The following is a 134,849-nucleotide window of genomic DNA, read 5'->3' on the forward strand; positions in this document are numbered from 1 at the left end:
GATTTCTAAAATAAATTTTTGAAGCAGATCAAGCAATCACAAATCAGATTATTAAAAGGATCAATGCTGTACAGCATCAAAGACAATGGTCATAATCTAATTTAATAATCTGATCAAACTAAAGAAGATTGAGTATGTGGAAAATAAATGTGGACCTAAAATAGCACCCCAAGATCACCACATGTAACAGCCGTGATGGGGCATTCATGCAGCTAAAATAAAATGCATGTAATTTTTTTTTTTATGTACGTGGACAGGTCAATGGTGATTATTATTGTTACTCTAGTACTTACTTCAGATCAAAGTCAGAGTCATTTCAGGTAACCAGGAAAAAACTATCCAAACTAAAAACATGTATGATATGTCAGTGGTTTAAAGATGCAGTAATGGTCTTGTTAACAGTTTTATGGTCTGAAAACCATTCTCTCTCTTATTTTAACTCTGAGCACAGCTTAAATAGTTTAACTTTTATGTACAGTACATACTGTATGAGAAAAAATTAAACTTATCTTATAACACTACATTTCATCTCAAAGTTACCCTTCAGTTGTGTTTATTGACTTTTTTCTGCTGTTTTGTCTGTATGGTACTGCTAGTTTTACAGATCTTTAAATTAAATTTATAAACAGAACAAACCAAGTAAAAAATTACAAATCAGTAAAAATAAGGTCAAACCTATATAATAAATCAGTAAGGATACATTCAATGTGCTGAATTTTCATTAATGAATATTCGAATGCAAAGATTAATGAGCTTGTGTCAACACATCTCAAAAAAATCAATCACTGTAAGGTCACGTAATGTAATAGAAGTCCACACATATTTTTGTTGTCTTTTAAAAATGTAATAAATGTAAGAACAAATAAGTTACAAATGTCCTCAATACTTATATACTTTATTTATATTTCTAGAAAGTTGTTTTTACCAATGTCCATTAAAAGGCACTGTACAACTGAAAAAAATTTTTTCACAAAAGCATGTGTCATGAATTTTTACAAAAGCATGTATTATGCAAAAAAAACAATAAACACAAACAGAACTGCCAATGTTCTTGTATTAAAATGTAAGGTTTGTTGATTGCTTTATAACATCAGATAAAAAATCAATAAATTCAATCACTTACTCATTCTCTATAGCACTTTTCCTGTACATGGTAACAGGGAGTCTGCAGCCTATCCCATGGGACTCTGGGCACTACAGAGGGGACACCCTCGATAGAGCACACCCAATCATAGGGCACAAGCACACCCTCACACACTATGGACAATTTGGAAATGCCACAAACATGTGGAGAACATGCAAATTCCAGAGACCCAAAGGTGTGAGCTCACAGAGTTAACCACTACGCCACTGTGCTATTCCCGATTGAATATATCAGTGTTGCTAGCTTACTTTAAAAGCGAAGTAACATTAAATTTAGATAGTAAAAAGTAAAAAGAAATTAGTAAAATAAATAACAAATCACAAAGATAAGGAAGTGTGGTAGAAGTAATTGATTGTCACATTCTGATTGTGATATTTATATTCTGTGCGCAGTGGAGTATGAAAAGTGACTTTTATTAGTTCACTACAGTGCAGTGTCCAATAGGGTAGAGACAACACACGCTATAACAGTCCCAAATGTTTACTATGAATGTAAATGTACTTTATTGGTGCGATTGATTGTTATTGTTAAGCAGCTGTGTTGCTTATGAGATAACTTTTCCCCTGATTTATGTGCTTTTATGATTTATTTTTTGTGTACCTGAATGTATAGTAAGAAAATCCTGTGGCTTGGGTGGCTAGCCCTTGTACTGATGGTAAGTGGAGAATAACAGTTACGGCCCATCCTCATGACATGTACAGTAATTGGGAGTGTAGCTCCAATTAAGGCAAGTGAGTGGCGTCATAGAGTTATGCTCTGGTTACTGATTAATTCAATTCAGATTAATTAATGATGAATCATTTATTCGCTTACCAGCCCGGAGCATCTGTGAGCAAGAAGCCTTATTTTGCTTTACTCAAACCATGAACACCTAGTTGAGATCATTCACTACTTAAAAAATGTGTGAACCTATGAATCGGTATGAGCTGCCCATTGTCATTTTTATAAGGGGCTAAAGCCAGTGTGTCATCTGGGGGCTTGAACAGAGAAACCATGGGCAAATAAGAGTAAAAGGATGATGGAACGGTGCTACCAGCAGTGTTGGGTGTAACGCATTACAAAAAGTGCTCGGATTACTTTTTTGATGTAACGAGTAGTCTAACGCGTTAGGTCGCCATTTAAGTACTTAGTTATTTTGTTTATATGTTGTTTATCTTGATGTCCTTTCCTTCGTTTCTCTGTTTTACTAATATGACCCAATATATGTTCAGTGATACTTCAAAAATGATGTTGAAATAGCATTGATTTCTGTATTGTGTTATATTTTTATACTAGTAACTGGTGTTAAAAATGTATCTCTACATTAATGAGCCAATGTATTATGATGTGGGCTGCTGTGTCCATAAAGTCCAGGGCCACTTTTTGGTCCCAGTCTGACCCTGTCTACATGGGTAATATCCCAGGTAGCACCTGGATATCAGGTCACATGATTAGTTTCTGTTTATCTGATTCATTTGTGTTTTGGAGTTTGTCAACTGATTTATGTCTCTTATAAATTTGCACTAAGTTTTTTAAAACTGCACCAAGTTTTTTTCTCCCTAATTTCCTTGCCACACACATCAGAAAATAAAAAACACACTTTGCTAGTTTTCCTCAGTCCAATGCAATAATTCTGTATTCTCCCTGCGGAAAGTCTCTGCATTGGCACGGTTTAATAAATACAAGCCTGGATGTGAGACGCCTGCACCTTGCCGACCAACGTCCGGCAAAAAAAAAGGGTTCAACACCCGGAAAAAAAAGGGGGTAAAAGATTCAAAAATTATGGCAATACTCACAGTGGTGTTAAGTGAAAGGTGATAATTTATTTACAGTGCTTGAGAGGGGTCCCAGTGGAAAACAAATAAAAAAAACAAAACAAACCAAAGCTATATACAAAGTAACAAAATAACATCATAAAAAAAAGGAAAAATGTAAACAAACAGATAAACATATGCACACTCCGATTGTGAAATTTAGCTCACGGCACCACAGTTGCACGCTCGCTGGCCAGGTAAATCAACCCTGTACACTGGTTTGGGGCTTCCCTTTATAGTTCAAACCCCGCCCATCTCAGAACAAACCAAGTGAAATTACCAGAAAAGGAAAGTATGACATAGTAAGTATTTACATTTGTTTGTGCAACACACATAACATACATATAGTTAGGCACCCACTTCATGCTCTTTTGGTCTTAGTCATTATAGACTTAAATAACAGAAACAAATAACAGAAACAAACATTACAAACCTAACACAAACATTCATACTCCCCTTTATGACAAACAATGGATGAGTCGGCTTCCGGTTGCTTTGCGCCGGCGCGTAGTGACTCCGACACTATATCGCCAGGCCGCTAGGTGTCACTTGGGTTAGCCGGCCGATGGTAGGAAGCAACGCGAAAGACCGACTAAAACACTGAACAAACACTAACAAACACTGACCACCGGCAAATACACAAAATATACCAAACACAAAACAATAGACAAATTAAATATGTGTGTGTTGGTGTGCACAGCGAGGATTACTTTTGGGGAATGGAAATGGAGTGGATATGTTCGTGTGTATGTGAAACCAGTATACAGACGGCGTGTGTGCACCCGCATCGCCTCAGCATGGGGAGTACGGAGGAGGAGTGAGGTAAGACGTGATTGTGTGTGTGTGTATGTATGTGCTGTGCAAACCGACAGGGACAGGTCACTTTGTGACACTGGACCTACATCATTGCTTTCACTCCGTTAAGGATTAGCACGGTCACCTCACATCTCCCCAGTTTTATTTGAAACTTATCTCCACAGGGGGTTTGGTTGTTGTCTTTGTGCATGTTTGCATGTTCTCTCATACTCTGGCTTACTCACATAGTCCAACGACATGCTGTGTATGCTGAATAGTATTTCTCAAGTGTTTGACTTTTGATGTGTGCTTGTGCAATGATTGGCACCTAATGAAGAGTATATTCTGCCTTGTGCCTCAAGCTTTTTGACACAGACTCCAGGCCTGAATTTCTTAAATTTCTTAAATAAATCTACATATGGTGAAATTAATTCACAATCCATGTGCATTTTAGCGAGATGAATGTATCGGGTTACTTCGCTGTAACCCTGTTCCCTGAAAAAGCGGGAATGAGATGCTGCGTGAAAACGCTATGGGAACATCTTTTTGTGTTGCCAGATGTAAAGCATGTGTGTATCAAACACGCCAAATCTTGGCATATATAACCTTGGTCAGGTGACTTCATCTGATGAAGTGCACCTGCAGGTTATAAATAGGAGTGAACCAGAAACATTCCTCAGATTAATTTTGTCTGAAGGCGTCCAGTCACACAAGCAGTGTGGCAGTGGAGCGCAGCATCTCGTTCCTGCTTTTTCAGGGAACAGGGTTACAGCAAAGTAACCCGAGACTATCGAGAATATCACACTGCAAGTGTCTGGACCCCCAAGGTTGTGCGCACAAAGGCCAAGGAGGTCTCAGAGCTAGCTCTGGGAGGCTGACTTGAGGATCTGTGAGTAGCATGAACATGCAGACTATAGAATCTCACAAATGTGTGTTGAGAGGACCAACCTGCCGCATCACATACTTGCTGCAGAGGAACACCTCTTGCTGGCGCAATAGATGAGGCAATCCCCCTGGTCGAATGAGCCCTGATTCCTAGAGGCGAAGTGTGACCACGCGCCTCGTAGGCTAGGGCAATAGCATCTCTCACCCGATGTGACAGCGTTGGGCATTAAAACGGCTGCTCTGACTTACGCCACTGGCTAGTGCGGTGGACGTAAATCTAAAGAGTGCGTACTGAAGACAGTAAGTGAAACCTTTCCTGCTTCGGAGCTGTAAAAAGCGGAGGACAGAAGGCTTCAAGGAAAACTGGGTGAGGATGCAGAATAGCTCTGACTAGCCCAGGGGCAAAGTCTAGGCAGGACGGGAAGCCTGCAGATCTCCAATTTTCTTGAAAGAAGTAATTATAGGGAAAACCATCTTGAGGGTCAGAAGCCAGACAGGCGCTGACTCTAGGGGTTTGGAATAGGTGTCAACCAGACCCCATCAGTCAGAACATGACAAGGCAATATAGTAACTACGTACATTCTGAGGGCACTAGGGCATAAGTCCGGCTCTTTTTGCAGAACTCCAGCACTGAAACAATTCGGCAGTGGACTGGGCCTACATGTTTCGCCATGCACCACTTTCAAATACCCTCACCTTGAGGGCATAAGTTCTTCTAGTGTGTGAAGGTTCCAGGGCTCCCAAATTCATGTACCCTGAAATGTAAATCGCCTAAAAATCTCTGAAAGTGATAAACAGACACTTTCTGGCCTAGCTTGGTTTCCTTCAGGGTGTTGGAAATGGATTTGGCACATGCAGGAGACACCTGTGCCCACATTGCGATTGAATCCTACGTGATACCCCAATATGTTGTATTCTGAGCAGGAAAGAGAATGCTTTTATGGCGTTGAATCTCAATCCTAAGAAACGAAGATGAGCTAGGACGACATCCCGATGTTGAAGCGCTAGCTCCTGAGACTGAGCCAGAATCAGCCAGTCGTCTAATGTGCAGGGTGAGCTAGACCAAATGGAAGGACCTTATACTGGTAAGCTTCGCCCCCAAAAGCAAACCTCAGGAACTTCCTGTGTTATGACAATATTTCTGTGTGAAAATATGTGTCCTTTGGATCGATTGTCACAAACCAATCCCTTGGTTGGATTTAAGAACAATCACTTTGACAGTCAACATTTTGAACGTGTCTTTTTTTTGGATAGCGGTTGAGCCTGCAAAGATCTAAAATCGGACGCAGCCCCCCGTTATCTTGGGAACCAAGAAATATCGACTGTAGTAGCCTGACTCTTTGTCTGGTGGAGGAACATGTTTTATGGCCCCTTTTTTCCAGCAACGTCTGTAACTCCAGAGTCAGCAGATGCGCCCTTTTCCGGTTTGACGGAAGTGGAGACCACGCCGTTGAAACGCGGAAGGCGATGTGAGAACTGGATCTTGTAGCTCTCACTACAGTGCTCAGTACCCAAGGGGATATACTTGGCAGTAGCTTCCACGCTGCCAGTTTCTTTGAAAGGGGCAGAGTCTTTGCGGTTAGACAGGGGGGAGTTAGCTGTTCGGCATCCTGAACATGGCAGGAAAAGGCCGAAAGAGTAACATTTCTTGGAGACCGCTGTTGTCCGAAACACCAGAGGTGGCGGAGAAAGAACACCGACCTCCTTTATCCTTGAGAGGAATTCTATGCGCCCCTCCCCGGGGAGAGGCATCCCCACGGTCCTGGGCGAATGAGCCTCAGGACTTCTTTCTCATGAAAAAGACAGTCCGTAGTTCAGACTTACATTTACATTTAGGTATTTGGCAGACGCTCTTATCCAGAGCGACTAACAAAAAGTGCTTTAATGTTTACATCATTGGATACATACTTACACTGAGTTAACAAGGTTAATAACTAAGTGCCATTTGTCCAACACAACTGGGAAGGGTTAGTCCAAGTACTGGAGAAACAGATGCGTCTTGAGTCGTCGTTTAAAGATAGTCAGAGTCTCTAATGTACAAACATCTAGAGGCAGTTCATTCCACCACCTAGGTCCTAGAACAGAAAAAAGCCTGGATGAATGCCGCCCTCGATCCCTGAGAGATGGTGGGATGAGACGAGCAGTGCTGGAGGATCGGAGGGAACGTGGTGCAGTGCGTGGTGTAATTAGCGCAAAAAGGTAAGTGGGTGCTGGGCCATTTTTATCTTTGTAGGCAAGCATCAGCGTTTTGAATTTGATGCGGGCAGCTACAGGAAGCCAGTGCAGGGAGCGGAGGAGTGGGGTGGTGTGGGAGAATTTGGGAAGGTTAAAAACGAGACGTGCTGCTGCATTCTGGATCAGTTGCAGAGGACGAATCGTGGACAGAGGCAGGCCTGCCAGGAGTAAGTTGCAGTAGTCCAGTCTTGAAATAACAAGGGACTGAACAAGCACCTGAGTAGCCTGTGAAGTAAGAAATGGGCGAATTCTTCTGATATTGTAAAGAAGAACTCAACAAGAGCGAGTAAGGTTAGCGATGTGTGGGGAAAATGACAAATGATTGTCCACGGTTACCCCAAGATTGCGGGCGGTGGCTAAAGGAGTGATTAGGTTGTTGTCCAGGGATATCACAAGGTCTTGACCTGGGGATGAGTCACAAGGGATAAACAACAGTTCGGTTTTACTAAGATTGAGCTTCAGCTGATGAGCAGCCATCCAGAATGTGATGTCTGTCAGACATGCTGAGATCCGGGTGGAAACCTGAGTGTCAGAGAGAGGAAAGGAGAGAACAAGTTGGGTGTCGTCTGCATAACAGTGGTATGAAAATCCATGCGATGATATGACCTTACCAAGAGACCGGGTATAGAGGGAGAACAGAAGAGGGCCAAGTACTGAGCCCTGCGGGACACCAGTAGAGAGTCTACGATGCCACAATGTTCCACAAATTCCAAGGCTTGTAAGAATAGATAATAGAATCTTGTGGTTCACCATGTCAAATGCAGCTGACAGGTCCAGGAGGATGAGGACAGATGACAGTTTAGCAGATCTAGCAGCATGGAGCTTCTCAGTGACTGACAGAAGAGCAGTCTCTGTGGAATGTGCTACTTTGAATCCAGATTGGTTTGGGTCATTAAGGTTGTTCTGTGAGAGATAAAGAGACATTTGATTATAAACAGTTCTTTCAAGAATTTTGGAAATAAAAGAGAGCAGTGATACCGGGCGATAGTTGTTAACTTCTGATGGGTCCAGGCAGGGTTTCTTGAGGATGGGAATAACCCTAGCCTTCTTAAAAGCGGCAGGAACATGACCAGATGATATGGAATGGTTAATGATGGCTGAGGTGAAGGGAAGGAGGTCTTGTGAGATGGCCTGGAGCATTGTGGAAGGGATTGGGTCTATTGAACAGGTGGTGGGGTTAGATGACGAGATGATCTGTTGAATCTCATCAGATGACAGATTGGAGAATTCTGCTAGGGAGGGAAGGAAAGGTCCTGAGGTTCTGCCATTGGAGTTTGGTTGAAAGCGAAAGACTGGCAAATTGCTGCAATCTTCCCATCGTAGAATGTGGCAAAATCATCAGCAGTCAGAGAGGAAGGGGCAGAAGGAGTCGGTGGGTTGAGTAGTAAGGAGAAGATGTTGTGGAATTTGCCAGGATCATGTGCAGAGGCTTCCAACTTTTGTCTGAAGAAGGTAGCTTTGGCAGAAGTCACATCACATTCTTAATTCTCTCCTGTTGTTGCGCAGTACATCAGATAGCCAAGGAGCAGGACAAGACGTCTTCCTTGGTTTAGATGACAGCGGGCAAAGGAGATCTATGGATGAGGAGAGAGAGGAGAGGAAAGTTTCAGTCGCAGTCTCTAGTGGTAAAGAGGAGAAGGAGTCTGGGTCTGGGAGGAATGATAGGGTGTATGAAGACACAGAGGAAGGGGAGACAGAGTGAAGGTTTTTGCGGGTAAAAGAGACATTTTGGTGGTTAGGTTTACATAGAATGGGAAGGGATATGGTGAAGGATACCAGGTAATGATCAGATTTATGAAGAGGAATAGTAGTGATATCTGTGACTGGGGAAGGGCGGCAGAAAACAAGGTCGAGAGAATTCCCTGCCTTGTGTGTAGGAGGGCAGCTGTTTAGGGTTAAAGAGAAGGAGTTAAGGAGAGGGAGAAGGAAAGAGGATTGGAGTTTATCAGATGGAAGGTTGAAATCTCCTAGAACAGTGAGAGGAGTGTTAGCAGAAGGAAAAAGACTAAGAAGTATGTCCATTTCATCTAGAAAGTTTCCTAGAGAGCCAGAAGGACGGTAAATAACTAAGATGTGAAGGTTAATTGGAGAGGTTACCTTAACTGCATGAAATTCAAATTATGAAAAACTGAGATGAGACAGGGTGATAGGCGAGAAGGACCATCTCTTGGACATCAGGAGACCCGTACCACCACCTCTGCCAGTTTCTCGTGGAGAGTGAGAAAATACATAGGCAGAGGATAGGGCAGCCGGTGTAGCTGAGTTCTGAGGAAATATCCAGGTCTCAGTTAGTGCCAGAAAGTCAAAAGATTAATGGGTAGCTAGGGCAGAGATAAAGTCTGCTTTCTTTACAGCAGATTGGCAGTTCCAGAGCCCACCTACCACCAGTGCAGGGCAATGAGACAGTACTGGAGGGTAGATGAGGTTTCTGGGAGATCTGCCTCTGCTGTGCGAGTAAAAGAATCTTGGTCTGTAAGAACTGACAGAGATAGGTTGACTTCTTTGAGACGGATTGCGAAGGGTGGCACGCCGCACCCCAGTCACCCCACGGTCAGCCTGCGGCTTGGTGGGGAGTGTGGGTTTTTTCAGGAAGGATGATGTCCCACGAGAGAGATAGCCACAAGCTTCTCTTCTATCTGGGACATCATCATATAACTGCGCCTTCTCATCAACAATATTGAAGTTTGTATGTTAAAGTTGATGGCACGAAAAACACGGGATGAATAAGGCTATTCCATGAAAGAGTTAACTCGCCATGAAGGTTGCCAAGAAAGAAGGGAGAGAGAGAGTGTTTGATACACACATGCTTCACAACCGGCAACACAGAAAGATGTTCCCATAGCGTTTTTACGAAGCATTGTAGCTTTTAAAAGGGAACTACAATGTTTTTGTAACATCTAAAGTACCAAAATACTGTATTCAAACATTCTACACCACAGCAATGTTGAACTCTGCATTTTGACTAGTCAGAAGGTCTTGATTAATTTTCTATAACTGCAGTTCTGACGGAGTCTCAAAGTCAGTGCTTTGTAACAGTCTTCAGGACAGGCATGTGCATGTGACAAGCAGTGTTTTTTATGATAGATCTTAAAAGAGAGAAAAAGGCAGCTGGTGATAACTACTTTATCATAACTAAGATATAATAGATTTTGAATGAGGTAATGACCTTCTTCTAGATGTACGTACAACTGAGTCTCTGGCAATCTTTAAACAACAACTTAAGACATATCTGTTTCTTCAGTACTAATTACAAAAACCTTTCCAACAGAGATTGACAGTTAGTAACCTAGCAACCCAGTCTAAGGATCTATCCAATAGCGGAAACTTAAGCACTTTTGTAAGTCGCTCTGGATAAGAACGTCTGCCAAATGCCTAAATGTAAATGTAAATTAAATGTTACATGTAAGGGTGTCACAAGTCGTTATACAAAAGAAAAATGTAAAATTTTAAGTAAAAAAAATTATTTACAGTTTTCCAGGTATTGCAAGTAGGGTGTGAGATCATCCTAATTATCAATTTTCAAAGAGAGAGAGAGACAGAGAAAGACAGAGAGAGAGAGACGTCAAGGGAGTGGGATTCTTCATCTTTTATGTCATCCAATTTTTTTAAACAATAACATAGAAAAATATATAATATTTAACCCATTGCTATGGTGTAAAAAAAATGAAACACAAAGGGACATGTTATTATAGAAAAGAAATAAAGAATAAATAAACGTTAAGATAGTAACAGTAACTCTGCTTCATCGCCCTGCCACATAACTGATTATTTGGTAATAAAACTATTTATCCTAAAAGTGTGTTTTTAATATTTCATATCTATTGTGTTGATTTGGTAACACAGGTTTGACAACACTGACTGCAGCCTACTTGACTAGTTAAATGTAAAAATTGAAAAAAATATCTCTGTTTAAAATGTCATAAACCCTGAAGTCCTCATTCATCATTAAATAACTTTAGATTATTACCAATACCAGGTTAATTATGTGTTTAGCAAATGACTTAAATGAACCTTTCTTGATGACTCTGGTTTCCATGGTTACCTGGAATCTTCTTGTGTTTTCTTCTGGGGTGCGTCAGTGCCCCAGCGGAAATGTACACATTATAAATATGCACATTTTTTATTTAACTCTGGCAAAGAGGACTACAAATAAGTGTGAGTTGTCGCAAGAAGAAGCTCCAGGTGACTTGTAATTCATGTCAGGAAAATTTTCCATTACATATAGTTTAGGTAAAATCATTTTCAGTTCCTCAATAATTTGTTCCATGCTTTTCCTTGACTGTCTCTTATTTCAGTGTGAATCAGGAACCAGGCACCATGGATCTCTGCATCACCATTAAAGGAGTCTCGTTCCTGCTGCAGACAGGTCTGGGCATTCTGGGTAACACATCTGTGTTGATGGCATACGCTCAAATCGCTTTAGTAGAGGCATGCCTGCAGCCTGTGGATAAAATCCTGGCTCACCTCGCTTTCAGCAACCTGCTGCAAATGCTGACGCGTGGTGTTCCACAGACAATGGTCATCTTTGGCCTGCACAACCTGCTGGATGATCCTGGCTGCAAAGTGGTGACATATGCCTACCGCATCAGCCGCGCCCTTTCTATCTGCCTCACCTGCATGCTGAGCGTCTTCCAAGCACTCACCATTGCACCATCAGTTGGGCCACTTCTGACCAAACTGAAATCTCGTCTTTCACAGCTGGTAGTGCCCACCTTTATAGGTCTGTGGCTCCTTAACATGACTATCTGCATCACCTCTCCACTTTTCGCCATAGCACCTCGAAATGGCACAGTACCTGCTTTCACTCTCAACCTCGGCTTCTGTCACGTTAACTTCCGTGACAGCCTGACATACGTGGTGAATGGTGCAGTTTTCTCAACACGAGACTTTGCTTTCGTGGCTGTTATGCTGGCCTCCAGCGGCTACATCCTCATCCTCCTTCAGAAACACAGCAGGCAGGTAAGGTCCATCCGACGCACTCAGCAAGGAACCTCCATGGAAATGCAGGCAGCTAAAACCGTTGTCATTCTGGTGGTGCTGTACACCATGTTCTTTGGCATCGATAACATGATCTGGATCTATATGCTGACTGTGGCCTGGGTCCCATCTGTGGTGGTGGACATGAGAGCATTTTTTTCATCATGCTATGCCACATTCAGTCCTTTTCTCATAATAAGCACCAATAAGAAGATAAAGGAGAGGATGGTGTGTGCAGTTGGAGAACAGACAGCTGAGGACTCCACAGAGAAACCAACCACTAAATGATTTTTATACACATTCAAGTTGTAATACTAGATGACAATTTTTTTGTATTCTTAATATAGTGTAAATTGTTATTATTTTAATAAGGCTATGTACTGTAGAGCATCAAAGTAGCTCAGGGAGTAAAAAAATCTCTAAAATTTCTCTCTCTCTTTCTCTCTGATTTCTAAAATCAATCTTTGAGGCAGATCAAGCAATCACAATTTTTGCATTGTCCCTTTTAATAATCTGATCTAACTAAAGAAGATTAAGTATGTAGATAATAAATGTGGACCTAAAACAGCACCCCAAGATCACCACATGTAACAGCCGTGATGGGGCATTCATGCAGCTAAAATAAAACGCATGTGGACAGGTCAGTGGTGATTATTATTGTTACTCCAGTACTTACTTCAGATCAAAGTCAGAGTCATTTCAGGTAACCGGAAAAAAAACTAACCCAACTAAAAACATGTATGATATGTCAGTGGTATAAAGATGCAGTAATGGTCTTGTTAACAGTTTTATGTACAGTCTGAAAACCATTATCTCTCTTATTTTAACTCTGAACACATCTTTGATAGTTTTACTGTTATGTACAGTACATACTGTATGAGAAAAAAAATAAACTTACCTTATAACACTACATTTCATCTCAAAGTTACCCTTCAGTTGTGTTTATTGACTGTTTTCTGCTGTTTTCTTTTTATGTTACTGCTAGTTTTACAGATCTTTAAAATGAATTTATAAATTGTACAAATCAAGTATAAATTTACAAATCAGTAAAAATAAGGTCAAATCTGTAAAAAAAAATCAGTAAGGATACATTTAATGTGCTAAATAAACTTATCACCTCGGCTAAATCAACAACGTGTTAGTTAGATCCAATCCCAACCAGATTTTTAAAAGAAGTGATGCATACGGTTGGAGAGCCACTTCTAAACATTATTAATTCATTATTATATCTAGGTCACATTCCTAAAACTTTCAAGTTGGCAGTTATTAAGCCTCTTCTTAAAAAATCTAATTTAGACCCGAAATTTATATTATATATACCCGAGTTTATATAAAAAATATTAGAAAGGGTAGTATCAGCTCAAATATCCACATTCTTGCAGGAAAACATCCTCGAAGAATTTCAGTCAGGTTTTAGGCCCCATCATAGTACAGAAACTGCACTAGTTAAGATTGCAAATTACTTGTTTTTAGCTTTGGACCAAGGCTGCATCTCAATAATAGTCTTACTTGATCTTAGTGCTGCATTCGACACTATAGATCATAATATTCTCATAGACCGCTTACAAAATCACATAGGTATTCAGGGACAGGCATGAAATGGTTTAGATCATAGCTGTCTGATAGACATATTGTAGATCTAAATGGAGAACCGTCTGGTGTAATGCCAGCGAAATATGGGGTCCCACAAGGGTCAGTTTTGGGACCTTTGCTGTTCTCAATATGCTTCTATTGGGTAACATCATTAGTAGACATTGGATTAGTTTCCATTGTTATGCTGATGATACCCAATTATATATCTCAACTAAACCAGACGAAATACCTAAGTTTACATTTACATTTAGGCATTTGGCAGACACTCTTATCCAGAGCGACTTACAAAAAATGCTTTAAAGTTTACATTACTGGATACATACTTACACTGGGTTAACTAGGTTAATAACTAAGTGCCATTAGTCAAACAAAACTGGAAAGAGGTTTTTTTTTCCGGGATTAGTCCAACTACTGGAGAAACAGATATGCCTTGAGTCGTCATTTAAAGATCGTCAAAGTCTCGGCTGTATGGACATCTAGAGGAAGTTCATTCCACCACCTAGGTACCAGAACAGAAAAGAGTCTGGATGAATGCCGCCCTCGATCCCTGAGAGATGGTGGGACGAGGCGAGCAGTGCTGGAGGATCGGAGGGAACGTAATGCAGTGCGTGGTGTAATTAGGGCAGAGAGGTAAGTAGGTGCTGGGCCTTTTTAAAGTTTGTAAGCCAGCATCAGCGATTTGAATTTGATGCAGGCAGCTACAGAAAGCAAGTGCAGGGAGCGGAGGATTGGGGTGGTGTGGGGGACCTTGGAAAGGTTAAAAATAAGACATGCTGCTGCATTCTGGATCAGTTGCAGAGGAGAAATCGTGGACAGAGGCAGGCCTGCCAGGAGTGAGTTGCCGTAGTCCAGTCTTGAAATAACAAGGGACTGAACAAGCACCTGAGTAGCCTGTGAAGAAAGAAATGGGCGGATTCTTCTGATATTATAAAGAAGAAATCTACAGGATTGAGTAAGGTTAGCGATGTGTGGGGAAAATGACAGATGATTGTCCACGGTAACCCCAAGATTGCGGACGGTGGTTGAAGGAGTGATTTGGTTGTTGTCCAGGGATATCACAAGGTCCTGACCTGGGGATGAGTCACCAGGGCTGAACCAGGGATTTTACTCATATTGAGCTTTAGCTGATGAGCTGCCATACAGGATGAGATGTCTGCTAGACATGCAAAGATCCGGGTGGAAACCTGAGTGTCAGGAGGAGGAAAGGAGAGAATAGGTTGGGAGTGATCTGCATAACAATGGTATAAAAATCCATGCGATGATATGACCTTACCAAGAGATCAGGTACAGAGGGAGAACAGAAGAGGACCAAGTATTGAGCCCTGTGGGACACCAGTAGAGAGTCTACGTGGGGCAGATGTAGATTCCCTCCATGTTACCTCATATGACCTTTCTTCTAGGTAATAAACAAACCATTAGCACGCTAGTCTACAAATTCCAAGGCTTGTAAGAATACATAATAGATCTTGTAGTTCACTGTGTGCAGCTAACAGGTCCAGGAGGATGAGGACAGATGACAGTTTAGCAGATCTAGCAGCATGGAGCTTCTCAGTGACTGACAGAAGGGCAGTCTCTGTAGAATGTGCTACTTTGAATCCAGATTTTTTGGGATCATTAAGGTTGTTCTGTGAGAGATAAAGAGACATTTGGTTATAAACAGTCCTTTCAAGAATTTTGGAAATAAAAGAGAGAAGTGATACCAGGTGATAGTTGTTAACTTCTGATGGGTCCAGGCAGGGATTCTTGAGGATAGGAATAACCCTTGCCTTCTTAAAAGCAGCAGGAACATGACCAGATGATATGGAATGGTTGATGATGATTGTGGTGAAGGGAAGAAGGTCTCGTGAGATGACCTGGAGCACTGTGGAAGGATTGGGTCTAATGAACAGGTGGTGGTGTTAGATGACGAGATGATCTGCTGAATCTCATCAGATGACAGGTTGGAGAAGGGAGGGAAGGGAAGGTCCTGAGGTTTTGCTGTAGGAGTTTGGTTGAGAGCGAAGGACTGACGGATTTCTGCAATTTTCCCATCGTAGAATGTGTCAAAATCATCAGCAGTCAGAGAGGAAGGGGCAGGAGGAGCCGGTGGGTTGAGTAGTGAGGAGAAAATGTTGTGGAGTTTGCCAGAATCATGTGCAGAGGCTTCCAGCTTCTCTCTGTAGTAGGTACTTTTGGCAGAAGTCATTCTCCCCTGTTGTTGCGTAGTACATCAGATAGCCAAGGAGCAGGATAAGACGTCTTCCTTGGTTTACAGTAGATGACAGCGGGCAAAGGAGATTCATGGATGAGGAGAGAGAGGAGAGAAAAGTTTCAGTCGCAGTCTTTAAGGGTAGAGAGAAGAAGGAGTCTGGGTCTGGGAGGGATGATAGGGTGCATGAAGAGACAGAGAAGGAAGACAGAGTAAAGGTTTTTGCGGGTAAAAGAAAAATTTTGGTGGTTAGGTTTACATAGAATAGGAAGGATCATGGTAAAGTATGCCAGGTAATGATCAGATTTATGAAAAGAAATAGTAGTGATATCTGTGACTGGGGAAGGGCGGCAAAAAACAAGGTCAAGAGAATTCCCAGCCTTGTGTGTGGGAGGGCAGCTGTTTAGAGTTAATGAGAAGGAGTTAAGGAGAGGGAGAAGGAAAGAGGATTGGAGTTTGTCAGATTTACATTTACATTTACATTTAGGCATTTGGCAGACGCTCTTATCCAGAGCGACTTACAAAAAAGTGCTTTAATGTTTACATAATTGGATACATACTTACACTGGGTTAACTAGGTTTATAACTAAGTGCCATTAGTCCAACACAACTAAGAAGAGTTTTTTTTTTTTTTTTTTCCCTCGGGGGGTTAGTCCAAGTACTGGAGAAACAGATGAGTCTTGAGTCATCATTTAAAGATAGTCAAAGTCTCTGATGTACGGACATCTAGAGGAAGTTCATTCCACCACCTAGGTGCCAGAACAGAAAAGAGCCTGGATGAATGCCGCCCTCGATCCCTGAGAGATGGTGGGATGAGGCGAGCAGTGCTGGAGGATCGGAGGGAACGTGGTGCAGTGCGTGGTGTAATTAGCGCAGAGAGGTAAGTGGGTGCTGGGCCATTTTTAGCTTTGTAGGCAAGCATTAGTGTTTTGAATTTGATGCGGGCAGCTACAGGAAGCCAGTGCAGGGAGCGGAGGAGTGGGGTGGTGTGGGAGTACTTGGGGAGGTTAAAAACGAGACGTGCTGCTGCATTCTGGATCAGTTGCAGAGGACGAATCGTGGACAGAGGCAGGCCTGCCAGGAGTGAGTTGCAGTAGTCCAGTCTTGAAATAACAAGGGACTGAACAAGCACCTGAGTAGCCTGTGAAGAAATAAATGGGCGAATTCTTCTGATATTGTAAAGAAGAAATCGACAAGAGCAAGTAAGGTTAGCGATGTGTGGGGAAAATGACAAATGACGGTTACCCCAAGATTGCGAAGGTGGCTGAAGGAGTGATTTGGTTGTTGTCCATGGATATCACAAGGTCTTGACCTGGAGATGAGTCACAAGGGATAAACAACAGTTCGGTTTTGACTAGGTCAGATGGAAGGTTGAAATCTCCTAGAACAGTGAGAGGAGTGTCAGCAGAAGGAAAAAGACTAAGAAACATGTCCATTTCATTCAGAATGTTTCCTAGAGAGCCAGGAGGACGGTAAATAACTATAATGTGGAGGTTAATTGGAGTGGTTACCTTAACTGCATGAAATTCAAATGATGAAAAACTGAGATGAGACAGGGGGATAGGTGAGAAGGACCATCTCTTAGATAACAGGAGACCCGTACCACAACCTCTGCCAGTTTCTCGTGGAGAGTGAGAGAATACATAGGCAGAGGATAGGGCAGCCGGTGTAGCTGAGTTCTGAGAAGATATCCAGGTCTTAGTTAGTGCCAGAAAGTCAAATGAGTAATGGGTAGCTAGGGCAGAGATAAATCTGATTTCTTTACAGCAGATTGGCAGTTCCAGGGCCCACCTACCACCAGTGCAGGGCAATGAGACAGTACAGAAGGGTAGATGAGGTTTCTGGGAGATCTGCCTCTGCTGTGTGAGTAAAAGCATCTTCGTCTGTGATAACAGACAGAGATAGGTTGAACACACATCCTAGACAGGTTATTGTCTATAAAACTTGTAATTCCTTGGTAAACAAGAGTTTGAGTCAATTCTCTCTGCACTTGCTATCTAGATCCGTAAGCACCTTTGTTGCAGGATATGCTTATTAACAAGTGTCGGTAGCGGAGACACCTTCAATATATGTAGCTAAGCCCTGCCCACAATTCATACCTTAAGGAAGCCTGAAACTACTCTTGATTATTACCTGAGAACAAATTGCTTTAGACCTACTTCAATCACACGGCAATCAACACTACCAAACAGCAAAAACTAGGTACTGTACAGTATACAGTAAGAACCAATCGTGTTTCAAAAACAGTACAAAAGTTAAAAACCTTACCAGTGGAGAAGAATCGAATATAGAAAACTAAAGCGCACCCATCTAGTTGTCTAGAATAACTGAGTGTGTCCAGGACATAAAAGATTGGATGACCAGTAACTTGCTTTTGCTAAAGACAGAGATATTACTTATTGGCCCAAAACAAACAGCTTTCACAGTTCAGCCTGTGTTTAGAAGGATGTACTGTTCCTACCAGCTTGACAGTGAAAAACCTGGGTATAATATTTAACAGTTACTTGTCCTTTGAAAACCATATTTCCAATATCACAAAAAAATTGCCTTTTTCCATCTTAGAAATATTGCCAAACTTAGGAGCATCTTATCCGTATCTGATGCAGAAAAGATTGGACTATTGTAATGCATTACTAGGTGGTTGTCCTGCATCCTCACTAGATCCAGAAAATATGATTATATAACCCCAACATTATCATCCTTGCACTGGCTACCTGTTCAGTTTAGAATTAATTACAAAATAGTTCCCTTTCAAAGGCTACACTCGATGCTGCGTGAAAACGCTATGGGAACATCTTTTTGTGTAGCCGGTTGTGAAGCATGTGTGTATCAAACACGCCAAATTTTGGCATATATAACCTCGGTCAGGTGACGTCATCTGATGAAGCGCACCTGCAGGTTATAAATAGGTGTGAACCGGAAACATTCCTCAGATCTTTTTGTCTTCAAAGGACCGAATATTGTGTTTGCGTGTAATGTGTGCAAGCGAATTTAAAAGTATTAACTCACCGATATGGTGAAGTTTGTTAGGAGATCCGTCCATCCGCTCTTTCGGAGCGCGATTTCCACACCGTTGTTTCTGCGCATTCCTGGGTTAAACAGTGCAATCTGGCAGACGTGCACGAGACGGGAATCCCCCTTTCTCTCGCGTCCTCGCCGGATCAGAAAGTTTTCCGTCCACTTCTTAAGTGCGCTTCGGCATGGATGGATGGGAAAGACATACTTTCGCTTCTGCAGGTAAGTAACGCATGCGATCGTATTTGACCACGGAAGTGGGATTTCTCCAAGCGCTCAAAAAAAAAAAAGAGGACAGATTGCTGTTGAGTGGCCGGGGGGAGAAGCCTCGTATAAACGGTGCTCTCTCTCTCCTTTCTTTCTTGGCAACCTTCATGATGAGTTAACCATTTCATGAAATAGCCTTATTCATCATTGTTTTTATGCCATTATCTTCGATTTATTTAAATGTTGTTGATGCGAAGGCGTGGTTATATGATGATGTCCCAGTTAGAAGAGACGCTTGGGCTATCTCTCTCCTGGGACATCATCCTCCCTGAAAAGAAGCACACACTCAGCACCCCCCCGCGCCACGCTTTGCAATCAGCCTCGAAGAAGTTGGACCTATGTACTGTCTCCTTCACGAAGAAGAAGTCCTGAGGTCGTCCAGGACCGTGGGGGTGGCTCCCCCCGGGAAGGGGCACGTAGAATTTCTCTCAGGAATAAAGTGTTCTCCCTGGAACTCCCAGGAGGTCGGTGTTCTTGCTCTGCCATCGCTGGTGTTTCGGACAACACCGGTCTCCAAGAAATGGTCTCCAAGAAATCGTTTTTTCCCTGCCATGTTCAGGATGCCGAACAGCTAACACCCCCCTGTCTAACCGCAAATACTCTGCCCCTTTCGGAGAAACTGGCGGCGTGGAAGCTACTGCCAAGTATATCCCCTTGGGTACTGAGCACTGTAGTGAGAGCTACAAGATCCAGTTCTCACATCGCATTCCGCGTTTCAACGGCGTAGTCTCCACTTCCGTCAAACCGGAAAGGGCGCATCTGCTGACTCTGGAGTTACAGACGTTGCTGGAAAAAGGGGCCATAGAACATGTTCCCCTACCAGGCAGAGAGTCAGGCTACTACAGTCGTTTTTTTTCTTAGTTCCCAAGAGGAACGGGGGGCTGTGTAATAAGGGTTACGCGCCAAGGGCTTCGTACCCTTTCTGTGTGGTTCAGACCCCGTTTTTGACTTTGGGTCCCACTCTATGTGCGTCTTTTGTCGTCGCAGATGCTAACGACAGACATTTCCCTCACGGGCTGGGTTGCGGTCTTGAATGACCATCCAGCCGAAGGGAGCTGGAGAGGCCATCTTCTCGCGTGGCACATTGCCCCGAACTGGTGGCTTTATTTTGGCCCTAAAACACCTCCCTAAGCAGATGAGAGGCTACCATGCCCTAGTGCGAGTGTATGACACTAGGGTAGTCTCGTACATAATCGTGCTCGTGCCACTTGAATGACCTAGTGTCCAGTTTCTGCTTTGGGCACAGGGCGAGTACCTGTCCCTCAGGGCGATGTACATTTTGGCTCATAATCGCCAGAGCGCACTGTCTAGCGCTTGACGCTTAAGATGTTTTTTCTTATAATCACTTTTGGAGATCTGCAGGCTTTCCTTCTTGCCTAGACTTGCCCCTGGGCTAGTCAGAGCTATTCAGCATCCTCACCCAAACTATTTTCATTCTTGACCATGCACCCAGTTTTCCTCGAAGCCTTCTGTCCTCCGCCTTTTAGCTCTGGAGCAGGATAAGTTTTACCTACTATCTTCAGTACGCACTCTTCAGATTTACATCCACTGCACTAGCCAGTGGCGTAAGTCAGAGCAGCCTTTTTTCATCACATCGGTGAGAGATGCTATTGCCCTAGCCTACGAGGCGCATGGTCTCACTTCACCTCGAAGAATCAGGGCTCATCCGACCAGGAAGATTGCCTCATCTACTGCACTGGCAAGAGGCTTTCCCCTGCAGCAAGTGTGTCATGCGGCAGGTTGGTCCTCTCCGCACACATTTGTGAGATTCTATAGTCTGGATGTTCATGCTAATCCGGGCTCACAGGTCCTCAAATCAGCCTCCCAGAGATAATTCTGAGACCTCCTCGGCCTATGTGCGCACACGCTTCACAACCTTGGGGTCCAGACATTTGCAGTGCGGCGGCGTTGGCATTCTCATTCCCATAGCGTTTTCACACAGCATTGAGTGTAGCCTTTGAAATGGAATGTTTTGGGTTACTTTGCTGTAACCCTGTTCCCTGAAAAAGCGGGAACGAGATGCCAAACTTTGGGAATAGCCTTCCAGACAGTGTTTGGGGCTCAGACACAGTTTCCCAGTTTAAAAGTAGACTCAAGACGCATCTCTTTAATCTGGCATACACGTAACTCATCCCATAACCTCATACTCCAGTACATCTATCCTGAATGGCAACTATGCTAATTCTCTCCATCTGTTTTGTATTTTTCTACCCGTCCCGAGGCGTCTGGAGATTGTGCCAGCTTCAGTAGACAAAGGCCAGCCCTGCAAGGTTCCTGAGGCATCCAGAGAAGCACCAGCTCCAGCTGAATTCTGCTTTATGATGGTTGAAGCTACACATGCTGCTCCTGTGCTCCCAGTGATCCAGACCCCATCTGCATTCTGCACCTACCGACTGATCCCTATGCTGAACTGGACTTCATGGTAATTTAAAGAATTTCTGTAATATGGAACTTTCACCTACATAACACACATGATGTTATGTAATTTCTATCTGTTATCACTCATGGGTTCCCTGATTGAGTCTGGTTCCTCTTAAGGTTTCTTCCTATTGCCATCTCAGGGAGTTTTTTCTTGCCACTGTCGCCGTCACCCTTGGCTTGCTCATCAGAGACATTTCATTTATCATTCATTCATTCATCTCATTATTATCTAGACAAATTTTACTTACAAATACACACAATTTTTTTATTTTTTATTTATTTTTATTTTTTTCGAAGCTGCTTTGAGACAATAACCATTGTTAAAAGCGCTATATAAATGAAATAAAATTGAACTGAATTAAAAGTGTGTTTTTAATATTTCATGTCAATTGTGTTGATTTGGTAACACAGGTCTGACAACACTGACTGCAGCCTACTTGACTAGTTAAATGGAAAAATGGAAAAAAATATCTCTGTGTTTAAAATGTTATAAATCCTGAAGCCCTTATTCATCATTAAATAACTTCTGATTATTACCAATACCAGGTTAATTATGTGTGAGCAAGTGACTCAAATGAACCTTCCTTGGTGACTCTGGTTTTCATGGTTACCTGGAATCTTGTGTTTTCTTCTGGGGTGCGTCAGGGCCCCAGCGGAAATGTACACATTATAAATATGCACATTTTTTATTTAACTCTGGCAAAGAAGACTACAAATGCGCGTGAGTCGTCGCAAGAAGAAGCTCCAGGTGACTTGTAATTCATGTTAGGAAAATTTTTAGTTTAGTTAAAATAATTTTCAGTTCTTTAATAATTTGTTCCATGCTGCATTTCCTGACTGTCTCTTCATTCTGTGTGAATCAGAAACCAGGCACCATGGATCTCTGCATCACCATTAAAGGAGTCTCGTTCCTTCTGCAGACAGGTCTGGGCATTCTGGGTAACACATCTGTGTTGATGGCATACGCTCAAATCGCTTTAGTAGAGGCATGCCTGCAGCCTGTGGATAAAATCCTGGCTCACCTCGCTTTCAGCAACCTGCTGCAAATGCTGACGCGTGGTGTTCCACAGACAATGGTCATCTTTGGCCTGCACAACCTGCTGGATGATCCAGGCTGCAAAGTGGTGATATACGCCTACCGCATCAGCCGCGCCCTTTCTATCTGCCTCACCTGCATGCTGAGCGTCTTCCAAGCACTCACCATTGCACCATCAGTTGGGCCACTTCTGACCAAACTGAAATCTCGTCTTTCACAGCTGGTAGTGCCCACCTTTATAGGTCTATGGCTCCTTAACATGACTATCTGCATCACCTCTCCACTTTTCGCCATAGCACCTCGGAATGGCACAGTACCTGCTTTCACTCTCAACCTCGGCTTCTGTCATGTTAACTTCCGTGACAGCCTGACATACGTGGTGAATGGTGCAGTCTTCTCAACACGAGACTTTGCCTTCGTAGCTGTCATGCTGGCCTCCAGCGGCTACATCCTCATCCTCCTTCAGAAACACAGCAGGCAGGTCAGGTCCATCCGACGCACTCAGCAAGGAACCTCCATGGAAATGCAGGCAGCCAAAACCGTTGTCATTCTGGTGGTGCTGTACACCATGTTCTTTGGCATCGATAACATGATCTGGATCTATATGCTGACTGTGGCACGGGTCCCATCTGTGGTGGTGGACATGAGAGCATTTTTTTCATCATGCTATGCCACATTTAGTCCTTTTCTCATGATAAGCACCAATAAGAAGATAAAGGAGAGGATGGTGTGTGCAGCTGGAGAACAGACAGCTGAGGACTCCACAGAGAAACCAACCACTAAATGATTTTTTTATACATATTCAAGTTTTAATACTAGATGACAATTTTCTTTTGTATTCTTAATATATTGTAAACTGATATTTTAATAAGGCTATGTACAAATTAGCTCAGGGAGTTAAGAAATCTCTCTGAAATCTTTCTCTCTCTCTCTCTCTCTCTCTGATTTCTAAAATCAATCTTTGAGGCAGATCAAACAATTACAATCACTGCATTGTCACTTTTAATAATCTGATCTAACTAAAGAAGATTAAGCATGTGTATAATAAATGTGGAATTAAAATAGCACCTCAAGATCACCACCACCACCGCCGTGATTGGGCATTCATGCAGCTAAAATAAAATGCATGTAATTATTTTTTAATTTGTAATTATGTACAAGTGGACAGGTCAGTGGTGATTATTATTGTTACTCCAGTACTTACTTCAGATCAAAGTCAGAGTCATTTCAGGTAACCGGAAAAAAAAACTAACCCAACTAAAAACATGTATGATATGTCAGTGGTTTAAAGATGCAGTAATGGTCTTGTTAATGATTTGATGCAGAGTCTAAAAACCATTATCTCTTTTATTTTAACTCTGAACACAGCTTAGATAGTTTTACGTTTATGTACAGTACATACTGTATGAGAAAAAAAAATTATAACACAATATTTCATCTTAAAGTTACCCTTCAGTTGTGTTTATTGACTTTTTTCTGCTGTTTTGTCTGTATGGTACTGCTAGTTTTACAGATCTTTATAAATTACATTTATAAACTGTACAAATCAAGTAGAAATTCACAAATCAGTAAAAAAATAAGGTCAAGTCTGTAAAATAAATCAGTAAGGATACATTCAATGTGCTGAATTTTCAATAATGAATATTCGAATGCAAAGATTAATGAGCTTATGCAAACACGTCTCAAAAAAACCAACACTAAAAGTCCACACATATTTTTGTTGTCTTTTAAAAATGTAATAAATGTAGGAACAAATAAGTTACAAATGTCCTCAATACTTTATTTATATTTCTGGAAAGCTGTTTTTAACAATGTCCATTAAAAGGCACTGTACAACTGAAATAAATTTTTTCACAAAAGCATGTGTCATGAATTTTTACAAAAGCATGTACTGTATCATGCAAGAAAACCAATAAACGCAAACAGAACTGCCAATGTTCTTGTACTAAAATGTAAGGTTTGTGGATTGTTTTACAACATCACCTCAATCCAGTGGTTCTCAAACATTTTCTGTCATTCCCCACTTAAGGGGGTGGGCGAATTTTCAAGCCCCACTTGTCAACAAAATGATAACGAAAACGACCAAGTGTATTTTTTATTGAAATATCAATTTCTAAACCAATAAGATCAAATAACGGCAAGTTCAAAACAGATAAAATACACGTGCTATTGTTATAACAGACTTACTTCGTCACTTATCTAGAGCTTTCTTTCAAAGAAGTCGAGTGGCTTATTAACGTGACTGGGGTGTGTTGTCTCTAAGTGTCTTCCTACTTTGTTGGGTCTCATGCTATCTGCTGCCAGCGGTTTAAGACACAAAACACACACAGGTCTCTCCTCTGCCCTCACCATCCCCACCATGAATCCAAGCGCAACATAGGCTTCATCATAGGCTTTTTGGTTGATTAGGCTGATGATGCTGAATCACCTGCTTTTTTGTGGTCCATGTAACAAATGTATCCATTGATGTTATTATGCTCACTACATACAGTACGCTACTGACCCGGTGTTATGCTCTAAAATGCCCCCCTCGCCACGATTTGCCTCCCCTACATAATCCCTTTCAAATAATATATTAGAACATAAATTCATAGGTTTATGGTTTACAAATTACAAATTATAACAAATGAATTTAATTATAAAATAAGCAATATAAAAATTTTTGTATATTTTTATATTGCTTATTTTATAATAAAAATCGTTTCCTATAATTTTTCACCACAAACAATATTTATTTAGTGCAATTTGTGATAAACAATTTGTTATTTGTACATTGACAAACCCCTACAAAATAAATGTGCCATAAAATAATCATTTTTGGGGATTTGTATTAATCGTCTCGACGGCTGTCACGTGCCTAGGGTTAATTATAATAGTAATAATATATTTGATAATAATAAACCTTTGAATGTATGTCCTAATATAATATTTGATAGAGATTACGTGGGTATGTGTTGGGGGAGGGTGGGGGGGGGGGTGAGTTTGGGCAATCCGTGGCAGGGGGGCACTTTAGCTTATAACACCTGTTTGAGTCCGCGGTAAAGTTAGTTTGATATTCACATCTCCGAATTCAATAGCTGCGCAAATAAACCCGTGAATAAGATACCCAGATATATTTCCTCTCTACATTGTCTTTTAGCTACATCCGCCTTAAATTATACAAGTTTAAGAGCATAAACACCATTATTATCTACGGCGCAACGAATGATTTAGGGATCATCACAAAATGCCGCACAGCAACAAAAAGCGTAAAACGATATTGATTTTCCCTTCTGTTCAGCGCCTGAAGGATCAAAAAGCAACTTTGTTGCCGCACTAGAAACTAGAAATGCCAGACTAGTACTGTCTGAAAAAATACAGAAACATCAGCATACACATTGGAATAAATAAAATTACATACATAATACCGAATGTTTACTTATATATATTGTTCCTCTGCAATTAACATGCCGACGTTAAACCGTTATTGTTGAACTATGGTTCCACTTTTTCTCTAAAGTTATTTTAATTTACTTGTATGAATGATCCATTTCTTTGCACATGATTGTTTAGTTTCGAGTGTCCGATGTTTATTGTCAATAAAGAAAAGCATGAATTATAATAGGTACTTTCCTATTATTTTCCACTAATTCCCTCCCGTTCATTGCGCCCCACCTGTCATGCCTGTATTCCCCACTAGTGGGGCGCGTCCCACACTTTGAGAACCACTGCCTCAATCAATAAACTTAATCACTCATCATTCTCTATAGCACTTTTCCAGCACATGGTAACAGGGAGCCTGGAGCCTATCCCATGGGACTCAGGGCACTAATGAGGGTACACCCTCGATGAGGTGTAAATCAATCGTAGGGCACAAGAACACCCTTACACACTATGGACAATTTGGAAATGCCAATTAGCCTAATCTCTATGTCTTTGGACTCCACAAGCATGTGGAGACCATGCAAATTCCATGCAGAGACCCAAAGGTGTGAGCTCACAGAGTTAACCACTACACCACTGTGCTATTCCCAGTTGAATATATGTGTTGCTAGCTAACCTTAAAAGCGGAGTGACATTAAATTTAGTAAAAAAGAAATTTGTAAAATAAATAGAAAATTACAAAAGGTAAGAAAGTGTGGTAGAAGTAATTGTCACATTTTTATTGGGATTTTTATATTCTCTGCGCACTGGAGTATGGAAAGCGAATTTTATTGATTTATTACAGTGCAGTATCCAATAGGGTAGAGACAAATAACACACGCTATAACAGGCCCAAATGTTTACTATGAATGTAAATGTACTTTATTGATGCGATTGATTGTTGTTGTTAAGCAGCCTTATTGCTTAAAATATAACTTTCCCCCTTATTTATGTGCTTTAATGCCAGAGTACCAACTACCTGAAGTCAAGTAGTCAAGCCAAGTAGGCTTTTATTGTCATTCCAATCATATACAGTTTAGTACACAGCAAAATGAAACAACGTTCCTCCAGGACCAAGGTGCTACATACATGCAACAACATAAATTAACAACACAACTCCATCAGAACCAGCTAGCTAACTAAGAGACCTAATTAGCTGGCTAGCTCAGATATGACAGATTTACATTTTCTACTTTTAAGTAAAAAGAGACAACAATAGATGACGGACAACAAAGTGCACATGCAAATGTGCAAACGTGCAAACAAAGAGCTACAAACAAAAAGCTGAAGGTATAGTAAAAAAAATACTGTGGCTTGGGTGGCTAGCTTCTGTACTTATGGTTAGTAGAGAGTAACAGTTAGGGCCCATCCTCATCACATGTAATTGGGAGTGTAGCTCCCATTAGGGTACAGTGAGTGGGGTCACAGAGTTAGGTTATGTTTACTTCCTGATTAATTCAATTCAGATTAATTAATAATGGATTAATTAAATCAATTTAATTCAGGCCTTGTTTTGCTTTACTCAAACCATGAACACCTAGTTGAGATCATTCACTACTCAAAAAATGTGTGAACCTATGAATCGGTATAAGCTGCCCATTGTCATTTTTATAAGGGCTAAAGCCAGTGTGTCATTTGGTGGCATGAACAGAGAAACCATGGGCAAATAAGAGTAAAATGATGATGGAACTGTGCTACCAGCAGTGTTGGGTGTAACATGTTACAAAGTACTCATTAGAGTACTCGGATTACTTTTTTGATGCAATGAGTAATCTAACGCATTAAGTCCGCCATTTAACTACTCGATTACTTAGTTATTATCCGTTATTCAGACAATTTATGTAATCTGTGAGCCAGGAAGGGGGCGCACCTTCAGGGGAATGTCAGGCAGGTGACTGCAGCTACTAGCAGCAGATACTGTAGGTTACACTGCAGTTATGTATACTAAATATGTTTTGCTTGTGTTACCAACCTGTAAGAGTTCATTGTCTATTGGAAAAAAATGCCATTAAGTGAGATTAGTCACTTAATGCAATTTTTAGCAATATCTAATATTTTAGCAAAGGCTGTTAAGAAATATAACATAGATGCTAAAAAGAGAAATCAACAGCAACAGAAAGGAGAGAAATAAAGAAACCCATATCAAAGTACTCAAGGTTATACCTTTCTTTAAAAGAATTTAGATGAGCAAGAGGAAGACCTCAATGTGAGCTCTGGCCCAACCATGTCATTCTCCACAGTGCTCAAAGTGTCACACAAGCCTATCTTGCCCAAACACTGACCGAAACATAGTGTGGCGTAGGCGGGGCGGCGGCTGGCGACCATCATGCCTTGCGGAAGGGGTTTCTATGTGTTCATCCTGTTGGGGAAGTTTAGTGAGGTTGATGGCTGCGGCCATATTTGTGTGTTAAGTGTGTGTGTGACCTGTTAAATGTGCTCAAGTTCATGCTTAGGCTGAATTGCGTAGGTCTTTATGTTTAGGCAATCGCGCTGGAATTTATGTAAACTGTGTTCTGGACAACGTCTTACTACTCGTGGACACTGGTTCCAATGTTTCGCTGTGGACTACTGGGACAAAGTGAGTGCGTTTGCAGGCTGCCTGATTCCAGCCTTCAACATTCGCACTGTTTCTGGGAGCTACGTGAAGATACGGACTTGTCGCACGGTTCGAGTAAAAATAGGTGAGCGGATTCATTCACATGAGTTCTTTGTGGGGAATATTGAGGACGATTGCATTTTGAGGTTGGACATTTTAGAGAAATGGGGTGCGGTGCTAGACTTAAATGACGAAACTCTGCGTGGTACCTTCGGATTAGCCAGGCTGCTAATACCTAATCCACAGCCGGACATTTTAGTAGCACACACCCTGGGGGCGGAACTTCCGGTGGTCATGTAAACATCCTGTCGCGGACCGAGTGAGTATACTAGTCAAGCTTTTGCAGCGTAGTAGTGCAGGGTTGAGCCAAACACAGGCCGACACTTTGCAATCATTCCTCCACGAATTTGCAGATATATTCGCGGTAGATGAGAGCAAGTGCACCCATATCAACCTGGTGCAGCACACGATCGATACGTGTAACGCAGCTCCTATTCAGCTACGTCCAAAAGCCTTCCATTAGCTAAACGAGCTATCGCCAAACAAAAGCTACAAGAGATGGCTGACTTAGACGTCATTGAGCCGGCGTCCGGTTCGTGGTCTTCACCGGTTGTGCTAGTATGAAAAAAGGATGATTCTTGACGGTTTAGAGTAGATTACCTTAACCGCCGGTATTCTACACAAAACCGCCAAGAATCATCCTTTTAACAAGGTAACGCGTAAGGACTCTTATCCGTTGCCATGGATAAACGATGCGTTAGAACATGGATCTGTGTAGCAAGTACTGGCAGGTAGAGCTCCACAGCTGTCTCTCCGTGGCGACCATGGCAGCATAGAACGGCCAACAGCATGGGCTTTTTGCTTGGTGGCACAGAGAAATAAATCTGTGGCTCGGCGTAGCTCCGCCAGTGCTATTGCTCTCTCAATAGGTCACGGTATGCCTGCAAAGCCATTGTGTGCAGGGCAGCGCCAGCCTGACCCGCTGCCTGAAAAAGATTTTCCCACCAACGGAGATGTTAGTCTACACGGCTTGGTGGGGAGTGTGGACTTTTTCAGGAAGGATGAGCTCCCAGGAGAGAGATAGCCCGCAAGTATCTCTTCAATCTGGGGCATCATCATACAGAACCGTGCTTTTCGCATCAATGACATTGGAACAAATCAATGTCTAAAGCACAAAAACACGGGACAAATATGGTTTATTCCATGAATTAGTTAACTCGTCGTGGAGGTTGCCAAAAAAGGGGGGAGGCCATCGTTGAGGCCGCTCTTCTGGCCACACGACAGAAACCTGTCAGCTTACTTTGAGCATTTGGGGGATTTTTATTTCATTTTTACGGCGAATGGACGCGTAAGCGTTCAATAACTCCTGATACGCTCGCTCATGACTGGAGGAGTGCTTTGAAGTGATAGTTTCTATTTCCGCGAAAGCCCCTTCACAAGAAGCGCCAGAGCGTGCTTGAGAAGTGGACAGTAGAGGCTCATGATCCGGCGAGAGAAAGGAAGATTCCGTCTCGTGCGCTTCCGTCAGATTCCTGCACGGGAGGAATGCGCTGCAGCTCGCGGTTTCATTTTAAAAAAGGCAAGCCGAGCGCGAGGGACTTTAATAGGGAGGAGATCGCAATAATTACCTGCTCCCTAAAGCCCGAGGATAGCGTGCTCTTCCCCCAAACACTAAAAACAGAAAGTGTGGAGATATCTCAGCAAGATATTCTTTTACCCGGGAGGACGGCACTCCTGTCTAACTCTGCCATCTTTCAGGTAAGTAATAAGACACTTTCTATTTTTGCTTTCTTTTGCTTTGAAAAGTGCTTGCACACATGCACACACACAATGCGGTCCTAAAGACCTGAGGATGTTTCCGGTTCAGTCCTATTTATAACCCGCAGGTGTACCTTATCGGTTGACGTCACCAAGCCAAATTTTTTGCCCTGTTTGACACACACATGCTTCACACCCGGGCAACAGAGAGACGTTCCCATAGCTTTTTCACGCAGCATGGAGTGTAGCTTTTAAAAAGGAACACAAGTACCAATTCTACTGTTAACACCATGACTAATGCCAAGCTAATGTCATACTGCCTGTTCCTATGTCTACCTGTGTTTTAGTTGTTTGTTTCATGTATATGCTATCAATTTGCATCCTTGCCTTCACGCTGTGAAAGTTCTATATTATATCTTATTTTTTGTAAAAAAAAAATATATTCATCTTCTTCTTCTTCTTCTTTGTCTTTCGGCTGTTCCCTTTCAGGGGTCGCCACAGCGAATCATCTGCCTCCATCTAACCCTATCCTCTGCATCCTCTTCTCTCACACCAACTAACTTCATGTCCTCTCTCACTGCATCCATAAATCTCCTCTTTGGTCTTCCTCTAGACCTCCTGCCTGGCAGCTCCAACCTCAGCATCCTTCTACCGATATATTCACCATCTCTCCTCTGAACATGTCCAAACCACCTCAATCTGGCCTCTCTGACTTTATCTCCAAAACATCTAACGTGGGTTGTCCCTCTGATAAACTCATTCTTAATCCTATCCATCCTTGTCACTCCCAAAGAGAACCTCAACATCTTCAGCTCTGCTACCTGCAACTCTGCCTCCTGTCTTTTCTTCAGCGCCACTGTCTCTAGGCTGTAGAGCATCGCTGGTCTCACCACTGTCCTGTACACCTTTCCTTTCATTCTCGCTGATACTCTTTTATCGCACAACACACCAGACACTTTTCTCCACCCATTCCAACCTGCCTGTACCCGCCTCTTCACCTCCTTTTCACACTCTCCGTTGCTCTGGACCGTTGACCCTAAGTACTTAAAATCCTGCACCTTCTTTACCTCTACTCCCTGTAGCCTCACCGATCCTCCTGGGTCTCTCTCATTTACACAAATGTATTCCGTCTTGCTGCGGCTAACCTTCATTCCTCTGCTTTCCAGAGCGTACCTCCACCTCTCCAAATTTTCCTCCACCTGTTCCCTGCTCTCGCTACAGAGCACAATGTCATCTGCAAACATCATAGTCCATGGGGACTCCTGTCTTACCTCATCTGTCATCCTGTCCATCACCAGAGCAAACAAAAAGGGGCTTAGAGCCGATCCTTGATGCAGACCCACCTCCACCTTAAACTCTTCTGTCACACCTACAGCACATCTCACCACTGTCTTACAGCTCTCATACATGTCCTGCACCACTCTAACATACTTCTCTGCCACTCCAGACTTCCTCATACAATACCACAGCTCCTCTCTTGGCACCCTGTCATACGCTTTCTCTAAATCTAAAAAGACACAATGCAACTCCCTGTTACCTTCTCTGTACTTCTCCGCCAGCATCCTCAAAGCAAATACTGCATCTGATGTACTCTTTCTAGGCATAAAACCATATTGCTGCTCACAAATGCTCACCTCTGCCCTTAACCTAGCTTCCACTACTCTTTCCCACAGCTTCATTGTCTGGCTCATTAGCTTTATACCTCTATAATTGCCACAGCTTTGCACATCTCCCTTGTTCTTAAAAATTGGCACCAATACACTTCTCCTCCATTCCTCTGGAATCCTCTCACTCTCCAAGATCTTGTTAAACAAACTTGTCAAAAACTCTACTGCCACCTCTCCTAAGCACTTCCATACCTCCACAGGTATGTCATCAGGACCAACAGCCTTACCACTCTTCATCCTCTTCAACGCCCTTCTCACCTCACTTCTACCAATATTTGCTACTTCCTGTTCCACAACAGTCACCTCTTCTACTCTTTGTTCTCTTTCGTTTTCCTCATTCATCAACTCCTTAAAGTACTCATGTCGCATCATATTCACATTAATGTGCAGTTTCTGGGAATAATATAGTCATATAAATAACATGTAAAACATAGGTGGGTTTTTTGTAAATTTGAACATGAACATTTACTCTGGATTAATTTATAGTCTTCATTTTGGTTTGAGCCCAAGGCCTTGAGCTGATTTTTCCAGTGCTTGTTTTTATGACTCCCAGCAGATACTTTTTTTTTTATCTGTGACAATAAAGAGCCAAACAGCATTGCAATCATGGCTGGATAAATAGTTTAATATAGTTTGTTTTATTTTGAAAAATTGCATTAGATGCAAGTAGACACACACATGCACACGCACATATCTTCTGATCGCCCTTTCCTCAGACTTGAAGGAAAATCTGTGGATATTTACAAAGATTTTTTTTTACGAAATCGGATGCAACGTTGGGTCTTTCTAATTAACCTGTCACCAAACATTTGGGTAACATCATCCAAAACCTAAACATAAATTGTTGGACAGGGTCTACCAAATGGATATAACTAACGTAATAACAGTGCAATGTTTTTTTTACAATAGTGCTGTTAAATTCAGCATTTTTGCATTTTGATTGGTATACATGCAGTATATGTGCACTGTATTTGATATAAAAAAATATATAAAAAAGTAAAAAAATATATCTGGGTGCATTTCTTTTATAATCCTGAACAACATAAGCCCCTGCACTTCCCTAAATGACTACTGATTATAAAGACTGTTCCTACATAACTCCATTGTGAGGATTATATACAGTATATACATATACACTACTGCTTAAAAGTTTGGGGTCACTTGCAAATTTCTTTATTTTTGTTTCGTGATTTGTTTTCAACATTCACATGCATTTGCAAACTCTATCAAGCACCATGATGAAACAGGCTCTCATGAAGACCTTTCCAGGAAAGCAAGACCAAAACTTACCTCTGCTGCAGTTCACTTAGAGTTACCAGCCTAAAAAATCACCAATTAACAAACAGCACCTCGGATTAGAGCTGTTCTGAAGGTTTTACAGAGCAAAACCAGCAGATACATCTGAAAGAAATAAAAATCAGGAATGACCATGGAGTTAGAAGAAAGTGATCCCAAACTTTAGAGCGGTAGTGTGGTGTGTATATACTAAGAAACTACTTTACTTTCAGTAAACTTAATGTGTAAATATTTGTATGAACACTAAAAGAGTCAACACCATAAGACATAAACTAAAAATGTTTTACAATGTGTCCCTGAATGAAGGGAGGCTCAAAATCAAAAGTACCAGTCAGTATCTGGTGTGGCCACCAGCTGCTTGAAGTACTGCAGTGCATCTCCTCCTCATGGACTGCCTATTGCGGACAGTCTGAGCACTGATGGAGGGATTGTGTGTTCCTGGTGTGACTCGGCCAGTTGTTGTGGCCATCCTGTACCTGTCACGCAGGTGTGATATTCGGATGTACCGATCCTGTGCGGGTGTTGTTACACGTGGTCTTCCACTGCGAGGATGATCAGCCGTCCTTCCCGTCTCCCTGTAGCACCGTCTTAGGCGTCTCACGGTGCGGACATGGCAATTTATTGCCCTAGCCACATCAGCGGTCCTCATGCCTCCCTGCAGCATGCCTAATGCACGTTCACGCAGATGAGCAGGGACCCTGGGCATCTTTCTTTGGGTGTTTTTCACAGTCGGTAGACAAGTCTCTTTAGTGTTCTGCGTTTTTAGAACTGTGACCTTAAATGCCTACTTTCTGTAAGCTGTTAAGGTCTTAACGACCATTCCACAGGTGCATGTTAATTAGCTGATTATGGTTAATTGAACATGCATGGAAAACATTGTTTAAAGCCTTTACTATGAAGATCTGTAAAGTTATTTTAATTTTTTCAACATTATTGTTGAAATGCACAATCCTGAAAAAGGGACGTTTCTTTTTTTGCTAAATATATATACATCTTAATGATAATGTTTTTGTGTTCTAGTTCTGCATGTTTATGTGTTTTCACTTAAGGGCTAATTATGTGGTAAGCAGGTGCGATTACTTGGTGCCTCTGGTTTCTATGGCTACCGGGAATCTTGCCATGTTTTCTTCTGGGGTGTGTCGGGGCCCCTGAAGAAAAGTACATATTATAAATTCAAATATCTTTACTTTCAACCCTAACAATACAAATGTGCATGACTCATTGCAAGAAGCATTTCCAGGTAAGCTTTTATTCATGTCAAGAAAATCTACCAAAATATATGGTTTATTTTAAAAACATTTTCTTTTCCATGTTGCATTTCCTCACTATCTCTGTCTTGCTGTGTGATCAGAAACCAGGCTCCATGGATCTCTGCATTACCATTAAAGGAGTCTCATTCCTTCTACAGTCAGGGCTGGGAGTTTTGGGTAACCTGTCTGTGCTAATGGCATATGCTCATATCACTTATATTGAGTCATATCTGCAGCCTGTGGACAGAATCCTGGCTCACCTGGCTTTTAGCAACATGCTGCAACTACTGACACGTAGCGTGCCACAGACAGTGGTTATCTTCGGCCTGCACAACCTGCTGGATGATTCAGGCTGCAAAGTGGTGATGTACACACACCGCATCCACCGCGCCCTCTCCATCTGCCTGACCTGCATGCTGAGTGTCTTTCAAGCACTCACCATTACACCATCAGCTGGGCCGCACCTGACAAAACTAAAATCTCGACTGTCACAGCTGGTTGTGCCCATCTTTGTAGGTCTGTGGCTCCTCAACATGATTGTATGCATCGCTCTTCCACTTTACACAATAGCACCTCGGAATGGCACTGTGCCTCCCTTCACCCTCAACCTCGGCTTCTGCCACGTCAAATTTCCTAACAACCAGGTATACGTGGCGATTGGCACTGCCTTCTCAACAAGAGACTTTGCCTTTGTGGCTGTCATGCTGGCATCCAGTGGCTACATCCTCGTCCTCCTGCATAAACACAGCAGGCAGGTCAGGTCCATCCGACGCACTCAGCAAGGAACCTCCATGGAAATGCGGGCAGCTAAGAGTGTCATCATGCTGGTGGTGCTGTACACCGTGTTCTTTGGCATCGATAACATGATCTGGATCTACATGCTGACTGTGGCCCAGGTCCCGGCTACGGTGGTGGACATGAGAGCATTTTTCTCTGCGTGCTATGCCACATTCAGTCCTTTGCTCATGATAAGCACCAATAAGAAAATAAAGGAGAGAATGGTATGTGCAGCTGGAGAACAGTTGTCTGAGGACTCAGAGAAACAAAAATTCTAAATGATTAAATTTTTTATACATTTAAGTTGTCATAATAGATGTATATTTTAGTATTCTTGCTACATTATACATTTTTTATTATTGTGTTATTGCAATTATTAGCTTTTAAATCAATTAGTCAGGGGGGTAAGAAAATCTCTCTGAAATCTCTGTCATTTGATCTGTTGAGTATCACAGTCAAAATGCTGCTTTTTGTGTCCTTAAATTGCTGCTACTTTTACAATATTTAATTTATTAATTTATAAAATGGAGCTTCAAGTCCAAAAAGTGAATTCATGAAACCATTAGGTACAAATGCATGCTGAATTTGCAAAAATTTATACTAATGAAGATTATAAATGTGTAATGTACATATGAACTTTAAACATCACCCAGTCACAAATGTATACTTGTATTCTTTTCATCTTTCAAATGTACAAGAAATAAAGTTTTAAAATGTATTCAAATATTATATTTGCTCACTCTAGTTTTTCCTTTCTCTCTCTCTCTCTCGCTCTCTCTCACACACACACACACACACACACACACACCTGCATATTAATATAACAGATATCTACAATACAGCATTACAGTTGCTTAGACCTGTTAATGGTGCTATCAGGACATTAATACTAACATGGGGTTTGATTAGCATTGAAAAAGCCCTATTTCAAGGCTATTTCCTGTTTCAAGCCCTAAACTAATCAGTGCATGTAAGCCTCATGTAAATGTTTGTTACCTTTCTTACTGGATATGATGGTAACCAAGACAAAAAGAAGATGCACAGGTCTTGGGTGAGTGCAGATGATTTTGTCTACTTGATGTTTATGGTGCAAATCCAAAGCCAGGAAATGTGAGGTACTGTAAGTTCAGTGATCACTCAATGAATCAGTGGACAGGTGTGATATAAAAGCAAGTGTGTGCATAATTCCAATGGCCCCTGAGTGACAGGGGGGGCCATAAAAATGGTATGACAATTGAAAAGTAATGCCTTTGTCTGGTTAAGGGACCCAAGATATAAGCTTTTCAGTGTGCCCACAATCAATAGCTTTGCCCGTCAGTTGGATGTAATTTTTCCTAACATGCCCATTTACCAGTGTGTGTATGTAGCTGTGTGTGTCACATACGGTGTAAGTCAGGGTTTAGTCTAACACATCCTTGACACTGTTTTAATTGACCTAAAATGATCTTTAGGTCTGAGGCTATATCAGCCATGCCGACAATACTCTCCAGATTAACAAGGCAAACAGAACTGTCCACGCTAACATTCCTTAAACATCCATATTGACCATACGGTCATGTAAAATGTATTTTAATTAAGAACAAGACTCTTCGACCGTGGACCTTTCCAATTCTGCAAACACTTGCATGACTAGAAGAAAATCGCACAGTATGTGATCCTGCTGTACCAGTGATTCAGGCAGCTGCGCTCCTCACTACATACAATTAGCCTGTGAATACGATGCCTAAAGCTAACTATAAAACACAGTCATGCTCATGAGTATCATTGACAAGACTAGCCAAGAGCTAATTAATATACATCCTTACCAGCAATTGGACAGGGGTGTAAATTTCTTAATGTTATAATAAATTGCCTTATGTTCATTTAAAGACAGATGACCATCAGATTTTTCATTATTGCTGGAAAACATTTGGTTAACATTACCTCTGTTTATGTGCCATCATCTGCAGATGATTGGCTACTTTGTAAAGAGGGCTAAGTGCTCCTTTTTATACATTATTTTATGTTGCCCAAAGAGGGGTGATAAAGGTTACTGAATGGTATTTTAGCATTGCAGAGGTTCATTTAAATCACTGCAACATGTGTGACTAATCTGTGCAAGAGCTTATAACACAGAAAGTAAGGCAAAACATAATGAACTTCCACAATAGAGAACATGGTGAGTCCTGCTGTTTTGGCTGTTTGACCTTAGTGCCAACTTGACCTCCATGGTCTTGTCCCAGTCATGGCTTGTTTTCTCCTGACCAAGTTCAAGTTCAAGTAGGCTTTATTGTCACTTCAACCATATACAGTTAGTACATATTCCAAAAATATTTGGAAGTGTGTATGTGTGAGAAATATGTGTCTAGATAATAGTTAGATGAATGAATGATGAATGAAATGTCTCTGATGAGCAAGCCAAGGGTGACGGCGACGGTGGAAAGGAAAAACTCCTTGAGATGGTAATAGGAAGTAACCTTGAGAGGAAAAAAGATGGAGAGAATTAGCGTAGTTGCCATTCAGGATAGGTGTACTGGAGTACGAGGTTATGGGATGAGTTACGTGTATGTCAGATTAAAGAGATGCGTCTTGAGTCTACTTTTAAATTGGGAAACCGTGTCTGCTCCCCGAACACTGTCTGGAAGGCTATTCCAAAGTTTTGGAGCTGGGTACAGGCAGGTTGGAATGGGTGGAGAAAAGTGTCAGGTGTGTTGTGCGATAAAAGAGTATCAGTGAGAATGAAAGGAAAGGTGTACAGGACAGTGGTGAGACCAGCGATGCTCTACCGCTTAGAGACAGTGGCACTGAAGAAAAGACAGGAGGCAGAGTTGGAGGTAGCAGAGCTGAAGATGTTGAGGTTCTCCTTGGGAGTGACAAGGATGGATAGGATCAAGAATGAGTCCATCAAAGGGACAACCCATGTTAGATGTTTTGGAGATAAAGTCAGAGAGGCCAGATTGAGGTGGTTTGGACATGTTCAGAGGAGAGATTGTGAATATATCGGTAGAAGGATGCTGAGGTTGGAACTGCCAGGCAGGAGGTCTAGAGGAAGAGCAAAGAGGAGATTTATGGATGCAGTGAGAGAGGACATGAAGTTAGTTGGTGTGAGAGAAGAGGATGCAAAGGATAGGGTTAGATGGAGGCAAATGATTCGCTGTCACGACCCCTGAAAGGGAACAGCCCAAAGACAAAAAGAAGAAGAAGAAGAGGACAAAGGACAATTTTGAATAGACCTAATCGTACACAAAAATATGTTTTATTATGTATACTCAAAAGAACACTCAAAGGCTAACACAACTGATTATGGGAGAATACAACAAAACACAATATATTATGTGAAACACTGCAGTCGTGCAAGATGAAATATGAAGTTTGGATAAAATATAAAAGGTCCTGCATACACTCGTACTGCCAGACTCAGTACAACTTAAAAAAAAAATTAAAAGAGAAATAAATTTACATATACACACAAATGTAAATTTATTTCTCTTGTTTCATATATATATATGAAGAGAAATAAATTATAAAGAAATATATATATTGTATATACAAAGCAGTAAAGTGGTATAGATGATGAATGAGTGAGTTATATAATGTAGATATAATAATAATAATAATAATTATTATTATTATTATTATTATTATTATTATAATGCCACTTTAGTAAATCATGACCCCTGACTGTTGAACTAATTAGCAGCTACACACTATAATGTTCCACATCTGGCTTCAGCTAATGAGTCCCGGGAGATGCTGATTTATTTAATCTGTAGTAATAAAAAGACAAATGACACTGCAGGCAGGGACTAATAGTTCAAAATACTTTGATTAGTTTATCTTTACGCCTGTTGGAAAATTTGTGGATGTCAATTATATATATATTTTTAATACATACATTTATAGTACGTCAGTGTTCACATTGTGTTCACTGTCATCACAGTGTTAACTGTATATATACTGTGTTTATGAGTGCAGCACACTTATCCCTTAATAAACCTGAGAAATATCAGTTACATCATGGGGTCTTATCTAACTAACCTGTACACATGGGTAATGACATCCAAACAGTGAAAAAATATATATCCCCACAGCACAGCAATATGTTTGAGGTCAGGGTCAGAGAAGTAAATTTGAAGAGTCATAAAGAGTTTAAAGTATGAGATCAAAGAGTAAAAGATCAAAATGAGATCAAAAAGTATGAGAGCTTTTGTAACTTTTTGTAGCTCACTCTCACTTTCCAAATATCTAAATCCCCCCCCAAAAAATTTTATTATTAATATTATAATTGTTGTGCACAATAGGACAACATTCTGACAATTTAGCATTCTGACTGGTCAGAAAGTGTTGATAAACTTTCTATACCTGCAGCTGCAATTCATGTGTTTGCAATATGCTCTTTTAAAGAAGTTCATACTTAAACCACATTACACTATAACCCCAAGCTGTGTTGTTTTTGATTGATGTAAAAAAAAAAAAAAAAAAAAAAAGAGAGACTGGTGACGGGATTACTACAAAAGGAAAATAGAAAAGGGACGCAATTAAAAAGGTATTATTGTTGGCCCCGTACCAAATATTTAAATGAAACACTTTGTGACATACTGTTATTGGAAAATAATAAACTTACAGTTTGCAGCTAACAATAACACTGTTTCATAAACCACTCCATCACTAATCATTTGGGAAAGGAATTGTTGTATTTATTTATAGTAATATCTGCATTGTACTGATTTGATTACATAAATCTAGTAATGCTGACTGTAATTACTGACTCTGATTAGTAACACTACCAACACACCCCATGATAACTCGTGAGTATACAAGTTTTGTCTCTAAATTCTAACTTTCTATTTTACTTTTATTTTTTATTAGTTTATTTTTTATATACTTGATGTTTTTGTTTCAGTCCTCTATGCATAGTTGTTTTCACTAAAAGACTTATTATGTGATAAGCAGGCGTGGCTCGCTGTTAGTTTTCTTGGTGACTCTGGTTTCCATGGTTACTTGGAATCTTGTGGTGTTATGTTTTTGTGTGTCTTGGGGTCCCATAGGAAAGTACACATTATAAATTTGCATATCTTAACTTTCATCAGCTGTGATGACGACTACAAACGAGAGTGAGCCGTCACAAAAAGCTGTTCCAGGTGAGCTTTTAATCATTTGAGGGGAATGTGCCAGGTTGTACTGTATAATGTATTTTTAAAATCCTTCATCATTCAACATTGAGAAACATGTTTAATTTTATTACTGTCTTTTCTCTTGCTGTGTGACTCAGAAACCAGGCTTCATGGATCTTTGCATCACCATTAAAGGAGTCTCATTCTTCCTTCAGACGGGGCTGGGAATTCTGGGTAACGCATCAGTGCTGATGGCATACGCTCATATCACTTACAAAGAGTCGCGTCTGCAGCCTGTGGACAGAATTCTGGCTCACTTGGCTTTCAGCAACTTGCTGCTACTGCTGACACGTGGTGTGCCACAAACGGTAGTTATCTTTGGCCTGCGCAACCTGCTGGATGATCCAGGGTGCAAAGTAGTGATGTACTTCTACCGCATCAACCGCGGCTTATCTGTGTGCCTCACTGGCATGCTGAGTTTCTTCCAAGCACTGACAATTGCACCGTCAGCCGGGCGATACCTGACCAAACTCAAATCTCATCTCTCACAGCTGGTCATGCCCACCTTCATTGGTCTGTGGCTCCTCAACATGACTGATTGCATTCCCATTTCAGTTTTTTCCATAGCACCTCGGAATGGCACCGTGCCTGCCTTCACCCTCAACCTTGGATTTTGCCATGTTAACTTTGGTAACAATATGTCCTACGTGGTGGTTGGTGCAGTCATCTCGACACGAGACTTTGTCTTTGTGGCCGTCATGCTGGCATCCAGCGGCTACATCCTCATTCTCCTGCACAAACACAGCAGACAGGTCAGGTCCATCCGACGCACTCAGCAAGGAACTTCCATGGAAATGCAGGCTGCGAAAACCGTTGTCATGCTGGTGTTGCTGTACACCGTGTTCTTTGGCATTGATAACGTGATATGGATTTACATGCTGACCGTGGCCCAGGTTCCAGCTGTGGTAGTGGACATGAGAGTGTTTTTTTCATCATGCTATGCCACATGCAGTCCTTTTCTCATGATAAGCACAAATAAGAAGATAAAGGAGAGGATGGTGTGCGTGGCAGGAGAACAGTCAGCTGAGGACTCCGGAGACAAGCCAAACATTAAGTGATATTAGATGAAACATATTTTAGTATTCTTGCCATTTTATGAATTGTTATTGTTGTGCTAAGGTTATTAAAATCTATTAAAAATTACTTTTATCAGCCTAAATCTGTACAGTTCCTGTACATAACCAACTTCAGGGCATGAGAGCTTGTTACTAGGAGTAGAGAAAATTCCTTGTTACAAGAATTATAACCTTTGCAATTATGACCTCTGCAACACCAACCACTAAAGCAAGAAGTGACACAGGATGTAATAAATGTACTGTAAATGTGGTTCATTTAGTATTACTGTTATTGCAGAAGTGTAATATTAGGTATATTGTAGTAATTAGCTTCTGATCAGTCAATAAGTGATAAAATGTCTCAGAAATTTCTCTGCTTTGTAAAAATTAATCTTTTTTAGTCACTGTGATCCATCGTGGCTGTTCAAGCAGTCATGATTGTTGCATCTCAAAAACCAACGATTCCCACGCCATCAGAATAAGAACACAACGATATGATATGCTTCTGAATAACCTGATCAAACTAAAGAGGGTTATGTATGTAAAGGGTTAAGTATGTGGAAAATAAACCTGGACCTAAACTTAAACTCTGAAGATCACCACAAGTAACAGCAGTTAAGTTTCATAAGTGAGGTTAAAATTTAAAAAGCATGTACAGGCAGACAGGTCAGTGGTGAGTAATATTGTTACTGTATTACTTTAACTTTCATTTGCACGGATCAAAGTCAGAGTAATTGCAGATAATGAACTAAATTTAACTAAATACATCAGTTTAATGACCAATGACACCTCAAAGTGAAACGACGCGGGTCTAACGAGGAACAGAACCGCGAAAAATCCACAGACTGCTACCCCGTTCTGAACAGGCAGAGGCACAGTCATCTAGATGCGGGGTTGCTAGGCAATGCCGCCGCAAGGCAATCAGCCTGGAACCCCACACCAGGCGGCGTGTCTATTTAAGGGGCCTGATACTCCTAACTTCGTGCTTTATTCAGTTTTCTTTTGTTCCCAATTAATAATCCCACACAAAAGGTCTTTCCATTGCATGTCATAAGCACATGTTACAACCTCCTATTTCGTTGACCCCCTTATAAATATTCTTAAATCTTAACAAAGAATGTTCATTTATCAGCACTAATTTGAAACATTACATTAGAAATCACACAAACAGATTAAACACACCAAAATACTCATTTTCAATTTTAAGGACTTTATCAGACTTAAGTGATTCCAAAAATATTTAAGAGATTTTTAAGGAAGCTTTCTCCCTTTCTCCCAGATTAAAACAGCACATGTACCATATATATGCTTTGAAGATGCAGTCAGGACCTTGGTACAGCCAAACATTAAACACACAGCTTAATACTTAGCTTTAGTTTTAGATTTAAGCACAGTACATAGGATGGAAAATTAGAAAAATAAATACATTTACACCAGTAAAATCCATAACATTTACATGTGATTATTTACCATTTGCTACTTTTTATGTCACTATGTTGCTGCTTTTTATTTCGTGTAATCTATAAAATGGTCAAATAAATCTAAAAATGAGTGAAAAATGTAAAGAAATCAGTAGAAATTTATGCACATTTTCATATTAATTAAGGTTAAAGTGCCTGTAATACACACATCCTAAAATAAACATCAAACATCACCCAGTCATGTAATAAAAGTACACACTTTTAAGTACCTGAAAACAATAAAATTAAGCATCACATTTTTTCTTTTTAGCTCTCAAACACATATTAACAAAGTACATGCACACACACACACATATGCACACACCTCCATATTAATGTAACATAGATAAGTGTGCAGCTTTTAAAGGCGCAGTCAGGGCTTTAATACTGCCATGTATATTAATTAATATCACCATGGTTACAATTTTAAGCGCTAAGCTGATCAGCAAATACCAGCCCGTCCACTTCTCCTGGTTGCAACATTTTAGCTTTTTGTGCACTTTTTTATTGGACATTATGATGACGATGATGATTGTGTGAATGAGAGAGACAGAATTTCTGGTACTAGGACCATGTGTAAGCTTTTTGATCACACAGTAACTCTGGATGGCCTTTCTGATTAATCAAGTGCAGCAGTAAAAGACCTTGGTGTGATTATATATCCCAACCTTTCATTTAAAGCTCATGTAGATAATATTACCAGGATAGCATTCTTTCATCACAGAAATATAAGGAATATATTGTCATTAAACGATGCAGAAAAGTTTGTCCATGTCTTTATTTTCTCAAGGTTGGATTATTGTTATGGACCAATGACCATTGTTAAAAGTGCTGTACAAATAAAATAAATAAATACATTGATTTCATCTGGCTTATGGTGTCATAAATGGATGAGAAGATGAAGTAAGGGATGAGTCTGAGATGAGTGCAGAAGACATTGTCTGTTCATGATTATGTTGTAAACACAAAGCCACAGGAAACATGGGACACGGCACAGTTCACTGTTTACCCTCTCAGTCCTCACTTCAACCTGCTTTTCATTATCTGAATGATGCCCACCTGAATGATCCACTACATACTGGAGGTGTCACGATTCTTTAGGTGGTGATCAACAATCACCATGCAACATGCTAAAACACTGTCCATGTTCACCACACTGAACTGTCCATATTAATTAAATATTTACTACTTCGTTCCTAATACAGAGATTTGTAGAGTTTTGTAGACGTTGCATAAAATGATGGGAACAATAATGAATTGTTATACTAATAACATTAAATTCTTCATATGACCAATATAGGGCATACAAACCATGCTAACACCACTATCCATATTAGCCATGCTAGGAATATATTACCCATGCTAACAACACTGTTAATATTTATCATTCTACCACACTGAATCTCATTACTGATTTGTTTTTTAAATAACAGCACTACAGCACCTTCATGTGGAAAGCCTCTGTAATGAATGTGTCCTTGTGCACACTTATGTACAAATAAAATTTACCATTTACCATTTAAAGGTAATGTATAAACCCTTAATCAACATAAATTAATACTTAACTTAGTAGGAGTCACAAAATCCCTACATAAAATTTACACCCATGCTTTTTAGACACTTGATTTAAAATGAATAATTTTGTTTTCATTATTAAAATCTTCAGATCTAATGTTTTTTTATTTCTCCACAAGGTTTATTTATGTTAAACCACTTGATTTTGATAAAAAAATAAATTATCAGTAAATGGCAGTGTATGCAGAGCCAGGCAAAATATTCTCCTTTTTCTTTAGCACCAAGATAATGTTAAATTAATCTCTTCTGTTGTTTTTCAATTTATATCACACACGTCTGGTCAGTGTGAGCATCCAAGTACATTCAGGTAGACATGGCGTGAGTTTACAGGAGCATACGCAGTGCTGAGATAAATAACGGAGGTGCTCACAAATGTCCACAAGCATACAACATCTAAATGGTGTGTTGGCCTTGCTATGTTCATCAGCATTCTCACTATTGAAAAGAGCCCTGCTGTATTATTAATATTTTGTTACAGACACAGGAGTGGCAAGAGTCTGCATGCTTGTCTGGATAAAAAATAATGCAAAATAAATTAGGTGCATTCTCAGTCATCACGTGGAGCCCTTCCCCACCTCAGAAAAAAGGAAAAAAGTACAGAGATATCACATATGAGGTCGGACAAACAGACAAAGGCCGGGCACTTCAGATTTACCACTTCAATCTTCGGAAAAGGTGAAGAGAAAGCGGTTCCTGTGGCTCTGGCAATAGTAGTAATTCCCAAGAAGGATGGAGTTGGGAGCAGAGATAAGATAAAAAGCCTTGATTAATTTATCTGGTTCTGTGTGGACTATGGAGAAGTTTGATGCATACCCAATGCTACTTGATAAACTGCTTCATTGGTTAGACACAGCTCAATTTTATTTGACACTGGATGTGACAAAGAGATGCTGCCAGATTCCCATGACTCAAATATCCCACAAAGACATGAGACCTTCATTGAGGGTCGTTTGAGGCTCTTGAGACATTTGAGTGTCTTATAGATATTGACATAAACATTGACATTGACATTGAATTTATTAGCAGTGGCACACGCAAAACCTTAGGGCTTGAGCAAGCATAAATAAAAAAGGACAGGGCCAGGTGAAGCTTGCAGGTAAAAAAATTATGCTTTTCACCTGTGGCTGATTAAGTAGTTTATTTATTTGTGTTATTTTGTTGTAGCAGAAGAGAGGGTGGTGTGTGTGTGCGTGTGCGTGTGGGAAAGGTTTCACAATGAGAATGTAAAAGAAATACACAAAAAACCACCACCCACAGCCTCATATTATTACAATTTCTAATATCTTTTAATTCTAAGTATATTTACATGAAAAATGAATGAACATGTTAAAATGAACTCGCATACACTTTCAGAGCGAAAAAAAGGTAATAATAATAGGTAATAATATAAATTATATAATATGTGATAATATATAATTTATATTATTACATATTAAACGGCGGGTGGGTTTTCCTACTTTTGTGAGATTTTACATTGGATTCATTTATGGTCATTATTTCGGCACAAGGCCTTGTGCTTTCTCTAGTGCATTAGGTGAAATGTTTTTTGTTGTTGTTGTTTTTTATTAATAGACAATGTTTTTATAGCACTTTTAAAACATCAATAACTCTCATCCCATCACTGATGATATAATTAGCAGGTACATGCTTGTAGTGGTCCACATCTGGGTTCTACTAATGAGTCCTGGGAGATACTGATTTATTTAATCTGTGACAGTAAACAGGCAAACAACATTACAGTTGTGGCTGGACTAAAATTTTTGAAAATGTTTTTTTTTTTAGAAAATGTTATTAAATGCATTACATACATACAGTGATGTCAAATTCTGCATTCCTCTTAATGAGAAAAGCACACAGCAGTAGAGCCGTACATCACAGATTAACATTAATGTCGTCTTTCTGTTGCCTTATTGTTTCTATAGTAAAAGCTTATCCATGGGGACTTGTACAGCGGTAAAACAAGAGCAATCTTCAAAGTAAAGTTGTATGTAATGAACATTTATGTAACTTGTATTGGAAGGAGTCTCCAGTGTCAGTGCTTTCTAACAGTTAGAAGTAAAGTTTTAACTTTTCTGGTTTCAGCTTAAGTTTTCTGACATCTTCAGAACATATTCGTTTTGAGATTTCTGTCTGGCATGACAAGTTGTGTTGATTAATAATTTACCGCAGTCTATCACTGATTATTTGGTAAATTAACTGTTCACAATTAAACAGTTTTTAATATTTCTTGTTACTTGTAGTGATTTAATTTGATGGTAATGTTCTATTAAAGTGAGCGTATTGCACTAGTGTTTTAGTCCTGTATGTGTAGTTGTTTTCATTAAAAGGCCAGTTATGTAGTAAGCAGGTGGGACTTGCATTCAGTTTCCTTGGCGACTCTGGTTTTCATGGTTACTTGGAATCTTAAGGTGTTTTGTTTCAGTGTGCATCGGGGACCCAACGGAAAAGTACACATTATAAATTTGCATATCTTCACTTTCATCCCTGGCAAAGAAGACTACAAATGCGTGTGAGCCGTCGCAAGAAGAAGTTCCAGGTGAGCTTTTATCCACGCCGAAGAATGTGTTAATAGATATAATTCATTTATTTAAAATAATAATAAATATAATTCTCCAGTAATCCATTATATGTATAATGTATATGCTACATTTTCTAAATATCTCTGTCTTGCTGTGTGACTCAGAAACCAGGCTCCATGGATCTTTGCATCACCATTAAAGGAGTCTCGTTCCTCCTGCAGACGGGGCTGGGGATTCTGGGTAATGTGTCTGTGCTGATCGCATACGCTCATATCACTTCTGCAGAGTCGCGACTGCAGCCCGTAGACAGAATCCTGGCTCATCTGGCTTTCAGCAACTTGCTGCTACTGCTGACACGTGGCGTTCCACAGACGATGGTCATCTTTGGCCTACGCAGCCTGCTGGATGATCCAGGATGTAAAGTGGTGATCTACACCTACCGCATCCACCGTGCACTCTCTGTTTGCCTTACGTGCATGCTTAGTGTCTTCCAAGCACTCACCATTGCACCATCAGCTGGGTCAAACCTGACCAAACTGAAATCTCGACTCACACAACTGGTGGTGCCCACCTTCATAGGTCTGTGGTTCCTCAACATGATTGTATGCATCGCTGCCCCAATTTTATCCATAGCACCTCGGAATGGGACTGTGCCTCCCTTCACACTTAACCTCGGCTTCTGTCACGTCAACTTCCATGACAACCTGTCATATGTTGTGAATGGTGCAGCTCTCTCGACACGAGACTTTGCCTTCGTGGCCGTCATGCTGGCCTCCAGCGGCTACATCCTCATCCTCCTGCACAAACATAGCAGGCAGGTCAGGTCCATCCGACGCGCTCAGCAAGGAACCTCCATGGAAATGCGGGCAGCTAAGACTGTTGTCATGCTGGTCGTACTTTACACTGTGTTCTTCGGCATCGATAACGTGATATGGATTTACATGCTGACCGTGGCCCAGGTCCCGGCTGTGGTGGCGGACATGAGAGTATTTTTCTCATCGTGCTATGCCACACTAAGTCCTTTCCTTATGATAAGCACCAATAAGAAGATAAAGGAGAGGATGGTGTGTGCAGCTGGGGAACAGTCATCTGAGGACTCCACAGAGAAACCAAACACTAAATGATTTTTTTATAACACATTCAAGTGTAAAACTAGATGACAAATATTTTACTACTCTTTAAATATCATAAATTGTTATTTCTGTGCAAAAATAAATCTGCTGTTGCAGTTGCTGTGCTTTTTGTACAAACTTTTATTTTGTTGCCTATATGGCAGCCCTTTTATATGGGTACTGCCTTATATTTAAGCTTATAAGTCATTTTCTATGACTTTAGTTAAGTACACATTTTTTACAGAATATGTACGAGCTGGCTGAAAAAAAACATCCTTTGCTCGTGTTTGGATTAAACATAAGAAGGAGACGAGCACACAATGCATCGTGGCCCCTGGACACCAGTGTGTACCTCACTGTGTTGCACATGTCTAGTGTTAATTGTGCAGGAGCTTGTGTATCTCTTTATAGCTTTTAATCCATTCAATATTTGTTGTTTCTTTCTGTAAATATGTAAAAATATTTTGGACAGAATCTTTTAGTATCTACATTGCAACTTGATGAGATATAATGTTTCTTAACCTCTAAATAACCCAGATATTAAACCACTGTACAGACTGTGCACCTAATTTATTTTGCATCTTTGTCAGGTATAATAAAGTCTTTGACTTTGACTATAAAATCACAGACAGTCGTGGAAGCAGCTGGGAATCGAGCTAGACTCCGACAGACCAAGAGATGTACCGCTAAGATTAGCAAGGTAGTAAGAGATGCTAATCAACTTAACCTTACAGCTATTTGCTAACAAAAAGGTTAGAGGGGTGAGAGCAAAATGTGACATGATTGCTGTTCCTGTAGTTTATGCTTAGGGTGTGTTTAGTTTTGACCTGACACTGCTGTTCTGATGATAAAACTGTTATAGAAGCAACTGTGCCGTTAATATTCTTAGTCACTTTTGCTGTTTTGGTTGCACAAATCTGGAAACCCTGTCTGTGGTGTACTTGATGAGCAAAATGTAAAAATTGTAAAAATAATAATAAAATTTTTTTTTAAACCAATAATAATAATAATAATAATAATAAAATACGTCTGTGTTTTAAACAACGCTTTAACTCCTGGACCACACAAGCCATTGTTCTTCATTAACTGACCCCCAATTAACACTACTACCACCCCCCAAAGATAAAGTCAGGGTTTATGAATCCTGGCTCTTCTCAGTGTGTGTTTCTAACTCTAACTCCATCTTCAATTCGTTTCAGATTTCACATTATTGAAGACAGTAATTAAACAGATGTGTGTTTAATACATATACATGGGCCGGAGCAGTTCTTATATCCTGGTGAGGTGAAAGCAGTTATTATCACATAATTATGTAATATGTTAAGTCCTTTTAGATCAAAATGATCAGTGAAATCACTCAAATTACCCAGATCTAAAATTTAAATACCTTTGAATGTTTGGTGTGATAATATACGCACAAGCTGACAGACGCAGGTTTAAATGGCTATGAAGTGCACGTTTCCAAACCTGTGACTTGTTTGAGAGTCATTAGAGTGTGAGTTTACAGAGCCAATGTTTTTAATTTCATCCCTGGCTGAATGCTGGGCCATGGGGAGTTTTATACATCAGGAAAATGAAATAAGAAGGTATCCAAATATTTAAAAATGCCAGTCTCTAGTGTCCAAAATAAGAAGTGAAAATTTAAGGGTTCTGTTGACATCAAGCCACGGTCAAGTAGACCAGAAAAATTTCAGACAGAACTGTGAGGAAACTGGTTGAAGATTAAAAAAAACAAGAAACTTCAGCTAAAACACAGGCTCCTATGTAATAAAGTGGTGCAGCTGCTGTACAGTATCTAGATGCACAATAAAGAGGTACTTAAACACGAAAAATGAAAAAAAAATTACTGGGCCAAGGTCACACCAACAGCCAATTACATCACGAGAAACAGCACCTAAACACGCTTAGGACTTCTGGTACTAGTATTAGTCATGAGACTAATATTGAGCGTTTTGGCCCCAAACATACACAGTATAATTGGAGACATTTAATGAGAAGTCCTCCATCCTTACTGTAAAGCATGGAGGCGGATCTCTGATGTTCTGGCTGTGCTGGGAATTTGGTCAAAATTGTTAGCAAGATAAACACAGCATGTTGGAAGAAAATATTGGGGGCCATTTTCAATATTCTGTTTGCATTCATTAGCACAAAAGCTGCATATAGGACGCACTTGGACTTTCCAACATCCAAAGCACAAGGCCAAGACAAGCATTCGGTGGCTACAACAAAATAAATTTAGGGTCTGCTGTGGCTATCACAGTCTCCTCACCTCAATGTCAGAGACACTTTGGGGAGTCCTTAAATCTGAAGTTAAATGCATGACAACCTAAGAATTTACAGGACCTAGAGGCTTTTTGCCAAAAAGAATGAGCAGCTACCAGAACTATCACTAAAAACTGCAAAACATCTTTGAGGCCAAAGAGGGCAACACAAAGTATTATAAACTAAGGTTGTGCAACCTTTTTGCAGGGACCAATTGATTATATAATTTATTATCATGTTTTGTTTAATGATGAAGCTATTCTGTGAAGCCTTATAGATGGGTTTGTATCCCAATAAAAATACAAAAGAAATGTGTTTGGCCTGAAAACTACTGTTTTCTTTAAAGAATGGTACACATCTTAAACATTGTGCCTAGGTATGTAAACTTATGAGTGGAACTGTAGTTTTCCGAACATATCACTGAGAAAAGCAAGTTTGATTAGAAATGTACAAATTCTAAATAGAACTAATATAACCTTCATCCGCAACACCATCCTCCTCGAAAAAAAAAAAGATTTTTTGCTCTGAGCTTAAAGACTCGGGTTAGTGCTTTCCCTTAGGAGAGTTTTTCCCTCCCTATGTAACGGCAAAATGTTTAGTACTATACTCCTATCATGTTGCTTTAACAGTCCACTGCTTTAACAGTGGACCCAAGAGTGAGGTAACTTCCATCAAAGTTTCTTGCCTTGGGTTTTGAAAGACTGAAAAAAACATTAAAAGTCACAAAACCTGCCCCATTTTGCTATGTTAATGTTGTCTTCCTCTCTAATAAATAGCCTTTGCTTTTTGCTCCCACAAGAAACATTTACTCAGCTATTGTTCCAAACAACATTTTCACCCAGTCACCACCTACCACATACCCCCTGGAATGATTGTGGAGAAGCGGCACCCCAGAGTTTGAGAAGCACTGTATTCGTGTGAGCTGACTTCCCTCGTGTGTAAGTGCTGGATTTTCTTATGGGATGCTCAATCCTGTATGTGTAGTTGTTTTTTACTGAAAGGCAAACTGTCTGAAGGAGGTGACTCCGGTTTCCATGGTTATTTAGAATCTTACGGTGTTTTGTTTTGGTGTGTGTCGGGGCCCCAGTGGAAAAGTACACATTATATATTTGCATATCTTTTCTTTTATCCTCGGCAATGAAGACTACAAATGTGCGTGAGCTATCACAAGAAGAAGTTGGTCCAGGTGAGATTTTATAAATGTTAGGGAACTGTGCAAATACATATATATTTTTTTATTTTATTAACTTATTTTTCTTCAATTCTTTGGTAATAAGTTTCATTGCATTTTCTGACTGTCTCTGTCTTGCTGTGTGACTCAGAAACCAGGCTCTATGGATCTTTGCATCATTATTAAAGGAGTCTCGTTCCTCCTGCAGACAGGGCTGGGAGTTCTGGGTAACGTGTCTGTGCTGATGGCATACGCTCATATCGCTTACTCAGAGTCATATCTGCAGCCAGTGGACAGAATCCTGGCTCATCTGGCTTTCAGCAACCTACTGCAAATGCTGACACGTGGTGTCCCACAGACGATGTTCATTTTTGGCCTGCACAACCTGCTGGATGATCCTGGCTGCAAAATGGTGATCTACGCCTACCGCATTAGCCGTGCCCTCTCTATCTGCCTCACCGGTATGCTGAGCTTTTTTCAAGCAGTGACCATAGCACCGTCAGCTGGGCCATACTTGACCAAACTCAAATCTAGACTCTCACAACTGGTCGTACCCACCTTCATAGGTCTGTGGCTCCTCAACATGATTATCTGCATCACCTCTCCGCTTTTCTCCACAGCACCTCGGAATGGCACCGCGCCTGCCTTCACACTCAACCTCGGATTCTGTCATGTCAACTTCCATACCAGCCTGTCATATCTGGTGAATGGCGCAGTCTTCTCAACAAGAGACTTCGCCTTCGTGGCCGTCATGCTGGCCTCCAGCGGCTACATCCTCATCCTCCTGCACAAACACAGCAAGCAGGTCAGGTCCATCCGACGCGCTCAGCAAGGAACCTCCATGGAAATGCGGGCAGCTAAGAGCGTCGTCATGCTAGTGGTGCTGTACACCGTGTTCTTCGGCATCGATAACGTGATCTGGATCTACATGCTCACTGTGGCTCAGGTCCCAGGTGTGGTGGCGGACTTGAGAGTTTTTTTCACATCATGCTATGCGACATTCAGTCCTTTTCTCATGATAAGCACCCATAAGAAGATAAAGGAGAGGATGGTGTGTGCGGCTGGAGAACAGGCATCTGAGGACTCCACAGAGAAACCGAACACTAAATAAACTTATTTTTACAAATCCTAATTGTTATAATAGATGACAAATATTTTAGTATTCCTGATACTTTACAAATTGTTATTATTGTGATAATTTTGCTAAAATAAATTTTAAAAATATATTTTGTGTTATTCGAACATTTATTTTATTTTGGTGCCTAAATAGCAGTTAATTTTTTACAACAAATGACTAATTCTCTAACTTAAGTTATCTTAATCTCTAAGTTATTTACGAGGTGTGTAATGTGAAACAAACATTCTGAAAAGCTGTAGAATCCAGCCATCGCTTGGGCAATCTGAGGGAGGCGCGCATGCGCGGTGCATCGTGGCTGCTGGACGCCAATGCGCAGGCGTTGTGGCGAGGCGCATGCGCAGTGCTAATCGGGCAGGAGCTCGCGGTAGTGACAGTTGCGCCGTTGTGCTTGACGCTTTGGGTGGGAGAGACCGGAAAAACTCGCTCGCTAAGCATCAAACACAAGGTAAAAATAAAGAAATAGACATAAATAATATGCATATAACCTGTGTGTATGACTCAAGGTGGGATCCGTAGTGTTCAGTGATGTTACAGTTCAGTGGAAAGCCTGCGATTACGAGTTTTATTCGTCCAAACAAAGGGCCGTTTTCGTTGGAACAAATCGTACTTCCGCTTATGGGGCTTATGCTAAGCTATGCTAAGCTAAGCTAAATAGATTTTCTAAATGATTAGCATCTAATATCATAAATAATTGTAAATATTTTTGATTAGACCTTGAACAGGCAGAAATGTAGCATCTGACAGGCTAAATGTGATCCCTGGTCTGAGGAGAGAGAGATTTAAACAGATTCAAACTAATAAGTTTCGACAGTGTTTATTGTTTATTTAAACAATCAGATCGTTTTAACGAGCCGAGCCACAGAAAAGATAAAAACGGACGTATTTGCTGTTGTCGATAAAAAAAAATCTGCCTTAAAACAATGATGGTAAATAGTTTCTTGGTTTAAATGTTCTTGAAGAAGGAGGTTATTTCCTGTGTTTCTCCAGAGATAGAGACAGAGAGCGCTGTTACTGTGTGAAAATATATCGAGATATCACGGTATTAAACCATAATTAAAAACACGAGAATGTGGTGAAAGTAAAATAACTTTGGGATGTGTTACAGAATCCACTCACTATGACTACACTGAAGCTTTGAGCTACAGGTTTATTGTTTAAGCACAAAGTTTGGAAAAGACATCTGATGCTGTTCATGTTATTATATACGTAAACTTTTATAATTGTTTCACATTAAAAAGAGCTTTTAAATGATTTAAAATTCATAGGCCGTTATTATATTATAAGAATAAGGATTATGAAACCGAAAGCTTTGTCATCCATCGATTATGAAGAAAAAACATAATGGGAGCAAAAAGAAACATGGTCTTATTTGAAGTAACTTATTAAAAGTCTTATTTGAATAACTTTTCAATTATTTAGGCAATTGAAATTGCATAAATGAAAATTGTAGAAATAAAAATATATATATATATAGAATTTATAAAATGGCAGCAAGATTTAAACAAAAATTTTAATATTATTTTCTTTGTTAAATATATTATTTATATTAATTTATCATTAATTACACGTACAATATGAAAGATTGTAAGCTGAACAAACCTGTTGTATGTAAAATAAGTCTTTCACTATCCTCTATTTGACATTTGTGTGTGGTGACTAAAATGTATAAATATTTAAACTCTGACTTTACTGAACAAACAGGTACGCATTTTAAGAAATCCTTGAACATTTTTTCAGCAGTTACAAAAGCGTATGAGTGAGTAACATCAGTAAACATCAGGGTCACAGTTATTCGCTAAATTAGTCATCTCCCCCAAAAATTTTTTTTACACCAAATTCCACTACAACATCATGGTGGAGAGTGCAAGGCCTGAAACATGACAATTCATGATCCATGAAAAGTGATATGCTGATCGGTATTCTTCTGTAAAACTTGGTGCAAATTAAAAAAACATGAAAAACTCATCAAAAACACCTACCTTGCAAATTAGATTTAATGGACAGAATTCTCCATGATGAAGTGGATCGATCAAAAATAAATAAATAAACAAATAAATAAAAAAAATGTGATAAAAGACAATTCAAAGTACTAAATCATTATCTGTGTGTTGGTTGTTGTGAAACACTTGATTGGAGCAATGAAACGGCAAAAGCCAGAATAAGCTGAACTGTCTAGGCATCACTGACCAACACTAATTTCTGTAGTAACAAACAGATATGGTGAGGTTTTCTGTATGGGCATGTTTGTGTAACTAACATACATGGAAGGAGTCTCTGGTGTCAGTGCTGTGTAACAGTCAGAGGTGAAGCTGTATCAACAATCTAATCTAAAGATCTACCTAGGCTAGTTTTATTTTAACACTAGATTTTTTGTTATAAAGGTTGTTGGGGTTACAGTGTGTTACAGTTAGCACTTTTTCTGGGAGAAAATACGCTATCTATCTATCTACTGAAATTGACTTCTCACATACATAACTTGAATGTAAGCGCACCTTCAGCTCCAGCAATGATGTTCTGGTTCCAGTTCGTATCTGTAACCCAGGCACTGTGTTCCTCTAGGGAGATGGCAGCGATCCGTAAAAAGCTGGTGATCGTTGGAGACGGCGCATGCGGCAAAACATGTCTCCTCATCGTCTTCAGTAAGGACCAGTTCCCAGAGGTGTACGTCCCCACCGTGTTCGAAAACTACGTGGCTGACATCGAGGTGGACGGCAAACAGGTAGCTAAAACGGCAGAAACAAAACAAAAGTCCGGTTTAAAAGCATGATCACAGACATACATGGAATTGTTTAACAGGTTACACAGATATGTGATATATTTTTTTAAAGCTACAGAGAAGAAACTGATCTTTATTTAATTTGCCTTACTAAGAAGAACAATAGGTGGTTTGCACACAAAGTCACATCCTCTGAGTTGTGTGGCGCAAACTGCTTCTGAAGGTCAGGAAGTGATTTCTACAAGAACCTTTGTCTGTGGTCGGGAGGAACAAACTGAGATAAAGCGTGTGTGTGTGCAGAGACCACTACGCTAGGTGTAACATTATGTGGATTATTTTTTTTTTGTAGCCACCTGTCTCTTTACTTTGTCCATCTGTTTGTGTGATAGATTATTATTTAAAATAATTATAAACAACAGCTATAAACACCACCACCAAAACTTTGATCAGGGTTAAAAGTTACACAAAAGACAGGCGAAATGTGAACCAGACAAATGAATCACGATACGTAACTGAATAGATTTTTTCGCAGCTCTTTTACATGGCGATAATTACAACAAAAAATACAAAAATTATGAAATACCATTAATAATAATATGGAAACATGATGTGATGGGTCACGATTAAGGATTCACCGTAACTTTAATTTATAGACTCGCTGACACAGAAATAATTTTAGAAACACATCTTTAGAATTTATAATCATCACTTATACATCACACAAACTGTATACCAGGCATTACAAAGAAAATGGCAGACAGTGGTCCGGACCCGGAATGAGTGACTGTTTTATTTAGACCTTGATGCTTTTCTGATAAATAAGAATAATTAATATACCAGTAATCTTGCCCAGGTCGAGGTAGGTGTGGCTTATACAGGTCACTTAACAGAGCCAAACAATGCAGTAGTTTACCGTGTGTGGGGAAAGAAAAACTAAAACGATAATGTGACAAAGCATGGCTTACTACAAAAAACAGGAATGTAGACAATGAAAACCGAACCTTCAAATCAATATTTTTTTATTTTTTCTGTAGGAGGTTTCAAAACCAGTTTGTCTCATATTTTTTCCTTACGCCACTATGAGACAAACACAACAAACATATCCACAGCAGTCTGAGTAAAATACATCAACCGAGAGCCAGAGTCCTGCCATATTAATTTACAGCCCAGCAGCATGCAAATGAATGTTCATTTAAAGTAGCATGGCACAACACACGCACACACAAAAACTGATTAGATGTTATTAAGGAGATTCAATTTAAAGAAACTCTTTATTGAATAGTTATTTTGTCTAACATGTTTATTTAAAAAATTGCTGTTTGTATTCCATACAAATACAAGGAAATATACGAGTCCATCAAAGTTCACTAATAATGGGAATCACCCAGGAGCACCCTATTCAATATAATCACGATACTTAGGTGGTGATTCAGTCTGTATTGTGATTCTCTAAGTATCACGAGTTGTTAATATCTTGATATATTAATATTTTTATTTTAGACTTTGTTACAATTTTTAACGAACTTGGCATGTAATTTTCCCGTACCACACAGGGTGCTTTGCTTCCTCTCAAGGCCTGAATAGTTTAAAGGGCACCACCTGTAGGATTATAGAGGAATTTTGACCATCTTACCACTTTAAATGCAAACAGTTAAATTAACCAAAAAATTTTAAAGTTGATTTTGTAGTCAGTGTGGTGCTGCATGAATTGCCGAAACATGAAATTTAAACCTTAGCTGGAAGGAAATTTTATTGACATTTTACATTTTAATTTAGCATCCTTGCTGTAAACGAACGAGCTTAAGCTTTTTATACCTGCCAAATGACATGTGGAAACTGCTGTGTTTGTGTGTGTGTGTGTGTGTGCGTGCAGGTGGAGTTGGCTCTGTGGGACACAGCAGGACAAGAAGATTATGATCGTCTCCGTCCTCTATCTTACCCCGATACTGACGTCATCCTCATGTGTTTCTCCATCGACAGTCCTGACAGTCTCGGTAAAGTTTGCCACATCAACTCCTAAGACACACAACAAGCTTCAAATCATCATAACCATCATACTTCACTCTTTACTCACTTTATTCTATAATAAGCTATAATATTTATTTATATGATATATTTATAATTTGAAGAGAGATGTTTAAGTCTAAAGTATAAGTTAAGTATAACCTAACAGGCTTTTTGTTTAAAAATGTCTCCACAATTTAGTCACTCTAGATGGCTAACATGAGCTAATCTGGCAGAACTTCTAAAAGGAATTAATTTATAACATTGTAGAACCCTTATTGCCTATGCTGCTTAGTTAGCTTGCTAACAGTGGATAACCTAACAGGATGTCTTTGAGGATTTTAAAGAATTTTCAGAAATACAGCTTTTACTGCTAACCTAGGCTAAATAGGTTTTAAAAAGTTTTTTTTTCTCCTGCTAGCATGAGCTAACCTGACAGGATTCCTGAAATGATTTAAATTCATGTTTATGAATGTATGCTAGCTAAAACGAGCTAACCAGACAGGATTCCTTAGAGAATTTTAAAGCATTTTCAGAACTATAACATTAGCTGTCACGGCTAATTTAGGCTAAGTGAGAGTAAATCTTTACCCCACTGCTAGCTAGCATGAACTAACCTGACTGGATTTCTGTGAGGATTTTAAAGAATTCTCAGACATAGGCTAAATGAGAGCTTTTTCTTTTGCTAGCTAGCATTACCTGACAGGATTTTTGAGATGATTTAATGTCATCTTTATGAATTTAAATATATATTTTTATTGTTAATGCTACTTAGTAACCTAGCTAACATGAGCTAACCTGACAGGATTCCTGAGGCATTTTATTTACCAATGCTAGCTAGCTAATACGAGCAAGCATTATTATTTTAAATAGAAACTTACCTTTTCCCCCCAAACAGTTTGTGAATATCTCTGTGTTTGTGAGAGTTTTTAGCTGGGTTTAAAACCACCCCCATCTGCTTGTAGCCCCTCCCACCCCTCTCTCAAGAATTAAAGAACAGAAGAACTGTTATTAAATATAGAAATGCACAGGAAAGAGGCCCGAATACATTTACATTTAGGCATTTGGCAGACGCTCTTATCCAGAGCTACTTACATTTTTATCGCATTACACATCTGAGCAGTTGAGGGTTAAGGGCCGCGCTCAAAGGCCCAACAGTGGCAACTTGGTGGTTGTGGGGTTTGAACCTGGGATTTTCCGAACCGTAGTCCAATGCCTTAACCACTGAGCTACCCCTGGCCCATTATATTATGTGATAACTCTCACTAGGACAAAACAAGGTGCTCCTTAGTATATGGAGCTTAGAACACGCCAGGATGCCCCTGCGTTGGACTGATAAGTTAGGCGCCAGCCATTGTGCCGTTCAACGCCGAACCTCTTTACTCAGTCCCAACTTCTCATCAGGATGATGTACAGTAATAAGCTTCGCGTCTCCATAGTGCGAGCGTATTGAGTCACCAATTCATTTAAGCCATGTCAGAAACTTCCATTTAAGCAATGTCAGATACTTTACTTAAAAAAGTAATATGGTGTTCCTGACGTCCCCTCAAAGAGTGTTATTCATAGGATGGTACAAAATTTTAAAATGACAGGATCATTGATCCCTTCTTATGGCGAAGGCTGTCCGTAAGGACTGACTGTTAGGCAGGAAATGAAGATCATTTCCAGTATTGCATGTAATGCAGTACATTTTCTTTGGTTCAGATTGCTTAATCATAGCGAGAGTTATTACAGAATATTCGAAACCTCTTTCATGTGAATCACCCTGTATTAAGATTACATTTTATATAAATAGAAATATATACAGATATTAAAAACCTTAGGAATAAAATAAAATTGAATAGAAAAATCTAAAAACAAGCAAAAGGAAATAATCTGATGGCTTGTTAGCATGCGATCTGACCACCTGAGATTTCCTCTGTACAGAGAACATTCCAGAAAAATGGACTCCTGAGGTGAAACATTTTTGCCCCAATGTCCCCATCATCCTCGTGGGCAACAAGAAGGACCTACGCAACGACGAACACACCCGCCGCGAGCTAGCCAAGATGAAGCAGGTACCCAAGTCCCTCATCTAACTAACGTTAGCTCTGTCACATTCTGTAGCGCTAAGCACTCAATAGGTAAGTATATTGCTAAAGGTACAGCTTTGTAAAAAACAAACTGCGTACAGCTACTAAAAAACAAAAGGATTATAAAATGATATAAAATTAAAGTCAGTCTGTATTTTGTGTTTAAATATCTGACAATGTAAATGCTGAACGTGCTTTAAAACACGCAATTATTTAAAAGTTAGCAAATCTTATATTATCATTCGTTTAAGGCTGCAACTAACGATTATTTTGATAATCGATTAGTTGGGCGATTATGTTTTCGATTAATCAGTTAATTGGATAAAACCTAACCGCTTCTTTAATTTGATATTTTGCTTATAACTATAAAAAAAAACATAATTCAGGGAATTATTTATGTATAAAAATAAACTTTTAAAAATGCAAAAGCCCTATATAGAGTTTAATAATCTTTAATTTTGACATTTTAAACCTTAAATGAAATGTAGTATATAATATATACAGTGTATATATACAGTGTATATATATATATATATATATATATATATATATATGTATATGTATATATATATATATATATATATATAGTTAAAAAAATACACTCATCTATTCAGTTGATAAGATATAAACAGCTAAAATAATGTAATTTTATATAATAAAATGATGTATGCATAAGTAAAACCACAGTAAATTACAAGTTAACTTTGTAGTGGACTATTAAAAAAAACTGTAGAAATGCAAAAAGCTAATAGTCACAAATATAATGTTTTTTGCATTCGCTGAAAAGCACAACAATCCCTAAATGTAATATTCTACTGTTATTCACACCGTTTAAATTAAGCTAATCTAAAGTAGCACCATTTAACTAATCACTATTGCTCATGAGGTGATTGCGCAATGTGATTCTAGTGAGTAGCACGTGAACAGATCTAGCGCGACTGTCCCGAAGTAAGCAAACAGTTTAAACAAAAGCACTTAAACTATACAACCTTTACACGATGAAGAGATACAGTTTTTACTGACCCTGCTGACGTTTCACCATCCGTAACACCAACACGTTTTCTTTTTAAGTGTTAGTGCATGACATGCCATGAAAGCTCGGTCTTGCATAGCGTGCAGGTTACCGTCTTCTTAGAGGCGTTTAATGTAAATCACTCCCAAACCTTGGAGGACTCGGGGCGCGCGCTTTTTCCTGCCAGCGCTTCTGTAGTCTCCATTGCGCGAGCGGCTGTGTATCTGGGTGTATTTGTGCATCTTGTGGTCGCGCTCCTCAGTGACGTGAGCAGCCCAACTAATTGATAACGGCATTCGTTGACAACAAATTTCATTATCGATAATTATCGATTTTATCGATTAGTTGTTGCAGCCCTACATTTGTTTCCCAGCACCATCTTAGCTATCATTCAGACTGATCTTTGTCAATTATTCAACTGTGCCAAATATTGATGCGATCGATAGATCGAGAAATAGATAGATTTCATTGACGTGTAACATAGCAGGGGAAAAAAACTATTTATGGATAAAAAGAGATGCACAAATGATCATTGTTTATTACCACATTCATTACCACCGCCCCATAAGCCCCAACAAAAAAAATAATTAATTAATTAATTAATTAATGAATACAGTCATGTGTCCACTCTGGCAATGTCTGATGCCACATACATCTCTGATCAGATGAGATTATAATAGATTTCTTTAGTGTGCTGTTTGTTAAATATCTCCCCATTTCTCTCTCTTTCTCTGCTTGCAGGAGCCGGTGAAAGCGGAGGAAGGCCGTGACATGGCGAATCGGATCTACGCCTTTGGCTACATGGAGTGCTCTGCCAAGACGAAGGACGGCGTGCGGGAGGTGTTCGAGATGGCCACCAGGGCGGCACTGCAGGCCAGGAAAGGCAAGAAGGGCACTAAATGCCTTCTACTGTAAAACAAACGGGACTGTGTGCTCATTATACAGGGTGGGAGGGGTTAACCATAAGCCACACCCCTTCCCCCTCCCCTGAATCAACCTGCCTGCAAGGACTGTGCTCAACCGTTAAACCGCTTTTTATGAACGAAATTATGTATTTTAAGCAAAATCAGTAACGGCTAGTTATGGAAGTTTTTGTTTTGTCAGTATTTAAAGAGGCAGATCAGGAGCTATGCTGTTCTATTGTTATTTTACACACACACACACACACACACGTCATTACTAAATTTGCCATATAAACTTGTGCCGATCCACCAGTAAAAGGAGAGATGTTAAAGCTGTGTATTTGCTAAGTGACATGCTCGTATCGGTGATGTCTCACTTTGACCGATGGCCCATGCAGTTGTTTTGGATTCTAAATATGCAATGAAGAAAAAAAAAATTTATCAGGACCAATGTGCAGTACAGAATAGACACGATAACAGGATCTGTGTGTTTTCTGGAATGCATACACTGGGACAAGACTTGAAACTATTTTCTTTCTTTCAAAACAAACAGAAACCTGAATTGGTATCTTTGTGTATTAAAGAAAAACTTTTTAGGAAGCTGGTGGTTGTCTTTTCTTACACTCAATTTTATTCAACCTCAGTAAAAAAAAAATATTGAAAGCGACTGAAATGTGTTTAAGGGGTAACTGATTTGAGAAATATCACTGTAGTTGATCATCTTAATGGAAAAGTTTTATGATGTCAAAACCTATGGGCCATTCAGGTTTGGGTAGCCAAATGAAGACCATGCAACACTGGTTTACCAGAAAAAGGGGGTGGAGCATGTTTTTAATTTGCTTATTCAACAAAACATTCAGAACATACATAAGTGCAGGATTTAAATTTTTTTTTTTTTTGCATATCACTTTCTCTTGACCTTTTTTCACCTTAAAACAGAAAATAAAGTAAATTAGATAAACTACCACTTGACACTTACACCCTATGACACAATGTACATTTCAACGTGTATGTATTCCTCATAGCATTTACACCACAGCTTGGCAGAATTCCGGATTCCGATTGGTCAAAAGGTGTGGATTTAGAACGGAATAAATCGCACTGGTGTGTGATTTAGTCGGAAGTCCAGCACACGGTTTCCTTCCTTTACTTGATTAGTTTTCTATAACGGCATGTTTCTAAGTGTTCTTTAGTACTCAACACCAGGTTTTTATCCATTTAAAATTGTGAATTGTGAAAAAACAGCTAGAGTTCTTGTATCACATAAAAAAAATTAAAAGTACAGCTTTACCTGACTGTTACAAAGCACTAACACTGGAGACTCCTTCCATAAATGTTAAAGATCTCTTTCCAGGAAATATCACAGTGCATGAGCTGTTACCATGGCAACGATAACGCATCATAAAAAGCGTGTTAATATAAAGCCTAATTACTGTCAGAGCTGCTGTTATAGAAAATTAATCAACACCTCCAGACCAATCAGAATCACAGAGTCTGCATTATCAAGGTTCTTTTTTTTGGCTCAGCGTGAGATGTTTTTGTTCCCCCGCCCCCTCACCTGCCCCAGGTAATGTTTTCAGAAACTGTATTACAATGTCTTTAAAATAAAAACACACACTCCTGTTAGAAAGTGCGTTGACCTTTGGTTTTTATCAGAGTGGGCCGGGCCCATGTGAATCCACCCCTTGTATTTCGAGCCAGCACACTGGTTTGTTGCAGTGTGTGATGAACAGTGGTAGCGGGAGTGGTCCATGTGACAAAAGAATCTATGTTTGTGAATTCACCGTCCCGCTCTCTGTGGTTGTCATTGGTGTTTTTTCTCGGCTTTACGGGCGTGCGTGATGAGGACGGGGAGCACTGCGACTGCAGAGATCAGCAGAGCCACCAGGGGGCGATAAAACAGCCAGCCGATGGAGATGGTGAGAAGTGAGAGAGAGCAGGACACGCACACAGCGAAGAGCTTCACGCCCAGAGACACCAGCTCTCTCAGCACAGGGACCCAGTCCACTACACACACACACACACAGAGAATATTAACACCATACGCTGAAAGTAATCATTATTCAGGATATTATGTATAGATATTATATTTATATAGTCTCTCATACACACACGTGGGATACAGCTGTATTAAAAGCTGCGTGTGTGTGTTTGTATTTTACCAAGAGTGTAAAAGATGCGCATGGTCAGATTGATCCCAATGAACATGAGAAGCCAACCGCCCATTCGCAGACCCCACGTCATCATCATGTTGTACTGATGTTCTCGAGCAAAGACCTCCTACACACACACACACACACACACAGTCAAAGCTCTTATCAGCTACTAATTATATTCATCAAACTTCAAGTAATGTCTAAATCATCACACACTTGTCCAAAGTTTAATCTGAACCTCTGTATTGCTTAAAGTAAACAGCCCCGCCTTCAGACTCTAGGCCACAACCCCTTGCTGAGGAAGACAGTAATATTTGTTATCATTTTGCTGTGAGTGTCTCCCTCCCTGTGACTTTACAGAGGTTTTCAGATATCAGCATCGAGATCAATCAGCTCCACTACGCCGGCTGACGTGGCGCTCTTTGCTAAACTTGAGCACTCAAACTCGTTGTACTTGTTTAGCAACATTAGCCATATAGTTCAGGGCGTATGATGTTACATTTACATTTATGGTATTACGGCCTAATACAGAGAGAGAATCTCATTTTTACTCCATTATACATCTGAGCAGTTAGGGGGTTAAGGCCCTTGGGTTGGGACCTTCCTCATTGGTGCTGAGTTTTGAACCTGGGATCTTCCAATTAGTAGTCCAGCGCTTTAACCACTGCCCTGTCCGTTACACACTCGTACCTCAGCCGTCAGCTCCTCCAGGTAAAGGATCTCCAGCGTATCTCCTGATTTGGTCTTAAAAGGCATAAGTTTTTCATCCATTTGCATCGCCACGACACTCACCTGCACACACACACACAATAAAGTTGATGATGTGTGTTGATTTATGAGTGATGCATTATCAGGTAAAGGTGTAAAAAGATGATTGCTGTATTCATTTATTTTTATTAAATTCTATTTGAATTATCTCACTTTCTGCGCTGGTCCGAGGTAAGAGCCTTCACCACTGAGTCCAGCGTAGGAGAAGCTCACACGTACATCCCCCACCTACACACACACACACACAATAACATCTCACCATCACCTGTGATCCAAACCTGTTGCAGTGAGGCAAAAAAGTATTTAGTCAGCCAGCAATTGTGCAAGTTCTCCCACTTAAAACACACAAAATAATTTTCATCTTGGGGATACCTCAACTATGAGAGACAAAAAAAAAAGAAAAAAAAATCCAGGATTTTAAAATAATTTATTTGCAAATTATGGTGGAAAATAAGTACTTGGTCACCTACAAACAAGCAAGATTTCTGGCTCTCACAGACCTGTAACAACTTCTTTAAGAGGCTCCTCTGTCCTTCACTCGTTACCTGTATTAATGAAATCTGTTTGAACTCGCGATCAGTATAAAAGACACCTGTCCACAATCCCAAACAGTCACACTCCAAACCCCACTATGGCCAAGACCAAACAGCTGTCAAAGGACACCAGAAATAAAATTGTAGTTTAGCACCAGGCTGTGAAGACTGAATCTGCAGTAGGTAAGCAGCTTGGTGTGAAGAAATCAACTGGGGGAGCAATTATTAGAAAATGGAAGAAATACAAGACCACTGATAATCTCCCTCGATCTGGGGCTCCACGCAAGATCTCACCACGTGGGGTCAAAAAGATCACAAGAACTGTGAGCAAAAATCCCAGAACCACACGGGGGACCTAGTGAATGACCTGCAGAGAGCTGGGACCAAAGTAACAAAGACTACCATCAGTAACACACTGCGCCACCAGGGACTCAAATCCTTGCTAGAGAGCATTTGGTTGATCCAGGAGAGGATTGGGAGAATGTCATATGGGCAGAAGAAACCAAAATAGAACTTGGTGTTTTGATGAGAAAGAATGCTGAGTTGCATCCGAAGAACACCAAACCTACTGTAAAGCATGGGGGTGGAAACATCATGCTTTGGGGCTGTTTTTTCTGCAAAGGGACCAGGACGACTGGTCCGTGTAAAGGAAAGAATGAATGGGGCCATGTATCATGAGATTTTGAGTGAAAACATCCTTCCATCAGCGAGGGCATTGAAGATAAAAGGTGGCTGGGTCTTTCAGCATGACAATGATCCCAAACAGACCGCCTGGGCAACGAAGGATTGGCTTCGTAAGAAGCATTTCAAGGTCCTGGAGTGTCCTAGCCAGTCTCCAGATCTCAACCCCATAGAAAATCTTTGGAGGGAGTTGAAAGTCCGTGTTGCCCAGCGACAGCCCCAAAATATCACTGCTCTAGAGGAGATCTGCATGGAGGAACGGGACAAAATACCAGCAACAGTGTGTGAAAACCTTGTGAAGACTTACAGAAAACGTTTGACCTCTGTCATTGCCACAAAGAGTATATATCAAAGTACTGAGATGAAATTTTGTTATTGACCAAATACCTATTTTCCACCACAATTTACAAATAAGTTAAAAGTTTAAAAATCTTACAATGTAATTTTATGGATTTTTTTTTCTTATTTTGTCTCTCATAGTTGTCAAGTATCTAGGTGTAAGAAGTTGGACAAGCACAGTAACATCACAATGTCTTTAGTGAACAGTGCAAACAAAGCTTCTTTTTAAAAAGGGATGTTTAAAGGATAGTTTTTGCATATTATTTGCAGTTTTTTTTATAGGAACAATTATTATTTTTGCACAACTTAGTCAATGATTCTTTGTTGACAGAACAAAGGGAAGCGTGGCTTTCCTGATTTAAATACCACCATGACACAAGTCGAGTTGGAGTTTTGTCTCTAAATGCGAGTTTTTCCCACGATTACGTTGTGACGTCAAATCAACACGGATGCGCTCAGCATCAGTAAATAAACAGAGTAAAACCTCTGACCTGTAAATAAGTTAAACTGTACACACAATGATTAGCTTTAGATTCATCCAAGTTATTTCAATTTTAGATTTAGATTTAGATCAGTTTTCTGGTTTTAAACAGAAGATGTACATCATTTATCTCTCTTGCATGTTGCTAACAGAACATTAAAATGTGGACGTCCAGTTTCCCACTTTGTCAAAGTGTCAAAGTCAAAACTGGCAAATTATCGCCAAGATATAATGATGAGTTATGTTTTAAATAAATGTGTGTATCTGACTTTTCAAACCAGTGCAGATTCCTGGATCTTTGACTCTTTCGTGCTGGTTCCTCAGTGACTGTTCCAGCAATTTTAAATAACCAAATCAGCTAAAAAGGAGAAAATCCAGTTAAAGATTTTACTTAGCGCACACCAAACCCTGAACAGTTATGTATGAAGGCAGGAACCATAACAGCCCTAGTATTAACTATTCAGTATTTACTAGAAATGACATTTTGTGTGTGTGTCTGTGTGTGTGTGTGCGTGTGCGTGTGCGTGCATGTACCTCTGGTCTCCGTGGGTTGGCCGTGTGGTAGAAATAATCTTCATACACCGTGAGAAACGGGTCAGTAACAAACAGTGCACTCAGACTCAGAGTCTGGAAATTATTAATACGATCGATTAAACCTGCAGAGAACGCACAACAGGTTACAGTCACATTCCCTACACACACAATAAATATTACAACTAACATTCCTTTATTACAATTAGTACAAATAAACAACTATAGGCAGGAATTTACCGCAAGTGTGTCTGTAATCAAGGAACTGGTTTTAAACCAAATTTTAGTACCAGTGAGATGAGTAAAGCTGCTTATGAGTCATACATGCAGAACTGTTCGTCACCACTAGAGGGCAGTTCAGCATAATGGTACATTAACAGCTAGCCATTTTAGCGAAAATCCACACAATCAACTAAATTGTGTTTATACTGATAGGCAAAGAACTCTTGACATTATCATGTGACACAATGTCCAGGGCAAAAACAACAACAAAAAAACAGTTTTTGTAGACATGTAAATGTGAGACATGAACACCTTTTGAGAGAGAGAAAAGGCCGACCCACACATCAGGGGCAACGACAGTGACACTCTCCACCGCCATCGCACTGCAACACAAACACCATCATGAACTGAGATAATATGTGTGTGTGTGTGTGTGTGTGTGTGTGTGTGTGTGCGCGCGATAAACCTTAATAAACATTTAACTTAAACTGTACCTGGGATTGACGTGGCCGATCTCCTTATCAAAATTTTTACTGTTGATGATTTCCGACTTCCACTCTGTGTCTAAAATTAAACACGAAAACATTTCAAGTGAAGAACAAAACACAACACACTGTGCTGCTCAAATAAATTAATAAGTGCCAGGATCATGTGGCGCCAAAGTTAATTAATTTTCTACAGCAGCACATCTGATAACGTTATGTCGTCTTAAACAACAAGCAGTCTCTGCACTAATCACTTTCAAGTCGTTCTGAATCGCCTCTGAACCGTCCGTGTCGTTCTTTTCACGGCTAACACTTAGCTACAAAGCTAACTAGCTACAAATACAAGGCTAAATCCCAAATCCCTCTCTAACCCCTGATCAAGGACACTGCTACAGTGGAACCTCAGATTACGAGCATAATTCGTTCACGAAGTGGGCTTGTATTCCAAAACATTCGTAAACCAAATTTAATTTTTCCATAAAAAATAATGGAAACTTTAATTATTTGTTCTACAGCCCAAAACAATAAATACATAAAAATAATTAATACAACATATAAAGTAAAAATAAAATTGACTGCACTTTACCTTAAAAAAAATAAATAAATAAATCCCGGCACATAAGTGTTTCCGTTTGTGCACGCAGGCCCTGTGTATGTGTGTCTGTGTGTGTGTGTGTGAGGCTAGAGTAAGTGAGGACTCTTGCTTTCAGCCCCTCCTGTCTCCCCCTTCTCATCTTACACATTAAAACTTTCTCCTCTGATTTAAACACACACTCATTAACGGAAAGACTGTTGTTATCTGTTACGAGTGTTCGTCTTGCGGAACACTCGTAAACCGTGTTACTCGTAATCCAAGGTTCCACTGTATTTGGGATTCGACCCCAGAACTCTGAAGTTATTGGAGCTGATGTTCTAAAGTGTAGTGAGTGTAAATATAAAGTAAATCTGGTGAGTTCCTCAGGACTGTCCACCACCTCCATGGTTTATTCTCATCACCTTCTGACTACAGAGTACCGCTAAGAGTTTAACACCACTCTCACCTCCTGTTCATTACACTAACTGTCGCTCTTTAGCTCCACCAGTTGCGGTTAATTAATTCCCGAAGGATATGTGTGGGCGGAGCTAAACAACTGTTAAAGTAAAGAAACAAATCATAATCTGTTAACAACAAATGGCCCAACCACATCATAGCAGTGCTGATATTCATCACAACAGCACAACCTCGAGTGTAATTTGCGGCTGCACTACTGTCAGAGCTGTAAACTAATCAACACCTCCTGATCTGATCTGCGATGTGGTTAAAGCATTTAGTGTCTTAATTTGATTCAGGAAAAGATGAACTCACTGTAAGTGTAGGTGGTCTCTGTTTTAGTTTCTCCGTTCTCTGTGTAGTCCCTGTGAGCAGAGACAGAAGGACGTTTGGGATGAAGCTCGGGCTGGTGATTGTTTGTTTGTTTGTTTGTTTACTCACCGTGACTCATGATACTCCACCCACTGGTACATCTCCACATTCCTCCTCAGCTTCACTGCCTGAACTGAAACCCTGTAGTTCGGATCAGACAGAGGCTGTGTGTGTGTATGTGTATGTGTATGTGTGTGTGTATGTGTATGTGTATGTGTATGTGTATGTGTGTGTGTATGTGTGCGTGTGCGTGTGTGTGTGTGTGTGTGTGTGTGCGTGCACGCATGAGAGAGAGAGAGATTATTAAAACCAACATATGATGAAATTATATCTACCACAGTTGTAAATAATCTGACTGTTTACAGCGTGGATGTACCTGAGGCGTGCGCAGAGAGGTGGAGAGATGAACGAGGCGTCCGTTGTTCTGTGGGTCGACATAGACATCTGCGTGAAGCGTCACGACCTGGGCGAGACCCTCATTCAGAGAGGACGCGGTGCGGACCGCTCTCCCCTGTGGAGGACAAAAGGGAGGTGGTGTGTGTGTGTGTGTGTGTGTGTGTGTGCGTGCATGCGCTGCACTTAGTATTGTGTCACTTAGTATTAAGTCATTCACATCACATTTACGGCACTTGGCAGACGGCCTTAAGAACCTTTTTCAAACTTGTTAGCTCTAGTAAAAGAGGAGTGGCTTCTACGCTGCACAAAACTCAATCGCATTGTATCTTTAATCACACAGCAAGATGTTGCTCATCTTCATCAACATCATCATCTTAGAAGGACCGAGACTCGCTCTGTTAGAAGCTTCATGATCTCGTCACAGTTTTTATCACACATATTAAAGCAGATTATGACAGAAAGCGCAGCAGATGAAGTCTTTGGTCACTGACCTCATTAGTGAAAAGCACGTAGAAGGAGAGGACAAAGAGGGCCACGCCCACCAACATCCCACCCATGGTTTCTCCCAGACGCTCCAGGAATCCCGGAGAGGTCCGAGTGTGAACGCGAGTGTGTCCATCCCGACCGTCCTCACCGGAGAACTAGGACAAACACAACCACAAGTGAGAGAGCAAGATATAACCGAATGTCCACAAACAGCTTTTTAATATACTCTCAGAGCGCTGTCAAGATCTGCACTCTGATTGGACAGTGTTGACACAATGGCAATGTTTAGTGTCTAAGATCATCTTCTGAGTCACGTTATGGGCTAATTCAAAAAGAACAAAACGTTCACTAGTGTGTGTGTGTGTGTGTGTGTGTTGATGCTGTAATGTAAATGACAACAGCATTTTCCAGTAATTAAAACATAACTATAACTGGATTAAAAAAAAAATAGTGGCAAGCAACAATGACCGGGCCCAAGCACCATCGCCACCCGGAGCGCCGCACAACTTACACACGTCACACACTATATACATGTCAGTTTGGGTGCTTAATATTTGTTGAGTGCGTTTGTGTGTGTGTGTGTGTGTATGAGTGTGTTTGTGTGTGTGTGTGTGTGTGTGTGTGTGAGTGAGAATGTTAACATCTGTGATGTGTCCATGTGTAGAATAGGCCGCAGATCCTGGGGAAAAAAAACACATCACACTATGATGTCACTGAACGTGTCACTCAACATAAGGCCACACAGAAAGTTATTAACCTTTTTTCAGTGTAAGTTTAAGGCATCGTCGCGGCTGACCCGTTTGAGATATTAAAAATCCCTCTACAATTTTGGTACGATTATAATTTCAGTGTCTTTAGATCACATCGGCCCGGTTTGGTAACGATCGTATAAATTCCTTAGGAGGAGTAGATCAAAATCCATCAGGTGCGTTTTTGCGAACGACCCAAAATAACCGACTCCCTGTTGAGCTGTTCGGCGACAGTGTGTATCAGCTATGCAGGAAAATCTCATGTGAGGGCCCCGGGCCACTGAGGGCCCGGGGCCACGTGACTCTCAGGCATCCTAATGGCAGCAGAGTTTTTAAACATGTTAAGACCCCAAAAAGCCAAAAAGGGTGGAAGAAATAATTAATAATAATAATAATAATAATAATAATCCTTAGGAAAACAGGAGGTCCCCCCCCCAATAGTGTCTGGGCAAAAATAACAATAATGATAATAATAATAACAATAATAATAACAATAATAATAACAATAATAATAAATATGTCGTTCTTTAATAAATATACAATCAACCCCTTAGTGGTTTAGTAACTGCTTTTGAAGCAGCAGCACCACACACACACACACACACACACACATACATACACACACACACACACACACAACACACACACACACACACACACACACACAACACATACACACACACACACACACACAACACATACACACACACACAACACACACACCACACACACATACACACACACACACACACACCACACACACATACATACACAACACACACACACACCACATACACACACCACATACACACACAACACATACACACACACATACACACATACACACACACACACACACACACACACACAACACATACACACACACACACAACACATACACACACACAACACATACACACACACAACACATACACACACACACACCACATACACACACACAACACATACACACACACACACAACACATACACACACACACACAACACATACACACACACACACAACACATACACACACATACACACACACACACACAACACACACATACACACACACACACATACACACACACACACACACACACACAACACATACACACACACACACACACACACAACACACAACACATACACACACACACACACAACACATACACACACACACACAACACATACACACATACACACACACACACACACAACACACACACACACACACACACACACACACACACACACATTTTTTTTTTATTCCCTACACAAAACTATATAAATAATAACAGAAGTAATAAAACATTTTTCTTACCGACATCACTGAGTTTAGGAGACAGAAATTGATACAAAACCGGAAGCGGAAACTGTTCGCAAAATTAACTCTCTCGCGCGCGCACACCCTCACTCTTTCGTGTCTCGTGAACTACAGCGAAATAAAAGCGTAGTTGTTGCTGTTGATAATAATAATAATAATAATAATAATAATAATAATAATAATAAAGAGAAGCGACTCCGTGTCCCCAATAGTAACGGAATTATATTCGTTTTCTTTTTTTAAGAAACGAATGCGGAAGTGCACTCCTGCCGCGAGGCATGCCGGGAAATGCAGTCTTCCTGTTGTGTGAACCCGTGAACTCTAAACGCCTGCACACCGCCACCTGCTGGAGAATCGTGTAATCACGGAGGAATGCACACAACGATGTTAAAGTTAATCACACAGCCTGGTTTCTGTGTTCCTCTTTAAAAAGTTTAATAAATGTGTACATGTTGTTGTTGTTGTTGTTGTTGTTCTTTCGGCTGATCCCATCGAGGGGTCGCCACAGTGTGGGTTAGTTGCCCTGCCTGGTGCTCTGAGTTCCCTGGCCCATGACACTACAAAATGCCATCGGGATATAAAATACATGAATAACTGGGGCGTCTGCATCGTCTATACGACATGTTCGTATGTCTGGGCCAAGTTTCTGTCTTGAACGGCTTGTCTTCTTGTCTGCGTTGTCCGTCTTCCTGTCTCTTCTTCTGTCTGGGGCATCTGTCTGGCTGGGATGTTCTGCGGCTCCGTCTCAGCAAGATCTCCTCCTCCTAAAGTTCCATAACTGAGAGGATTATGTCTAAAAGGGTGATGCAATAGTGTTTATGAGGCTGATTATGCGCACACACACACACACACACACACACACACACACTGTGGCAGCTTTACCCATTTACGTGTTTAACCATCAGTGAGCTTCAGTAGGTTCAGCATGCCTGACTTTGATGTCATCGTCCTGGGCACCGGGCTTAAGGTAAGAAAGCATCATCATCATCATCATCATTAATATTATCTTCTTCCTCTTTTTTTACAATCGTTCTCCTCATCATTATCATCTTCATCATCATCGCTAAAACTCTTAAAGTGTTTGGCGGGATTGGAGGTTAATGTAAAACGTACATGTATTTAAATAAATAATGATTATCCTACAGCACTGAATTATTGAAATGGAAACTACAAACACTGCATACACACACTTCTCCTGCTATTTTTATTAACTTTATTCACTATTGATTTTGTCTGTATGGATTAAAATCTTATATAATTCACTCTGATTCACATATAGACCTACATACAGTAAATTAGTATATATTTAAATAGTTTAAAACAGGTTTTGGAAGGTTAAAAGCTTTTAAAGTTTCTAAATAATGATTCAAAATATATTTACTAAAGATAAGTTTAATATTGTAGACCTGTCGCTTTCCCCTTAAAGACTGAGTCTGAGTGAGAGGAAAAATAATCTCTCATTGAAGTTGACACAAATCTTAATAAAGCCAAATCCTGACTAAGGGTAGAACTTCTCCCGGCCCAGTGAGGGATTAGCGAGTCATAATCCTGTGTGCGCATACATACATACACACACGCACACACACACACACACACACACACACACACACACACAAAGAGACATAATAATAAAAAATTGCGTATCAGGCAATACAAACAACAGTGACTGCAAACCAGATGTGGATGTGAGCAGTGATGTGTTTAAACATGGCTGGTGTTACGTTACTATTACACTGAGGTTATTATGGTATATAGTTATTATGGTATATATACATAGTATGGGGGGGGGGTTACACTTTTGACACTTATGCCAAGGCTTATAGCTTTATTATGGAATATTTTCATAACATTAGTATCATGCTTGTGTTTTGCTGGTATTGCAGTGTGTGTTCCTCTGGAGTCACCTTGATGTTGTTGTGTTGTTACTCTGGAGTTGCATTCTGTTACTCGTGTGAATAACACTTGCTGTTAGTCTAGAGTGAGATCATGAGTACTCTGGGAGTTTCGTCACTGTATATCTTATTGTTATACTGCTGTTATGGTTTCACTAGCTCGTGTTGCCATTGTGTCATACTGGTGTTTCTCCTGACTCTCTGGTGTTCACATGATATTACATTACTGTAACATTTTTGATCAGATTATGTTGGTGTAACAGAGTTACTGTAGTGTTTTTCCGCTACATACCGCTACAGTAATGTTATGCAATGTAAATGGAATGCATTACTCATTATGATTTACTATGACACTGATGTTTTTTATGACCCTCTCCACAGGAATGTATCCTGTCCTGTTTGTTGTCCATCAGCGGGAAAAAGGTTCTACACATTGACCAGAACCCATATTATGGAGGAGAGAACGCCTGCATTTCACCTCTGGAAGAGGTCTGAGCTACACACACGGTTTAGCTGCTATATTCTGGAGTCAGTCTCTAGATTTACCCAGTACTAGAAATAAAAAGCAAGGATGCTTTCCTTTATCATCCGTGTTTGTTGTGTCAAACAGCTCTATAAGCACTTCCAGGTTCCGGGTCCTCCTAAAGGAATGGGATTGGGCAAAGAGTGGAATGTCGACCTCATTCCGAAATTTATGCTATCCGATGGTGAGATGACACTAGTGCAAATATTTTCCATAATTCTGTACTGTTTGTTCACAGCTTTGTTTGTTCACAAGTTCCCTGTGCGTCGTGCCGTGACGTGTTACAGGACTACTGGTGAAGATGCTGCTGGTTACAGAGGTGACGCGGTATTTGGACTTCAAAGTCATCGAGGGCAGCTACGTTTTCAAAGGTGGAAAAGTTCACAAAGTTCCCATCACAGAAGCAGACACCCAAGCTTCAGGTAACACACCATACACATTCAAGGCATAAGAAACGTGTTTAGTTATTTTATTGGTAGCTTGGAGTTCAAACATATTTAGGATTTTATTAAAAAAAAAAAAAATTCTATAACTTACATTCTGGAATACTAACACATTCTTTGAATATGTATTCACTCTCTAGAATCTTGAACAAGTCAGAGAAACATTTGGTATAGAAATTGCAGTACCAGGAATTCTGAGTGAAACTAGAATCTAAAACTGTTCTAGGAAATCTATTCTGCAATTTTATATTCTGTAAACATCAATTCTAGAATTTAGTTTCTGAATTCTGCTCCAGAATTGCATCTTGGATTCCAGCATGTTATCTTGACCAAATCTGTGTTCTAGAATTTCCATTTCTGTTTTAGATTTCATTTTCTAGGTTGTTGCAGAATTCTTTACAACAAGGAAAAACTTGTCCAGAAATGTGTTCTAGAATTCAAGCTCCAGACATTTCTTATGAAGCATACAGTATATCAAATACTTCTCTTTTCTGTTCTAAAACAAAGCGAACTCTACACCATTCTAGAAAATCTATTCAAGAACAATCCGTTTCTGTGATTTACAATATTCCATCTTTCATCTGAGATTAAATTCGATTTTTGCTTGTTTGTTTCCTTTTCACAGACCTGATGGGCATGTTCGATAAGAGGAGGTTCAGGAAGCTTCTCCTCTTCATCCTGAACTTTGAAGAGCACGACCCCCGCACGCACCAGGACATGGACCCGCACCGGACCACCATGAGGGACGTCTTCCGCCATTTCGATTTGGGACTGGACGTAGTGGAGTTCGTTGGACATGCACTGGCTCTGTACAGCACTGATGAGTTAGTGCACACACTCAGACACACACGCATTCACACTCATTCAAATTCAGTAAACAGGATGTTATTCTGGACACCTCTCGATGGCTCAGGTGAATAGTTTTGCATCCTCGTTTGTCCACAGTGTGTGTGTACGTGTGTGTGTTTGTAGCTATCTGGACCAGCCATGTCTGCAGACTATCAAGCGTATACGGATGTACTCAGAGTCTGTGGCGCGGTACGATCACAGTCCTTACCTTTACCCACTGTACGGACTCGGGGAGCTGCCGCAGGGCTTCGCCAGGTACGAAAACAAATACATTTTAATTAGAAACAGGTGAGAAGTCGTTTGCAAGAGGACACGCCTCCGTTGCTGAAGCTTAATATCACTTTAAGAAGTACAATCTTCATGGGTCGATGTATCTATTTGTGTGTTTTAACAGGCTGAGTGCTCAGCATGGGGGCACATACATGCTGAACCGCCATGTTGATGACATCATCATGGAGAACGGGAAAGTAGCAGCGGTGAAATCTCAGGGCGAGGTGAGGTGCAGGAGTGCGACGATAATCAATTACGCTGGTATCATGATATTTATCATGGTATCGCAATACTGTGATATGAGTAGGAAATATTGGCACCTACCTGGAAAGATTATTTTTAAAGGCAGAAGTCAGTTCCCAATGCTTCAGTTTCATAATTGTTAGTGGAACAAGTTCTGAGTTCAACTATTCTGTGTTCATCATATAAACTTGCAAAAGCAAAAACACGTCCTAGAAACATCATAATAAAATGAAAACATTTTCTGTTCGTCTCTGACCTGTTTATGTTTATGACTCTTCAGCTCTTCCGATGTAAGCAGCTGCTGTGCGATCAAAGCTATGTCCCCAACCGAGTGAAGAAAGTGGGACGGGTCATCAGGGTCATCTGCCTGCTAAACCACCCGATCAAAAACACCCACGATGCCAGCTCCTGCCAGATCATCATACCCCAGACGCAAGCACACAGGAAATCCGGTATGAAAGGAAAAACTATATGCGAATTACAGCGTTGTTAGAGACGGGAAACACAGTAGAGTAGAATGGTTATGGGTTCTAGGTGGGAATAATGGCCTTGTTTCTCAATACCTGTCAGTCAAAACCACATAAGCTTGAACTGAATGTGTATCAATGGCCCAGACACGAATGAGGGTAACCTGGGGACATATGACATGTAAATAAGGGAGAAGTGGGCGGGAGCTCGTGTCCATGCAGCTGAAGCTGATTCAACACGTTTTCTAACACGGCTTGTGCCGCTCTGTACAGATATCTACGTGTGTTTGGTCTCCTCCTCTCACAACGTGGCTCCTGAAGGGAAGTACATCGCCGTAGTGAGCACGACAGTCGAGACAAGCAACCCGGAGAAGGAAGTGCAGCCGGGGCTGGAGCTGCTTGAGCCCATCACGGAGAAGTAGAAATATCATTACATTCCATATAATGTACACAGTGACACGACACAACATTCCTCCAGGACCAAAATTCTACATACAACATAAATGTACAGAACTAACTAGCTAACTAAAACACCTAATTAGCTGACTAGCTGAGAAAAAAACAATTAACAAAAAACTATCTAAGTACTATACAAAAGACAGCAAAACACAACAAGTTCACGTGCAAATCTGCAAACAAGAGCGACAACACAACCACAACATGACACAATCCAACACTCTGTGGTTTCTCTGTTACATATAGAAGCAGTAATATTTTCATTTTTATTAATGTGATATACCTGTACATACTGTAACTAATACTACTATTTACGTATGTAATCGTCCTTCAGGTTTGTCTCCATCAGTAACATGATGGTACCCACTGATGATGGAAGGCGGAGTCAGGTAATCTACACAATGTCAGTTAAACGCGCCGTCCAATCAAAAGCTCTGTGATTTAAGATCAACAATCATTTAAAAAAGATTAGTGAAACTGTAAAAATAATAATGAATTATAGCCTTAACATTATCCATATACTGTTATAAATGAAATATTAAACATTCCTAATAATTATACTGTATAATAATAATAATAATAATAATAATAATAATAGAATAATTAGAATTATTATTCTAAACATTTTAGTCCATAAGGTCCATATTATGTGTAGTAGTAAACTGTATAGTTATTACTTTGTGTATGTATGTATAGTGTATATATATATAGACAGATCATTAAAACATCGTTTGATTTAAATTACAGTGTGAGTGTGTGTGTGTGTATGTGTGTGTGTGTGTGTGTGTGTGTGTGTGTGTGTGTGTCGTCCCTTTCCGCTAAGGTCTTCGTGTCACGCTCCTACGACGCCACCACACACTACAACACGGAGTGCGAGGACATTAAAGACCTTTTCCGCCGCATGACAGGGACAGAGTTCTGCTTCAAAGATTTCCGCAGAAAGTGTGAGGTCGACATGGACAATTAAAACTGAAGATCACAGTTCTAGAGCCTGGCTGAACACTACAGGCGAGTAAAGAAAAGCGTTTTAATGTTGTGTACAAGAAAATAAACTGTAATTAAGACCCAGACACACACCTGTTGTTACTGTTATTATTATTATTATTATTAGTGTTATCTCCTCCTGTAAGGATTAAAGCCTCCCATTATCCCTGAGAGAGATAAGCTCTGAGAAGGACAAAGTCTTGTGTAAATTCAAAGAGAGAGAGAGAGAGAGAGAGAGAGAGAGAGAGAGAGCAGGAGAGAGATGAGTAACTAGCTGCCAGAAAAAGAGGTTAATAAAGGATAATAGCAACTGCTTTGACCGAGACAGTATACTGTACATACACACACACACACACATTGCTGGAAGGAGACAACATGATCTCAGCAGGGGCTTGGGGGAAAAACTGCTGCACTATGGATGGATGGATGGATGGAAAGATGGATGGAAAGATGGAAAGATAGATAGATAGATAGATAGATAGATAGATAGATAGATAGATAGATAGATAGATAGATAGACCCCGCCCCCTCAGTTTACCTAAGTTCAGGACCTGCACTAAGACTGTACTTGCTGCTTTAACCCTCCAGTGGCTGGGATGAGTTTGAACCTGGAGTCTAACTGCTGTGTGCTAGCCAGCATTTCTCCAGGCAGCCAAATTCACTCATTTAATCCATCCTAAAAACCTTGTGGCAGATTTTAAAAACAAATGAAACAGCTGGTCTTTCGGTTCACTAACAGCTGGATTGTGGTGGAGGGTTTACACATGTACAATCTGCTCCAGATTTACCCGACTTTGTATAGCAAATAAAAATTTTAAAAACAGTTCTGATACACCGCTATATCAAAAAACTTTTATTATACAGTGAATAACAGTATAACCCCCCCAACACACACACACACACACTGGGGTCAGTCTGAGGTCGTATCGGTCGGCGGGATCAAAGCGGCTGCTGTGATTCGTCTCTCACTGATGAGGAAGTTGAAGGTGGCACAAGCGTTCGGCTAAAGGTGGAAGAGGAAAAGAAGAAGGAGACGGAGAAATGAAAGTGCTATCTATCCTCTATAAATATAACCTGTGTCTGTGCATTTCCAACTTTCGTTAATCAGCCTCCTGATAAACTAAATACTTCTGTAACAATATTCCTTCTGTTAAATTTCCTCTTAATGTTTAAAATAAGTGGAACCTGAGAACTGATAAATAAAATAATGCTCTCCAACAGGAAGTGTTTTTTAAGAAAGTTAATGGCCTCTGAAGGTAACTGGCCAGATGGAGGGTATAACTGAAATTATCGCATGTCTTAGAGAGACGTGTCCTCACCGTGTCCTGCACCTCCACAGCGATCCCCTTCTTCCTGATGAAGGAGAGAACATTGGGGTCCAAACGCTCTGTACGGGCTCCTGTACCCAGAACCAACACCTCTACACGCCCACACACACACATACACACAAAATTTAGTGGATGGTCTTATTTACACTAAGAGAAAAAGGTCATTACTGCAGTTACAATCAGCACAGGAGGGTGTGGTTAAAGAGCAGGAGGGTGTGGCTAAAAAGCAGGAGGGTGTGGTTAATGAGCAGGAGGGTGTGGTTAAAAAGCAGGAGGGTGTGGCTAAAGAGCAGGGGGGGGTGGCTAAAGAGCAGGAGGGTGTGGTTAAATAAGTCTGCCATTGAGAGAAAGCGATGGGATTTGGTGTGTTATGTGTTTGATGTGACGTCATGGTGACACTTTAGATGTCGTACCTACGCCCGGCTGCAGCAGGTAGAACAGAGACAAACTCTCCACCGTTATGTCTTCGTGACTTCCCACCTGCCAAGAGAACAGAACTCACATCAGAACGCGTCCTTTATTTCTTAAAAACCGCACAAGTCTACAGAGTCGCAGGGTTCCCCTCACGTTCCACTGGAGAACGGCGGGCGGGACGACGGCGCAGGGTCCGATCACTTTGTTCCCGTCGATGTTGAAGCCCCGTGAGCTGTAGCCGTGGATGATGGGGCCGACGCCCGGCTCCTTCTGCATCACCGTCACCGAGGTGCGCTGGTACATCTCATCGTCCGTGGGCCCGAGCCTGTGACTGCGGGTCAGAACCGGACTGCAGGGGTTCGGAAGCGCGAGGGCACCAGAGTGCGATTAGAACCGTCATGGAATATTTTAACTCCACTCGTACAAATATTTAATCATTATTAATAAACAGCCTTGTTCTGGTGATGTGGTGTGTAAAGCCTGTGACAGAGGTCACCAGGAGTCACACACACACACACACACACACACACACACACACGTCTGTAGTGATTAAATTCTGTAAATACCTGGTGAACTTTCGGAGAGTGCTGGAGGATAAGTGAGCGCCGCAGTGAGACCCGCGGGGGAGGAGGAGGAGCCTCACACACACCGACATCGCCATCAGACTCACCGTCACCGGGGCGCGCGGCGCATCACGGGGGACACATTACAGCGCTGCACACCACGTGACTTCCGGTGACAACATCCGGTGAGGATCCACAGCGCGGAAAGAGAGAAGAAGAAAATAGAAAAGAAGAAGAAGAAGTCCGATTAGTTAAAGATATTTATACACAAATGTAAACGGTCAGACAGAATGACTAATATCTCACATTTTAATGTTGATTTAAGAATTTATTTCTAAGCCTGACGATGACTTTTAAACTGGAAACCAACTGAAACTATGAATACACGTAAAGAACTAATTCCTCCTTTCTATTATAATTCTATTCTATAAGTAACCCCCCCCCCCCTGTTGTTATTGATGATGTCATCTTATTTTCCTTTCTGATGTAACAATATGTGAATGTAATGTTTATAATGTTTTATACATGTTTGGTAAATGTTAAGAAGATAATAAAATTATATTTAAAAAATGGGTACATTTGTTTAGTTAATTTAGATAGATACGATAAGATGAGATAAAATAAGATATGATAAACCTTTATTCGTCCCACTGTGGAGAGATTTCATCATTACAGCAGCAAAGAACATTGTGTAGATAGATAGATAGACAGATAGATAGACAGATAGATAGATAGATAGATAGATAGACAGATAGATAGACAGATAGATAGACAGATAGACAGATAGATAGATAGATAGATAGACAGATAGTCATATGCATGTATGATAACGTATATAATCAGACAGTAATATTTAATAAGTTGTTGTTGATGATGAAAAACAATCACCAGCTCAACAAATGATTTATTTATTCATTTATTTAATCCCAATCTCATAGACTCAATTTAACTACAAGTTAAATTAGCGTATAATTTATTATCTTGTCTTTGTCTCTATTCATTAGTGTGGATATAAAATAAAAAACCTAAACATTTTACTATAAGGGCCTCCTATCCTTATCTTGACCACGCTTTCTGCTGCCAGAACATCAACTTCAGGGTCAGAATGTTCACCCGCTGCCTAATATCTCTCACACACTTCCAGCCGCCGTTGTACTGAGATATTAAAAACGTAGTTACTGTGATAAGGGCCAAATTATAATGGCTGGACAACTGGGTCAGAGCAACACCAAGACTGGGGCTGTTGTGTGAAGTTCCCAGGCTGCAGTGATCCTGCAGGACCTAACGAAAGTGTTCCAGGCAGGACGACCTGGTGACCCGGCGACAGGAGCGTGGGTGACCCGGGGTCAGTGATGCACATGGGGAGTGGAGGCTGGCCCGTGTAGTCTGATCCGGTAGAGGAGTTACTATAGATTACAGTGAGGAAAAGGTTAAAGGTGGTTGTGATGGAAGTGTGTCAGAACACACACACACACACACACACACACACACACACAGTGCATCACTGTCTTGGTTGCAGAAGGAGGACTGTTGAAGTCTATATGCTAATTTTGTTGATGTTGTTTATTAACTTGGTTGAAATAAATATCAAATCTGAAACTTTAAAATAATAATAATGACAAATTCCCAACTCATCCCGCCGCTCGTCCATTTTAGTACAGCGTGACACTGCGTGCGTGCGTGCGTGCGTGCGCGCTCCCCGACTTTTCGCGAGTGGGCGTGGCCGCGTCCGCGTGACGCTGCGTGCGCGCCCCCCGCCCCTGCGGTGTTTACAGGCTAGCAGAGCCGCTCGTGCGGTGATCCTCTGTCTCTGTCTGTCTCCGGCAGCGATCTGTCCTCATCCACCGAGTCGGACACACCGGACCCCGAGCGAGTGACGAGGGATTCTAACGGGTAGTATATCCGAGTGAGTTTAGACCCGACCCGACCGGACCCGACCGGACCCGACCCGGCGCCATGTACCGATCCCTGTACGCCTTTAAGTCGAAGGAGCCGAACTCGCTGCCGTTCGCGGCCGGAGAGAGCTTCCTGATCCTGGAGAGGAGCAACCAGCACTGGTGGCTGGGGTCCCGCTGCAGCTCCGGAGAGACCGGATACATCCCCGCCTCGTACCTGGAGAAGATCCCGGTACACACACACACACACACACACACACACACTCAGTTTAACACTGAAGTTAGGAAAAGCGAACCCGCTTACTGTAACATTAACACAGGGCTCGTGGATTAATATACAGTTTTTTAGGATCTTGTTTGTTTGTTTGTTTGTTTGTACAAATAACAGTAATGTTACATTAAACTGTAAACCCTTTATAAACTCAGCATGACATGAAATCCCTGCTGCGCGTGACCGCCGCTCCATTCCGCTCTCTGATTGGTTAATTAGTCGCTGACCACGCCCCCTCGGACTCATTAAACCCGGAAGTCAGGCAGACTGCAGCAGATGGTCCGAGTCTGATCTAATGCAGTCTAATTCAATCATTTACACGGTTTCTGTTCCCTGAGCAGCCTGATGTCAAACTGCAACAGCATCAGGACGAGAACTGTTGTTTTACTCAGTTTAAATAATAAATAAGAGACTTTGGGTTTGTTCATCAGTCAGCTTTGTAAGTGCACACAATGATGGTGATGATTTATTGTTCTGAGTACATGCATGTGTATAGAGAGAGGGAGAGAGGGGTGACAGATGGAGGACAGAATGTTGGTTAAACACGATCAAGGCATGACGTCATCATAACAACACTACCAGTAATGAGGATCATGTAAAACACGGCTACCACATGGCTTCATAGAGAAATGCTTTTCATTTAAAAACTCTGGGTAAATAATTTAGTGTCTGTATTGTTACTCTGTGCCCTGACTTATAGACACTCCATCTGCTCTTCTTCTCTCTCTCTCTCTCTCTGTCTCTCACTCTGTCTCTGTCTCTTACTCTAGATTAAAGACTCAGAGGTGTTTACATTTGACTTGCCAAAGCTTAGAGATAAGGCACATGAAAATAACAGAAGTAGAGAGTAAAAAGTAATCATCTGTTTCTCTCTCTCTCTCTCTTTCTCTGTTTCTCTCTCTCTCTCTCTGTCTCTCTGTCTCTCTCTCAGGCTCCAGAGCATGACGAGGTTCTGCAGTCTATAGACAGAGCTATCGAGGGGATCCACAACGTGGCCATGAAGAACGGCGGAAAGTACAACCTGGAGCAGAGAGATATGCTGCAGTAAGTCATGGTTTCTATGACAACGGGATACTCCTGTGTCAGCATATCGTGTGTAGATCTTCACCTAAACTGAGATGATACTCAGCATGTGATATCTAGATAGACAGCCCGATGTAAAACACACTCATCTGCACACATTTAAAATGTTAAAACTGGCCTCTAATAGAGAGAGACCCGGGTCTGATGGCCACCACGTTTCCATGGCAACTTGTTAAATAATCTGCTATTTTGGGATGAAGGTTTGTCTGTGTGCAGCAGCGCAGACAATCTCTTTCGCCTTCTCATCTAAACTTCCCCACGTCAGTGTGATTCCTGTACGATTTAGAAGAGGCAGATGATTAGTCCAGAGGCAGACTTTTTTCCTCTGGTAAGGTCACGCCTGCAGGACGGATCTTTAAACCCAAACCCTAACCGATCCTCTGTGATAAGCTCAATCCCATAATCCCTTTCTCTGTGACGTGACACACTTACGTGCATGTGCAGTATGAAGTCCTGAGTGAGTGTTAAGGTTTACCTGCTCCCTCCCGTCCTGACAGGAAGCTGATCCACCACAGGAAGGAGACGCTGTCTCGCCGGAGTCCGACTCCGTCCAATCACAAAACAGGAATTCCCTCCTCTAGCAGTGAGATTTCGATAAGCTCCGCCCACCAAACACCTAACGGCCTGAGCCGAGCTTACAGCTGCCAGGCCGACGAGACGATCACAGATACTACAGAGAACATGAATGTACCAGGATTATATCAGGTACTGCTCGCACACACGCACACACACACACACATACACACACGCACACACACACACAAACACACGCACACACATGCACACGCTCTTTCTTAAACGCATTGTTGGTCTTCCTTCAGGTTCCTCCCCAGCCTCGCCGAGCCGCTCCCATAACCCCGCCCCCTCCAGAGAAGCGTAAAGAAAACCGCCGCCCAGGTGAGTAAGCCACGCCCCCAACATGACCCTGCTGTCCTGCTTATTCGTAATTCACACAGTTGAAGGGCTTTTAATGTTCTGAAGGGTCAGTTAACGAGTGTATGTGTTCATCATATTGAGATTTTGTTTATCGGGAAACGTTATTCCAAAAAAATATGTTTATCACAAATAAAAGTCTGAACTAATTGTCGTTTTTTTTGTCATTCTGAGTAGGTCCTGAGGTTCCTGTCAGAGTGGTGTCCTCAGGCTCCGCCCAGATCCCTGGTCATACCTCCCCTGTCTCTCTGTCCTCGACCATAAGCTCCACCTCCTCGCAGTCCGGCTCCACCCACTCCATCATACTCTCTGATGACAGCCTTCCCAGTGCCTCTAGCACTCCGCCTCCTGTGCCGAGTCGATCGAAAGCCCCGCCCCCGCCTCCTCCTGACATCTCCCACAACCAGAAGACCACACCCACTCCTCAGCCTGATGTCTGTAAAAAGGCCACGCCTCCTCCTTCGCCTCATCTGTCTGACCCTAAGAAGACTCCTCCCCCTCCTCCACTTGATCCCTCCTCCCCTAACAAGGGCCCGGCCCCTCCGTCCCCCGTCCTGTCTCAGCCTTCCATCGAGGACCAGTCAGAAGCCGAGTGGCCCTCGGCCCCGCCCCCTGTATCTCTCAGCCCCACTGCTACCGACAGTCCCTCGTGTTTGTCATTGGTTCCCATGACGACAGGGGCGGAGCTGATTGAGCTGGTCAGGAAGAACACAGGCCTGAGTTACGAGATGTCACGCGTCGCTGTGGGCGTGGTCGTCGGCCATCTCCAAGCGACCATCCCGGGGGCGGCGGCCGAGCTGGAGCAAGTGTTGCTGTCTTTGGTCGAGAGCAAGGTTAGCATCGAGTGGCCGCGTGATCCTCTGCATGGATTAGCCTGATTACAGAACGCGACTACACAAACGATCGCTCACATGTTCAACAGTCCTGCTTATGATAAACAATGATTCATGTTTCAGGACCTGAGTGCGGCGTTGCCGCGGGGACAGGTGTGTCACGATGAGCAGCGCTTAGAGGTGATCTTCAATGACCTAGCCCGTCACCGTGACGACTCACAGCAGCGCAGCTGGGCTCTGTACGAGGACCACGAGCTCATCGCATGTTACTTAGAGGAGCTACTGCAAATACTGGTAAAACACACACACACACACACACTCTTTTAACCTCTCGCTTAACCTAAAATAAACATGAGTTTCAGTTCTTTGTTCTCAGGTTTCACATCCTTGGTGTGTGTTTGTGTGTGTGTTCAGACAGATGCAGATCCAGAGGTGTGTAAGAGGATGTGCAGGGCCAATGAGTTCGAACCCGTTCTGTCTCTCGTCTCTTATTACCAGATGGTGAGAAAACCCATTGTCTCTCGTAGCAACACACACACAACATGTGCATGCGATAAACAGTGGTGTGTGTCTGTGTGTGTCTGTGTGTGTCTGTGTGTGTCTGTGTGTGTCTGTGTGTGTCTGTGTGTGTCTGTGTGTGTCTGTGTGTCTGTTGCACAGGAACACCGTGTCTCTCTGCGGCTGCTGCTGTTGAAGGTGTTCGGGGCGATGTGTGGTCTGGACGCCTCGCTCATCTCCACACTGCTCAACTCCATCCTCCCCATGGAGCTCGCTCGAGACCTGCAGAGCAACACACACGGTCAGAGCATGCACACACACACACACACACACACACACACACACACACACACACACACACACACACACACACAAAGAGGATGTGAAATATACAGAGATAAAGATAGAGCGAGATTCAGATAGAGAGCGACAAACTGAGAAAGACGTACAAGTCAAGTCATGTCAAGTTCACTACAGTTCAGTACACAGTTACACGAAACAGCGTTGCTCCAGGACCAACATGCTACATACACTACCGCTCAAAAGTATTAGAACCCTTTCTAACTCCATGATGGTACGTAAGTACTATACAGAATGAAGTGCACATGCGAATCTGCAAACAAGAGCGACAACATGACGCGCTGAGACGCGCTGAGACGCGCTGAGACGCGCTGAGACGCACTGAGACGCACTGAGATAGTGAGTTGAGGTAGTGAAAGTGAATGACATGATGGTAAAGACAGTAAACATTTCTTGTAAATGTAGCAGCAGAAACAGGAAAGAGTTGTTGTGCAGCTATTAATATAAGATAATATAAATACTGTGCAAAAGAAACAATCGCAGGTTGGTGTGTGAAACTGCTAGATGGTGGTAGATCAGTGTGTTTGCGTGTGTGTTTAACAGCTCAGTCCTACTGTATTCAGGTGATTGTTTATCTAAGAGTGTGAGTGTGTGAGTGTTTGTTTATCAATCCAGTCCCTTTTTGTTAAGGAGACAGATGGTGAGTGCCTGAAGGCTTCAGTACCTTTTTCAGATGGCAGGAGGGTGAAGAGTGAGAGAGAGACGGAGTGAGAGAGAGACGGAGTGAGAGAGAGACGGAGTGAGAGAGAGACGGAGTGAGAGAGAGACGAAGTGAGAGAGAGACGAAGTGAGAGAGAGACGGAGTGAGAGAGAGACGGAGTGAGAGAGAGACGGAGGGAGAGAGACGGAGTGAGAGAGAGACGGAGTGAGAGAGACGGAGTGAGAGAGAGATAGAGGGAGAGAGACGGAGTGAGAGAGAGACGGAGTGAGAGAGAGACGGAGTGAGAGAGAGATAGAGGGAGAGAGACGGAGTGAGAGAGAGACGGAGTGAGAGAGACGGAGTGAGAGAGAGATAGAGGGAGAGAGACGGAGTGAGAGAGACGGAGTGAGAGAGACGGAGTGAGACGGAGTGAGAGAGACGGAGTGAGAGAGAGATAGAGGGAGAGAGATAGAGGGAGAGAGATAGAGGGAGAGAGATAGAGGGAGAGAGACGGAGTGAGAGAGAGATAGAGGGAGAGAGACGGAGTGAGAGAGAGAGTGAGAGAGACGGAGCGAGACAGAAGGAGCGAGCGAGAGGGAGCGAGAGAGAGGGAGGTAGTACCCTTAATAAATCGTACTGACCCAGGATCAGGTTTATTGTAGTGTCATGTAGCTTCCTGATGCAGCTGCAGTTCGGTCAATGTGTTTATCAGTCAGATCTCAGATCAGTTTTAAAGTCTCATGTAGTTAATGTTTATTTTCTCTTTACAGAACATCAGAAGATGTGTTACACTGCGCTGGTCTTGGCCATGATCTTCTCCATGGGGGAGCAGCTGCCCTACCGACACTATGGTATCCTCACACACACACACACACACACACACACAGAGCTTACACACGTTTCACACTACTCTCACACCTCTGTGAAAAACTGACATTCTTCCTTTGTTTTTCCTCATTTCTCTCTCTCTTGCTCTCTTTCTCGCTCAGATCACTTAAACTCCGAATTTATTCAGTTCGTATTGAGCGTGATCGAGGACGGACTCCCATCAGACCCGACTGAGCAGCTCCCAGACCTGAGTGTCAACCTGCTGCTCGCCTTCAATCTGCACCTCACAGGTAGAGAGGGAGGGAGGGAGAGAGGGGGAGAGAGAGGGAGGGAGGGAGGGAGGGAGAGGGAGGGAGGGAGAGAGAGAGGGGGAGGGAGGGAGGGAGGGAGAGAGAGAGAGGGGGAGGGAGGGAGGGAGGGAGAGAGAGAGAGGGGGAGGGGGGGAGGGAGAGAGGGGGGGAGGGAGGTAGAGGGAGGGAGAGAGAGAGGGGGAGGGAGGGAGGGAGGGAGAGAGAGAGAGGGGGAGGGAGGGAGGGAGGGAGAGAGAGAGAGGGGGAGGGGGGGAGGGAGAGAGGGGGGGAGGGAGGTAGAGGGAGGGAGGGAGAGGGGGGGGGAGGGAGAGGGAGGGAGGGGGAGGGGGAGGGAGGGAGGGAGAGAGAGAGGGAGGGAGGGAGATGATCACTGTTATTATTATTATTATTTTTATGATAATTAAGTGTGTGTGTGTGTATGTGTATGTGTGTGTGTGTTCTCTCTTCCCCAGTGCCCGACAGTAACATGGTGATGGAAACTCTGATAAAAAGACACAATGTGAAAACTCTTACTGAGAAAATTCTACTGCTGCTCAACAGAGGAGGTTTTATACACACACACACACACACACACACACACACACACACACACACACACATCACCTCTCATGCATGAACCCACAAAAACCTCCTGACGCACATATTACACCAGTATATTTTTATATATATACTGTATATGTACATAAATAGTGTGTGTGTGTCTCAATGTGTTTGCACATGCATGCCTGTTTGTGTGTGTGTGTGTGTGTGTGTGTGTGTGTGTGTGTGTCCTGTAGAGGACCCTGTGTGTGTTTTTAAACACGCCCCTCCTGCTCCACACTCCGTACTCAAGTTCCTGCAGGACATTTTCTCGAGTCAGGAGACGGCTAATATTTTCTACCACACGGACATGATGGTGATGATCGACATCGCAGTCCGGCAAATATCAGATCTGTCTCCAGGAGATAAAGTACACACACACACACACACACACACACACACACACACACATTCATATTTTAATAGTCAAAGGAACAGTGTTCCAGATCCCTAAACACACACCTCTGTTTGTTTGTTTGTTTGTTTGTTTGTTTGTTTTTGTTTATCCATCCCGTCCTCTTTGTTCTCTCTTCTTCCTTTCATTCCTTCATTACTGCTTGTGTGTACTCTCTCTTCTCTCTCTGTCTCTCTCACACGCTCTCTCCAGCTAAGGATGGAGTATCTCTCGCTCATGCACGCCATCATTCGCTCCACCGATTACCTGCAGCATCGACACCGTCTCTCCGACCTGCAGGCGACGCTGCAGAGGATCCTGGGAGAGGAGGACGACCCCGGTGAGGACGAGAGCTCAGCTCAAGCCAGACAGATGGACAAGCTCATAGTGCAGCAGATTTATAAAGAGTTCCCTCAGATCCGCGCAGACTGACGGCTCCGTCCATAACGCCGAGTGAGCGCACTATACCAGCAGGTGTAGAATCATACTCGCCGAATACGACCTTATGTACGAGGAATTTCTCCACATCGATGCTTGTAGGGACAAAACAGCTGCGCTAGGTTTTGTTTTTAGTTTTTTCCCCCAGCATACCACGTGATAAAAATCTAAGAAATCCTTCTCTTTATTGCTGACGCATCTTTAACCCAAATGCTGGGAGGTTATAGAATCTGTATGCACCTTATAGTCTGGGAAATACGGTAATGAGCACTGGAGTTCAGCCTAAATCCAACAGAATGTAGCTAACACATGGGGTTCCTTCCTCAGGCTTCTGCATCAGCATTAGTGAAGACATCTGATCCAACACACAGGTAGTGCACACTGCATGTCACTTCATCTGGATCTCCCGAGCCTTACTCAGCCCCCTGTGCTGTTGCCTCAACTCCGCGGTTCTAGTGCGCTAAATGTCGGTGTTCTTTATCCATTCAATTAAAAAAAATTTTCCTGTTGTTGTTCAGATACATATCATCATTTCATGGCATTTCAGTCTCTACCTCTCGCCTCTTGTTTCTGGGTGTTTTAGTTTCCTTTATTCCATTATCCTTACGGAATGGAGGAGAAGCGCTTTGTTTGTCCAGTATTAAAAACTAGATCGAGGGTCCTTAGCAAGATTGCATTCTGTCAGTATTTTGACTTGCCCACTCTGTAACTTAAACATAGAGTATGCCAACGCAGAGAGCGCAAGGTGTGATGGAGTGAACCACAGTATGTGGTGCGTGTGTGTGTGTGCTACAGTGTGTCAGAGAGAGAGAGAGATTTAAAGAGTGAATTGAGTGTGAATCTGTTTGTTGCTTCAATGGTGTGTCAAAGCTTATCTATTCTCTCAGAGAAGATTGTGTTCAGAAGGGAAATGGTATCAAAATGTATTTTCATATCGTTTACAACACTAATAAAATACCAAGCATCCTAATGAGCACTAACTGATGAGTCAAAAGTGTGATTCTTCTATTGTTTTTTTTTTTATTTTTATGTATGTATGTGGACCGTGGATATATAAGTCTAAAATAGGAATAGTTTAACATAAAGGCAATAAATGAGTTTAGTTAAAGTTTAGTCAATGATAACAGTTATAACGGGGCATTGCGTTCCTTGACCTCTAGGTTATGGAACATGGTGTGGAGTCGACTCATTGGGATTCTAGAGGTAATTCAAAATGTCTCCTTGCTTAAAAAAAGCGGACGACTGCAGCCAGGGCCAAAAGTTTCGAGAATGGCGCAAATATTAATCTTCATAAAGTCTGCTGCTTCAGTGTTTTTAGATCTTTTTGTAAGGTCTTACTCTGGTATACTGTGTGATAAGTATTTAAGTATAATTAAAGGCATTTCATTATTATATTACATTTATGCAAAGACTCAGTATTTGCAGCATTGACCCTTCTGTCAATCAAACCCACTCCCTTAAGCAGTAAAGCATCCTGAGACTATTCATGTGTTTATTCACTCACAAGCCTTGAATAAAACGTAGTACAAAAGCATCCTCCGAGAGCAACTTCTCCCAACCATTCTAGAACTAACAAAACTCATATCTAAGTGGCTCGGGGAACAAAACAAGGACGTTTTGGGTCCATGGCTAGGAAACTCCGCAGACCTTAGTCCCATGGAGAACTTGTGGTCAATCCTGGTGGGTGGATTGATTGCGTAAGAATGGGCTGCGCCATCAGGTTGGATCTGGACCAGACGTTGATTGACAGCAGGTGAACTGCGGAGGTCTTGAAAAAGAAGATCAACACTGCAAATACTGAGTCTTTGCATAAACGTGATGTAATTGTCAATAAAAGCCTGTGACACTTATGAAATGTTTGTGATTATACTTCAGTAGAACAGAGTCACATCTGACACAAAGATCTAAAAACACTGAAGCAGCAGAACTTACAATTAGGCATTTGGCAGCTGCTCTTATCCAGAGCGACTTACATTTTTATCTCATTACACATCTGAGCAGTTGAGGGTTAAGGGTCGCGCTCAAGGGCCCAACAGTGGCAACCTGGTGGTTGTGGGGTTTGAACCTGGGATCTTCCGAACCGTAGTCCGATGCCTTAACCACTGAGCTACTTTGTGAAAATTAATACTTGTGTCATTCTCAAAACATGAGGCTGCTGCTGTATGAAGGGTGTAAAACGGATCTATTATTTTACATACATAAGCTACATAAATAAGGAGTGCAGGGTGATTTAGGATTCACGCACAGAATCAGAACCGACTCCCAATAACAGACGAGTCATTCAAATGTCGGCCACTAGGTGTCGCCAAAAACTACCACATATTTACAACTGAATAACGATATAAACTCGTGACAAATGTTGGTGTAACTGGGGGTTAATTTCTCGTGGGTATGATGGGTTTGTCAGACAATTTGTGCAAGTTGGTGATTGTGTGACTATAGTATGTGTGTTTCTATGTAAGATCTTTTTGCCCGGAAGTATTATAGAGTGGCTCCTCCGCTCAGGGCAATGAGGGGTAACAGTAAAATAGGTCCGGGTGGATATCTGGGTGAAAGGTCTCAGAGATCCGCACTGAAGGTTCTGTCGTTCCTGTCCTTCTGGGAAACCGGGCTCGGGCTCAGGAGGGTTAGATTTAGATCAGGTTCACTTTTTTAAATATTTATTAGGACCTCCAGAAGTTTGTTCGGGATGTCTAAACAAGCGCAGCCCATCAGTCCGGGGAAGAATTTCTTCGCGGGCGGGTTCGGAGGCGTCTGTCTGGTGTTCGCTGGTCACCCGCTGGACACCATAAAGGTAAGAAACGACATGAACGACATGAACGACACGGGGTGCAGGGTTTAATGCCTAAACGAGATGTGCAGGTAACGACGCGCTGCTGTCCTCCTCCTCAAGGCCCCTCATTGTCCTCACTGATAGCTAGCAGTCTGGCTAATTAACTTTACTAACAGGACACGTTTAATGAGTTTAATGTGATTTAAACCGTAAAGCTCGTTTTATTTATTCCTGTTTCCTTTTTAAGGAGATTTCTTTCCCTGTCCGTGACCTTTGGCACAATTCTGCTCTCAGCCTGTACCACGTGACAGATCTGCTGACGTCACACAGGTTTATTAATAAGGAGTCAATGGAAAGAAAACAAGTAGTAATGCTCTCTCTGTGTGTGTGTGTGTGTGTGTGTGGGACAGGTGCGTCTGCAGACTCAGCCCAAGCCAGGACCGGGTCAGACGCCCATCTACGCTGGAACCTTCGACTGCTTCAAGAAAACCCTCGCCAAGGAGGTGAGGTGCCAAAAGTTTTTCAAAAGTCAGTGGAAAGACTCTGAACCAGATCTGAGATTTAACGCAGACGATTCCAACAGTTTTCTGTGTATATATACTTTTGTCATGGATGTACAAACTTTTGCATTCTGCATTTTATCATTGATCTGATTCATGAACTCTGTGTGTCTCTGTGTCTCTGTGTCTCTCTGTCTCTGTCTCAGGGGGTTCGGGGTTTGTATAAAGGTATGGCCGCTCCCATTATCGGAGTCACCCCCATGTTTGCCGTGTGTTTCTTCGGTTTTGGTCTCGGAAAGAAGTTGCAGCAGAAAAGCCCCGATGACATTCTCACGTGAGTCCACGTGGATTAAACACTGACAGATAATTATTTACTTCTTCACCTCAAAAAACTCCTTTAAAAACCAAACTGAAAGTGTCTCCCTTTTCTTCTTGCTACCGATCCTGATAACATTCTTGAGACCCGCGGTGCAAGTTTACACAAAAGGCAAATAAATAAATAAACCACCTAAAATATGAAAACTTGCATCACCTGGCTTTTCACTGATGCAAACACTGGACGTACGCGCGACCGATTCGGTCACTTGTATGCTGAAAAAACTTTGCATGCCGAGACACATTTCTTGCAAAATTTTAGTTTTTAGGGTGAAAATTCACAAGGCAGGACGTTCGTATATCGAAAAAAACACTGTACTTATATAGTAATTACAGTTACGTGACCAGTGGGTGTGTTTTAGAGCGCATGGGGTGTCAGGCCTGTCCCAGGGACCGCCCGCAAGAGCTAAACCTCTTTTTATTATCCAGTTATAATCGTTTAATTCTTTAATTACTTGTTAGAGCTTTCACTGAAACACAAAAAAACAGATACAGACAGTACGAACATACAAATAAAGACCATCTGCTAATAAAAAAACAAACCACGCCCCTTAATAAAACCACACCCCTTCACAGGTAACCTGACTTATTAGTCCTATTAGACTGTATTAATTATTACTAAGTGTTTATTAGGTTTATAGTACAAAGCCTGAGGTAACAACTTTACGAAATCCAATTAATATGAAAACATGGACAACAACTCCGAATGGATAAGGAATAATTAATAAAATAAACATTTAACATGAGTTGACATTACTTAGACTAGCATTAATACTAACACTACGTTTATAATAATGGTATTAATATACCATTAATATGCCCTTTTGCAGATTTATACAGCCATTATTGTGTATATTTTGTACAACTAGGTTTTAAAAAATATATTTTTTATGTCCCATATGTTATATTGTTCTTTTTCTCTGCAGTTTTTCTACATTCTAGAAAGAAGGTTTTCATATTTTATTATTTATTTCATTACCTAATTTTTTTTTTTATCGATAATTTAGATTTTAAGGTCATGAGCGGTCGTATAAGCATTCACTGCATATTGTTCTGTGTATGACTGTGTATAAGACAAATAAAATTTAAATTATAATTTTTGAATACACAGAGTTTAATTAATTTATATAATTGTATCAGATTTTAATGATAAAGAGGATTTAAAAGGGAAAAATCAAGAAGAAGAATACAATTTAATTGAATGTGAGATTTAATTGAGGTGTGTGTGTGTGTGTGTGTGTGTGTGTGTGTGTGTGGTAGGTATCCTCAGCTGTTTGCAGCCGGGATGCTCTCAGGTGTGTTCACCACAGCCATCATGGCTCCTGGAGAGAGAATCAAATGCCTGCTGCAGGTCAGTGTGTGTGCGCTTGTGTGTGTGTGTGTGTGTGTGTGTGTGTGCACTCGTGTGTGTGTGTATGTGTGTATACATTTATTACACACTTAATGGCTCCGCAGTTATTGTAGCTAACCAGTGTGTGTGTGTGTGTGTGTGTGTGTGTGTGTGTGTGTGTGTGTGGTACAGATCCAGGCGTCATCAGGAGAGATAAAGTATGCTGGGCCCATGGACTGTGTGAAGCAGATCTACAGGGAGAGTGGAATAAGAGGCATCTATAGAGGCACAGCGCTCACACTCATGAGAGGTGTGTGTGTGTGTGTGTGTGTGTGTGTGTGTGTGTGTATTATGGGTGTAAGAGAATAAGTAAGTGGGCTTGACTGAGGGCTGTACTCAGCAGGCATGGTTAATGGCTGATGCCCCGCCCTTTGTGGATGATTGACAGCTGTCCCTCTGTGTCTCAGACGTACCGGCCAGTGGAATGTACTTCATGACATACGAGTGGCTGAAGAGCCTCCTCACGCCAGAGGGCAAGAGGTTCGTCCACACAAACAAACAAATAAACACAAATAAATAAATATCTTTCCCCTGATTGGTTGCTCTGTAACAAACAATTTATAACACATCTGTTTCTGTTATGGGTGTTTTGGCATTTCTGCACCTTCACAGTATTGTTAAAGTGTGTATGTGTATGTGTGTGTGTGTGTGTGTGTGTGTGTGTGTGTGTCTTTAGCCCAAATGAACTGAGCGTGCCCAGTGTGCTGTTTGCCGGCGGCATGGCGGGAATCTTTAACTGGGCTGTCGCTATTCCGCCTGATGTTCTCAAATCCCGATTCCAGACAGGTAACACACACACACACACACACACACACACACAAAAGGTACAAGAAAACTCTGTAACAGTCCTGATGGTGAATAAAAATACAAATGTTGGTGAATATAACCAATATAATGTATGTGTACCAATATAACCAATGTGTATGTGAGAAATAAAATTTGAATTTGAATTTATAATATAAAAAAAAAAAAAAAAGTAAAACTGTGTGTGTGTGTGTGTGTAGCTCCGGAGGGGAAGTACCCTAACGGTTTTCGGGACGTTCTAAGGGAGCTGATCAGAGAGGAGGGCGTGGCCTCACTGTATAAGGGCTTCAACGCGGTCATGCTCCGAGCGTTCCCCGCTAACGCTGTGAGTCTCTCTCTGTTTCTGTATTTCACGCACACACTGAGTTGACCAGTAGTCTCTCTATGAGTTGACCAGGCGTGTCTCTCTCTCTCTCTCTCTTTCTCTCTCTCTCTCTCTCTCTCCCTCCTTCTCTCACACACAGGCGTGTTTCCTCGGGTTCGAGGTGGCCATGAAGTTCCTAAACTGGATCGCACCGAATTTGTGATCTATATGAGGGCATTAGTGAAGAATGTGAATCTAGAACACCGCCCCCCAACACCGCCCCCCCAGCACCAAATCCCCCCATCCCCCAACCAACAACACAAATTCTGTGTGTCCTTTGAAATAACGTTAGTTTTATTGCGTTTTTGTTTTATGCTGGAGAGACGTGATGATGTGCCTTATTACACCCGGCTGTGACCTCAAGTCTCTGCTCCTGAGTGTGTGTGTACGTGTTTGAAAGGGAAAGAGTGACGGAATGAGTGTGTGTGTGTTAGTCTCAGTTCTGTTTATGTAAAAACTTTAATTATAAATAATAATTATACATAATTGTAACATTTAATAATGATAATAATGATAATAATGCTGCCATGTTCTGATCAGGTCTGATTCTGGTCCGTGTCAGTGAAGGTTTTTTTCTGTCATTGTTTTTTGATTATGTGAAATAAACAGATAGTTTCCGATGCTCAGTTGTTATTTTGTGGAGTGTATTTTATGTTGAGAAGAAAAGGACGTTTGATGGAGTGATGGAATTGATGCGACTTATGGAGTCGATCGGGGCCGAGCGAATCTCACAGACTTTCTGTAGAACGTGTTTATTCTGAAAACAGTTATTTAATGTACAGCACATCTCTACACACGTCCCATTTAATTAAACGTGAACACCCCCGCCCCCCTCCTGTGAAAAAACACTCACTGTTTCACCTTTTCAGCTGCATGAAGGCACAAAATTTACCTTTTAATTATTCAGAAGAAGATGGAGAGGAGACAGAACGGCCATGAGTGTGTTGAGATCAACAATCAAATCAAAGTCACACAGCTGACCAAAGTGCTGTACAATTCTACTATAGTTGTAAATATAGAAACAGACAATAAAAAGTAAAAAATCCAATAAAACAAACAATAATATGTCCGCCCAAATGAGCAAAAAAAAACAACACATAAAAATAAAAGTTTATAATCTTATAAACTGTAACAATGTATTAAATAAGATTAAATTTAGATTTTGTAACAAATGTGAACCAGCTGGAGGATTAAACAGTGAGTGAGGTTGAGGAAAACACACACACAGATGTATTATTATCAAAAGAGATGGAAATGCTTTAAACAAAAATAGTTCATTTCAGATTTTTCTGCCTGTACACTATTTGGTTTTTGGCACCCCCTAGTGGCAGCACCGTATTTTGGGAAATGACTTTGTGATTGAGGCCACATTGTGAACAGTCAGGTTGTGATGAGCATCTGTGTGAGTCCGACATGATACAGTGTCGAGACAACTGGGTCAGAACTTCTCCAGAAGATTACTGTGTGTGTGTCTGTGTGTGTGCGCGCGTGTGTGTGTGTGTGTGTGTGTGTATTTGTCCTCTGCACTGCTGTAGTTATTGATCCAGCGGATTGATGTGTCGAGGTTTCTCTGCTCTGGTGCTGTTTCCTCTCAGCCTCATTTCTGTTCAGCGCAGTGTGTGTTATCTGTCTGTGAAACTTTTTCAGCCTTTTCTGCAACAGACAGTTGTGTTTTGTGCTGTTTTTATGCGTTAGTTTTGTTCTTAAATCCATGCAGGTGTTTAGATTTATTTTTTTCAACTTTTCTTTTGTATTTGGTTTGAGTGTTGTTGTTTTTTTGTAGTTAAGTTTCCTCTATTTTTTGTAAAAAATTTAGTTTTTAAGTTTAGTTTTTTTTCAGTTTCTTTGTAAAAGATTTTTTCAGTAGTTTCGATCCACTTTATTTATTTTTTTATTTATCCAAGTTTCATTTTGCCCCTCTGGGTAAACCCTTTTACTGGGTTTTTGTCTTTGTGTGTGTGTGTGTCTGGGTGATGAGTATGTCGGTTCCTGTGGGTCTGCCGGACCTGCTAAAGGTCTTCACGGTGGAGGTTCTGAAGCAGCAGCCAGAAAACCTGCTGGACTTCACTGTTCAGTATTTTACTCGGCTGAGAGACGAGCGTGAGGAGAAAACGAGTGGAGAGGAGGAGAGCAGACGCACCCTGGGGAGAGGAGAGGAGACTAATGAAGGTCAAAGTGATCACATAATCACTGAAGAGAAGGAAGAGGAGGAGGAGGGAGATGGAATTCCTGATGATTTAAACACATTTAAACGTATGTAGTTTCTGCTGAAAGTCCTGTGAATCCACAACTGACCTCATCTTCTACAAGTTTTACCAGCACCGCCACACAAACATACACACACACACACACACACACACACACACACACACTTGTATGACAGAATGATGAGTAATAATGACAGAAGCTCTTACAGGTGAATAATAATTAATTGGATCAGATATGTGTAATACTGAACACACCCAACCTGTCTTTGTCTCTTTTGTGAAGCTCCGCCCACCAGCAAGCACAGCCGCAGAGTAGCAGGTGAGTGGATTTATCATAAACCCCTGTTACACTTATCACTGTAAAGGTGTGTGTTACAGTAATACTGCACCCATGCGCCCCCGCCCCCCCCCCCACCCCACCCCACAGTATGTGTTACAGTGATACTGTTCCCCAGTGGGCGTGTGTTACACAGTGTTTATGTTACTGCGATATGTGTTTGTGTGTCACATTGATTTTTCCTTTCCACAGTGTGTGCTGAGTCTTTCAACCCAGATGATGATGATGATGATGAAGAGCTGAAGATCGTTCACTTTAAAACTGATCAGCAACGCTACAGACTTCAGGACACCTGCAAGGACATACTGCTGTTTAAAACTCTGGAAAAGGTCTCACACTTGGTCTATTTTGTCTAAGAAAGAGAAATAAAAATGCATTTCTGCCACTGCAATTCCATGTAACACTCTTTTTTTCAATCTTTCACCATCAGTCCTGTGAGTTTATTAATGTGTAACTACAGTGTGCGTTTCACATCACCCTGTGTGTAGCATTGTAGACCCGTTGTTCAGATGCGTTCTCGTGTTCCAAGTTCTACCTCAGTCTCAATATGTCTGTCCTCCATTTTTGTCTGCAAAGATGCGACACTCATTGCTTATTGCGTTACCCAAGTTGGCAGAAATACTTTGCAGCGTGATAGAGACAGATATCTGGCGCCCTCTTTTGGACCCAACCAGTACATCCTAATCTGTTTCTACAGAAACTTCACCCTCTTCTTCTTTTCCCCTCTGTTAAAGGAGCAGTTCTCCGAGGTGCTGGACGCCATGTTTGAGGTGACGGTGAAGGCAAACGAGCGCATCATAAACCAGGGAGACGACGGAGACAATTTCTATATCATAGAGAGGTCTAGTAATTAATATGTAATATGTAATTAATTAGTAATTGAATGAAATGTAATCTATCAGTCACTCTATAAGCTCAAATAGCTTTGACTGCATGCTGTCTCTCTCTCAGAGGAGTGTTTGATATCGAGGTGGAGAAGGATGGTGTGAGTCACTGTGTGGGGAAATACGATAATAGAGGCAGTTTTGGTGAGTTGGCGCTCATGTACAACACTCCGCGAGCTGCAACCATCATCGCCGTCCAGCCGGGGGCGCTTTGGGCTCTGGTGATGTCAAAATTTACCTTTTACCATACCTATGGAAATATAAGTGAACTAAATGTAGCGTTTAACTTTTAAATAAGTCCATTGGTAATAAAAAAAATATGTTGTTCTATTATAATGTTTATAATGTGTGTAGGACAGGAAGACATTTCACAGACTCATAGTGAAAAATAACGCCAAGAAGAGGAAAACCTACGAGGCATCCATCGAGTGTGTGCCTCTACTGAAATCACTCGAGGTCAGTGTGTTTTTAGTGTGTTCCCCCTCAGTTGTTTTTTATTCCCACTCACCACAAATCACATTATCAATGTACAGTATATTAGTAAAGATTACAACAAATTAACAAGAAACCTATATATATCAGCTTCCAATATTCAAATACAAGCACCAGTTTTTCAGGAAGAGGGTGGAGCAAATATATATGTGCATTCATACATTTGAATATTTCCTGAATGTACTCGTCAATACTTTTTTGACGCTCCTTGTGAGAATATATAATGTAGCACTTTTTTAAAAGATTTATTTAAAAATAATCACACAGCAATGCTTCTGTCCTCATGTGAATCCACAGTTATCAGAACGGATGAAGATCGTCGACGTTTTAGGAGCAAAATCCTTCAAAGACGGGGAGCAGATCATCAAACAGGTCAGCATTTGATTTGTTAATTTTAAGTATTTTCTTCATGAATGAAAATGAAACTGTTCAGCGGGAAGTGTGTATCCTTTGAACAGGGCGACGCAGCTGACTGCTTCTACATCGTGGAGTCTGGAGTCGTGAAGATCATTATCAAGAGAAAAGTAAATCACTCACGACATGTGAATAAGTGAAGCGTCCAGAAAAAAGAAAGCCTAAAGAGCTTAGCGTGTTTAACACTTTTCACATTATTGTTAGCCATGCTTAAACACACTGCATGTAATATTCAGGCATTTGGCAGACACCCTAATTCAGAGTGACTTACATTTTTACCTCATTATTCATCTGAGCTGTTGAGGGTTAAGGGCCTCGCTCAAGGGCCCAACAGGGACAACTTGGTGGTCATGGGATTTGAACCTGGGACCTTCTGAACCATAGTCCATTGCCTTAAACACTGAGCTACCCCTGACCATATTGTATGGCTACACCCCATGGTCATACTGCTAAACTTGCAACCTTCTTGCTGTCTAGTTTCCCATTTTTCTTTTATTTGCAATTTAATGTATTGGCTTCAGGACCAGAATGGACTTTGGAACATATCTTTGATCTTTATTTTTGTCCGCAGGCTATAGCAGGTCGTCTAAGAGGTGATGGTGAGGAGGCGGAGGTGGAGGTGGAGGTCTCCCGCTGTGTTCGTGGTCAGTATTTTGGAGAACTGGCACTCGTCACTAACAAACCTCGAGCTGCGTCAGTTTACGCCGTGGGAGAAACTAAGTGTTTAGGTAAAACTCATAGCCACTGCAGGCTGTGTTCCAGTTTCTGTGTTTGGCCTTTACCGAGTCCCCATGGCTGTATTAAGGTCAGTCTCTGTTTCTGTATCCGTGTGAGTAAATATCATCAGAGGACATCTCTGTAGGCTTCAGGAGCACAGCGTACCCAGAAAACACTGCTGTTTAACTATTTGTATAGGAAATCCGGCAAGGTACAATAGGCAGTCTAGCATTTGATATATTTATGTGCCTCTCTTTTCAGTGATCGACATCCAGGCGTTTGAACGTCTTCTGGGTCCTTGTAAAGAGATCATGAAGAGAAACATTGCTTTGTACAAGGAGCAGTTGATGGCGCTGTTTGGCTCCAGTGAGGATCTAAGACACTGAGCCGCTTCATTCATCTCCACTCTTTCCGACTTGCCTTTATCTGAATCCTCATTGAACGGCTTTAGCTGTGAAGTTTTATTATTTAATTATGAAACTGAGGTCACGTCGACTTGACCAGACTTTAAGAGCACAAATTACACAGACAGTATTGCAATAGGATACAGTGATTATGCTAATATTCTGCCTTTATAGTGGTTGATTTCTCAGTGGAAACAGTACCAATTAAATACCCGATATTTCAAAACTATATCTTTGTTCATTCCTTACTTTTTAATTAAGTTCATTTTTTTTTTTTTTTTGGTTTCTTTGTGAGATTTTTTCAGTAGTTTCGATCCACTTTGTACATTTTTTTATTTATTAATTTTATTGTTTAAGTGTCATTTTGCCCCTCTTTAAATAACGTTAATATGAGCTACAAATCCACGTGTTTTCCGAGTTGCTGTAAATTTACACTTCAAGTAACTCGTAATGTTTTTCCTGATGTTATCTGGAGTGTTGTGTAACAAGTGGACGAGTTCATCAAGTTCCTCCAGATCCCTCAAGCAGACACAAGCAAACCTGTTGGATCACTAAAGCTACATCTGTAAGGGGTGGGGGTGAAAGTTTCTAGAAGGTTCTCTCCAATTCATGGAGTATCACTCAACTTTGATATAAAACCCAAAGGTGACACTAATGTGCCAGTGTGTCCTTCAGCACTGATTTTCTGTTTTGAGGCACAAATCCTGAGTATCCTCCAAACTATGTCAAGTTAAAATTGGACAATCTCTGTAAGGCCTCTCCAGGACGCCTTCTTGAGGACGGCTCTGCATACTTTTAAACTGTCCTTAGTGGGATTTGTAACTCTTCATTCAGCTTTCGACCACCTGTTCGGGGAGATTAACAGGTTATAGTATCGGTTATTCAGTCAGAAATAATGATTTATGCTAATCAGTGAAAAAATAATATATTCAGGCTACTATTACTACTATAAAAAAAAAGAAGACAACTATGGACTTAAACTAGAACAAAGGTAAATGATTGTTGGAAAGAGGAGCTTATTAGTAAAAATAGAAAAGGAATTTGCAATTAAAAAGCCCTAGCACTGACCTTTTTTTACTTAATATGATAAAATCTGGGTCTGAAACAATCAGATGCAAGTTCTATCCAGAGTTTTCTTATCCATCATGTTTATCAGTTACGATCAAACCCCTTATTTGTTTTGATGAATTTATTGATTTAGACAAGACAAAGCCCCATAAAAAGCGGCTATTGTGTGTAAGGCGGGGTGACTCTGTGGCAACTCTCGCCTCCTGTGTGTGAGGTTACTGGTGCAAGTCTGGGCTTGGATTGTGTAGGAAATGGAGGATGGCTGTGGTTAAAAAGAAAATGTGAAAACGTGAAATGTGCCTGTAGTTCAAGCTACAATGTAGATGTGATGGGTTTTTAACTGGTTTGGTTTGGAGAGAATTACAACAAACGAAAAAATGTCAGAACATTCTCTTGAAGCTCACTTACTCTTCTAATTCTACTCACTCCACCTTGACGTTCCACTCACCTCAAGTCTCTGTCAGACTTTCCCACCTTCTCCACACACACACCAACTGTGACTCACACTTTCAGTACTCATATCATGGCGCTCTGCTTGAGGTTTGACCCAGTGCCTCAAAGTCTCTGAAACAACACTCAGCATCTATCATTTTCTTTATCTTAAAGCTGTGAAGAAAAAGGAAAGCCAGGATTTTAACTGTTGACCTCCAGAGTCCATGACTCTCCACACACCACCAGGGAGGGACAGAAATTTCTCATGGTTATTGGACTTTTGACTTGAGCCTATTCCTGAAGACACATTTGTAAGAACAGTCATAATTCCTGTGTCTTTGCTTTAAGTGCCTAATTTTTCAGGTGAAGATCCCAGTCCAACACAGTGTCCAAACATCTAGCTGGTGCGATGAGTTTCTAGAAAGTTCTTTCTAGTTCACACTGGGTCATTTGGCTCATGTTTTTTTTCCCCATTTTTCTTTTCTTTTACAGTATGCATGGCCAAACATACACATGCCCTAATCATAATTTTCTGTTGTCCATTTGTGTTAGCTGCTTTTTAGAAGTTAGTTTCTATTTAGAAAGTTTTGGAAGTTTCTATTTAATCGATTTAAAAAGAGATTCGAGTTTGCAAAATTTAAGTTTGGCTTTCAGGCTTCAGTAGTAGCAATAGTCTAAGGCACATATTTTCAGAAAGAACATTTCTAAAAAAAAACTGGACGTTCCACTGTTGGCAGTTTTGTTTGGCTGTCTGTAGGAACCACAGACTGATTTCCTAAATTATTCCTCAACTCCCTGGAAGAGTACGAAGTCTTAACCTGCAGCAGCACACAGGGCAGGTTGTGTCCGTTACAGCAATGGTTGTCATCCGCAGTCCTGGAGGATACCTGCATAGTGCTTCCTCAGGTCCCAGCACACCCATGTTCATCATCCCTAATCAGCTAACCAACAGGCTTTAGGTGGGCGTTTTAGATCGGGGAAATACCACAATATGTAGGTACAAGGATTTCCATGGCTTTAAAACGAACAGTGGGTACCAATACTCATGGCATCAGAATACACTTTAAAATTTATGTAATTAAAATTAAAGTAAGGTTGTGTTAGCACTATTATCAGTATGTAAAATTTGCTTTAAAAAAACACAAATGTATTCCTGTCCATGTTTCAATTTGGTTAGAGGCATTTATTTATTTATTTATTTTTTTTTACACAAAAATGATTCTCATGATCTCAAGATCAAAAAACACAACCAACAAATGATGAAATGAGAGAGCTAGAGATTGAGAGAAAGAGAGAAAGAAAGAATATGACCGTTATATTCAAGTTTTCTGGATTTTTTTTTTATTTGAGTAAGAAAATTTGAAGTGCCCGCAAAACAAACCCTCGAGAGCTGCCAGCCCAAAGTCTTCAATATTTACATCACAAACATTTACGTCGATGTTTTTCCACTTGTATCAGCCCCGCCAAAGATTTCAGGAGTCAGTTCCAACGTTGAACATAAAAAGAGGCAACTCTCCCGGGGTTTAAGCCATTTTCGCAGTTTTTTTTGTTTTTTGTTTTAAATATTTAAAATATTTACAATCCCGCAATCACAAAACTCCAAGAGCCGGGCGTTCAAGCCTACACGAACACAGATTAGCAAAGTGAGTGAGAAAAGGCGACAAAGCAAGGATGACAAGTCGATCCTGTGAAATGTACATTCCCAACGTTATTTCTCCTGAACGATGCATGATTATGTAAAAAATAACATTAGTCTGTTACAACGGTTTGTATTCTCCACATGAACCATGGAAAAAAAGATTAATAAGAAAAAAAAAAAAAAAAAAGTTCTCACTCCTTGTGTTCTTGTTCCATAAAAAAAGAAAAACATCCTGATTTCTCAAGGAATTTCCATGAGTAAAAAAAAAAAATCACCAATAAATACAAATACAGCAGAGAAATGTGAAACGGGGGACAATGTGGAGTGGTGCTGCACACGCTGATATGTAGGAGGATTCCAAACATCACCAGTTTTCTCCTGAGCTACATTAAGTCCAGGAACGCAAGCGTGTCGGTGACGTTGAGGTCGGCATGAGTCCAGGTTTTAAAGGATGCGAAGGATCAGACCGAGGTGATGACGATCATGAGGTGAGGTGAAATGCTGGAGATCTGGTTGATGAGGTCGGGAGCAAGCCGTGAAAGGTGAGACTCTGAAAACTCACATGGAGGGAAGATCTGCAACACGTAGGCAGGCTAGGAGAAGAGCATAAGGAAAAGGGGAAAAATAATAATAATAAAAAAAAGATCACACTTAAATTATCACATTTCATCTGTCATCTGACATTATCACTGTGATTTTTTTTACACTTATTAGCATGAAACTGATTCTTTCGAATTGTTTGACGTTCGGTCATGTTCTCTGCCTTTGTGCAGTTCTTCAGAGAGAGTTTGAGCATGATCAGGTTTTGTCGTGAACTTTACTGACAAAGTAATTCAATTCTGAATCAACTCAACTGCAAGATGTGAATTAACTATTGCAGTTGAGTTTAATTATAAATATCCATAAACAAGTTGTTTAGCAACTGAAAAAAACACAGCAAGGGGTAGAACATGACAGGGTTTTATTCAAACAGACTAAGCTTTAAATGTAAGATCATATAAGTGAGAAAAACTAAAAAACCATATGCACACACCTGATTGGAGCCAGGATTGGGGACGTTGATGATACCTGCAGCCAGTTTGGCTTTCAGGTAGTTAATAAAAGCTGATTTCAGCACTTGTGTCTGTGTCACCACATCTTCCTGATTTAAGCCGCAAGGCATTGCAAGCAGGAGGCAAAATTCACTCTCGCCCTAAAGACATGTGGGGAAAGTGGTAAGCCACGCATAATGATAGGGTAATAAAAAAATTTATTAATTAAAACATACCTACATATAGGCTCTTATTAAATTGCTAATATTATTACATGACCATATGTTGAGATTTTTTGTGGCTGAATAGAATTTCTTTAAATTAATTTTAAATTGTGGATCGTCCAGAGCCTTACAGTCATTCTGCGAGCTACTCCTTCAAGTTGTTGTGTTTCCAATCTCATCCTCTGGACAATACGCAGAGGAGGTCCAGTCTCTGGGACAGGAAGTGACCGCAGTCCAAGAGACTTGTTTCCACACACAAAATGCAACTGGACTGCAGCAGTTTCATTTTTTAATGCCAGCAAACCTTGCCACACGATAGGATACCTCTGTTCACGACAAATAAAAAAAAAAGAAAGAAAGAAAAACCGCACATCAGACCTTTGGTTTAAGTACATTTTTAATAGTCCCAGCTACAGGTGTAAAATTATTTTCCCACCACCTTAAAAGTGTCCTTGTGTCTTACCGTAAGAAGCTGTACCATGTTGATTTGCTGGTGTCCAACATGCTCGACTTGATTTTCAGTCTGAGCTTGATTGTGATCAGATTCTTGCGCACCCTTTATAAAAGAAAATAAAAAAAAATGGCAACAATAATTAATTTTAGTGCAATGCAGACATAAAATTGTACAGATTTGAATGCATTAGTTCAAGCTTTCATCTTACCTGTGATGGAGTGATGTTGCGAGGAGGTTGGCTGATCCCCATAGGTGAATTTTCAGGAAACTGCGAGTGCACATTACGCAGGTTGGAGTACATGTTCGAATACTCCGAAAAGGGTGGCCCTGAGGTGATCAGCTGTACTCGCTTAGGAGAGGCCATGGCAGGCACTGTACCACGAATTCCCAGCATTCCGTCTTTCCCAGGGGGTGGTGTGGCCCTCTTTATTTCTGACTGCTTTAGGGCATCCTTGTCAGACATACCTTTCTGCAAGAGGTGTGCCCGTGGAGAAAGCGAGGCTGTAATGTTCGTTGGCGTTGAGGTGGGAGGGACAGCCTCTGCTATATGCCCCTGGTGCAGCTCGGCAGCCGGACGTTCCCCCTGTGGGTGGTATATCAGCATGCGCATATCTCTTGGTTGCATGTTAAACCTCTCCAGCGGCAGTGCGCTGTGAAGTGCACTGCGGTATTCTGCTGGTATTGAATCCGGTTTGAGTTGAGTCGCCGTCGGCCTTGTAAGCGCCTGATGAAAGCGCCTGGCTGCTTCCTCCTCGCTTGCTTCATGACCTCTTGCGCTGGCCGGGTTGACTTTGAGAACCATCTCTCTGTTCCCCACAGCCTGAGGAGACGTGGGGCGCTGTTGCCCAGGTGCCCAAGATGAAGCAAGGCCGTCAGGGTGAATTCCATAGTTCATCACTGATAGCGGAGGCGTGTTGACTCGTACGTCTCCCTGAGAAAGGTGACCCATGGAAATGGCCTGGCCCACGCGATGAGGCGACATTCTGCCAAGGCTTCCGTGTTGACTATGAGGAGGCATAATGACTGACTGTTCAGAGTGGTGCACACTAGGGACATACTGGGTCATGGTGGGTAAACCGGTTGGTAATACCATAGACACACCTTTAGGAGATGAAGAGCCAATCGGAGAAGACACTTTGGCAAAAGGAGAATGGGGGTGACCGGATTTCCGTGGTGAGCGGGGTTCCTGTTTGGTTTGAATATGTGAGGCGGCTCTGTCCGTAGACGTTCCTGGTATGAACCCAACGTGATTGCCACCTGTAGAAGGAAGAAGAGGACTTATGGCAGGACTTATTGTAGACACCCAGGCAGGCTTCACATTTTCCACATTAAGTGGTTCACTTCCTTCTCCTTTCTTTTGATGCTTCATCAACATTGTGTATTCTGAGGGATGGAAACCCATTACCTGTGCTGAGCCAGGTGTCTGCTGTAATCTCTTCACAACCCCGCTTTGCACTGGAGGGTACGAGTCTAATTTATCTGAACAAGATTCATGCTTAGTGGATACATTTGTCTGCGTTTTCAGGGAATGAACATGGTCTGCTGCAGGTACTGAACTTTTAGCCACATCTCTTTGGGATGAACTGTAAAGGTCCTGTTTGATCTGAGGCATCGTCACTAGCTGCGGAGATTCTATGTCCACTGCACTGGGTGGTGGAATTTGACTGATTTTTGCACTAATTCGTTGTCGTCCCTCAATTTTCTGTCCCGAGTGACTCAACACTACCACCCCCTCAGAAGTGTTAACCCTGAGACCAGTAGTGGGGCCTGTACTAAGTGATGTGGTCTCCACTATATAGCGACCCGTATTCCCACCCTCCTCTCCAACAGGTGGTCCATGGTAAGTGCTACTTTCCTCCAAGCTGGTCTGGTACATCTGTTTTGGTGCCTGCTTTTCCACAAATGGGTTTGCCATTGGAAGACTGTGTTTCTCCTCGGATTCAGAGGGGTTGCAAACTCGACTAATGACAGATGTGGCAGTGGAGGCAATGACAGAAATAACAGATTTCTCATTAAAGACTTGCTTCGTCTCCGGGGATGGTAAGGATGTCTGCTGGCGAACTACTGGCTGAGCTGGAATAGAAGGTTGCCTGTTTTCATGCAGAGCACTTTTGACATCGCTTTCCCTCAAATGCATGCTTGCAGAAGTAGCACTCACCTCCGAGATTGGGATACCTCTTGGTTTTGCAAGAATTTTCCGAAGATCACTGGTGTTACTATCATGGGCAAAGGAATCAGACAACAATGTTGGGCTCCCTGTTGGAGTTGCGGGAGAGGCTGAAGGGGAGACTACCGCTGTCTCTTTAGGCTGACTCAATCTGTCTGTGGGGGAAACGGAAAGTCTACTTGGATGTGAAGGTTTAAGGCAAATACTTGTGGGAGAAAGGGAAGGAGACGTACACTCATAAGGATTAAGCTGAGGTCTGAGTGATGATGGGCTTTTGCTTGCTGCTGGACTAGATAATTTTGGCAAGTCAGGCTGCTCTTTAAGAGCACTCTCAATCACTTTAGGAACTTCAGGGACAATATTACCAGCTAAATTGGAATCTTGCTTGGATAATGGGGCAATTACAGCAGCAGCACCTGTGGGTGAAATCTCGGCAACTGCTGTGGATGTTGACTCTGGGGACTTAACAGAAAGATTTTCAGGCTCCATTACCACCTCTTTAACAGCTTCTTTTTTGCTTGCAGCAGCTTTTTGGCCTTTGGCTCTCTTCTGGACTTTTGGTCTTCCTTTACTACTTTTTCTCGGTGTCCCCGTGTTTGATGAGTCTTCTTGAACAGTCGCATTGCTGCCTTCAACTTTGGCATCTGGGACTAAAGTTTGAACATCTGGGTCTGGGTCTACAACAGCGCTGATAACTTGGTCTTGTGGCAAACCGCAAGACAGGTCTTCAGACGTGATGGAATCAATAGCAGCGGCAAGTTCTGTTTCACTAGCAGGATTAGCAGGCTTGTCTTCTTCACGCCCCTCTACAATTTCAGATAAAGGGGCTTGGGACTCGGTTGAGTTCTTGAACTGAAGAAGAGGCGGGCCTTCTGTAAGTTTAGCAATGTTTTCCACAGCTTCTTCGAGCTCCATCTGGCGGGATAATGCCTCATGTGGATCCTTGACCTTTGGAGGTGTTGTTACTGACTCTTTATTACCATCTTCCTCTATGGTCTCTTTCTCAAATCTATGATCTGGCACTTGCTCTTTAGGCGATGTTCCTGACACGACCTTTTTAGGTCCGTCATCATGCCCCGATTCGTCCTCCCCAGTTTGTAGCATTGCTTTTACCTCCGTCACATCAAGCCTGATTCTGAGGTTTTTGAGAACAAGAGATTTATCCTCAGTCATTAGCTTTGAAGTACAAGTTATCCGAGTAGTTTTAGTTTTCGTGCTTTTGTCCAAAGGTGACTGCTCTTGAGCAGTCTCACCGAGTTTATCTTGGCTTCCAATAGTGCCTTCTATTTGAGTAATTTTGTCTTTTGTCTCTAAATTGCTTAGTGGTTTATGCTCCTCCTTTGGTTCATTCGCTGCTAAAGGACCACTATCCTGCTGGCCATTGCTGTCCTGAGACTCCACGTCCATCTCAGTAGTAGGTACTGTGTCAGACGTTTTATCAAATTTGTCTCCTTTTTTTGCTAATACAGCCCCAGTACCTTGATTTGCAGTTTTGTTTACGTAAGGGGAATGTTTGCCTTTGCCTGCCTTGGTTACAGTTTCACTGTTTCCACTTTCATTAATGTCAAACTCCTTAGTCTCAGCTACTTTTGAGCGCTCACTCTTGCAAGCCGAAAAATCCTCTCCTTGACGTCGATTTTTAGGTGGACGTCCCCGCCGTGGCGGTGTCGGTACAGGGGGATTGTCTGGTTCTGCTTGAGGTTGCCCTGCTTCTTTGTCTACACCACGCTTGCGTGACCCACGAGGTGACTCCACATCCTTTCCAGTTTGTGGTGTAGATTCATCTTCAACCGGGGTGGCATAAACAGAACGTACATTTCTACGCCTTGCTCTCACAGGGGGAGTGTTTTGTTCTACATTTTGATCAGTCTCAGGGCTATGAATGGGTGATTTTCCAGTCAACTTCGAATCTAAAACTGCTTTAGAGGAGTCCACTCTTGGAGAAGAGGAGCGTTTTAGTTTTTCTCTATCGATACGTTCACTTTTGCGAGTACTCTGTTTATCTGGTGTGTGTGATGGGGTCAAAGGGGCTGTTGGCGAGGCCTTTCCCTTCTTGTTTCTGGACCTTGGAGGAGGAGATATTGGTTCCTCCACCGTATAATTGTCCACACATTTTGAATCAGTTTCTTTCGCAGGAAGTTCAACTTCCATAGGAACAGGCTCCGATTTCTCTAATCTTCCTTCACCTTCATCTACAATCATAGGAGATGGAGGGTTTTGTACTTCAGGAATCTCGGTTTGAGGCTCAGATTTTGGTTCACATATTATTTGCGAGTCAGTAGTACGTTTCTCGCTACTGGAGCACTGCTCAACGTCTCCGTCATTGGTGAGCTCAAACTCTTTATTAGGACTTGTTTTAATTTCCTTCACTAAAGTCTTTGAGTCCTGGAATTCAGATCTACTTGATTCAGGGGGTTCTTGAGGCAGTGCATTTGTCAGGGAGACTAAAGGCTGTTCAGGTTGTTTTTCTTCTTTTACAGACAGACAGAGTTGTTTAGGGGCAGATTCTTCAACATTACAAACTTCGTGCTGAGGCGACGTCTCCTTAAGTGTCACAACAGGTGCTGACTTCAGAATTTCTTGAACAGGAAGAGGTTGAATGATTTGCATGGGGCTTGCCTGAGGGGTTTGTACAGGGCTGACTGGTTTAATCTCAGCTGGTTTCAGTTCAGCTTGTTCAACCACACTGCGTTGCTCTTCCTCCTGTGTTTTATCAATGACTTGTCCATCAGTGCCTTCCTCTTTTTTGGTTTCTTGCTGAGACTGCTCTTTCCCCTTCTGTTGCTGAAGTCTTGTCAACTCTAAAAAGCGTTCATGGAAGAGGACTACTGGTTCAGTATCAGGCTGACTTTCATTCTGGCCTTGCTGGTTAGCTGGAAAGCCCATGCCATGCTCAGGGTCTTCGTGCTTTCTTTCAAGATGCTGAAGACGCCTCGAGTCCTGTTCAAAGATAGAGCTGTGAAGAAAGCGTGAGGCGAAAAGCTCTCGACGCTCTTGCTCTTCTGGTTTCGGATCTTCCTTTCGATCATCTAGTTTATCCTCGGACTCGCTTCGTATTTTCTTCTTCTTCATGTACCATGAAGGAGTTGGTCGTGGAGTTGACTCAACCTTTTCTGTATCTTTTCTGCTTCTAAAACTGGCAAAATGAGAATCGCTGTCCAGAAAAGACCAATTGTCTTCCCTTGAAGAGGATAAGGACTTTGCTCGCTCCAGCAATGCTTTAGTGTCTGGTGTAATTGTCTGATCGAGTGCAAATGAACAAAACTTGTTTCTTTCCAGTGAGGTGGTTAGTTTTGATTCTGGTAACCTGTCTCCACGATGACGTTCAGGGAAGGACACTGAGGTTGAGGGCATAAGAGAATTTGGTTTGTGTTCTCTATCTTCTTCAGAGTCAGAGCGCACTTCACCGGGCTCTAAATCAGGCCAGAGTCTGTAATCCAAATACGATCGATTAAGGCGCCTTTTTTCTGAGCTCCTTGAAAAGTCAGGCAGCAAGTCTTGCTTTAGCCGACTTTCCCAACGTCTCTGCTCATCATGTTGGGACGTGCTTAGCTTGGAAACCTGTGTAGTATGTACACGTTTAACCGGGTCTATATCCTGATGAGAACTGTCCTCATGTTTAGGTGGTTCTTTTACTTCTTTCACAGTAATCAGTTGAGGAACATCTGTATATTCTTCCTCTCCAAGTTGAGAGGGATTAAATTTGGGCGAGTTTATGGTCCACTCTGACTCTTCACTCTTCGGCCGGAAAATTCTGTATACTCGTTCTCTCTTGGTGCCAACCTCGATGTCCAAGTGATCTTGTTTCTTGCTTTTAGTCGGTGGAGAGTTATCAGTGACATCCTGTGGTGGCTTGCCTACCTCATGCACCAAGCTGCGGTGTTCAAAATCTTCTGGTTCTACACACTGAGGAGTTTCTGGCTTTCCTGGTTTGTCAGGCTCTTGGAGCTGCTGTCGAAGTCTTCGGTTCTGCTCCATTTGCTTTCGATAACTCTGAGAAAGATCTATGTCCAGTAACTCTTCCCTGCCTTTGTTGTCCTTCTCTGGGGTTCCATCGTTGGAGAACTGCCTTGACACGCTTAGTCCAGACTGAGATTTTAAATCTAAAGACTCCACGTTAGTCTCAGAATGCTCTTCCTGTCGTCCAGATGAGTTTTGGGAATCAGCTCGGTGATCCAATTCGTCCCTACAATGAGTCACCACCCTCTCTGATTTGGACTTAGAATGTTCTCTTTTCTGTGTATCTTTATCTAATGTTTTCACATCGCTTTCTCCTTCCTTTGAATAGGAAGCTCCAACATCTGCAGGTTGGCTAACTGTGCTCTGTTCATCCTCAAGGCGACCCCTCTTCTGTTTGTTGGTTTTGCTGGGATCACCAAAGCGCCTTTTTCGTGCCGCAAGCCTATCCGAATCCAAAAGCGGGTCTTTCCCTTCGTTTCCAACTTCTGATTTAAGGTGTTTCTTTGACCTCCCTTTATTATCTCGATCCACTGAATCAATTTTAGCACCATCAAGCTTTTCTTTTTGTGACTCCAGACGAGACATCGGATCTGAAGGGGATGGTTCGCCTTCACCTTTGTGCCTCTGCCTCTCTGAGCCCTCCACATCTGAACCCTTCGCTTTCCCAGAATTTGAGTCCTGACTGGGCTCTCGATCTGCTTCAGAATAAGGTACACTCGGGGACTGCACTTTCCCCCTTCTCGATTTTGTTTTCTCACCCTTCTCTCTGTCTGCTTTTTCTTTGCGTCTGCCGCGCTTGCTCTTTTCTGTTCCACTCACACGGTCAGCCTCGGCCTGCTCCACTTCTCTGTCCAGACTATCAGTTTTAAAATCAACTGGAGACTTTTCAGACTTTTCAAACTGAGGAGTTGGCGATAAGGAGCTACAGCTCCCACTTCTCTCAGATGAGTGCCTGTACACACGTCGCTCTGCTTCCCTTGAGACGCGCTCAGATGGTGAAGGAGAGGCAGAAGGTGTTATGGGCCGGCGTGGATGGGACGGGCTCCATCTGCTGCGGTCAGCCTCAAAACGCTCGCGTTCTCGCTCACGTTCACGCTGAATGTAGCTATATTTTCTGATATCCTGTTCAAAGGGGTCTCTGTAATCTCTGTAATCACGAGGGTCTTCATGATAGCGTGGGTCATAGTGGTCACCTTGATAATGGTCTAATTCTGGATAACGTTCACGGCTGCGAGCGGGATAGTCTCGCCGTGGGTCCTCAGCATAGATTCCTGGCGCACGAACATTTTCATAATATGCCCTCTCGGCTGAGAATTCATGATATGAGGGTCTTCTGTCGTCCCTGGCAACGTGAAAGGAGTGACGGTTAATTAACAGTTATATCTGATGTATTCAACAAAACTTTTATTAGTCTTTTATTCTCATAAGAAGAATCTTTTGTAAAAAGTTACCTTCGTTCAGCTGGGATTTCATAGAAGTCACGCATATCTTGCCCTGATGCCTGCATAGAGCGGTAGAATGCCACCTGGCTCTCCTGACTGGCGAAATCAACCTGCAGAGAAGAACCACAGACCTAAAGCTACATGTACAACCAGCTAAAACTTTCCATGCTTAAAACTTATCCGAGACAATAAGCTGCTACCTTGATTTTGTTGCCACCAATCTTCCATCCTTTGGTCTCTCTTACAGCTGCTTGTGCAAAATCTGTATTGTTGTATAGAATAAGAGCCATTCCTTTCAATCTGTCAAAAACAACCTACAACACACCAAGATATTTAAGCATGGTTAGACATAATGCAAAGCACAAATGCAAATACAATGAGAACCGTAGGCATTAAGTATGTAAATTACCTTCACCACGTGTCCATAGCGACAGAAATGACGCGTAAGGTACTGCTCTGTGATGTTAGAGGACAGACCGTCTAACCACACGCAGGTCGTAGGCATACTCTTCCCAAAGCCAAGCTGCCAAAGACAGATCAGGGCAAAACTGAGTGATGGTGGGTACATAGAATTATAGATTTCAGTTTAATAGAGTAGCTGGGCAAAATACCTTGAGTCGATTGGCACCTAAGTATTCTCCATCCATTTTCTTAATAGCTTTACAGACACTGGCAATGTCAGAGTACTGCACAAAGGCATACTGGGGGACGCCGTTAACCCTTTTAATATCGATATCCTAAAAAGAATAAAAGCAAAAACAGAAAGATGAGACAAGAACACCAGGCTAAACCTTGCTAATGTGATAGAGGGAAGGGCAGGGTTTTCATTGGGGACAAGGTAAGTAAATACCCAAGTCAGCTCATTAAACACTTACCACTATTTCTCCAAAGCGCTGAAACACATCAAGGAGCTGCTGGTAATTAGTTGTTTTCTCCAAATTTCCAATAAACAATGTTCTGGTTGCCTTTGGGTGAAACTCGTCGATGCGCCCATCCAATGGCCGGAACTCATTCTCGCTTTCCGTCTCTGTTAGAGAAACCAAAGTGTAAGCCTCAAACACCAAGCTTGAAAACAAAAATGCTAAATCCCTTTGCCCCAACACTCACCAGGGCCATTCCATGCTGTCACTTCAATCAGCATACCAAAGAAGAGCTTTCCTTTGGACACACTGAGTGCTTTCTCTTGGTCTTCCTGCTGTCTGAAAAACACCAAACCGTATCGCTCCTCTGAAGCTCCATGGATCTGCACTGAGGTGACCTTCCCATACTTCTTAAACTCATGGAAAAGTCCATCTTTTAGACTTGTGTCTGAGGAACAAAATACATTAGGTCACTGATCTCTGATTACTGAAGGAAAAAAAAAAAAAAAAAAAAAAAAAAACTCATCCCAACTCGAAGGTTTTGGTACCAACCTGTGGATCGTACAGGGAGGTTCTGGACTCGGATGCCAAAACTTCGACGTGGTTCATCACAGTCCAGAGATAGTGGAGGAGGAGCTGGAGGTGGATGAGTGGCCGCGGACTGAACAGAGCGTGCTCGTGATCCCTCGCTAGAACTGCTGTTGGAATCACTGCTGCCAGGGGACAGAGAACAAGACTACCTACTTAGAACCCACTCAAGCAGTACATAAAGACCTATCCAGGTAAAGAAATCCAAGCAAGTTGATAGGATATAAACACGTCATCGCAGAACAGTTTCAGACCAAATGGCTTATTTATCATAGAAGGAAATCAAACGGTTATTCCGCACAGCAATGCACAAAACCTCTCTTCTTTTACAGTAGTCTAGGATAGACAGTAGAATGTTAAAGTATACTCTAATGCCTCATCATCTGCATTCATGACATCTACTGAAAACTGTCAGATTGTTACAACCCAATTAAAGACCTAGTTGTGGATCCTGTCCGAAGGAAGAAATCTACCGACCTGCCGCTTCCTGTACTGCTGGTGCTGCTGACTGAATCCGAGCTGGACGATCGGCTTCGGGAACGTGATCGTGGACCCCTGCTTGGAGAAACAGGAGCTCTTTTTGGGGAATGGGGGGCTTTGGGGGTCTGTCCCGTGGTCCTTTGTGGAGAAGGGTGTCGTGATTGCGAGGAATGAGAAGATCGACTCCGGCGATGATGGTAAGTCCGATCGACGCGTCGTCCCCTATCGTCGCGGTAAGGATCCCGACGAGCGGAACCAGACAAAGTGAAGGGATCACGGATTCGAGACTCAAAATGAGATTCTGTCGTGTCAAAGCCCCCACTAATAGCACTAACTGCAGGGCTGGCCCCAACTCCAGAGGCAAAAATGGCACGGTCTCGGTAATAGTCCGTGTTGTAGTGCCGCGGCCTATCAAAAGTGCCACTGCGTTCGTGGTGTCCGTACGGATTGTGCTCATATGCTCGATCCCGAGTGTCTGTGGTGCTGCGAGAGGGACAGAAAGAGATTGAAAAGAGAGAAAAATTTTTTTTTTAATCAAGTAAAAAAAAATTATAATCATGCAAAAGCACATCTTGTAAACATTCTCAGTAAAGATCACGTTAAACTTCAACCAACAGCCAATCTTAATTCCCACAAATGTAAAAAAAAAAAATTTAAACACACACACAAATACACACGTTGGATCAAACAGCTAGTTTTTGTGTGCCTGATCACGAGTCATCAGCAGAAAGAATAAAAAAAATTATTCATTTCATTTTAAGTAATTCCTTTTTCTTTGCGTATGTAACACAACAATGCTGAGTGTATTTACCGTGTTTGGTGTCTAAAAGACGTGATGACTAACTCTGTATCGCTCTGTTATTTATATAAACAAACAGAGAAAATTACGTTCGTCCTTAGCATAGAGAGAGAGAGAGAGAGAGAGAGAGGATAAGGGGTGTGGCCTAATGTTAGACGGCAGGGCAATAATTTCCAAGTTATTTGGATGCTAAAGTAATAAATTAGAGTTGGACACGGATTTATATATTAATTTTTAGGTTTAATTATGAGAATTTCTTTTTAAACGTGCAGCTTGCATGAGACCAGTTTAAACACTGTATGACAATCTCTATACAAAAACTGAAATTAAAAAACTTTTGCAAGAAGTCTTTTGTCTTGTAAATACCTAAATACAATACACTAAAAACTAAAAACCACTTCCTTGACTACTCACAGGCTAGCAAAGTCAACCAACCAATTCACTAATAACTTAAACTATTCATTTAAATTTAAAGAGCTAAATAATTCATTCTGCTGAGGTCTATTTAACAGCTAACATTACACACAGAACAAATGTTCATGGACTGTTGGAAATTGTTTATCAGTATATTGCAGGGATGTTTTAAGCAATTTCCCTCTGGGATTAATAAAGTTATTTGAATCTTGAATGTTCAGATGCAGTCCTGGAGAACCAGGATCCAGCAGACTTTGAAGATTATTCTGCTTAAACACTGCTGATTAATGAAAATCTGTTAACTGCCGAGTTCAGTGGGTTTGTTCACGTGCTGGGGAATCAAACTGAGCTTGAGATGGGCCCTTAGGACCAGAACTGAACTGCACTGGTATAGTATATTGGTCTAGGAATCTCGAAATCACATACCAAAACCTATAAAATTATTTACTCACTATTAATTTATAGTAAGAATGCCATCAAAACTTTAGACAAAACATTTTACTGCAGTTTTATATTAAGTAGTGTTTTAATATTTAGACTTTTTTAAATTAAAAGTCCTCTTAATTATTTTACTTGTTTTGACACGGTGACTCTCAAACGATTTTATAATGTTAATAACATAGTTAATATAAAGATACAAATTTGTGATTTCCTGCATTATATGTTTTTTTTTTTAATTAAATAAAGAGGTTTTACTGTGAAGAAGCTATGAATGCTTGTGAATAAGTTGTTTGATATGAAAATTTTTCTTCTCTGTCCTGTGTATTATTTTTTGAATTCATTATGTAAATAACTATTAGTTCTAGCCCCGGTAGTTGCTTGCGTGGGTAACTAGTCAGTCTTTTACCATAGTTGGACTATCTTCTATATTCATTCATTTTATTAATTTCAAAACTTTACCCAAAAAGATGTTTCATAAAGATTTCCACAAAGTTTATAAAAGTAGAACTTTATTAAGCATACAATAGATCCGTTTAGGAGTGGCATCATACATACTCTGGGGAACACTCTGCCACCTTACACATACACAAGCTCAGAGAAGCCCATGACTGTCTATTGGCTCTATGATCGATCTGGGATTCTGAGAAAATGTAAAATTCAATACAGTGATATTTGCTTTTCAAGTCTGGCTTAGTGAGGGTATTTTAGTTGTTCCTGATATTACACTGACGTGTGTTAAACATCTTGTGTAAACCATCGAATTTACTGATATTTAACATATAGATTTAAAGAAAATTTGTTCATAGATAAATTCAGGTTTAGTGGAGCTGCGGAGTGTGTGTTTTTCTTCTTCTTCATTGCTATTAGTTCCTTGAAAAAATTCATGCTCTCCAAGATACTAAAACTGTGCTATTATTACTTAAAACAATGCCAGAAAAAAATAAAAATAAAAAATAAATAAATAAATAACAGCAGCAGTTAGGAGTGACACTGGGAAAAGAAGAGACAGGAGAAGGACAGAAACTCAAACAGAAAAAAGGAAAAAAGGAGTGTTAATGACACACGCTATTAGCTCAGAAAGAATCCGTGAGGTCTTTCTGTCCTAACAGGCAGTGTGTGTATTTATTTATTTATTGATGTGTTATTAAGCTTAAGCTTTAAGGTTAGTGGAAATGAGGATAAGGAAAAATAAATTAAAACAAAATAGAAAACAGAAAAGCAATATCTGGGTTAGATAAAGAAAAGCACAGAAGGTGCATGAGGCAGGGCAATACCAACCTTTTTCACAGCAGTAATTCAACCTACATATTCCAAACACAATATAGGAGGGCGAATGTGTGAGCCAAAAACACAGAGGCCAAAAAAGGTGACTGAAAAAACAAAAACAAAAAAAAAAAAACATAAAAAAGTATGAGGTAAAGTGCGCATTGTTGCTGTCACAAGAAAAATATCCTTCACGGGTGAGAAAGAAGAATATCCAGACAGGGCTGCGATTGGCAGATCTACTGCAAGAAGTCCAACTTCTTAAATAAATTCCAAAAAAAATTATCCTGACAGGTGTACGGAGTAAAAAAAATATATATAAAAAAAAATCCAGGAGCCAGAGTTTGGAGAAAAGAAAAATGTACAGGCGATATCCACATTTCAGTCAGAAGTAAATCCATTAATCGGTTTCAGGGTGGGAAGAAACCGATTCTTCATATCAACAAAAAGAGGATTTCTGTCCGTGCTGAAAAATAAAACAAAAAACAGTAATCCCAGTCTGTGATCACAGGTTACTTCCATTAAACTTTTTTTGGGAATTGGACAGACTTTGGGATATTCCTTTATTTTAAAGCCAGGATGTATGTTAGCGGAAATCCTCAGCCTTGTCCATGTTTGTCCACTTGATCCGACACCGGTACATCCACATTCACATTCGGGTTAAATCCAAACTCAGCTCGCAGTCCAACGGTGTATACATCCCAAAAAATTGCAAAAAGATTTAAAATATATGGTTAGATCCGTGACTTAAAGTATCTTCAATTATCCAAATCCGTACTTCTTCTGCGTTTCGATCTTCTGTGTTAGTCCTGTCTGGCGTTTAGTCCCAGCCCTAACATGACTAGTAGGCGGAAAAGTGATGAAAAATGAAGGCCCTGACAGCGTTAGCTCGTAACTCCACACGCACAGACCGCCAGGAGCTCACACCATCGCCTCACCTTTCGCTCGACTTCTCTTCAACCGGAAGCCCACTTTTACAACCTTTTTTGGACTCCGTCCTAAATCCAAACCGGTGTGATACACATCCAGGGTTTGCCACAGCACCATGAGAGACAGAGTTAGCACAATGACCAAGATGGAAGATGGAAAATCAAATTGAAACAAAAACAAAAAATTAAAAAACCCAAAAAAGCTGATTCTTGAGAAGAGTTTTGGATGAAACTACTTTTGTGTTTAAAAAAAAAAAGAAGCAAAACAGAAATAAGAAACAAACCAACAAAAAAAAAAAAAAAAAAAAAACTCACATCACGTACGTACTTAATCCATTAATGGCATGGGAAATACTTCCACACAGGTGATCCCAGGAAGTACAGGTAATATCCAATACTCTTGAAGGGGGAGGAAAGGAACGCCTAATATCCAGAACTCACCGGATATCCGCAAATCGATCGTAATATCCAAACTCACTGGGATATTTTCCACACAGGTAATATCCAGCTCGGAGGAAGGATATGGCGCACACACAGTAATCCGAATTATTTGAAATACACACCTTAGAAATCCACACATTCTTAAAATCGAGACAAACGAGATTCATAAGGACAATTAATTCCATGAGCGAAGTCGGGCCTCAAAGCAGAATGCCGTCCCTAGATAATCAAAAAACACAACGGCCTTTCGATTTTGTTTTTTTAAACCAGACGAAAACCTGAAAGTGTTGGAAAAATGATTTAATTTTCTGTTTGTTTGTTTGTTTGTTTTGACACCACGGTCCCCCCTGCAGGTCGAAGGGAGACTGCGTCCACTTACCCGTCTAGTCTGCGTTCATAGCGTCCCTCCCTGGTGTGGAGAGACACCGGGGGCCCATAAACGGGACCCACAGCAGCTCTCGAGAAAGTTGCAACGTCCCTGGTGTGACTGCTAGACGGAGGGTTGTCCTCCAGACCCCGGACCGAGCTGGGCACCGAGCCGGGCTCGTTGTAATCAGTGCGAAGGTCTCTGTCGCCCATTTTGTTGACAGCGTTGTGCGCCTTCTGGGCGCTTTTGATGTCAACGAAATCCACGAAAGCTGCCACGCCGCCTTCCGAACCTCGCTTACGGAGGACTTTGACGCTCTCCACGCGTCCATACCTGCGCGCACACACGACAAAGACACACAACAACAAAAAAAAAATAAAAAATTAACTCTTAAGCAGCAGATATAATATAACCGTTACACTGCACGTCTTAAAGCTATACTGTATACACAAGATACAAATTAAGTCTTTTTTAATTGCTTAGGTTCAGGTTTTTTGTTTTGTTTTGCAGCTACAAACAGGAGCACATGGAGGAAATGTCCTTGTCCTTTTTTCTCAATAAGTCTCTCTCTATCACACACAATGTTAAACCTATTCTCAATTCTGTATCACAGTACATCCATCACAGTGTAAATGTAATAGTTGAATTATAAACTTTATTAAATCATTACTTAAACAGTGTGAATGCTGAAACGTTTTTTTGTTTTAAAAAAAACGTTCTCTCTTAGAGTTAAGTTGAACCGAAAATATATATATTTTTTAACTAATATTTACTATTTACACTGATTTAAACGCGAAGATGAGGGTTTTTTTTATATGCAAAACTGGATCAATGAGAGTCAACTATGATTAACAAAAAGGACCTAAATGTCCTGGGAAATGATGAATTTCTTAGAAAGCGATCTGATTAGCATGCTAATGTTCCCTAACGTTAGCTTCAGCATGCTAGCGCGCTTAGCTTAGCTTTCCAGGCAAACCTCGCGATAAAACTCACACGCGCGTAAAACAATACGTGTTATAAAACGCCGATCAGGTTAAACACCACGCACGGAATCTAAACTAAACACTGAAATATGGTTGTGAAGTGAATGAAGCCAATAATCGTTAAAGCATAATTCGAGTTTTTTAATCGCCGCGCCGTTATGCTAGCTAACTAACTAGCCGATTAGCCAGCTCCAGGCACGAGCTAACCGGTGAAATAAACCTCATTAATTTTACAGAAACGACAGCTTTATTATGTATTTTTTCCCCACAATGCGAGTAGAAGTGCCTCGTGAACTCGTGTGAGGTGTAAACTGTGAGTAAACATCTCGTTGTTTATGTTTTTCCCGTAACGCGGGCTAAACCGAGGCCCCAGGCGAGCTAACGTTAATAAAAAAAAAAACTCACCGTTTAAAATATTCGACAATTTTTTCTTCTCGAACATGTTCGGGTAAATTTCCCACCCAGAGGTGTCTGGTTTCCCGAACCATCCTGCGTGTCCCCCTCGCTGTTCATGCACATAAGCGGTTCCACCTCTGTCTGTATGGGTGTCTGTAATATCTGGAGGGTTTTTTATGTATATTTAATCTGACCGTCGGGGGGAAAATGCGCGTTTCCAAAATGAACGCCGTGAGAAAAAAAAGCTCCTTTTGGCTGCTGCGTCTCAACGCGAGCGTGTGAACCCGAGACTGAGCGGGAGCGCGCAAGGCGTGTGAACTCGACCAAACGCGGGCCGGGAGCGCGCACGTCTTTCGGGTTCCTGTTTTTGCCACGCGCCTCCGCGCGCGCTCCCGACGCGACGGCGCAACAGAAAATGTCGCTTCGTGTAAACAACCGACGACGAAATAAATGAGCAGGTTATTAGTCAGTAAAACACGGACACACAGGCGATTATCACTCGAGTATAAACCATGACACGGCCGAACACGTGACCTCACCTCACAGCGACAAAAATTTCTTTTTCCCGTTATATTTTACCTCAACGCGTCACATTAAATGTATACAGATTGTAATCATTAGAAGAGCGTGTAAACAGTGATTCAAATGTTCACTTGTAAAATGTGAGAAAGAACTCTTTTACGGTAACAATAAACATGATTAAGCAGAGGCGGCTGGTGCAAAAAAAAATTAAAATTAAACTGTAAACAATCGCCTGTAAATAGCCATAAGAAGTTCTGGACAAGCACTGAGTGTCAGCTCGGCCGCGGTCACTTGACTGCTGCTTAATTAGAAGATCAGGTCAAAGATCTTTAACTTTTTTCCTTTCTTCCTCCAATCCCCTTGCGAAGGGATGTTTTTGCGAATAAATCACAGAATTTTGCGTCATATTTAGCTGCTTCCATGTCGATCACTTTTCAATACATTAACCAACAATATGCTGACGGTTAATAAGACTCATTGAGAATGGTCCAATCACATGAGCACCTTTTTAAAAAAATAGTCTCAGATTTTCTGCTCGCACGCACCGTTGGAGGCGGAGTAACACACTCAGAGGACAGCGCTATCCGCTCCCTCCGCTTGCGTGAGCTTACAGACGCCTTTTATTGGCTGTAGATCAGCCCTAAGGATAATTAGAAGAATCCAATTAGAGCTTAACAAAATTCTTTTTAAGAAACAATCAAGAAATTTTCTAAAAATTCCGTGCCTATATAGACACTCGTTTGTCCATCGCCCCGCGTACACGAACACAAATGAACGTAATACAGTTTCGATGTTTTATTATTGTAAATAAATTATATTAAAAAATACAGCAGAATATTGTTACTAGGTGACTATTTCATTATTAAAATAAGTAATTATTATGTTAAATAATTACATGTTAAAGTAGCATTCTTCTCTGCCTAACTTAAAGGGGTCTGTATTGACTGGCCGCCACTGTGTTTAAAACTAATAAGTCTTTTTTTTTTTTTTTAATCTGAAAATTGTTTCTAAACGTTTTTGAAGTCACGTGACTAGTTATTATCTATACAAATAAAAGTAAGGTTTTGTCTGGTTTTATTGGTCAGAACCCACTTTTTTAATTACATCCTTACGTTTCATACACTGACCCGAAACCAGTAACAGAAATTTGATGTTTGACTGTCTGTCGTTATGCACCAAATTATATCAGCATCTAGCACTTTTTTGGACGAATAGCCCTTTTTTCCTTGAGGTGGGCTGGCTGAACACGTCTCTCAACAGAACCAATCAACGTCATCATAGTTAACCGTAAATACACAAAGTATGCAGAAGGCACAGAAATGATTGAAAGTCCTCATGAAACACAAACAAAACTACAACACAGCATGGCTTACTTAAAAAAAGGCAAGTAGACTATGAAAACTGAATCTTCAAAGATGATTGGACAGATGTGTGTTTATTATTCCTGAAGTTTAAATCGATTAAATCATATGTTCCAATGCCATAATCTAAATAACAAGCAGTAATGTGAAGCGCTACTATGAAATAAAACATGGGTCATTAGAGCAAAGAGACCCAAAAGTGCAGTGTTATGCGCTTAAATCTAAATGTTGAGTAAAAGTTATGTTATAAACAGTTATGTGTCGGATTTAACAATAAAAAATAAGCTACTATTACACTAGTTGCTCAATGGTATAAACAAACACCTGCACCAATAGATATTAATTAGAAAAGATAAAGTGAATATTTTTACTGGGATTAGTTCATATTTTCACTTTGGCTGAAATAACAGCGCTGAAGTGGTATAAGTGAATTTTAACACGCTGGAGTGGTTTTAAGACAAAACTGCATCTTTATCCTTTTATCTACTTTTTCCATTTCTCATCTATGATTCACTCTCCGATTATCGAACAGGGAGTGTATTTGTCTGACCACCAAAGAAGGACAACTTAGTGTAAACAAGGCGTAAGATACTCAACCTTACAGAATGGGATTTCTTTGTATTAATAAGTTAGACAGAGAGTTCTGCTGTACAGAGAGAGAGACAGACATGTACGTGGGCTTCAACCTCAAATAATAATATCACTGATTGAATGAGGTAAGGCCATAACTTTGGGTTCAGGGCAGGGGGGGTTTAGATCTCCACCAATGTAGGGTGTGTATGTGGACCAACACAGGCTGTTTCACAGATTTTTTTGCGTTTTGTATTTAAAACTGTTCATTGTTTTTTCACTCTTTTTTTTTTTCATTGTGTATGTGCTAGCTGTTGCTCATGCCTGCATTCACTGCTTCATGTGAAGGAAAAAAATACAATTCAATAATTAAAATTAAAATTAAAAGAAAAATACAATAAATAGAAGTAAAATTAGAATTAAATATACCTCACAGTTACATATATAACACAGTGTGTATGGATCCGAGACATGGCGGGGAACCAACACCATTACCAGCAAGATACAGAGTTTTATCAATAAGTGCTTGCGGCACATCCTTAACATCAGATGGCCTGAGAAGATCTCGAACACAGATCTGTGGAAGAAAACCAGACAGAAACTGGTCGGTCAAGACATCAAGAAGAGAAATTGGGGCTGGATAGGCCATACACTTCGAAAACCATTCGACAATGTCACAAGGCATGCATTGGAATGGAGCCCACAAGGAAAAAGGAAAGTGGGGAGAACTAAACAGACTTGGAGAAGATCTGTCGAGAGTGAAGTGAAGGCCGCTGGAATGACGTAGACCCAGCTAAAGAAAATGGCACAGAACAGAGTCTGCTGGCGTGGTGTTGTTGCAGCCCTATGCTCCACCAGGAGTCTACAGGCTTAAAGAAGAAAGAAGTTACATATAGCACAAAAAATTATTAGTATACTGATATTTCACTTGAAATGTAGTATAAGTGAATAGAAAATAAATATTGCACCAATGTACAAAATGAATAGAATATTGCACAAATGTATTGATAATCAGATTAATCAGATATTGCACTTGGACTTGGAACTTATCTTGAGTTGTGGGAACAGTAGTGTCCGAAAGTATTATTGAGCATTAACTACTGACAGTCCCTATGCCGTAGTGAAAGTGTTACAGAGATGAGTTATGTAGTTTAATGGCCATTGGGAGAAAAGATCTCCTGTTGCGCTCTGGTCATGATCAGTCTCTGGCTGAAATTGCTGCTCTGGTCGGAGAGAACACTGTGTAGCGGGTGAGAAGGATTGTTCAAGATTGTGTGTATTTTGGACAGAATCCTCCTCCTTGCCACAAAATCAACAGAGTCCAGCTCTATGCCCAGAACAGATCCGGCCCTTTTAATTACCTTATCCAGTCTGTCTTTGTCTGCCGCTTTCATGTTACAGCCCCAACAGACCACAGCATAGAAAACGACACTCGCCACAACAGATTCATAAAACATCCGAAGAATGGTATTGCAGATGTTGAAAGACCTGAGCCTTCTCAGAAAGTACAACCGGCTTTGTCCTTTCTTGTAAAATGCCAATGTGTTTGCTGATAGGCAAACTGAAGGGGGGCAAGAGAGGACTTCACCTGGGGATGAAGTGTATCCAGGATAAGTCTCTCAAACACCTTCATGATATGTAATGTTAGAGCGACTGGCCTGTAGCCATTCTGGGTAGAGGGTCGTGGTATTTTGGGGACAGGAACAATGCAGGATGTTTTCCACAGGGCAGGGAACTTTCTGTAGAGTCAGACACAGGCCAAACAGGTGCCGTAGGACCCCACATAGTTGAGGAGCACAGGATTTCAGGACCCTTGGGTTGATTTTATCTGGACCTGCAGCTTTTTTTAAAGCTGGAACAGGAAGAGGCCGTCCCCAAACTGGTCCCACAAAGGTGGCAGCATGAAATTGCCCAAAATGTCTTGGTATAATTAAGCATTAAGAGTTCCTCTCACTCTTAATGGAAGGGGCCAAGCTCCAACTGCTGAAAAACAACCCTGCACCATAATTGCCCCTCCACCAAACTTTAGATTTGGCACAATGCAGTCAGACAAGTACCGTTCTCAAACCCAGACTCGTCCATCGGATTGCCAGACATGAAAGAATGATTTGTCAATCCAGAGAACACGTCTCCACTGCTCTATAGTCCAGTGGAGGTTGGTGGCCTCCTGTGCATGTGTCTGACTCCACTCTGTGATTTTATATGGCCTAACACTCAGTGGCTGAGTTGCTGTCATTCCCAATCACTTCCACTTTGTTATAATACCACTAACAGTTGACTGTGGAATATTTAGTAGTGAGGAAATTTCACCGCTGGACTCATTGCACAGGGAGCATCGAGGAGTGAGGCCTTGCACTATGAGTAGTACGCATGCACTTTGTCTGCCAAGCGTCACATGATCGCATCTGGGCCAATGGTTCTTCTCTTGCGCGCAAGTTGAAATTTCAAGTTGAATTTTATGAAAAAATTCTGCTTATCTTGCGAAGCACTTGCAGATCAAGTTACTTGCAATCCAAGGCTTTACTGTACTATCAACGCATTTCTTATTATTTTATACAACAGTTAGTTCTGATGGAGTTATCTGATTTGTTCCATGTGTGATGTTAATAGGCAGTGATTGCACTGTGAGGTGTAACTCTATGTATGAGTGGGCGTGTCCCAGGTGTTGTCCAGTGGTTAATGACACTAACTGTGTGTCTCAGCGTGGGTGAGAGTAGGTCCGCAGTACTGAGGAGAGAGCAGCTGTCTGACTAAACCCACATTCACACCCAGTCACAGAAGCACTTTCAGTAAGAACACACATCTGATAACGTTTTGTCATCTTAAACAACACGCCGTCTCTCTCAGTGGAAATATAAAGTAAATCTGGTGAATTTCTTAGGACTGTCCACCACATACATGGTTTATTCTTCTTACTTTTTGGTTACAGAATACCGCTAAAAGTTTAAAACTAAGTTTTACTCCTGGTAATTACACCGGTCACCAGCTCCACCAGTCATGGTTAGTTATTTCCTCCAGGCTCGTTGAGGATATGTGTGGGCGGAGCAAAATAACTGTTTAAATAAAGAAACAAATCATAATCTGTTGATAGTAAATGGTGTTTGTGGAACAATTGTATAAAAGCAATATCACACTCGGGGTTGCGCTATTGTACTGAATAACAGCACTGCTGTGATATCTTCAGTACTCGACCGTATCACAGCCGCAATGATATTCAGCTGACGTACAACAGCACAACCTTGAGTGTGATATTGTGTAAATATAGAACATGTGTCGAGATTTTGATTTTTCTACAGTTTAGTAGCACTAACGTGTCAGACAGAAAGAAAAACAAGGTGGTGATGTGGACGTGGCCGATTCGGTTCTATAACAGAGCTTCAAATCCTCAACATAACACTGACAACTGCGATCAAACAAACAGAGAAAATAAAACAAACTTAAACACAGAAAAGTGAAAATGTTTTCAGTTTATTTTCTTCCATAGTTAAAACCACATTTTTATATGATTCCACAAAAAAAAAACTAAAACAGTAATGTAATTTTGTTTAATATGGAATAAATATCTTTGGTGCACTGAATTACACTGAGTGCAAAGGGATCGGATTACACTGGATATGTTTGATATACATGCTATTACATCGTGTATAAAATTAAAGAAAAAAACAACAACAAAGGATTCTAAATATAAAAATAAGCTAGTCATCACTGTGTAAAAAAAAAAAGTAAAAGAGAAAAGTATTTTTTTCCCAGTTTTGTTTTCTTAGTTCTGCAGGATTCACTCCCAGTCTACAATCTGCCACCAACAAAAGGAATGTTTTAGCCCAAAAAAAAAAAAAAACAGGCTTTACCTGTGATTACTGATCGTCCGTGACAGATTGATTCTGTGCAGTCTGCTTCAATAAAGATTCATGCATGCTAACCCGCTACTGCTAAAACTGTTAGCTTCTCTTGCTTATTATCCAGGTTCAGTGCAAAATGAGTAAAGTACATGTTAGACAGTGAACTTGTCTTGGCTGAATGCTGAGTGCTAGCATAGAGAACACCACTGCTAACACTTCAATTAGGCACTAGCACAGGTGTAACGCTAAACTAGCCAGATCTGAATTCTAGAAAACATTCTGACAGTAAACAGGATAATTATGATACAGTAGCAATAGGTAATAAAGTGTAGGACAAAAGTTGATGTTTTTTTTTTTTTAACAGCGTTTAAAGTCGCTTAAACTTCACAGCAAAACAGCAGACGTTATGGTGGAGTCACTAAACCTAAAGTGTAGTCGATGTTTTAGAGATAAGTAAAACTAAATCAATATAATACTGAACCGTGTGTGTTTTTATGTCCGAGAAAGCTAAATGATTAGCCAGTTAGCTAGTTAGTGAAAATCTTATTTGGATTCAATTAACCAGCCATAAAAAATATAACTAAAATCAAAATGTTCACTTTTTATACAACGGGAAAAGGCTAATTATAAACCAGTCAAATACTTCATTTTGTTCCAGTTGTTTTATTGTTTTAACACCTCAGGCCACATTAAGATGTTTCTCTATGATTGGTTTCTACAGTGGTGAAGAATTTTTTGTGTACCTTTTCCCCCCTAATGATCTTTAAGGAAGTGGGAGTGTTTCTGGTGAGGTATGTGTTTAAAATGTGGCATTTATGATGGGGTTTTTTCTTGGTACATTAAGGTAGATAATGTATTTCTTTTTTCCTCACAGTAAATGTGAATGCAGGAATGCAGAAGGACATGGCATGGGCTCGGTGTGCTTTAGCGTGAAGCTGCAGGATCAGTGTTGGCTGGTCTGGATCAGGGAGAGATGGCAGGGCTTGCACAGGATCTGTCCGTCCAGCGGGTGGCAGCCGTGTTCGTTGGGCTCCGGAGAGAGAAGCATCGCACACAGCTGGAGAAAAATGAAGAAAAGGCGCTCGGTGGGAACGAGATACGGTACTGTACACAAGTATGAGGCACATGTGAATTAATACTGTAGGGCAACAATGTCTTGAAAAAAAAATGGAAAAAAACTATAAATCCCAGGAAAACGTACTTAATGAAAAAAGTCAGTATTTGGTCTGATGACGCTTCGGGGACCCTTTAGCCTCACGTACAGTTTGTGCATTTTTATTTGTAAATAATTTTCTAATTTTACTAAGCATCCTGCAGAACCACACATAGTTTCTCTGAGTCTTATAAAATATTCTACTTTCTTTTCTGGTATACACATTACTTTTAATTTTATGGTGGAATACTGATAATTGAAAATCAAATACTTTATTAGTATTTTTAAATATTAAATACTAAAATGACAGTGTGGCTAAGACTTTGCACATGATATTTTGCGCACAACTGAAAAGAAAGATGCATGGATAAAGGACAGCATATGTTCCAGGATTCCTTTTGGCTTGTTCATTTCTCTGACGATTTTTGACACAAATATTAATACATTGCAAGTATAACACACACACACACACACACACACACATACACACCTCACAACGGTAGCAGTCCTCGTGAAAAGAGCGTCCGAGACATTCGACCGTAAAGCTGTCTGTGCCGTCCTCTCTGGGGATTATCAGCTCTCTGCAGACACTGCACTGAGGCGCGTATTTCCTACAGCACACACACACACACACACATACACACAGGAAGTACATTTAAAAAGCGATATTATAAGAGAAGATTAATTTAGCTAACAAGTTGAATACAGAATCGTTGACATGGTGACGGTTTCTTTAACATATTAAACACTAACAGAAGGAGGCTCCAGCGTCAGTTGCAGTAACATCCTCAGACCGTGAACGTCTCTCGGCTGATCGACTGCATTCTGGAATGTTTGGGTCTGAATATTTTTTGTTAAGTTGCTCCCTTAGGACGGGTCATTTTGTCCTGAACAGTGTGTGTGATGTAGCCACGTGTAATGCACGTGTGTGTAGCCCCGTGGTCGTTGTGTAGCGGTGGTGACGTACCTGTAGTAGTCGTGCAGGCAGTACACCTCCCCCACCTCTCCCTGTGCAAAACGCTGCTCTCCGATTGGCTGCCTGCAGGTGGTGCACACGAAGCAGGGCGGGTGATAGGCTCGCTCCAGCGCCCGGATCACCTGATCTTTGATGACCTCGCCGCACGCCCAGCACGGCTCCAGACTGGCCTGAGGGACGGCAAAGACCACAGCATGAAGTTAAACAAAAACGAGGTTACACATGCTTTTAGGTCCAGGATTTTAACAAAGCTTGTTGCCATGGTAACAAAAACATGACCCCAGCCCTCCTCCAGCCTGGTTAATCTTCCGCTCTGTTCACTGAGCTTCAGAGGAAAGGATCTATTCGAGCAGATCGATAAAATCAATCCGTGCACCGAGCCGGTGGGGGAGTAACGCAGACCTGAGTGCCGTGACTAAAGGTCAAAGGTCAACAAAAGTGAAGGTCAGAGGATGGTTTTCAGTGCTGCTCAGGGTAATGAGTATTGATTGTGTGATCGTTCAGAGCTGTGTGCATAAACACAGTGTGTGTGTGTGTGTGAGACAGAGAGAGCTCTGACCTGGTAGCAGTCCTCACACAGAGGGATCCCGGCCTTGTTGAAGTACGTTTTCCCAGCGAGAGCGGCGTGACACTGTCGGCACTGGAAGCAGCTGCTGTGGTACGTCCTGTTCAAGGCCTCGATTGCCAGCTCGCTCAGGGCCACGGGCTTACGACAGAACCCACATACATCTACACACACACACACACACACACACACACACACACACTGAATGATTAAAAAAATCTATGTATGTGTGTGTAGCACACACATTTTTGTATTACTGTCTTTGAGAGGTCTTTCTACATTTGCATTGGTCTTTTATTTATTTATTTATTTAATAAAATGTGGATTTTATTTTTTTTTATCCTAAATGTTCCTTCAAGGACTCTGTCTGTCTTTCTGTCTCTCTGTATCAAAGGCAGATCTTCCAGGGAGGCAGGAGGGGCATTGTTTTAGGGCATCGAAATTCAATTCTGACTCGCTTTAGTGATATTCTTGTAGAAATTAGTAATTATACGTCACAAGTTAAAGCTGGATCTAATAAAACAGAATGCAATAAAACAACAATTGTAACAGTAATGTTTTTTAAATTCTATTATGTTTTGTTTTTTAAAAATGCACTCAGCTCATGTGACTGGCCCATTAGATTAGATTAGATTCAACTTTATTTTTTATTGCACAGAGCCAGTGGAATGCAGTTTGCATCTAACCAGAAGTGCATAAGTGGCCTACTTACAATAAATAAATACACTGTGATTATACAAACAGAAGGTGCATAAGGTAATAAAGATAGAATATATATATAATGGTGTACAGTATAATTATAGTTTATTAGTTAATGTGTAAAAGTACTAAAAGATACTGGAAGATAAAAGCTTTACAGTGTGGTATAAGCCAGTGGTACTGCGCCCTGGGCCAGGACGACCTTCTGACCTGCACAGGTTAGTGTTTTCTCCGCTCTAGCACACCTGAGTTAACTAATTAGCCAATCAACAGCCAGGACCGAGAGACACCCACATGTGCAGGGCAGGTGGTCCTCCAGGCCCAGGTGTTAAGTGATGTTTTACTTTTAACAGACTTTATAAATGCCAGTGTGCTTCACTTGTGCGCTCTCGTGTAAAAGACTAACACCCTGCTTCAGTAACGTCTTAATTCACTGTGTTGTCTGGATTTATGCCAAGTTATCCTTTGCTACTGTATGTATACACATAACAGCAAAACACAGCAAAACAAACGGTGTGTGTTTGAGATACCCGGTGTAATCCCCTCTTCAGTATACACTCCTTCAGTCGGCTCGCTCCGAGTCTGATCAGCAGGAGGCGCTCTCTCCACACACCCCTGAGCAGGAGAGAACACGGCAGTCAGCGTGTCACACACATCAGAACATAGAGGAGATTTTCCCTTAACATGACGTTCATAAATCGAGTGTCACAGGGTCGAGTGTCACGACCCACATCGCTGACCTTTACATTACAGTACTTTCAGTTAAAATGATTCAATACCCAACACTGAACTCTCATTGTGTGTGTGTGTGTGTGTGTGTGTGTTTATTCAAGTGTGTGTGTGATCGTCAGATACACAGTTATCACAATCAGAACACACTCTGGTATTGCGCTCAGCCAATCAGAGCAGGCTGTAATAGACTGATAAGAACACATAAAAAAATGGAGACGCATCGAATGTCTCCGCCTCGTCCTCATCATCAGACACCCGCTCCAGGAGATCAAGGCAAAGGTCATAGGTCATAGAACAAGAGTAACTTTGATTTGTGTGTGTGTGAGCATGTATGTGCACGTGTCTTACCTCACGTGTGCTGGCCAGTGGTTTGTGTTTGGGATCAGACACGGGGCAGGTGGATGGGGGAGGGGGTGGAGAAAGGGGTGATGTTTCAGAGACCACAGGGTCCAGGGACGCAGGGGGGGGAGGAGGGAAAAACTCTGCAACACACACACACACACACACACACAGTCCAGTTGTCAGTTTGACTGATGATTTGTTCGTCTGTCTGACTATAAAGTCTATTAAGCCATACGTCTGTCTGTCCGTCTGACATTTTTTTCCTCCTGTCTATCACAGTGTCTCAATGAGTTTTTCTGCATCACTGTCTCTTATCCCTCCATCCTTCCATCCATTCAGCTCTAGTTCTTACATTATTTATAACTAATCCCTATGCACACATCTTCTGTGTGTGTGTGTGTGTTTATGTCTGTACCCTTGGCGTGTTTCTCCTCTCTCTTTCCCGCTCTGTATGGAGTGTGTGTGGAGTCAGGTTGTTTGTTGTGAGTTTTCCGGATCTCCAGAGGACTGGGCCGGGCCTCAGCGGGCGGGGAGACGGCGTGTCCGGGCTCCGGGGCCGAGGTGGAGGAGGTGGGGGCCTTCCTCTGAGTGGTGGTGGGACTGATGGGGACAGCAGAGTGCTGCGGGATCTGCGGCGTGGGCGTGACCGTGGCTCTGTACGGAGACGCCAGAGTGATGAAGACCGAGGACACCATCCTCTTGGGCTGGGCGGTGGAAGTCATGGTGCTAAAGAGAGAGGAACACACACACACACGCAATATTATACACAGTTAAAGTTTCATCTTATTTTCAGAAATAATGTATTTAAATAACAACAGTGTGATATTAGCCTCCTCAAACACGCTCACTAAGAGAACTCTTGCATGAGACGTTGCAGAAAAATATGCAATGGTTAGCATGCTTATGTTTGTTAGCAACAGCACAGGACACACTCATATTTGAAGTCGGCATGAAGCAAAAATTCCTCTTGTCATCACTTTAGTTCATCACGTGTGACGTGAGCTTGGAAAGAGACACGTGAGGAACAGATAACCTGAGCTAGCTGCTCCTAGATCGTGTTAGCTAACTTTTGAAAACTAGCCGCGTACAGAAGTGGAAGTGTTTAGTAATTACATTTTATCAAGTGTCACACAAAGAAAACAGAATGAAGTGCCAGCTGAAGCCAATTACATTTTACTGTCCTGCTAGTAAACAACAAGAATTCTGGGTCAGGAAAAAGAGTCGCGGAGTTAGCTCAAAGAAACGAGACATGATAAATGATCTTTGGAATCTTTGGCGCGTACAAAAATCGCCGGCGTCTGCGCTGACGAGAGCCAGAGAAAACGTGTGCGTGTGAGCTGCGGGGAAAAAAGACTCGTCCGTCAGAGAGAGCGTATCAGACGTTGATCTCAGAGCTGAATGTTTTACTCCTGAGCTCAGCCTTGCCGAGCGACGTGCTGATTAGCGCTGGCTAACACCAGCACCGTGAAGCTGTGTCAGAGAACCTCGCTGCTCCGTCTCACACAAACTCACACACACACGTCCGCCTGCAGAAAACCTACAGCTCCAGAGCATGAACCTTCCACACTTTTAGACCTCAGCGTTTAGACCGTCTCCAAGATTATGCACTATAATTAATTTTTTATTTATTTTTACGAGGACGAGTTAAATGTAAACTGTAAATGTGCCGCGTGGATTAGAATTAAAAGGATTTTTTTTCCTAGCGGAATCAGACTCTTGTTAGGAGCTGGAACACACGTCAGGTTAAAACCTGAAGAACAAACCTGAGCTTTTGTGCACCTGGAGACACGACATTGTAGACACTGTAGAACATTTCAACATAAGGGCACATCATGCCTTCCTCTTGCTTTCGATTTTAGTATTCAAGGGGGGTTTAAGTCAAACTGGGACTTGTTGATGAAGGTGTAAAACCAGGCGATAGGCTTTGAAGAAGACTCCAGACACAGAACGGTGATGAGACACTGAGCTGCAGGAAAACATGGAAAGGTTGCAAACGTTTTAAAGACGGCCGTACATCCGTCAATGACGATCCTGAGGTGGCTCTGAGAACACACCGCAATCATGAACGTAATGAACAATCAGCGAGTGGAACGTCCGATCCTCGACAACCCCGCCCCCCCCACCCCCACCCCCACCCCCCCCCTCGTATGATGCATTTTTTTCCTCAGAGTGTCACAGAATTAAATCAGGAGTGAAGTGTTGTACGCTCAGCTCCCCTGCAGAGACAACTTCCTGTTACTCTGGACAACAAACATGACAGAGTTAATCACAACATCAACAGCGTGTGTGTGTGTGTGTGTGTGTGTGTGTGCATGTGTGTGTGTGTGAAGTATGTTACGCCAACACACAGGTTGAGATCATATGATGAAGTTGTTTAGTTTTTGTTTCAGTTGCTGCCTCACCTATCTGAAAATCATAAACACACCAATAATAAATCACACACACACACACACACACACACAAAGAACACAACTATTGTATCTAGCTGACACAACACGCAAGGTCGAGACACCTGAGCTAGTCCTTGGCTAACCCATGACCACGCCCCCTGCTGGTGTTCAGCAGTGCCACACACTCAGACTGACGCGCTATCTGCCCTCTTCTGCATGCAGGAGCTGAGGATGATTGGCCAGTGTCACTGTGATGGACAAATAGTGGACGAGACATGGTATGCCCCTCCCACTCAGACAGCACCCGATTACACATCTCTAGCTCACATGGCCACGCCCCTAATCCACACACTATCACTCTG

The 134,849-nt window shown here is 41.4% G+C and overlaps 15 protein-coding genes across 16 annotated transcripts in view; 11 read left to right on the forward strand and 4 right to left on the reverse strand.

Moving 5' to 3' along the window:
* The first annotated feature begins 11,163 nt into the window (after positions 1 to 11,163).
* LOC128511276 (olfactory receptor class A-like protein 1) lies at positions 11,164 to 12,117 on the forward strand. Its single transcript, XM_053484053.1, has one exon. It carries the CDS (start codon positions 11,170 to 11,172, stop codon positions 12,115 to 12,117), a length of 948 nt encoding a protein of 315 aa, XP_053340028.1. The 5' UTR covers positions 11,164 to 11,169.
* Positions 12,118 to 22,028: 9,911 nt separating this feature from the next.
* Positions 22,029 to 23,136, forward strand: LOC128511273 (olfactory receptor class A-like protein 1). The gene is made up of 2 exons (XM_053484051.1): positions 22,029 to 22,061; positions 22,177 to 23,136. The coding sequence occupies exons 1-2, from the start codon at positions 22,029 to 22,031 to the stop codon at positions 23,134 to 23,136; spliced, it is 993 nt and encodes a 330-aa protein (XP_053340026.1).
* Positions 23,137 to 34,425: 11,289 nt separating this feature from the next.
* LOC128511164 (olfactory receptor class A-like protein 1) lies at positions 34,426 to 35,373 on the forward strand. The gene has a single exon (XM_053483855.1). It carries the CDS (start codon positions 34,432 to 34,434, stop codon positions 35,371 to 35,373), a length of 942 nt encoding a protein of 313 aa, XP_053339830.1. The 5' UTR covers positions 34,426 to 34,431.
* A 4,691-nt stretch (positions 35,374 to 40,064) lies between these two features.
* LOC128511274 (olfactory receptor class A-like protein 1) lies at positions 40,065 to 41,306 on the forward strand. Its single transcript, XM_053484052.1, has 2 exons — positions 40,065 to 40,215; positions 40,347 to 41,306. The coding sequence occupies exon 2, from the start codon at positions 40,359 to 40,361 to the stop codon at positions 41,304 to 41,306; it is 948 nt and encodes a 315-aa protein (XP_053340027.1). The 5' UTR covers positions 40,065 to 40,215; positions 40,347 to 40,358.
* A 5,535-nt stretch (positions 41,307 to 46,841) lies between these two features.
* LOC128511280 (olfactory receptor class A-like protein 1) lies at positions 46,842 to 47,981 on the forward strand. Its single transcript, XM_053484056.1, has 2 exons — positions 46,842 to 46,874; positions 47,022 to 47,981. The coding sequence occupies exons 1-2, from the start codon at positions 46,842 to 46,844 to the stop codon at positions 47,979 to 47,981; spliced, it is 993 nt and encodes a 330-aa protein (XP_053340031.1).
* Positions 47,982 to 51,559: 3,578 nt separating this feature from the next.
* On the forward strand, positions 51,560 to 52,513 carry LOC128511467 (olfactory receptor class A-like protein 1). The gene has a single exon (XM_053484347.1). The coding sequence runs from the start codon at positions 51,566 to 51,568 to the stop codon at positions 52,511 to 52,513; it is 948 nt and encodes a 315-aa protein (XP_053340322.1). The 5' UTR covers positions 51,560 to 51,565.
* A 342-nt stretch (positions 52,514 to 52,855) lies between these two features.
* Positions 52,856 to 61,846, forward strand: LOC128511466 (transforming protein RhoA-like). Its single transcript, XM_053484346.1, has 5 exons — positions 52,856 to 52,985; positions 55,100 to 55,259; positions 57,130 to 57,250; positions 59,187 to 59,317; positions 61,086 to 61,846. Exons 2-5 carry the CDS (start codon positions 55,104 to 55,106, stop codon positions 61,257 to 61,259), a joined length of 582 nt encoding a protein of 193 aa, XP_053340321.1. The 5' UTR covers positions 52,856 to 52,985; positions 55,100 to 55,103; the 3' UTR covers positions 61,260 to 61,846.
* A 201-nt stretch (positions 61,847 to 62,047) lies between these two features.
* LOC128511465 (transmembrane protein 43) lies at positions 62,048 to 71,959 on the reverse strand. The gene is made up of 12 exons (XM_053484345.1): positions 71,802 to 71,959; positions 69,732 to 69,881; positions 69,221 to 69,355; positions 68,914 to 69,008; positions 68,788 to 68,837; positions 67,452 to 67,521; positions 67,270 to 67,340; positions 66,739 to 66,860; positions 64,324 to 64,398; positions 64,093 to 64,194; positions 63,409 to 63,526; positions 62,048 to 63,253 (listed from the first exon to the last, which is right to left on the reverse strand). The coding sequence occupies exons 1-12, from the start codon at positions 71,805 to 71,807 to the stop codon at positions 63,051 to 63,053; spliced, it is 1,197 nt and encodes a 398-aa protein (XP_053340320.1). The 5' UTR covers positions 71,808 to 71,959; the 3' UTR covers positions 62,048 to 63,050.
* Positions 71,960 to 72,669: 710 nt separating this feature from the next.
* zgc:112334 (uncharacterized protein LOC619199 homolog) lies at positions 72,670 to 78,017 on the forward strand. Its single transcript, XM_053484036.1, has 11 exons — positions 72,670 to 72,771; positions 74,078 to 74,185; positions 74,307 to 74,403; positions 74,507 to 74,641; positions 75,288 to 75,486; positions 75,635 to 75,766; positions 75,906 to 76,005; positions 76,305 to 76,476; positions 76,765 to 76,909; positions 77,282 to 77,336; positions 77,771 to 78,017. The coding sequence occupies exons 1-11, from the start codon at positions 72,730 to 72,732 to the stop codon at positions 77,912 to 77,914; spliced, it is 1,329 nt and encodes a 442-aa protein (XP_053340011.1). The 5' UTR covers positions 72,670 to 72,729; the 3' UTR covers positions 77,915 to 78,017.
* A 778-nt stretch (positions 78,018 to 78,795) lies between these two features.
* Positions 78,796 to 80,384, reverse strand: ndufaf3 (NADH:ubiquinone oxidoreductase complex assembly factor). The gene is made up of 5 exons (XM_053484396.1): positions 80,240 to 80,384; positions 79,827 to 80,022; positions 79,673 to 79,739; positions 79,251 to 79,351; positions 78,796 to 78,934 (listed from the first exon to the last, which is right to left on the reverse strand). Exons 1-5 carry the CDS (start codon positions 80,332 to 80,334, stop codon positions 78,842 to 78,844), a joined length of 552 nt encoding a protein of 183 aa, XP_053340371.1. The 5' UTR covers positions 80,335 to 80,384; the 3' UTR covers positions 78,796 to 78,841.
* Positions 80,385 to 81,986: 1,602 nt separating this feature from the next.
* Positions 81,987 to 90,279, forward strand: LOC128511643 (NCK-interacting protein with SH3 domain-like). The gene is made up of 13 exons (XM_053484591.1): positions 81,987 to 82,363; positions 83,334 to 83,446; positions 83,983 to 84,190; positions 84,307 to 84,382; positions 84,596 to 85,251; positions 85,375 to 85,545; positions 85,666 to 85,752; positions 85,912 to 86,050; positions 87,520 to 87,600; positions 87,739 to 87,867; positions 88,341 to 88,433; positions 88,665 to 88,837; positions 89,075 to 90,279. Exons 1-13 carry the CDS (start codon positions 82,193 to 82,195, stop codon positions 89,291 to 89,293), a joined length of 2,316 nt encoding a protein of 771 aa, XP_053340566.1. The 5' UTR covers positions 81,987 to 82,192; the 3' UTR covers positions 89,294 to 90,279.
* A 1,540-nt stretch (positions 90,280 to 91,819) lies between these two features.
* slc25a20 (solute carrier family 25 member 20) lies at positions 91,820 to 96,127 on the forward strand. The gene is made up of 9 exons (XM_053484194.1): positions 91,820 to 92,093; positions 92,483 to 92,575; positions 92,779 to 92,906; positions 94,208 to 94,298; positions 94,470 to 94,587; positions 94,745 to 94,817; positions 95,014 to 95,123; positions 95,342 to 95,466; positions 95,606 to 96,127. The coding sequence occupies exons 1-9, from the start codon at positions 91,989 to 91,991 to the stop codon at positions 95,666 to 95,668; spliced, it is 906 nt and encodes a 301-aa protein (XP_053340169.1). The 5' UTR covers positions 91,820 to 91,988; the 3' UTR covers positions 95,669 to 96,127.
* A 1,351-nt stretch (positions 96,128 to 97,478) lies between these two features.
* prkar2ab (protein kinase, cAMP-dependent, regulatory, type II, alpha, B) lies at positions 97,479 to 101,139 on the forward strand. Its single transcript, XM_053484371.1, has 10 exons — positions 97,479 to 97,758; positions 97,996 to 98,031; positions 98,242 to 98,378; positions 98,784 to 98,890; positions 99,001 to 99,154; positions 99,288 to 99,389; positions 99,723 to 99,797; positions 99,884 to 99,967; positions 100,447 to 100,567; positions 100,818 to 101,139. Exons 1-10 carry the CDS (start codon positions 97,479 to 97,481, stop codon positions 100,940 to 100,942), a joined length of 1,221 nt encoding a protein of 406 aa, XP_053340346.1. The 3' UTR covers positions 100,943 to 101,139.
* A 2,479-nt stretch (positions 101,140 to 103,618) lies between these two features.
* On the reverse strand, positions 103,619 to 121,687 carry si:ch1073-335m2.2 (msx2-interacting protein). 2 transcript variants are annotated; one of them, XM_053483713.1, is made up of 15 exons: positions 121,348 to 121,687; positions 119,972 to 120,292; positions 115,303 to 115,788; positions 114,790 to 114,947; positions 114,485 to 114,685; positions 114,253 to 114,404; positions 113,989 to 114,114; positions 113,787 to 113,900; positions 113,578 to 113,691; positions 113,387 to 113,487; positions 106,017 to 113,277; positions 105,818 to 105,910; positions 105,486 to 105,680; positions 105,133 to 105,291; positions 103,619 to 104,692 (listed from the first exon to the last, which is right to left on the reverse strand). In XM_053483713.1, exons 1-15 carry the CDS (start codon positions 121,428 to 121,430, stop codon positions 104,561 to 104,563), a joined length of 9,696 nt encoding a protein of 3,231 aa, XP_053339688.1. In that variant the 5' UTR covers positions 121,431 to 121,687; the 3' UTR covers positions 103,619 to 104,560. The 2 variants fall into 2 exon arrangements, with proteins under 2 accessions (XP_053339688.1, XP_053339687.1); XM_053483712.1 differs by having other exon boundaries at positions 114,790 to 114,950.
* A 5,556-nt stretch (positions 121,688 to 127,243) lies between these two features.
* Positions 127,244 to 134,849, reverse strand: part of fblim1 (filamin binding LIM protein 1) — an 8,125-nt gene continuing 519 nt past the window's right edge. Inside the window, exons 2-8 of the mRNA XM_053484558.1 lie at positions 132,513 to 132,823; positions 132,104 to 132,237; positions 131,554 to 131,638; positions 130,319 to 130,488; positions 129,751 to 129,929; positions 129,274 to 129,394; positions 127,244 to 128,687 (exon numbers count right to left, since the gene is read on the reverse strand). Coding sequence (XP_053340533.1) covers positions 128,574 to 128,687; positions 129,274 to 129,394; positions 129,751 to 129,929; positions 130,319 to 130,488; positions 131,554 to 131,638; positions 132,104 to 132,237; positions 132,513 to 132,819 — 1,110 coding nt within the window. The 5' untranslated portion in view covers positions 132,820 to 132,823 and the 3' untranslated portion in view covers positions 127,244 to 128,573. The remainder of the gene's footprint in view (positions 128,688 to 129,273; positions 129,395 to 129,750; positions 129,930 to 130,318; positions 130,489 to 131,553; positions 131,639 to 132,103; positions 132,238 to 132,512; positions 132,824 to 134,849) is intronic.

The sequence above is a fragment of the Clarias gariepinus genome, chromosome 23 (genome assembly GCF_024256425.1).
Source record: "Clarias gariepinus isolate MV-2021 ecotype Netherlands chromosome 23, CGAR_prim_01v2, whole genome shotgun sequence".
Lineage (NCBI taxonomy): Eukaryota > Metazoa > Chordata > Actinopteri > Siluriformes > Clariidae > Clarias > Clarias gariepinus.

Bases quoted from the DNA above. Each gene is read 5' to 3' on its own strand.
- LOC128511643 (XM_053484591.1), top strand. From the start codon at position 82,193: ATGTACCGATCCCTGTACGCCTTTAAGTCGAAGGAGCCGAACTCGCTG. The intron at 84,191-84,306 runs GTACTGCTCGCA...GTCTTCCTTCAG, and splicing joins ATGTACCAGGATTATATCAG to GTTCCTCCCCAGCCTCGCCG. The intron at 88,434-88,664 runs GTTTTATACACA...TGTGTCCTGTAG, and splicing joins ACTGCTGCTCAACAGAGGAG to AGGACCCTGTGTGTGTTTTT.
- LOC128511280 (XM_053484056.1), top strand. From the start codon at position 46,842: ATGCGTGTGAGCCGTCGCAAGAAGAAGTTCCAG. The intron at 46,875-47,021 runs GTGAGCTTTTAT...TGTGTGACTCAG, and splicing joins GTCGCAAGAAGAAGTTCCAG to AAACCAGGCTCCATGGATCT.
- LOC128511466 (XM_053484346.1), top strand. From the start codon at position 55,104: ATGGCAGCGATCCGTAAAAAGCTGGTGATCGTTGGAGACGGCGCATGC. The intron at 57,251-59,186 runs GTAAAGTTTGCC...TCCTCTGTACAG, and splicing joins CGACAGTCCTGACAGTCTCG to AGAACATTCCAGAAAAATGG. The intron at 59,318-61,085 runs GTACCCAAGTCC...CTCTGCTTGCAG, and splicing joins AGCTAGCCAAGATGAAGCAG to GAGCCGGTGAAAGCGGAGGA.
- LOC128511273 (XM_053484051.1), top strand. From the start codon at position 22,029: ATGCGCGTGAGTCGTCGCAAGAAGAAGCTCCAG. The intron at 22,062-22,176 runs GTGACTTGTAAT...TGTGTGAATCAG, and splicing joins GTCGCAAGAAGAAGCTCCAG to AAACCAGGCACCATGGATCT.
- zgc:112334 (XM_053484036.1), top strand. From the start codon at position 72,730: ATGCCTGACTTTGATGTCATCGTCCTGGGCACCGGGCTTAAG. The intron at 75,487-75,634 runs GTTAGTGCACAC...GTGTGTTTGTAG, and splicing joins GCTCTGTACAGCACTGATGA to CTATCTGGACCAGCCATGTC. The intron at 76,910-77,281 runs GTAGAAATATCA...ATCGTCCTTCAG, and splicing joins CTTGAGCCCATCACGGAGAA to GTTTGTCTCCATCAGTAACA.
- LOC128511164 (XM_053483855.1), top strand. From the start codon at position 34,432: ATGGATCTCTGCATTACCATTAAAGGAGTCTCATTCCTTCTACAGTCA.
- LOC128511465 (XM_053484345.1), bottom strand. The intron at 69,009-69,220 runs GTACATCCACGC...ACACACACACAG, and splicing joins CCTCTCTGCGCACGCCTCAG to CCTCTGTCTGATCCGAACTA. The intron at 68,838-68,913 runs GTGAGTAAACAA...CTCTGCTCACAG, and splicing joins GTGGAGTATCATGAGTCACG to GGACTACACAGAGAACGGAG.
- ndufaf3 (XM_053484396.1), bottom strand. From the start codon at position 80,334: ATGGCGATGTCGGTGTGTGTGAGGCTCCTCCTCCTCCCCCGCGGGTCT. The intron at 80,023-80,239 runs GTATTTACAGAA...GAACCCCTGCAG, and splicing joins ACTCTCCGAAAGTTCACCAG to TCCGGTTCTGACCCGCAGTC. The intron at 79,352-79,672 runs GTACGACATCTA...GTGGGCGTGTAG, and splicing joins CCTGCTGCAGCCGGGCGTAG to AGGTGTTGGTTCTGGGTACA.
- LOC128511274 (XM_053484052.1), top strand. From the start codon at position 40,359: ATGGATCTTTGCATCACCATTAAAGGAGTCTCATTCTTCCTTCAGACG.
- si:ch1073-335m2.2 (XM_053483712.1), bottom strand. From the start codon at position 121,430: ATGGTTCGGGAAACCAGACACCTCTGGGTGGGAAATTTACCCGAACAT. The intron at 115,789-119,971 runs GTAAGTGGACGC...TCCCTCTCGCAG, and splicing joins TATGAACGCAGACTAGACGG to CACCACAGACACTCGGGATC. The intron at 105,292-105,485 runs GTAAGGCTCTGG...ACATGTCTTTAG, and splicing joins GAGTAGCTCGCAGAATGACT to GGCGAGAGTGAATTTTGCCT.
- prkar2ab (XM_053484371.1), top strand. From the start codon at position 97,479: ATGAGTATGTCGGTTCCTGTGGGTCTGCCGGACCTGCTAAAGGTCTTC. The intron at 97,759-97,995 runs GTATGTAGTTTC...TCTTTTGTGAAG, and splicing joins TGATTTAAACACATTTAAAC to CTCCGCCCACCAGCAAGCAC. The intron at 99,155-99,287 runs GTGATGTCAAAA...TAATGTGTGTAG, and splicing joins CGGGGGCGCTTTGGGCTCTG to GACAGGAAGACATTTCACAG.
- slc25a20 (XM_053484194.1), top strand. From the start codon at position 91,989: ATGTCTAAACAAGCGCAGCCCATCAGTCCGGGGAAGAATTTCTTCGCG. The intron at 92,576-92,778 runs GTGAGGTGCCAA...TCTCTGTCTCAG, and splicing joins AGAAAACCCTCGCCAAGGAG to GGGGTTCGGGGTTTGTATAA. The intron at 94,818-95,013 runs GTTCGTCCACAC...GTGTGTCTTTAG, and splicing joins CTCACGCCAGAGGGCAAGAG to CCCAAATGAACTGAGCGTGC.
- LOC128511467 (XM_053484347.1), top strand. From the start codon at position 51,566: ATGGATCTTTGCATCATTATTAAAGGAGTCTCGTTCCTCCTGCAGACA.
- LOC128511276 (XM_053484053.1), top strand. From the start codon at position 11,170: ATGGATCTCTGCATCACCATTAAAGGAGTCTCGTTCCTGCTGCAGACA.